We start from the raw sequence: 144,179 nt of genomic DNA on the forward strand, positions 1-144,179 counted from the left end.
GCAGATCTCTCATCCTAGCTGAGACTTTGGACGATTGTAGCCCAAGGTGAGAATTTGACTGAAACCTTGTGAAAGACCTGAGGCAGAACCACCCAGATGAGATGCTCTGAGATTTTTGGCTTTCAGAAACTGTGTGAGATAATACATGTTTATTATTTTAAGATGCTAAGCTAAATTTTAGGGTAAGTTGTTACATAGCAATAGATAACTAATATAATTGGTTTCCATGACAAGTCATAATAGGAGTACAACTTTTGCACCCTCATTTCCAGGTTGTTCTTTTATTAATCTCTTTTGAAGGCATCCCCATGCCCCGCCCCCCTTGACTTTAACATTTCTAATTTCCTAAGACTCTGTCTTTGGTCCCCTTTTCCTCTTACTCTGTAATCTTAGGTGATATTATTTGCCTGTATAGCTTCAAAAACCAATTAAACTCACACATTTATATCATCCATTTTCTTGACCAGGGTTTTTCAACCTTGACACTTTCAACATTTTGGATAGGATAATTCCTTGTTGGGAGGAACTATCCTGTGCATTGTAGGATGTTTAGCAACATCCCTCATCTCTGTACTCTAGATGCCAGGAATATCCTCCTCTCCCTCAGCATTGAACACCAAAAATGCCCCCAGGTGTTTCCAAGTATAACCACTGGGATAGCAGTCAATGTGCTTAGCTGAGGATAACTGTTCTAGACCTCTATTCAGAGATTCATATTCATATAGCCAACTACCTATCTAAGGTTTATTGCAGGTCTCCACTTATATAGTATAATCTCATAAGCACCTCAAACTTTGCATATTAAAATTTGAATTCCTAAACTCTATCTGTTCTCTCAGCTCTTGCTGGAAAACTAGTTACCTTGGGTGTTCTTGATTTCATTAGAAGTCTACCTAAAAGACAAAATCCTCACCACTGTTGACCAGATCTTATGTATTCTATCACATATCTATCTTCCTAAATTAACCCCATCCAAATCTGCCCTTTAGTCATTTCCTGCTGGTCACTTTGTTTTTGTTTTTAGACCATCTTTTGTGCTGGTCTCTTCCTTATATTATTGCCTTTGCACACACCACTCTTGCCTGGAATATAATCTGCTTTCCTTTTTATCTTGTTTATTCTAAACTAACTCTCACGTCTCAGCTAAAATATCACTTCTTCAAGGAAGCCCTCCCTGATTGCCTCAGACTACGGTTAGTCCACCAATTATGATCTTGGGCAGTGTCTGCCTCTCTTTTTTAACAACTACAATTATTTTTGGAAACTTGAGTGCTCTTCCTTTCACCAAGAGCTTTAGCTTCATTGAGGGTATCTGTCCATGTTCCTTCACCTCATTATAACTTACACCTAGGTCAGTGTCTGCCAAAAAGTCATTACTCAGAAAATATGTGTTGATTTTAAAATTGAATGGCTAAACGAATAAACCAAGAGGTAAGGGAAACTTTGCTATTCATGTTACTAAAGTCTGCAGATGACCCAACAGAACTTTATGAGTTCCTAAGTATTTTTATTATAATTCTTTTGTACAAATATCCCCCATGTTTATACTTTGGGAAGTGTATGCTATACTTTAGGTTTGAGCTTCACTGCTCCTCTAAGAGACAAAGAACATTATTGAACAATAAATTTTAAAACTGCTGCCAGAGTTAGTGAACCAGCTGGTGAAACTATATATAACATGAATAGTAATATATGAATAGGGTGAACTTTGATTCTGAAAAGTGTCAAAATACTTCAGTTTTACAAGTGTAAATAAAAATGCTTTCTTTTGTCCAGAAATTATAGTAAAAAGCAGCAGATCTATTTGAGCACATTAAAAATTTCTATGTGGCTAAAAGTAACATAATAATTAAAATTTAAGAAAACTGACATATATGACAAAATATTATTATTTTTATATTTAAAGAATTCTAAGAAATTAATAGAAAAGGCAAATTATTTATTAGAAATACCAAAGAAAGAAGAGAGTATGCAAAAAATAGAAATTAGCAATAAATACTATTTGAATGAAAAAATAGTACATTCTGGTTTATAATAACAAAACATTGGAAACCTCTATATCCAGTATAAAGGACTGTTTAAAGAACTGTATCTCCCTAAAATAAAACACTATTCAGAAAATAAAATTGAGAATATAATCTATATTTGTTAACAAGGAGGTATGTGTGTTTATGAATACACACTCCAATGCACATATTTTTTCAAATAGTTAAGTGCAAAAAAGGAAGTTTACAAAATATGGATATTATGATAACCATTTTTTTAAAAAAATGTGTGGTGTGTATATGTCTAGAGAAATGTGTTAGTGTGGGCTTATGTTTGGATGATGGAATTCTCTTGTTACTTAATCTGTGTATTGGTCTAAATCGTTTACAATGCATATCTATTTTGTTTATAGCCAGAAAAAAAGGTAGATTATTTTGGAAAAATAATCAAAAATCAACTTAAAGATCTTAAATGTTTGCCCCAGGAAATAAAATAGATCTTAAGAAATTTAGCCCCAAGGATCTTTCTCCTGGAGATATAACTTCTTTAAAAAGAAAAGTATCTTTGCTGCTATATACTAGCTAAAGCTTTCTTCCATGGCTTTTAAGAACTCCAATGCTAGCTTTTAATAATATAATCCTGCATTCTTTATGCAACTATCAAAGTTAAACTTAAAATTTTAAACCTTCCTAAAACTCATCCATCACATTAGTAAAGAAAATATATTGCCTTATGTCCCAAATGAAAATTAAAGCCAGCTGCTATTTCCATAGCATACTTCACCAAAGTGTTTTGCAAAATCATATAACTTGAGTAAAAACAAGAAAAGAAACAACCAGGGCCTCAGATCTTCTTTAATCTCTGGCTGAGCACTATGCAGTGGGGACCTGGCCTTCAACAGAGCAGAGTCTACTGCAAAGGGTTTTATTCACAAATAAACTGTCTTGTTTGTCCCTGAATTTTGTTTCAGTTTCATCATGATTAGCAAATGAACTGGGTTCCTTTGGTGGATCAGAGGGAGACCGTTAAAGCACTATTTTATCTTTCTTTTGCTACAAATTTTTTGCTGAACCCTAAGGGCCAAATTTCGAAATGGAGATATGACAGATGTGCTCATAAAATTGAATGCATACCTGTGCTGCCTACCAAAGAGTCTCCCAAAGCTTCCCCCTGCGCAATGTTCTGATTTCCTAGTGCCACCTGTAACGGTCCCAGCAGGCAAAGTTTCCTTCCCATCTTCTGAGCAGGCTGGCAGCCCCAGCTTTGAGAATGTTCATGACAAGCTCTTTGCAAATAAGCCCAAGTTGCACTATGTCAACTTCAAATGAAATCATAACACAGAAACAAAACATTCATAAATTGATGAAATTATAGAACATCAAATGAGATACAGGAATTTTATCTCCTCATTTGTATATTCCTGTCTCTCTGTCTATAAACATATGTTTGCACATGCTGTGTATTGAAAGATTAACATATAAAATTACAACATTGCATTTGTTACACTGTAGTTAAGGTTGTCTTCACATTTATATTTTCTGAGGTTTTATATCTGAACCATAAACATCCTCTCTAGACTGAAACTTTGTCACTGAGTGAAAAACTAGAAGTGCGTTCATCTTTCTCCTAAACATGGAACAAATTTCACAGAAATGCTTAGATCTTTTTAAACATTTTTTTTAAGTTGACCTAATAAAAACATCATTTAAAAAATTAACCTCTAAAAATGTGTACGTTAAAATTACTAACAATGATTCCAAACAGAAACAAAGAGAAAGTTTATTTCTTACATTAGTGAGAATTGAGTACATGCTTTTAAATCTAATAATACTTTTTAAAATTTTATGATCATTTGACTAGAAAAAAGAAAGTTAATGGCTTTTCAAGTTAAACACTTTTAAAAAACCCCAGAACAACATTAGAAAGCTACTTAACTTTTGGCGAGATAAATATTACATGTGACATAACTGACTTAATGTTGCCTTCTAAATGATGCTAGTAATTATGAAGCCTGTTAAATTATATATTCACACAACTTTTTAAGCATATTATTTTAGAGGTAAAGTGTTAATCAAGTTTATCAAGGGTGTTAACTCTATTTTGAAACTGAGTTCAATATTCTGCTTTGAAGTAAATGTTTCAAGAGGTTTATAAATTTGAAAAAAATAAAACTTCAAAAGTCAAATTTATTCACTGGTTAGATTATTTCTTAAACATTATTGAAATTCTCATTATTCTTGTGGTGGTTCTGGGCACTGATTATTTTAACCAAGCTGCTTGTTTATTTGCATAGATCTTGCTTTCATTTATTAGAAAAACGTGTTTTGAAAATTAAAGCTCTCTCTAACAATTGGTTAAATGCAAGGCAAATGTTTTTCAAATCACATAAAGTTTGTTTTATTACTTAAGATTTTGTTTAAGTCCTTTTTCAATATTTTCCAAACATTCTCAGAAAACCTTTCTCTTATATATTTTTTTAAATTTTGGAAGTGAGAAAAAACATGTATTTTGTGGAATGTCAGATGCATGTTTATTCACTATTAGCTGTGAAGAATGTGGAGTAAATCCCCCTTATGGTACACAACTTTAAAAGTTCAGATTGGGAAATATGTGACTGAAATGCTTTGGTAGTTTGCCCATTGAATTTGAACAGTCCATCATGATATTTGGTGATACTACAGTGTTCAGTTACAACTATGTAAATATACACACAGTGTATCAGAGCATGGAGGATGAAATGAATGAGCAATTTTGCAGAGATGGAAACACTAACTTTTGACTTATTACCCCAGTGTTGTTAAGTTATGCACTCATACCCAAAGGTTCTGTTTTCTTGTAGCCTAACTTCTGCTGTTGCTGTGGTCTCCTGGGAGTTGTGAAGGTACATGGGCTCCACTGCCCTGGAGCCTACAGCGTGTGTGATTTAGTTACCTCTACATCCGTCAACACTCACCGTGCTGAGCATTTGGACCTGCTTACACTTCACTGCCTAGTGGCAAATGCTTCATATCATCATTCCCTGTGGACTGGATCAGAATAAGTCACTCACCATTCAAGCTGGAAAGCTAGTGATGGGTCTGAACCAGGTAGAACCAACAGTTCTAATACAGGGCAGAGAGTTGATACTACTCAAAATTCTGGATTTATACTTTATTTCCTATTCTAGAAAATATACATTTCACACATTTTACAACCCTACTGTTTTTCTTAGGACATAAACATCTCTGTTTTATGATTTTTTTTTTTTTTTTACATCAAGATAGCACTTTACAGATACCAAAGATCCCAAACTTGGTCTATCCATACTCTGAAGTTTTTAACAGGAAAAGTAGATGGTTTCTGCAATGTATATTCCTCTTCTGGTAGTGAGTTGGTATTTTGGGGAAGGAGGGATTTCTTTAATGCATGTAATATGCCTTGAATTACAGAAATTAAAGATGATTATTCATTTTTTCTACTTGTTCTTCCATACAGGAATAATGGAAGGACAGGTAGAAAAGGTCCTGTCCATAATGCTTAACATGGTCTTTAGAATATGGACCCACTGATAGTAATTGAATAAGTGAATACAGGAGTGAGTGAATAAATGCACAAATAAGGTATTGTTTTTTAGGAGGTAGGTGGCCGCTTTACCTGCTAGTCTCCTGCGAATATTTCTAAAGTGCATGGCTTCTGGGAGATTGGAAAACTCAACAGCATGTGGATGGCATCTGTCTGCATCACTGCTGGCTTTCGTGTGCACACTGGTCACAGTGATAGCTATATTAGTCACTCTGTGGATTAACAGTACAGAGGGGACTGTACCCATACATGATGCTTTGTATTTACTAGCTTGGGACTGGATACAATTCGAACTTGAATCCACTGCACCCACTATGTTGAATATTTTATACATTTTAAAAAATAATTGAAGACCTGCTCCATGTGTGGTATGTTAAACAATCATTACCATAAAATATGTGTACTTTATCATTCTTCCTACCAAAGAGGACACTATTGGCAAACATCCCATTATTTCTGCAAAGTCTTCAGGCCTTCAGGCCAGCTTCCCCATCTTGAAGTTGGAAACACAGAGGTTATTAGATGTTGGTGACATATGACATACCTATTGGGTCACATCTTAATATGATGTCTCTTAAGCAGAAAATCTGTCACCCAGCATTAGCGTGGTTCACCTTCTATCACATCACTGTTGAATTTGAAGTGACCCCCTAACTGGCCACTGTCCTTTCCTGCTCTCTGTAACACCTGGTTACCTTACCTGTTGACAACAGACTCAGATTCTTATAGCAATGGTCATATTTAATATATTACATATTTTACATCTATTATATATTTTACATACCTGTAGTGCTTAATATATATATATTAGGTAAAGTATTATACACTTAAAGTATTATTCAAACTTAGAGCATCATGACACTGTCAGTGTTCCTTGATGTCAGCGATATGTCACGTTGTTAACTTTTATTTTCACTAAATGCAGCCACACTCTCCTGGTTAAAGTCTAATCTCCCATCCTTTTTTTGCATGTCTCCTACTGCTAGCAACTGAGTCTACTCTGCCCCTCCACCATCTTGATTTTACAGATGGCATTTGCAAAGACTAACGTCAGTGTCTATATATTTTTTAGCCCATCTGTATATAAAAGTGGCCATACATAAAAATGTCAAACACAGCGGCTACTAAGAGGAGGGTCTGCCTTTGCCCACGAAGGGGTGTTCATTTGGAATGGCATTCTCCAGAAAAAGAAAATGCCAAAGAAATTCAATATTGTTCACAACTCATTCTAATCATCACTCCTTCTTATTGAATATGGACAGAGCTCCATGGAGACGCCCGCAGAGACTCCATGTTAGATTCAGTCGCCTATCAAGTTTACAACTCACAGCAAACTGGAGAAGCGCCTACGAAAGCAAACCACTGTTTGAAACTCTCAGACTTGGTCTTTTCTGATGCTGCCTCTTTCCCTGGATGCAGAAGACAGGGGCTCTGCTGCCCAACACAGGGCTGCTCATCTGGTGAGGGTAAACTCCAGAACCGAGCAGAGTAAAGAAGAATGTGTTTTTAAAGGAATTTTAGATGCCTTCTAATAAATCTGGATGTGCTTAAAAAAATCCCCGAGGAATTTTAAAAAGTCTGGATGTGTTTTCTCAAATAACTATTTAAAGCATATTAGAGTTTTTTAATTGCACTGGGGACTTTTCAAAGCATATCAGGACAAAACAGTAGAGGATAGGCCCCAATATGCTAATTAATAGATAGCTAGACCCCTGAAATAAACCTGCAACACTCCATTAATCAGGCAGTAATTGAATTGGCACAGTGCTTTTGTGCAAACTACATGATAATTGAAAAACCAAACCTGGCAGCGGTGAGGGTAAGTTTCTCCACAATGGCGTATAACAGGGCATCCTGGGTCCTGTTGTCAGTGGGCAGCTAGACCTCCTGCCAGGAGGTTTGCATGGGGAGAAAACTGGCTACTCTCTGAGGCCAGGGTAACTTTGTCTCCTGCTGAGATAGTCTTTTAGGTGTGTGATACTCAGTGGTCATAAGCACGACCCTATGGAAACACACGTAATGCCTGATATGATTTTCTCTGTTACCTAAAGACATCTGCCAATTAATGTGATTATAAAATAATAGTGAGGAACAGATGTTTCATTTGCTAATTTTATATCTGACTGTTTGAAAGCTAGCTACCAGGGATTTAACTGGCAAATACTTCTTTGCTTACCAGAAAAGAAACAATGCATGCGTTTTTCCCACACAGCTGATGTGGTGTAATTCTGGATATTGGTCGTCTGTAGTAAGAGCTCAGTGAGGGAGCCTGATTGCTTCTAAATGAAGAGAAGAAAAATAGCATTGTAAGCCTTCTTACTGCAAACAAAACATTAAGCATATTGTTATACCAAAAAAAAATTAAATAAATAAAAGCTGTTGCAATGAAAGAGTTTTGCTTGTCATACTGTGATGACAATGGGTGGGAAAAAGATGCAGATAAAATGAAGATTGACATGAGCTTTCCACCTAGAACTTTAAAACAAATCGTATGGAAAAACTCGAAGATCTTGCACATTGTCAAACCTTTAATTGTACGGGTGAAGTGTAAAGAATGTGAAACCATGGGGAAAGAGTGAGTTTTGGGGATCTGGAGAGAGATATTTTAAGAAATTAGAAAAAAGATTTAAGCAATAATGTAATTACATAATTTTTACTCTAGTTAACTCATTTTCTTCCCCAATGAAGGTACGTACATTGTGAACTATACCTGAGATGATGTTTCTTAGTCTAGATTCTTATCTGAATCAGACCCTTCTCACTGTGGTGGGCCCTCACTGTCTGTCTACCAAGAGGTCACCGCTGGGTGGAAGTTTCTTTTTCTGTTCATGCTATTAAATATGAGTCTTTATTAAGAAAAAAAAAAAAACTTGGATTTGGGTACTGGATATACCCTTAACTATATTTATATTAGGCAAGTTACCTAACCACTCTGCTCACTTTTCTTACCTGTCCAAAGAGGAATCTGTTTAAGATTAGGGTTTCAGAACTTTTAAAAATTTATGCCCTTTTTAATGAAAGCCAAACCCATGGTTTTCCTTTAAAATTTTCAAATTTATAAAACAATATATGTAGCAGGGTTTAAAGAACTCCCAAATCAAAGTTATACAGAAAATGGCTTTATTTTCAAATCTCAACCCCTTCCAAGCTTCAGAGAAATTGCAACTTACCTAAAAGCCATCAGGTCACTGGTGTTACTCTCCGATGATCAGATGTGGTGTTAGGACCTTGATGTGAAAGGGGTTTTCACTGTACCACACTGCCTTGCAGTCCTTACAACCTCTTACTTGGAAATTGAACTTGAAACATGTTACAAACGTTTCTTAATTTGCATGTAGTGTAATTGAACATTAGCCGGTGTCTACCAATGCTCACCAGCTCAAAAGACTGTACCTGTGCTACTGACTGTGAGTCTCTCTTTTGTAAAACAAAACAAAAAACAAATATCAGAGGGTTGCTTTTCTTACTTGGGGTTCTTCATAAGCCCAGAGGTGCTTGGTTTCACTTTTCTCACTTCAAGGTGTTACACAGTGAGCTTTCATTATCTTGTCTAGTAATCTCATTTTATTTTGCTTTATTTCCCTTCTGGCCATGGGCTCTTTTTCCTTTTCCCTTAGATCCCCCCCACACACCAGTCCTCTTGGAGAAGATGCACCTTCTTCTCCAGGCTTGGTGCTTCCATGCATGGCCAGAGCTGAACTTTCCCCACTCCTGGTTTGACTTCCATCTCAATATATTGACTTGGAATGGACAGGCTTGGAATCATTTTCAAAGCATTGATTCCTTCTAACTTGACTCCTCCTTTGTTTTCTTTCAGATCTTGTGTCCAAGACTTCCACCTTCACCTCCAAATCATAACTCATGTTTTCCCACTCCTCAGCACCCCATGGTCCCAGCTCCTGTCACTTCTTGTCTATACTTCTGCAATGGCTTCCCCAGACTCTCTGCTCTCACTCGCAACCATGCAATCAATGTACAAGCACTGACAGCCCCTTTGAACGTGTAATCATACGTCACTCCTCCAAACCCATTTAAAAGGCTATCAGCTGCTTCCCACTGTGTTTAGACTAAAATAATAAAGAATAAAGACATTAAGCCAAGGTTCAGTCCCGATTTATCCCCTTATGCCCTCACCCATCTTTACCTCTTCCCACCCTTCCCCACTCACCGAATCACTTCCTCAGACACCACCAGACCCTCTTGGCCTGCAGACCCAGTGTTTTCCAACCCCTTTGCTTGGCGCCCTCTTCCCTGGACCATGTGGTGTGTGCTTGATTTCTTCTATCCTTCAGGCTTCAGCTCAAGGATCATTTCCTCAAAGAGCCCTCATTTCCTCAAAGAGCCCTCAAGTTCTTATCTTCACGAGCTCCCCCATCCCATCCCAAATCACTCTTCACTCCTGTTAATTTTATACATATAGCTTATCAGGATCTCCACTTGTCTGGTTCATCTGTGTACATTTTTATTATTTGTCTCCCACTGCAAGAAAGTACCTTCTGTGAGAATAGGGACTTCAGCTGTCCTTTTCCATGCCACACTCCCAATGCCTAGGACAATGCTCAATACATACTTGTGAAATGGATTAAAAAAAAAATGTTTCCACTGAAGGCATATGCTTACAGTCTGTGCAACTGTGGAGGAAAGACTAGCTCAGTGGTAGACAGAAACTAAGAGTCTGAGTCTTTTCCAAGTGTTTTCAGAAACAAAGAAATCAATAACCGCCCCAAAGTTCCCATATTTCTTTTTCTAAAAAAAAAAAAGAAACTCAGTTTTTAACACAAGTCTACATCAATCAAATTTGACGCCATGGAAACAGATATAAGTAAGTCAATCTATTTTAAAGCAAGAATAAAATAAAAATAAAGAATTTTGTGATTCAGGGGTTGCCAATTTTTCCATAAAGGGCCAGGAATGTAGTAAATATTTTAGGCTTTGCAGGCTCTATGGTCTCTGTTGCAACTACTCAGCTCTGCTATTAAAGTAAAAGACCAGATGAAGATAAATGGAAGGGTGTGGTTGTGTACCATTAAGACTTTATTTATTGACACTGAAAAGTGAATTTCATGTAATTTTCAAATGTCATGAAATATTATTCATGTTTTGATTTTTCCAACCATTTTAAAGTGTAAAAAGATTCTTAGCTCATGGGCCATATAAAACCCAGCAGTGGGCCAGATCTGACCTGCAGGCCATAGCTCGCAAATGTTGAACAGTCTGTAACTCCTTCTTTGACTTGCTAAGAATTGATAATTGCTTTCACTTAGTGTTTCTAGGAGATTCTCACTCTGTGCATAGAGTCAAGATCTTCTGAAGGCATGTGCATCTCTGGCTTTGTTGCTAAGAACCCTCCTTGAGTGTCAAAGTCATGAATTGCTTTAGGAGCTATACATGTCTTTATTTCTTGACACCCTTTCTGTCCTAGCTTTCCCAGTGGGTGAGTTCAGTTTCCTTAATATTATTTCCATAAATCAATATTAACCCACATATTCTACACTTTGCTACTCCACGTATTCCACTGTTTCTTCCTTCCCAGCTAGGGACTAGGGGTTGGAATGTGGAGAGAAAGAAAGAGGATATGACCCTGTGATCTCACCTCACAGAGAAGCTCTTCTCTCTTTATGACTGCTTAAAATTAATCACAGAATTTCAACTAGAAACCACTTGCAGTAGTCAGTTTCTTCTTTAAAAAACTGTCGGTTACTTATTCTCATCTCTGTCTTTCTGAGAAGAATTTTTCCCAAGTCCTTCTTTCCCTGGATAAATGTACCACCTTCCTTTCATTGGGTGAATAATAGCAACTGTCTCTTGCATACTCCCTCTTCTGGATATTCCTCTACATCCTTGCTCAAGATTCCTAAATCCTTACAAACTTTCATCTCCATCCTAATGTCCTTCAAACCGTTGCCCTATGTAACTCCTTCCCTTCATTTCTGACCTACTTAAAGAGAGGTTACGGGTCATTTTGTCACCAGCTCTTCTAGTTACTATTGCTGCATAACTAACCTCCCTAGAACCTACTGTTTTCAAACAACCATCATTTATTTTGTTCGCGGACTTGCAGCTTGGACAGGGCTCTACAGGGACATCTCATCTCTGTTCCATGACGCACCAGTAGGGTAGCTAGAGTGGTAGCCGGAGGATCTTTTTTGAGGGCTTCCACATGGTCTGGGCATTGGAGACCAGACTTGTTGTGTGACTTACAGCATGATGTCTGGGTGCCAAAAACAGGCATTCAAGAGACAGGAGGTGGAGCTACCAGTTTATTAATGACAACAGAACTTTAATACTGACGTATATTATTGGTCAACAAGTCACAGAGCATGACAGATGCAAGGGAACATAGATCCCAACCTTTGGTGGGAGGAGAGTCATGGTTTAAAACCTTTCCTCAAAATTCCTTTATCAGTAACACTATTAACCTCCAAGTTACCAGATGCCATGGCTTCCTTTCAGTATTTCTTCTATGTGACCTCTCTTTGGGCCTCCTTTCACTCTATGCTCTCATTTCCTTTAGCACATGGGACACTGTTGTCTCTTTACCTCTTTCAACCCTTGATTTGTTTCTCTATTTGTTAATTTCCCTTTCTTTTCTTGTTTATGTATCTTAAATGTTGGAAATCTCCTGGGCTCAGTCTTCCATTTTCTGCTCTTCTTTCTAGGTGTCCTTACTGAGTTATATAGCGCCAATTACTATCTGGACTCGAAAGACACCTAATTTATGGTACAAATCCCACCCATTTTGCTGTGCTCCAGAACTCCTTTTCCGGTTGTGCCATGCAGTGCAAATATTCATATAAAATATGGAAATTCCACAGAGCTGCACTTCAGCTGTGTTGAACTCTCTGCCTCTTGAACCCTCACACTCCCTCCTTGAATGACTGCCTTTCCTCACGCTGTGTTCCATACCCAGAATGCCCTTTTGCTCACTTGGGTGAACTCCTACTCATTCCCCCAAACCCAGCTGAAGTAGCGTGTACTGTGAAACCTCCCTGAATTCCAGGCAAATTGTGCTGAGTGGGTGCCCAAAACACCATGTTCTTTGAACGTGTGAGAGATGATCTCAGTTGCAATCCTATGTGATTATAACCTTCAGCTCTATTCATAGATGCTCAGCTCCTGCTCGTTTGTTGTTTGTGCAGTGTAATTGAAGGGCTAAAATATGCCTTTAACTTAAAAAAATTGTGGATTATTTGTTTTCAGAAAAATCCAGGAATGTATGAATTTAAGGGAGTCAGTTACTTTGGCATTTCCATACTTGTGTGAAACTAAAACTGGAGTTTTATTTTTGTTTCATTTGGGTAGGGAGTGGGGCTGAGTTAACCTTTAAGATGTAGGGCAAACTCTACTCTTTAGACTGGGATCCTGTGTCCTTGCATTTAGCAACCAAGGTGACCAAAACAGACTCATGGAGATAAACTTATGGTTCTCCTATCTGACTTCAGCTAATTTTTGAGAAATATGGAATATGTCAACTGGTCACTTTTCCACCTCAGACCATTTACAATTGAAAGTAATGCTGATAAACATCCAGGGTTTTTAATCCCCTCTTCAAAGGAGAACTAATTTATCAAGTTGCCCTGTGGCCAATTCCTGTGAAGTGCCTTAACCAAAAATGTTGCCCAATATTTTGAAAACTGTCAACATATGACTTAGGTTTTTAATGCCACGTTCTGAATAACATTAACGACACAAAGGATGCTAGGATAGCAAATGGCTGGTATGGTCCCATGTTGTCTCAGAAGAAGCTGCAGTCCTTTGATTCAAAAGACAAAGAAACCTACATGGTGCTTTTCAATAAACAGTTTCATCCTATTAGGCATTTTGAACCTCCAGGCTTATGCAGAGAAACTCTATACTTCGCTAGAGTTGGCCTGTTTAAAAAAATTATAGTAACACATTGGGGAATATCTTCTTGAGCTATCTTGTTTCTTCTAATCATTGTCCCCCCTTCACTGGAGAATTTCCCATTATTCAGCAACATATGGATGAAACATTTTTTCAGTAATCATGTCTGAACAAAGTAATCATTCTCTCATTAACCAATTATTCTTCAAAATCAAATGGAACAGGCATATTTGCTAAGACAATTTACTTTAATAAACCCTATGGAATTAGATCTCACATATCTCATGTTCAAATGGTTTAATTCAAAGATCACAGTGTAGATAACAGAAGTAGTTAAAACTAGATTTTTAGAAGAGGAAAAAGATAGAAGAATGAGAAGGTCTGTTTATGTGCAGAAATTCTTAATCTACCCAGCTCCAGGAGACTTCTTTCTCTTTTTTTCTCTCCTGTTTCATCAAAAGTTTGTGATTTGTTTTCAGCTCTTTTACTCTTTAGAAGATGTTGGATAAACAGCCTAACCGAAAGAATGAAGGATGGGTGCTATTTATATATAGATGAGTTTTCCAGAAGGGTCCAACACAGTGGTTGGGAAAGGTAAATTATCTTAGAATTTCAGTGACCGCTTTAGTTCTGAGTGAGAGCTAGAAGCATTGGGAAAATGAGAAAGCATTTGCAGGGTGTCATTGGTGTGGGGCAGGGAAAGAGGGAGCCCAGTACTTTTTTGTTTTGTTTACTCCATGATATTTTGCTGCTGTCTCACTCCATGGTATCTAAATAAATGTTTTATTCCATTTTGTACTCTGATGTGAATCACGCTGATACAAGAGGCTTCCCCTAACTTCTGTTTTATTTCTCTTTGTGATTGACTTTATGGGAGTCTCTTCTGGAAATTCTGCTTTGCAGTTTCTGACTGCACAAGTCAGAATCCATACCAATAGAATTCTGGGTTTCCTGCCATAATTCAAGGGATGCCAAACATTTTCAGATGAAGGCCTAACACAGTAGAAATCATTAAAGCAAAGCCTGAAAATGCAATTTTTTAAGTTCCTGTTTCTGCTCCAGTTAATCAAAATAATATTTGACTCACTACCAAACAAGACATTAAAAGCTTATAAGTTCTTGTCCTTTCTCTGCAGTTAACGGGTTATAGAAAAGTAAGCTGATATTTTAACTTTCTTTCTGTACCTCAGTTTTCTTTCCTGTAAAATGGATTCTTCTGCTTCATAATTCTATGACTCTTTGTGTTGGTATTAGTGCAATTTTGCACATTTTCTAAAACAGCAATTAAAGACGGATCTTCCAACATCAAAAGTAACAGTAATGAAGTGCACAATCCTTTCCATTTAAACGTTACCTACTCACAAGTGGGAACGACATATACAAACCTCACAATAATGTCACTGTACAATACTTTACATAATTATTTAAATGATCTCATACCCCTAGGCTGGCTTATCCATTATCAACAGGGTGATGTTTTATTTTCAATAACTCTTTAAAAAAGTTTCTTGTCCACGCTGTTAAACATCACAACCTAATCTCACATTTAAGTCATTTGTGGCTGTCACCACAGTTCTCTGCACTGGGTAGATTTGGGAAGACAGCTGTCAGTGCAGCAGGATACAGTTTTTATAATAGTTTTATGATTCACCCTTTGAGATGAAGATTTGGACACCTGATCCCAGCCTGTGATTTTCTCCCTGTAATTTTCAGAATGGGTAAAACCAAATAACAGCCTCCAGGACTTGTAGGTCTAATGCCAAGTGTTTCAGAAATGATATCGGTGGGAACTTAAAACCATCTATTTTTTTGTATATGCTGATCCCTTTCATTTGTTAGTGCTGGTGGTTGATGGGAGAGGGGTGAAGCTGGCTTTCCTTCAAAGTCATAGCAAAGGCTTCGTTTTCTTTTCATTTTACTTTCACATTACTCTGGAGGTGTATACCAATGTTGTGTCAGTTAGTGTCAACAATTTTCATGACAAATATGTGGTCCGTAACAAATTCTATTCAACAGTATACTGAGCATGCTCTCTTTAAAGTCGAGAATACCTTTAAAAATATTTTGTTTGTCCATAATGACCATTTAAATGCAAGTTACAAGGGATATAAGCAAGGTTGAATTTTTTTTAATGTGGTTTAATATTGACAACGTTCCAGCCAACTTCCTGCATTGAATACAGCAAAGAGGAAGAGTTAGTTCCTCCCTTGACCTTCAGTGTTTACCCAAGCTTTGGTTTTGATCAAACAGAATAACTTGGGGTTCTGAGAAGTTTTTCCTCAGTCCAGGTTCAAAGTAACTCTTCTCTCCACACCTGGCACCTTTATTTGACACACATTCTTCTCTAAGCTCCCTAAAAACATCATACTAGAGACTGAATCATCCTGGATGGTTGGGATTGATGTGGGAAGCTGGGATTGATGAGGGAAGCTGATGAGGGAAGCTGAAAAGGTGTCATCATTCCTCTCCTGGCAGTAGGATAAAAAAACGGAGCATTTGTTATTTTTCAGGGCCTTGAGATTATAAACCTCATACAGTCAGGGTCGTACAAAAAAACCCTGGCACCTGCTTTGTAAAACAGGAACGTTTTTTCCTGAATGATTGGAACCATAGCCAGCATGACCTGTGTCAAGGAGTCTAGGGCAACGAACGGATACAATGAAGAGCAACTACCAAAATCTCCATAGACTCACTTGCAGGGAAATGAACTTTAGCTGATGGGAGAAGTATACTAATATTCTCTGAGCAAAAGAAAAAAAAAAAGAATTAAACTATGCTCATGTGTTTCTTGGAGGCTACCCAGGCATCTCAAAGGCAAAAATCCTCCACCTTCTTCCACTCAGCAGGAGACATTCTGGGATGAGATCCTCTGGCTACGTATGCAGTGGCGTTTGAAATGGTCCTGATGAAAGAAAGATTTGTGCGGGAGACAGCAGGAACGGGGAGCGGCAGGAAGCTACTCCCTGGAGTTTGGGAAAGGAGTATTTGTAAGAAGCTTAAGAAGAAATAGAAACTTAATAATATGGTATTGAGGTAAAAGAGAGCAAAATTAGCTATTTTAGTAGTAGTGATAATAGATGGTACAATGGCCTGTGTATCAGATTATGCAAATTAAAGGAAGGGGACTTTCAATCTCAGAGCCTTACGCCCAGGACAGCACTTCTGCAGTCTGGTGCTTTTCAAAGGCAAAAGGATATAAGAACCACTGCTGGGAGCTAAAATGATCCCTGGATTGGATGGATCCTTTATTGAAAGTAATGTTAAAATAGAAGATATTGATGGACAATTGATAACCTTACTTAGGAAAATAAACTTGGAGATAGTGGAATGTGAAATTGATATCTCCTTGAAAAAAATCCTAAGGCATTTGTGAACCTTAGAAATAAAACAATTATTAATCTGTCACATGCATTTATAAAGCACAAGAGGATGTTGAATTGTAGGGCTCTATCCTCCATACAATTCATAATAAATTTCAGCTAGAGTGTTCGCAGTTTAGAAGGTTTCCATACTCTACTCACTAAGAAGGCAGTGGGATGTGGCAGAAACAATTTGGGCTTTGGAGTCGAGGTACCCAGGTTCAATTTCCCCCAGCAGTGGCTGTGGACCTTGGGTATGCTGCTTAATTAACCCGACTTCACTCATATCTTCTTCAGAAAGTAGAGGTAAGAATACGTGCGCCACAAAGTTGCCTCGAGGATTAAATTTCACAACATCATAGCTGCTTTAAGGTCCTGTCTCTGCTCCTCTGCTGGGAGCAGATGTGGAAAGAATCGACCTTTCTCCAATCGATATTTTCAGCCTTGCTCCTGGATCTCTGCTCCCAGTCTCTTCGTGAAATCTTGGGTGAATTTCTTAACTTTCAGATTACTTTGTGTATTAAAACACTGATGTATTACTTTAGTCTGAAATTTGATTTAACTCTGTTCCTCAATCCAAATGCCAAGGTCAAGGTGAGCTGAAACACTGACTGCTTAGAGCATGTATGATTTCTCTCTGGGAGGTCTCTCCTTTCCCCGATCTCTCCAAGGACTAGTCATTCCAGTGTGTTGGGAAAGGATGGGAAGAGAGGGAAAAAAAAAACAAAAAACAAAACAGTGTCTGTAGTTAGCTGACTTTTTTGGTGTTTTTCATCCTGTTAGTTAATGCTGCTTCTCCAACTGCCCCTGATAGACTCTTGATACACTCTGTACCAGGCATCTAAGAAGGGTTCATATGTGGGTTCTCCGGGGGGGAGGGGGGAGGGCTCCTGTATTGGACAGTGCCTCATGTGTGCAGCTCTGTGCAGCGTCTCCCAGCCCTCCTCTGGTCCTAAGACCTGAAGCCTCTTGGATGGAGGACTAGAAAGAGGGCTGGAACCTATCTAAGATGGGTAAACCCCTTGAACCACATGGTCCAAAAAAATGCCTGTCCTCGTCAACTTGTGGGAATGCAGCCTTCCCCAGCACCATGGCTCTCCAGTTCCCCTCTCCCCTGTCCAGATAGGCATAGGGTGATATTAACACACTCACTGAACTTCCTGCTGGACCTCCAAAAGGACAAGAACTCAGTCTTCATTTTTTGGCAAACATCTCAATTCCTAATGAGTAAATCTCTTGGAACTTTCCTTCGCTTAGTTTGGGGGAGGGAGGGGAATTTCCTTCCACCAAGAAACTATGCTCCCACAGGTCCATGACTCTATTGGGTCAGCAAAGGCTGCAGCTGGGAATCCAATGGGATGGCTGGGTGGTAGCATCCACCCAGTTCTTTCACCTCCTAGTAAGTCCCCCCAGATAATTTTGCATGTGAATAACTTGCTTTCCTAGAGTTTCCATCTCTCAGCTTATATTCCCCATCTGTTCTTTCATGTTGTCTATTTTGTCCATTAGCACCCTTATTAATAATGGTTATTTTTAATTCCTGGTTTGATAATTCCAAAATCTCTGCCATATTTAAGTCTGGTTCTTATACATGCTAGTGTCTTCAGATGGTGTATTTTTCTTTGCCTTTTATCATGTCTCATTACAGTTTTATTTTTATTTTTTAAAACTGAACAGGATGTATTGGCTATAAATAACTGGAGTCAATAGGCTTTTTGTTGAAGTGTTACATTTACTTGGCTAGGTTTTAGGCTGTGTTTACTGTTTGCTGTAGTTGTCATGTTAGAGGCTAAAATTTTCTCTGGTGTTATGATTTTTGTCTCCTCTATTGTCTTTGTGTTTCTCTAGAAATCCTTTCTTAAATAACGTCTGAGCCTTGGTTTCCCTTGGCTTTTGTTAAGAAGAAGAAAATGCTCTGGCACCCCTTTCCATGCCAGAAAAGGAACTTTTTTTGATCTTCACAGTGACAACGTGAGTGGGCTCCTACAGGTAAAACTCACAAAGTTTGGGGGCTTCCTAAGGCTAAGACCCAAGATGCTTTATCCCTCAAGCTAGTCCATGCTCAATTTCCAGCAAGTAGTCAATTACACAGTTGCTGGCTCCAGCACAGCTACTGCTCCCAGTGAGCTGTGATTCTCTGTATTTGCCTGTCTATGCAACTTTTGGGGTGGTGATTTGTTCTGTGACCTCAGTCCCCTGAGGGCTCTAAGAGAAGTTGATTTTCAGTTTGCTCAACTTTTTTCTTGTTGTTAGAATGGCAGTGATGGTTTCTAAGATCCGTAACTGTTGGGCCAAAGGGCACAAGTCAATAGCTTGCTCTTAGCTGTGTGACTTAGTGCCAATATATTTATATAAAACACCTGGTATTTGTCCTGGTACACAATAAGGAAGCTGTTTTGGAAAAAGGTAGCTTCTTTTTATAAATCATTTCATCTTGAAGTTGAAAATGTAGGCGAAATCATGGAAACATTACTCTGAATGCAAAGAATTGTAATAAATACAAAGGTACTAGGAATCAATATAGGCAGACAAAACCATGTTGTTGTTGTTTTTTTAACTGCTTCTATTACCATTCTGAAGATTTATGACTTCTGAGTTTTCCTGGATAATAACTAAATATTTATCTTCCTGGAACAAAAGTGAAAGGTTGACAGGAATGGACCAAAATACTGAGAGGTCACTGAGATAGTGAATTTAATGGTAACCCTTTTTGAATAGCAGCACATCTAAAGAGCCCTCACCTATCACTCTGCTCTGTTCCATAGTCAAGAGTATCTGTCAAAGTCAAGGTGGGGCCTTAAAGAGAAGAAGTGGAGAGGCTCAAATTCACTATTTACACTGTAAAAAAACCTCTATATCTATCTATCTGTCTATCTATCTCTATCTATCTATCTATCTATCTATCTATCTATCTATCTATCCACCTAGCTATTATCTATCCATCTAGCTATTATCACCTATCTACTTTTTGTTATGATTATTATGCATCATGTAAATTCTAACCATGATGTATCTAATTTGTGTTCTCCTGCATGAAAACTGCTGGTGTTGTGAAAGGGAAGTTTATTCAAAAATGTGATGTTGCTGGCCACCACACAGGGTGACTCATTTTTTTTTTACCTTATTTATTTATGTTTTGAATATTTGAATTTAATTTAATTTATTTTTTTATATGGCAGGTTCTTATTAGTTATCTATTTTATACATATTAGGGTATACATGTCAATCTCAATCTCCCAATTCATCCCACCACCACCTCCCCCCACCAGGTGACTCATTGTTTGACCTTCTAGAAAGTTTCATAGAATGTGCCTTGGAACTGATTTGTAGGCTTGAGGGTGATGGATAGATCCATCAGCTCTTGTTTTCTATGTGTCAGGAGATGCCATGGGAGCATCCGCCTCCCCGACTTCTGTAGTCTGCAGGCCTGAGCACCCAGGGGATTCCTGTCTGATGTCCTCTGGATGTGGGGCAAGGGCAGCACGGTTTGGGTATGATGCTTACTCAAGCTACATTTGTGTGGAGCTGGTCCTAGCAGTGTTCCAGGTGTAAGCGAGACTGAGAAATCTTGACAGTCTAATACAAGATAGTGCAAAGCTTGTGGTAAAACACAACTGTTGTTTGTAGGAATCAGTCCCATTTCCTGGTGGCCCAGCAGTGATGAAAGCAATCTTGAAGATGAAATGGAGCCAGAAGACGCTAGCTGTTTTCCTTCTATTTTTCTATAAATATTGAGATTTAAAAAGAAATAATAAGGCTACATTCATCAGTGTCTCAAACACCTGCCCGGACCGTCTTACAATCAGTTATTTTTGAGATAAAATGTGTTGCCAAAATAAGCCATCCAGAGCCTTTCAGGGAGAAAAGAAGACATTATTAAAGTTTACTCATTTAAATCACTCAAATTTCAAAGTATGTTGAGGTCAAGAGGAAGGGCTTTCTTAGTTGAATTCAGGTAAGCTTTTATTTCCAAATAGAAATTCTTTTTCTGTGTGCATGTGTGTATGTGTGTGTACATACATATGTATAGGTATACATATATGTGTATGTATTGAGCAAATATATACAGAGATACAGCAGATGTAAATGTATGCATGTATATACACACAGAATGTATATATTTACAGAGAAGTGTGTGTATATATAATAGAGAGAGGTGTGTGTGTATGTATGTGTATACACCTACAGAGAGAGATTTTTGCCTCAAAAAGGGGCCTCTAAACTCAGATATAAAAGGCATAAATGGAATATAAACTTAAGCCATACTTTAAAGGATAAGGTATAGAGATTTTAGTTTTCTTTTTAGACAAAGATCTCTCCTGTGAGGTTTTCTTTGATACCTAAGATTTAGTATTTACTGATGTCCTTTAAGTAAAAAAAAAACAAACTGAGAAATATCTTCACTTTCACATATCCCAATTCCTTGATCACTCTTTCAAACACATCTTACTTCATCAAGGACCGCCTGAATCTGCCTCATGCCCCACCTACTCCCTTATCCTTTTTGTGCGAACTAAATGGAAGAATGCCTTTAATTCTTAAGATTCCACCTTTGTGTCAATAAATTACCTGTCCATCTCTTTGATCATTCTACTGTCTCCAGTGCTGACCCCTTGTCCCTTAGTACTTTGAGAAATGTTCTGATATTTATCTAAACTTTTCTGTAATCTTCCTTTCATTTTACACCTTTGCTTTTCTGATATATTTTTTACGCTTGAATTCATTCTATAATCTTCCCAGTTGCTTCCTATTTCACATACTCTTCTCTCTTACCCTGATTACTTTCTGCACCTCCTTATTTACCCATGTTGACCTTTATCCACTCAGAGTGTATTTATTGGTAATGTGACATTCCTAACCCTTGGGTATACATTAGTTTGTCATGGAATACTTTCCACTTCCCCTTTCTGGTGTTGTAGAATTCCATCACTTTATCCCACTGGATTGCTCCCTCCTCTTATCACAATTTTGCAAAGAATGTACCCTCTTGAAATGCAGCATTTTTTTATTATTCAGGTTTGGATCCAAACCAGAATCACTGATATGGTAGGAATCACTGTAAGTGACTCGAGTTAGTGTGAAGGAAGAGTATCATGTTAGGAATACTCTAAGCCTGGTTCAAATCGGTGTTCAGTCACTCTACAGTGGACCCACAAGCAACTTATCTCACCTCTCTGAATCAACGTGCCCATATCTGGAGATAATTATCTGTACTGCAAAGTCCCTGGGAAGCTCAGAGATCGTATACGAGGCCAGCTGCCATTTGGAAGTTGGCTAATAAGTGCTAAGTATAATATTGAAAATATTTAATAACTACAACTAATTGTGATAGAAATTATTCATGATTCTTCAGGTATTTCATAGATCCTTCAAATAAATTATCTTGTATAATCTAACAAAAATCCAGTGAGATGAACAGCAAAACATTATAATTCTGATTTTTTTATTATTTAAAGGCAACTTGCATCTAGATGTGGTCTTCAGATTTAACTTTTTAGAGTTTTAAATAAATCTTGGAGTACAAAGTGAATGAACAGTATAAAATTGGAATTTTTAGGGACTACTTTTCTGAACCTTGAAATGCTCAACATCGATGTTTAATAATTTTGAGTACATACGTGTATGAAGGAATCTTTTGGGCACCATGTGTGACACAGGACATTTTCACATGACATATAGCATGAATACAAACATGCAAGCAGAATATGGCTTTCCTTAGGCTGTATTCATGATCTCGCTCTCAGGATTGGGACTCACTTGCCCCAGACACGTGGTTCTCAAACTTTAACGTTCATTAGAATTACCTGGAGGGCTTATTAAACCACAAACTACTAGGTCCCACTCTGAGGGTTTCTGATTCAGCAAATCTAAACTACAGCTGAGAATTTGTATCCTAATGAGTTCCCAGGTGATCTGATATTGCTGTACATTCAGGTAACTAGCACCACAATCAAGATACAGAACTGTTCCATCACCACCAAGATCTTTTCGGGGTCACCCCTTTATAGTTACACCCCCTTTCTACCTCCCCACCATCCCAAACCAAAGACAAACTCTAATTTGTTTTTCAGCTCTGTAGTTCTGCATTTTGAGAATGTTATAGAAATGGAGTTATATAATATGTGACATTTAGGGATTGGATTTTTTTTTTAATTAAGCATAATGCCGTAAAGTTCATCTGAGCTGTTGGGTGTATCAGTAGTTCATTCCTTTTTATTGTTGAGTGGTATACTGTAGTGTGGCTGTATCAGTTTGTTTATTTACCTATTGAGGGATATTTTTGTTTTGACCAGTTTGGGGCTATTACAAACAAAGCTGCTATAAACAATCATATATAGAATTTTGTGTAGATAAGTTTTCATTTCTCTGGAAAAAATGTCCAGAAGTGCAATGCTGGGTTGTATGGTAAGTGTATGTTTGTTGTTTTAAGCAGTTGACAAACTATTGTCCTGAGTGGTCACCTGCAATTCCCATCAGCAGTATATGAGAGATCCCGATTTTCAGCCTCCTGTTCAGCATTTGGTTGACGCTCTATTTATTTCAGCCATTTTGGTAGGTTTGTAATGATATCTCCTTGTGGTCTTAATTTGCATTTTCCTGATAGCAAGTGATTTTAATATCTTTCATGTGCTTATTTGTCATCCCTATATCTTCTTGGCAGTGTCTCTTCATGTCTTTTGCCCATTTTCTTATTGGATGATTTATTTATCATTGAGTTTTGAGAGTTATTTTTTTTTACATATTCTTGATATGAGCTCTTCATCAGATATGAGGTTTGCAAATATTATTTCACAGATTGTAGCTTTTCCTTTATTTTTCTTAACAGGGTCTTTCACAAAGCAGCAGTTATTAATTTTGATGAAGCACAGCTTATCAATAATTCTTTTTTGATTTTGCTTCTGGTATCTTGCCTAAGAATTCTTCATGGAAACAAAAGACCTAAAAATTTCTCCTGGTTTTAATAAATGTTTTATAGATTTTATTTATCTGATTTTTATATTTGACATTTAAATCTATGACCTATTGTGAGTTAGTTTTGTATGAGGTATGAGGTTCAGTCAAAAAAGATTTTTTGGCTTATGAATATACAATTGCTCTAGCACTATTTGTTGAAAGGACTATTCTTTCTCCATTAAACTACATTTGCATCTTTGTCCAAAAAGGTTGGCCATACTGTTTTGGGCTAATTTTAGATTTTCTATTGTGTCATTCATCTATGTGTAGACTGCCAATATGATACAGTCTTGATTGCTACAGCAATATAATGTCTTTATGACAAGTAGAGTGCTTTCTCCTATTTTATCTTTATTTTTCAGAATTGCTTTATTCTAATTCCTCTGCATTTCCATGAAAGTTTAGAATAATCTTTACTATATCTACAAAAAATCTTGCTAGGATTCTGATGAGAATTGCATTAAGCCTTTTTTGGGAGGTCTAGGGGAGAGGGAAATTGACAAGTTTACTATGTTGGGTCTTCCAATCCATGAACATATTATGTGTCTCCATTTATTTTCTCCTTTTTTATTTCTTTCCTCAGTGTTGTGTACTTTTCAGCACTCAACTCCTATATGTTACATTTACACCATGTATTTCTTTTTTTTTTTTTGATGGTTGTAAAAATTTTCTATGGAAATAATCATGTCATTTGCAAAAAGGAACACTTTTATTTGTTTCTTTGTGTTCTATAAGCTATTTTTCTCTTGCCTTATTGTGTTGTCTAGAACTTGCAGAACTTTGTTGAATAAAATGGTGAGAGTTCACATCCTTACCTTATTCCTGGTCTTAAGGGAAAAGCATTCACTCTTTCAGCATTAGCTATAGTATTTTGTAGATTATTTTCCCAAGTGGACAAATTTCCATCTATTCCTAGTTTTCTGAGGGTTTTTATCATAACAAGTATTGAGTGTTGTCAAATGCGCTGTCCACATTAAATGATTTTTCATCATTTGATTTTCCTTCTTTAGTCTGTTATTATGGTGAATTACATTGATTGATTTTTGAAGGTTGTACCCAGCCTCACATCCATGGGACAAATCTCGTTTGATCATGGTGTATATATTTATATGTATATATAATATATATATTGCTGAATTCTATATGCTAACATTTTAGCAATTTCTGTCTCTATATTTATGAGAAGTCTGTAGTTTTTGTTTTTGGTATTTGATTTTGATATCAGAGAAATACTAGCTTCACATAATGAGTTGGGAAGTGTTTCTGGGAAGAGATTGTGTAAAATTGATGCTGGTTCTTCTTTGTTTGATAGAATTCTCCATTGAAACCATCTGAATCTGGAGATTTTTAAAATTATGAATTACACTTCCCAAATAGTTATAGGGCTATTCAAATTATGTATTTTATATTGGGTGAGTTTGTGTCATTTATGTTTTTTGAAAGATTGATCCATTTCTCCTAAGTTGTCAAATTTATGTGTGTAGAATTTTTGGTGGTATTCCATATCATCCTTTGGATTTCTGCAGGGTCTGTAGTGATAGCCTCTGTTTCATTCCTATTATTATTGATATGTGTCTTCTTTATTTTTTTCTTTGTCAGTCTAGCTAGAGTTTTGTCAGTTTTATTGATTTGTTTTAAAACATGAGCTTTTTGTTTCAGAAGCTTTTCTGTATTTTCCTGTTTTCAATTTCATTGATTTCTGCTATTATGTTTACTATTTCCTTTCTTCTGTTAGCTTTATATTTATTTTGCTCTTATTTTTTTAGTTTCGTGAGGTAGGTAATTAGATTTTTTTTAATTAATTAATTATTTTTGGCTGTGTTGGGTCTTCGTTTCTGTGCGAGGGCTTTCTCTAGCTGCGGCGAGCAGGGGCCACTCTTCATCACGGTACATGGGCCTCTCACTGTCTCGGCCTCTCTTGTTGTGGAGCACAGGCTCCAGACGCACAAGCTCAGTAGTTGTGGCTCACGGGCCCAGTTGCTCCACGGCATGTGGGATCCTCCCAGACCAGGACTCGAACCCACATTCCCTGCATTCGCAGGCAGATTCTCAACCACTGCGCCACCAGGGAAGCCCCAGTAATTAGCTTCTGATGTAAGATTTTTCCTCTTGCCTAATGTCAGAAGTCAGTGCTATAAATTTCTTTCTTAGCACTGCTTTAATAGTATCCCACAAATTTTAATATGCTGTATTTTTATTTTCTTTCTGTTAAATGTACTTTAAATTTTTCTATAAGACTTTTTCTTTGACCCATGGATATTTGGTAGTATGTCATTTACTTTCCAAGTGTTTGGTGATTTACCTGTTATCTTTCTGTTATTGATTTCTAGTGTGACCCCATTATAGCCAAAGACCACTCTTTGTATGATTTCAATCATTTTAAGTTTGTTGAGGTACGTTGTATCAACTATATCCTGTGATGAATGGTGATTTTGTGTTCTTCTATATCTTTGCTGATTATCTGACTTGATCTAACAATTGTTGATAGAGGCTTGTTGAAATCTCCAACTATAATTGTGGGTTAGTCATTCTCCTTTCTGTTCTAACAGTTTTTGCTTCAAATATTTTGCAACTTTTTGCTTTATTTGTACACATTTAAGATTGCTATTTTCCCACTGGAATAACCTTAATAGCATTATTTATCATCATAATTATTTACTCTCTCCCATTTAACTTCAACAAGTTTAAATATGATGTGTTGGGCATGAATTTCTTTTGGTTTAACTTCTTTGGGGTTTGCTCAGCTTTTTGAATCTGTAGATTTATGTCTTTTGCCAAATTTGGGAGATTTTCAGTCATTTTTCAAAACTTATTTAGCCCTGCCTTCTCTCCTCCTCGTTTTTGTACTCCAATGATATGAATATTAGATCCTTTGTGATAATCTCACAGGTTCCTGAGTCCTCTGTCCTCTCCATTCTGCTCTTGAGTCTGTGCATTGAGGGTTTTTGTTTTGTTTTGTTTTTCTTTTGAACATCTTCATTTGGTTCTTCTTTATATCTTTTATTTATTTTCTTAGATTTTCTACTTCATCTCTGAGGTATCTATTTTTTTAATTTGTTTCAAGTATGTTTGTAATTGTTTATTTGTTTACTATATTTACTTCTTTACATCCTTGAAAGATAATTCTGTGTCATCTTGATGTTGGCATTTGCTTACTGTCTTTTCTTGCTAAAGTTGAGATCTTCCTGGTTTTTAGAATGATGACTGATATTTTATGAAAAAGTAGGCATTTTTGGTATTATGTTACAAGATTGAGAATCTTATTTAAATCTTGTGTTTCTGCAATCCTGCTATGACATGACTCCATGGGGTGGTGGAGGCTGGGGAAGTCCACCAACTTTTCACTGACAGGTGGGGTTGGAGGTCCACATTCTACAGTTAATCTTCACTGATTTGTGATGGGCAGCTTCTCATTTCTGGTGGCAGAGTGGGGAGTTCAGTCTTCTCACTTTACCTCCATGGACACCAAAGTGAGAGCTTGATGGTAACTCATTACCACTTTGCTGTTGGAAATCCCAACTCTCTACTAGGCTTTATGTACACTGCCCCAGTGAAGTGTGGATGGAATCCAGACTCCCTGCGTGGTTTCCACTGACATTTCCACTGGAAGGGCACTGTTGTGGGATTTGTTACTACCTGCCAAGAATGAAGTCTCAGCTCCCTACTCAGTCTTCTCAGACACCACCCAGGCAGTGTGGTTGGATTACTCATTACAGTCTCTCAAGGTTGAAGTTTAGATGCCCCAGTAGGCATCTAGGGTTTTTTTTTTTGGTTTGTTTGTTTGTTTTAATATATTTAGCAATGTAGAAGAGTTATTGTCTAAAAGTTATTTGTTTTGCTAGGCTTTTCTTTTCTTGGTTATTTGGTTAGAGAGAGCAGGATTTTCTTGAGGTCTTTTTTGTCTGTACTGTTTGACATTTACTAGCTAGCTAGTTTCTCCAGCATGTAATTGGGGATATAGAAGGGATAAAGATGCAGCATATATATGGGTCTTGCTTTTGTATCCATTCAGCCACTTTATGTCTTTTAATTGAAGCATCTGGTCCATTTAAATTTAAGGTAATTATTGATATATATGTTCTTATTGAGGTTTCTCAAAAAAACTAAAAATGACCCAGAAATTCCACTCCTGGGTATATATCTGAAAAAAACCAAAAACACTAATTCATAAAAATACATACATCCCAATGTTCATAGCAGCATTATTCACAATTGCCAAGATATGGAAGCAAGCTAAGTGCCCATCAACAGATGAATGGATAAAGAAAATGTGGTACACACAATGAAATACTACTCAGCCACAAGAAAGCACGAAATTTTGCCATTTGCAGCAACGTGGATGGACTTGGAAAGCATTATGCTAAGTGAAATAAGTCAGACAGAGAAAGACAAATACTGTACGATCTCACTTATATGTGGAACCTAAAAAATATATAAAACTAGTGAACATAACAAAAAAGAAACAGACTCATGATATAGAGAGCAGACTAGTGGTTACCAGTGGGCAGATGGAAGAGGGGAGGGGCAATGGGGTAGGGAATTAAGAAGTACAAACCATTATGTATAAAATAAGTTACAAGTATATATTGTACAATGCAGGGAATATAGCCAATATTTTATCATAACTATAAATGGAGTATAAACTTTAAAAATTATGAATCATTATATTGTACACCTGTAACTTATATACTATTTTACCTAACTGTACTTCAATTTTAAAAAAAGGAAAAAAATAAGAAATAAAGAAAGCCCAAGGAACTCAGCACTGTGTCATTTGCAGACACCAGAGTCCCTAGCCAGTCTTCCTTCTTCTCTCCACCTTTTGGAATCTTTTTATATTTGTTTTATATTTAATGTCCAGGGTTTATATTTGCACTTAGTGGGTGGGATACTCAATCTTTTTTATGCCAAGTAGTGCATATGTTCACATTCTTTTATGCTTCTTTTATTAGTTTATACTTCTTCATGCTTTCCTTTATAACTTCTAACCTCTGGACGTATTGTCTCTTGTCAGGTTTTATTTTTGACCTTAGTCATTTGAGTCATCTCAAAAGATGGGAAAGATATGATATCCATTTCCCTAGCTAATATTATTTCTTCCCTGTCCACCCATCTGTTTATTTAGTACAAGCTTCTGTATAGACTTGCTACATATGCCTCCTAAAGATGTTCATGAATAACAAGAACCAAATAGGAATAAACTGGGATGGAGAGGATGGTCATAGATATTCACTGCACTTCACCATCTGAGCCTCCTCTCAGCTAATGAGAGATGTCTCAAATCCTCTTTCTCTTCTCCATTTTGCCAAGATCCCTATCCAGAGTTCACACAGCTCCTGAAATTCAAGTCTGTTGCTTTAAGATAATTCATTATAAGAACACAGTGGTGGATTTTCCATCAATTGTAAACAACTCTAATGATTTTACACACATAGTTTTATATTTTAATTTTCCATTTTTAAAAGACTTTTGCCCTATCAATGCATGAGTGGTCAAAATCTTTGATCGATTTCTCTCTCTCTCTCTGCCTCTCTTTCCCTTTCTCTGTGTGTCCATTTATAGCTTGATCTTAAACTTGATTTACCATTTCTATTCTGTTTCTACAGATACATATATATATTGCCTGTTTTCACTGTAAGCCTAATCTTCACTGAAAATTTATAAATTTTGCTCTTCATGTCATAGTACATACCCTATAAAGGAGATCATTAATAAATGCTTTTTAATGATGACATTTGTGCTTGGAGAGAGCACAAAATGAAACTCTGGAAACAGTCATTTTCAGTGAGAGGCACGCAATAACTTACTTGAATCTTCTTTTGGTCATTTCACCAACATAGAAAATAACTATAGTAACAGTGATATTTAGAATTCACTGGAAGGGAGCTGTGTACATTGGCAGTACTAACAGAATGGTAAATGTACTTGATAATTTTGGTGGCTTTCCTCCTAATTTATGAATATAATTTCTACAATAACATGGTATAGCCAGCAAAAACAATCTATTCCAAGAGGAAGTAAAAATATATTAAAACAAGAGACAAAAAATAAAAGCACCTGGTATTTTAGTTTAATTTAGAAATATTTACTGTTTATTTGTCAGATAAATGTTCCCCATGTTCACTATGATTGAGAATTGAAAAAGTTACTGGTTGTAGGGCTAAAACCTAGAGGAGCAAGTCAGAAAACAGGGCTTGTCACCCCTTCTATCAAAGTGTCACCATAAGGGTTTACCAGCTGAGATCACTGAAGTATGATGTATGTCTACTTTCAGCTTTGCATCAGCTAGTGGGAGGCAATAAGAAAGACAGATCCTGGATGGTGGATTAAGATGAGAAGACAGTGGCAGAGAGACATTTATCAAGCGAGAGGAAAGGACAAGCCATGTGGTTAAAGTTGGATGGATGTTGTAGTAAACGTATGCACATTTGCTCAGAGGACTGCAAGGAAGTGGGTGGAGAATTTTGTGGGAATATCATTGTCAATAACGTTTGAGTAGATATAGAATTTATAGCAACAGATGTGTGCTTATGAAGGGTAAGTGGGGGTTAGATAACTTTTTTGTTAGGGTACTTAGTGGGTGAGGAACTGGCCACAACCCTCAACTTTCCATGAACTGAAATGAGTGGTAAGATCTTCCATCCTGTGGAATGACTCAGCCTGATCCATCTCATTCATTCAACAGTAGTTTGCTGCCCCAATTCTATACCAAGAACTCAATCAGAAGACCCCCAAAGCACATGCCCACTGGACAATGGCAATGACTCATTCTGAACTAAGAAAGATACCTTCCCTTACCCTTCTCTTTGATATGTTTTGCACCAGAATATTAGTTATATTTACAGAGAGACATATGCAAAGTATTTATTAGAAGGCATAGACTCTTAAACTTTTCCAAGGTTTTCACTCTTTGAATTATCACTGATTTTGATGACATGGCATTTTAATTTTTGGTTTTGAACAACTCTTGTGTTTCCATACTACTGCGGAAACCTTTTTTTCTTCCTCCCAGAAAAGATGGCTTTGATACTACTAAATATGTTATTTAGAAATTATTCAAAGAAAATAATTATTTAAGATCATCCAGGGCAGGGAGCACATCCCATAAACTCTTGTGCATACACACAATCAATATTAGGTCTGATTCTTAGTTTGAAATTTTAGCGAAAGAGATCTTTCTGTGTTATAAGAGCAGAAAGATATGAACTAAACAGAAGATAAAAGATAAGAAAGGAGAAGAGAATAGTATATTAATTCTCATAAGAATATAAGAAAAAAGTTGAAGAACTAAACGATAGCTGATTTGGAAATTATATTCTAGTTTTAATGAGTTGGTATCAAGAGTTATAAGGGGATAAAAACATCATGGATGAACTTCCCCAAACGAGAACACTTTTATCATATGTAGCAAGAAATATAATTACTGTCAAGAATTCATTGTGTAAGTCATCTTACTTCTATTTTATTTTTCATTAGTGATATTTGGTATTTTCAATGTATTACACTCTTCGAGGGATTTACTGTAGGAAACTAATATACAAACACCCTTTATTTTCTGAAACTAGTAAACTGTCTTAATGCATATCTTATGAACAATTTTTATCTTTGAAAAAATGAATTAATTCTTTATGACACAAATAAAAATTGGAGAGATTGTTTTTCTATTTAAGAAGATTTTTCCCTTTTCTTATAAACTGAACAGATTATTCATAATCCATTTTTTAAAATAGAAAAAAATATACAAGTCTCAATAAAGTTGGAGAAAGCATAGTATGAGAGAAAGTGCCCAGTTTACCAATATAAACAATAAAGTAAGAAGACTCTTTTAGGGTGTTCTTTGTTTATTGACATGTTTGAAAGAACATATTATCACTTAATCTTTTATAAATAACATTCTTAGAAACATTTCAAGATAGACACTAGTCTCTAAAAGTGATAAAGGATTGAACATAAACTCAGATCACCAGCTTGCCAAAGGTTTAATGGAGCTATGCCCATTAAGCCAACACATCCTTTGAAAGAATGATTTTAGACCCACATCATCCAACAACAGAACTCTCTGAGCTCATGAACACTTTCAATAATTGCTCTAATACAGTAATCATTAGCCACATGTGGCTATTGAGCACTTGAAATATGTCTTGTGTAATTGGAGGAGCTAAATTTTTTAATTTATAAGTTTAATTTTAGTTAAAATCTAAATGTAAACAACCACAAGTGACAAGTGGCAATTATATTGGATGACACAGAGTTAGATCAATGCCAAGTTGTAATCATATGGTTCAGGTTTTTTCAAACAAACTTTCTTTCACAGAACTAAAGGAAGTTCAAAAGAAGAATTAATGTTTCGTTAAAACCTCAAAACGAGTTTCTGGGGTATAGAAACCATTTAGTAAGTGTTACATTTTCCCCTTATTTTCTCTATGGTATTATATGATCACAATCCATACAGGTGATATGAAAGCAGCATTTACGTTTGGTACTGGTTTTTAGCATGTTAAGGAAGTTTGAAATAGTGAAAAAAAAGGTCTTGTGAGCCATTTAAAATAGATTTTTTAATGCTCTATCCACGACACATAAGGTATTAGAATTGTCTCTTTTTCTCCCCTAAAGTGAAGTGGGAATGTAATCACCTTGCTCCCATCTTGTACTGCAATTATACTGAATTGAACCTCGTAAAATCACGATTTTAATGGTTTAAACACAGTCACAATTTAATTTAGCTCAATAGATTAATTAGGAAAAATATATACTGGGCTGAAGGAAGGGTAAACCCCATTTCAGAGTGTAGCTACCCCCCAAATTATTACACACTGTTATTTCCAGAAAGTATATTTTGGGGAAAATAAAATCAAAATAAAAGCGTCTATATGAATATATGTATGTCATAACTTGCTTCCAGACTCCAACACAGATGCTGAATTGCTATACTCTCTAACAAGAATATGACCTAAAAGAAAAAACACAGTCTCTGTTTTTGCCAGTTAATATATGGCTTAAATTTGCACATGGTTGGTATAAATTAAAACTGAAAATCTCCTTCTTTTAGTTGGGAAGAATTTAGGGTCCCATTGTATTCCTTCCATATAGCTAACCACCTCCATAGCCCTTGGAAGAGGGATAGCAGAACATTCTGTAGGACAATCAGACTGCCTGCTTCTTACTATGGAAGGTTCTTTAGGACCCAAGCGTCTGGACTTCCAAAACGGATAATGCTTGTTTATGCCTAAAGTAATTTATAGATGGCAAAGACACGGGAGAGATAGCATGGTACCGGACTCCTGGTTTCAAGGAGGGATGGAATAATTGTGAACAAGGGGTCTTAACATCGGTACCAGCTGGTTTCAGATTCCCTTTTCCCTCTCTTGCGGGGTGGAAAACCCAGGACTTGCCACCCAGGGAGGGTCAAAGAAAGAGAAAAACAGCAACACGACAGACCGGAAGTTATTTGCCTGGGAAATGTATTTGGGGCTGCTGCTAAGGACCCGGGAGGGTATTTCAGCGGAGGAAGGAATAGTAATAAAAAAGGTGATGATGCCCCAGGGTATGAGGGGAGGTGGCAAAGGCAGGTTTGAAGCACTGTGGTACTCCTCAGGCAGGGCTGTGCCCATGAGCTGCAGCCCACTGACTGCACGTGTCTGGGGGCTAAAATCTGGGCTCAGCCTTCATGTGGCCAATGGAAACTGACATTTCCCATATCCCAAGGTTAGCTTAACAGTAATTAAAGCATCACATTGCACACGATTCTTCCCATTATAATTTAAGTGGATTTTATGCTATTTTAAAAACCATTCTAGTTCCCACTGTGAATAATGAATACAAATAAAGTTGAATGTCAGACCTGGAATACAAATCAAATAAGAAGACCTATAAGTGTCCCAAACATCTGCCCCCGCAATTCCCAAGTCTCAGGTGCTGCAGTGCCGGTCCAGCCTCCTCATAAATGGTTACCCTGGTTGGCATTTGATGTCAGGCCACCTCTAAGGGCCACTTCTGCTCCATCTGAGAGTGATAAGTTACTTTCCGTTCTGAGACATCCTTCTAGCTTCCACCGTATTTCGAGCAATTCATTCATATTCCTAAGCAGCTATATTAGACAGTACCAAGAAGATTTCTGAGGAGGTAGATAGACACACCTCCTCTGAAATCACAAGGCCTTTCAGACACGATGTTTGTTTTCTGTCACTGAAAGAATGAGGATTTTGCTTGATTCTTTTTCTACACCTGGCGTCAACGTACTTACAAGTGTCCCTGCTTCTCTGAATCCCTAGGAGGGGCTGCTTGCAGTTATGCTCTCCTCCAACTGTGGATGTGATATTGTCGTGTTCCGATTCTCGGCAACACAACAGGAGGTTTACATCAGCACCTCTTGTTCATCTCATTGTAGTTCATGAAATAGAAGGAGAAACTGGAGACAGAACTTCACACTGTCTAGCTGGAATGATAGTGCAAAAAAGGTTGTGATCTCCTAACTCCATTTATAAATGCAAGATTGGGGACAGATCTGGGTGTCTTCTGCCTTTCACCATGGATATGGAAAAACCTGTAGCCCTGCCATCACTCGCTGTAACGCAGAAAAGCCGGGTCGCCGGGAGTTGTTTTCAGGATTTTATTATTACTAGGCTGAAGAGCATTAATATTGTCATACAGATGGTCACCTATGCTGGAAGCTTATGAAAGAACTCTAAATTGTGGAAAGATTATTCTAAATGTAGGAAAGCATCAACTCCCTAATGCTAAAGGTGGAGCCGTGCTGCTAAACGTATTAGTATGTCTTAATTCAAACACCTGTTCTGTCCGTACGATACGTAGAAAAACTCTTATTTATTGCTTGCCTCTCCAGTTCAGATTTACTCTCACTATAAATTCATCTCATGTTAATTTATGTGCAAACAAAGACACACACATTTTAAATATCCGAAACGCTGGAAATAAACTTATTTTTAATTTTGTGCTTGTTTTCCATTTGTCAACCAGCAAATGAAAGGACTGAATAAATCATGCTCTAATTGCCAGCGGTGCTAAATTTAGGGTGAGAGCTGGAATCCTTTTGATCAAAACCGCTGAATATGAAATCATCCTCAGCTCTCTCGGCAACTTTATCCGCCTTTCTATTCTCCATCTGTCAGTCACCTGGGGATTTGTGAACTATTCCATATGTCAGGCTTGTCAATCACAATGGGATGTGGGAACGATCTGCCTACTGCATAGGAATTCTTGTTAAAAAATTAATCGGCATTTAACTAGTAGTTCTGTACTTTGAATACCATATTGTTTGGTGTTTTGAAAATTCTTCTCCCTCGATACGGTTAATGGAAATAAATTTTATTTAAATAATATAGCTCAAAATTCTGTTCTTTTAAATAACATTTACAAGTGTGTGACTGTTACACATATATCCCATGATATATATATATATATATATATATATATATATATATATATATAGTGTCAGTGGAATGTGCATGCACAATGTAACATTTAAAATAGAATGCCCCTTTTATGGAAACACTGACTCTGACAGCAAACCTATCTTAAGTAATGACATTCTAAAGATATCAAACTTTAAAAGTGATAAACCCATGTTTTGATCTCTCCATTTTGAGATCCACAAATTCGTAAAGATAGTTCTGAGCAAAACATGTTTTACCAAAGGTGCTTTATTTTAAACTTAAACCAATCTAAAGTATTCAGATAACTCATTTAAATAGAGATGCAAGTAACAGTGTATTCATCACAACATCAGTGCAACTCTAAAATATTAGAAAGTAGAGGAAAATACAGAAACCCTGAAAAGCATATATAGATGTTGGATGTTTAAATAGAAGCTTCATTTAATTTGAAATATTTAGGTGTTACATATTTTAACTCCATTGACTTCTGATAGAATTTGAGATGAAATAAAGCAGAACTAATGAAATTTTAGAAAAAGATCAAAACAACATCAAGGTAAAAATAATCATGATGCTAGAAATCCAAATTAATGTACAGACCTTAGGGTTGTGAGACTTTAGACAAGTTACTTAACTTTTTGGTGCTGTGGTTCCACATGTGTTACATGGATGTGAATTGATACAAACCCATAAAGCTTGGGGGAAGATGAAATAAGATATGTAGGGACTTCCCTGGTTGTCCAGTGGGTAAGACTCTGTGCTCCTAATGCAGGGGGCCCGGGTTCAATCCCTGTTCAAGGAACTAGATCCTGCACACCGCAACTAAGAGTCCACATGCCACAGCTAAGAGTCCGTATGCCACAACCAAGAGTCTGCACGCTGCAACTAAGAGTCCATGTGCCACAACTAAGAGTCTGCGCACAGCAACTAAGAGTCCACATGCCGCAACTAAGACCCTGCACAGCCAAAGTAAATAAATGGATAAATAAATATTTAAAAATTGTTATTAATATTAGGAAAATGCCAGCGAGATAGAAAGCATTGAAGAACTGTTATCCGCTGTGTCATCAGGGTCAACGTCCATTCCAGACAGTTTGCAAGAGGACTTTAACCAGGGAACTGACGTTAGAGGTGTTGGAGGGGCTGAGAACATTGAAGCCATTGGCCACAATGCCCACCTGGAAATCAGTCATTTTCTCCCACATTTACATGCCCTTCAGAGCTTTCCCATTATTCTTAAAGAGAAATCCTTAAAGTGGGCTGCAAGGCCCAGAGAGCAGAGGTCACATAATTTCTCCAGTCGTTATTGTAAACCATCCTCCCTTAAGCTTCCACCTTCTCTCAACCTCAAAAGTACCCTGCTTCCCCCCCTGGGCCTACACCCATGAGAGCTCTTTTTCATGTTCCCTTGACCTAAATATTCTTTAGATTTCTCTTCAAGTATCACTTTGTCAGCATCCTCCTTTGCCTGTGCCCCTACTGTCCCTGTGCTTGTTCCCAGTCCTATGTAATCAATCACCAAATGTTTAGGTTGCAAATGAGTCTGTCCTTCTCTCCTTTAATTGAACATTTATTTGAGAGATTTTGATTAACGTTGGTCTGTCCCACTAGAGTGTAAATTCCATGAGGTCAGGGACTCAGTCTGATTTGCTTCTGATTGAGCCCAGTAATGGCATGAAACAGGTGGCCAGTATATACTGATGGAATGAATGACCTACATTAATGGGTGAGTGATCACAATGATAAATAATAAAGAGATGATCATCTGTGTATATAAGCACCAATGTCCTAGCTGAAATAACACAGCAAATTAACAATGTTTAATAACTTACATAAAAATAAATTTGAAAATAGGTATCATTGATTTCAAATAAACCTAGCAAACATAATTATATCTGACTTAAGTGTCCAAAAAACTGTGGAAACTTTCTTAACTTCCACAGGTAGTGTCACCTTTAGTTTTCCACCAAAGTCATTTTCTACATACATCTAATACTTTCTATCCTGTAATTAATCTCTGACTACATGTACAGCCTCCCTAAAGAGTTGATAGATCTTTGAGTACCTGAATTGAGTCTTTTTTTTTAACATCTTTATTGGAGTATAATTGATTTATATTGTTGTGTTAGTTGCTGTTGTATAACAAAGTGAATCAGTTATACATATACATATGTTCCCATACCTCTTCCCTCTTGCGTCTCCCTCCCTCCCACTCTCCTTATACCACCCCTCTAGGTGGTCACAAAGCACCGAGCTGATCTCCCTGTGCTATGCGGCTGCTTCTCACTAGCTATCTATTTTACACTTGGTAGTGTATATATGTCCATGCCAACCTCACTTCAACCCAGTTTACCCTTCCCACTCCCCGCGTCCTCAAGTCCATTTTCTACATCTGCATCTTTTATCCTGTCCTGGCCCTAGGTTCTTCAGAACTATTTTTTTTAAAAAATTTAGATTCCATATATATGTGTTAGCATACAGTATTTGTTTTTCTCTTTCTCACTTACTTCACTCTGTATGACAGACTCTATGTCCATTCACCTCACTACAAATAACTCAATTTCGTTTATTTTCATGGTTGAGTAATATTTCATTGTATATATGTGCCACATCTTCTTTATCCATTCATCTGTCGATAGACACTTAGGTTGCTTCCATCTCCGGGCTATTGTAAATAGAGCTGCAATGAACATTGTGGTACATGACTCTTTTTGAATTATGTTTTTTTCAGGGTATATGCTCAGTAGTGGGATTGCTGGGTCATATGGTAGTTCTATTTTTAATTTTTTAAGGAACCACCATATTGTTCTCCATAGTGGCTGTATCAATTTACATTCCCACCAACAGTGCAAGAGGATTCCCTTTTCTCCACACCCTCTCCAGCATTTATTGTTTCTAGATTTTTTGATGATGGCCATTCTGACCAGTGTGAGGTGATACCTCACTGTAGTTTTGATTTGCATTTCTCTAATGATTAGTGATGTTGAGCATCCTTTCATGTGTTTGTTGGCAATCTGTAATCTTCTTTGGAGAAACGTCTATTTAGGTCTTCTGCCTATTTTGGATTGGGTTGTTTGTTTTTATGATATTAAGCTGCATGAGCTGCTTGAATGTTTTGGAGATTAATCCTTTGTCAGTTGCCTCATTTGCAAATATTTTCTCTCATTCTGAGGGTTGTCTTTTCGTCTTGTTTATGGTTTCCTTTGCTGTGCAAAAGCTTTTAAGTTTCATTAGGTCCCATTTGTTTATTTTTGTTTTTATTTCCATTTCTCTAGGAGGTGGGTCAAAAAGGATCTTGCTGTGATTTATCTGACTTGAGCCTTTTTCTCCTTGGTTTCCCTACTGCTTAGCATAGTGCTTAATACATACAATCTAGTATGTTACAATTTGTTTAGTAAAGTTATCGCATTCAGAACAATATTGCTTCTCTGTGGATGCTTAGCTCAGATGTTTATAAACTGCTCCTGTTCCACTGGTTCCGATGGGCCAGTTGGATGAATTCTACCCCATCATCACAGACTGCACATTCATGCCTCTTTTTCTTGGCCTTTTGTCAAGAAAATACATTCCACTAGTAACAATAAAAACTAGAGGATAGAGTGCTGTCTGTTCAAAGTAAATTCATCATTACCTTGGGAAAATAAATAATGGAGGGACAGGGACAGAGAAGGGGAAAGAAGAAAGGAGGAAGGAAGGAAGAAAGGGAGGAAAGAATGAAGTAAGGGGGAAGTAAGGGAGGGAGAAATAAGAAAAGGAGGAAACAAAAAAAGATCCTAGTAAGGATTCTTTCACTCCTAAATAGGATCAGAAACACTTTGTAACCTTACCTTTAAAGGAAAAAAATTATCTCTCTTACTGAAAATTTGCAACACTGGAGGACCCGAAATATTGTCTAATGATATCTGAATACAGCTCTTAAAAAATCTATCTTACATATCTCAGCACATTTACCTAGGTTGCTATTTATGCAAAAATAGACTGAGGCAGAAAACAAAATAACAGTGTAAATCAGAAGAAAAAGATAAATAAAAAATTAATTTTCCCTATTATTTTCTATTTATTTTCTGAGATATGGTTATTATTCTGTCTAATCAAGAGTGACAACTAATATAAGTAATGTGATAAATAGCTGCAAAAATTAAACATGATTTTATTAAGAATGTGTAACCTTTGCTAGAAACACAAAAGTAATTCAAGTTAACGATTTTTTTTACATGACGTGACAAGTTAAAAGATAAAATAATAATATTAATATATACAAAAAGGCCAATGATTTAGTTTAATTCCCCTCCAAGATGAGCACTCTTAACAGTAAAAATAGAAGGAAACATCTTTAATTTGAGTAAAATCGCCATAAAGTCATCATCAAAGTCATAGGTAAAGTTAAAATTAAAAATATTTTTAAATAAAAAAGAGAAACATAAGGATATTATTGTCACTAATACTAGTCAAAATTGAAGTGGATGCCCTAGATAAGGCAGTATGGTAAGAAAAAAGAAAAATTACAATACGAAAATTGGAATGAAAATAACACACTGTCTCTATTTTGGACCATATGGTAGGATACTCTAAAGGAATGAAAACTCTAAAAGAAACCACTGAAAATCTATTAGATTACAAGAGATCAGTGAGGAATCTCAACAGAATTCAATGTTAAAATTTCAGTTTCTCCAGAAATAAGTAGAAAATCTATGTATAGAGGATCTGATTTATCAGAGCAATACAAACTACAAAATGCCTGTAGATAAACTTGATTAAAATTGTTCAAAAAGTATCTAAAGCAACCTATACATGATTTTAAAGAATATGATAAATAAAATAATTTAGAGGCATGCTTTATTAGAAAAAATGATTTAATATTGAAAAGGCTTCAATGCTCAAGATAATCTAGAAATTGAGTCAATCTCAAATTCAAACAGAAATCTTTTTAATGCAACTGACAAGCAAATTCCAGCCTTCATCTGGAGAAAAAATTCATGGCAATTGTTTAAAAAATTGGGAAATAACAAAAATGATGGACTTGTTCCAACAGATTAAAAATATATTATAAAACCAGGGTAATTAAATTAGTAAGGCATTGGTATAGGAATAAATAGAAACTCAATGAAGCATTATAGACAGTATTAAAATGGACCCAAGTATGACAAAAGGGTATTCAAATTAATGGGAGAAATGAAGAACTATAATAAATGCTGCTGGGAAATTTGGCTATCTTTTGGACTAAAAATTTAGATCAAACCATACAAAAATTAATTTTAAAAAAGCTATGAAGAATTTGAATAAAGGGTGATCTGTGAAATGGAAATGATACTATACTTCAGGGTTTTGCTGAGGCTTAAGTTGATCAATACATGTAATGCATCTAAAATATAGTAAGATTTCACTGTTCTTCTCACTATTATTATTTATAGCATCTTGGTTTTGTGTCTTGCTTATGAATATTTACTCTCATGGCAATAGGAGCAGTTTCCTCAGATATTTTATACTAACACTTCTCCAACTTGGACAATGACACTAGAAATTGAATGCAGGTGGTCTGATCTAGAATTTTTTTCTTAGTCACTAGTCTTCACTACCTCCTTAGGTTGACTACAAAAGTAAGTAAAACAAAAACTTCCATATATAAAATGCTACAATAATCAAAGTTTAAAAGATAAATGACCATCTTGTCTTAGGAAAAGTATGTGCAATGTTTAGAACAGTAAAATAATTAAAAGTCACAATGTGTATGGGGCACTTATAAATCTAAAAGAAAAAAAATACTTGAAACATTGACAAAGAATACAAACATACAATTTAGAGGGTTAATATAAATAAAATGTCAAGCTTACTTGTAGACAGGAAATGTAAAATGAAACAGTAATGAGATCCTGTTTTTAACCCGAACCACAAAACTAAAAATTGATATTGTCAAGTGCTGCCAGGAGTATAGTCAAATGGATACTTTAATATACACTTTTTGGGAATTTAGTGTAGTGCAGCATTTTTGAAATGCAAACAGATTTTGCTAGCAAAATTTTGTGTACTTATCTTTCACCAAATCAATACTAAGTATCTGTGTGAGATCAATAGCATATAGGTACAACAATTTACAACATTTGCTTTTAATGCTTTCTTTGGAAAAGGGAAAAATTAGAAATATATTTCAACAGGGAAAAGATTATATATCACTTACAGTACTAAAATACTATTCAACACTAGCTATCATTTAAAGGAAAAGAGATGGATCTATATATACTGCAGCAAAAAGTTCCCAAGGCACATTGGCAAATTAATTTGTATTTAGCATGGTCTAACCTGTGTGTAATTGGACTCAGTTTAAGAGGACAGAGAAATTGGGGAGAAATTTTTGAAAGAAAACAAGAAGACAATACAGCCCTAAGAGTGTAAACCCCAAAACAGAGCTTCAAGATACAGAAAACAATATATGACTAATTAATTTTCTCCAAGGGAGCCAAGAATATACAATGGGGAGAGAATAGTCTCTTCACTAAATGCTGTTAGGAAAACTGGACCGCCACCTGCTGAAGAATGATACTGGAACCCTATCTTATACCATTCACAAAAATCAGTTCGAAATGTATTAAAGACTTGAATCTGAGACCTGAAACTGTAAAATTTCTAGAAGAAAACGGAGGGATAAACTCTTCAACATTAATCTTGGCAATGATTTTTAGATCTGACACCATAAGCAAATGCAACAGAAGCAAAAATAAACAAGTAGGACTACATCAAACTAATGAGCTTCTGTTCAGCAAGGGAAACCATCAACAAAATGAAAAGGCAATCTATGGAATGGGAGAAAATATTTTCAAACCACATATCTGATAAAGAGTTAATATCCAAAATGTACAAGGAATTCATATAACTCAATAACAAGAACAACAGTAAAAACTCCAAATAACCCAATTAAAAATGGGTAAAAGACTTGAATAGAAAGTTTTCCAAAGAGGACATACAGGGACTTCCCTGGTGGTGCAGTGGTTAAGAATCTGCCTGCCAATGCAGGGGACACGGGTTCGACCCCTTTTCTGGGAAGATCCCACATGCTGCAGAGCAAACTAAGTGCATGCACCACAACTACTGAGCCTGCGTGCCACAACTACTGAAGCCTGCATGCCTAGGGCCTGTGCTCCACAACAAGAGAAGCCATTGAAATGAGAAGCCCATGCACCACAAAGAAGAGTAGCCCCCACTCACCACAACTAGAGAAAGCCCATGCGCAGCAACAAAGACCCCACGCAGACATAAATAAATAAATAAATAAATAAATAATTTTATTGAAAAAAAGAAGACATACAAATGGCCAACAGAAACATGTAAAAGTGCTCAATATCACTGATCATCAGGGAAATGCAAATCAAAACTACAATGAGATATCAACTCACACCTGTTAAGATGATTTTTGTCAAAAAGAAAACAGACAAGTGTTGGCTAGGATATGCAGAGAAAGGAACTCTTGCACACTGTCACTGAAGTATAAACTGATATAGCCAGTATAGAAAACAGCATGGTGTTTCCTCTAAAAATTAAAGATAGAACTACCATATGATCCAGCAATCCCACTTCTGAGTATATATCCAAAGAGAATGAAACGATTGCTTTAAAGTAATCTCTGAACTCCCATGTTCATTGTAGCATTGTCACATTAGCCAAGGTATGGAAACAATCTATGTGTCTGTCAATGGATGAATGGATCAAGAAAAGATGATTATAAATATACAGTAATGGAATATTATTCAGCTTTAAAAAGAATAAAATCCTGCCATGTGCAACAACATGGGTGAACATGGAGGACTACTTTGCCAATAGAATTGACAACCTGGAAGAAATGAACAAATTCTTAGAAATTCACAACCTGCCAAGACTGAATCAGGAAGAAATAGAAAATATGAACAGACCAATCACAAGCACTGAAATTGAAAGTGCGATTAAAAATCTTCCAACAAACAAAAGCCCAGGACCAGTTGGCTTCACAGGCAAATTCTATCAAACATTTAGAGAAGAGCTAACACCTATCCTTCTCAAACTCTTCCAAAATATAGCAGAGGGAGGAAGACTCCCAAACTCATTCTACGAGGCCACCATCACCCTGATACCCAAACCAGACAAGGATGTCACAAAGAAAGAAAACTACAGGCCAATATCACTGACGAACATAGATGCAAAAATCCTCAACAAAATACTAGCAAACAGAATCCAACAGCACATTAAAAGGACCATACACCATGATCAAGTGGGGTTTATTCCAGGAATGCAAGGATTCTTCAGTATATGCAAATCAATCAACGTGATACACCATATTAACTAACTGAAGGAGAAAAACCATTTGATCATCTCAATAGATGCAGAGAAATCTTTCGAAAAAATTCAACACCCATTTATGATAAAAATCCGGCAGAAAGTAGGCATAGAGGGAACTTTCCTCAACATAATAAAGACCATATATAACAAACCCACAGCCAACATCATCCTCAATGGTGAAAAGCTGAAAGCATTTCCACTAAGATCAGGAACAAGACAAGGTTGCCCACTCTCACCACTCTTATTCAACATAGTTTTGGAAGTTTTAGCCACAGCAATCAGAGAAGAAAAGGACATAAAAGGAATCCAAATCGGAAAAGAAGAAGTAAAGCTGTCACTGTTTGCAAATGACATAATACTATACATAGAGAATCCTAAAGATTCTACCAGAAAACTACTAGAGCTAATCAATGAATTTGGTAAAGTAGCAGGATACAAAATTAATGAACAGAAATCTCTGGCATTCCTATACACTAATGACGAAAAATATGAACGTGAAATCAAGAAAACACTCCCATTTACCATTGCAACAAAAAGAATAAAATATCTAAGAATAAACCTACCTAAGGAGAAAAAAGACCTGTATGCAGAAAATTATAAGACACTGATGAAAGAAATTAAAGATGATACAAATAGATGGAGAGATATACCATATTCTTGGATTGGAAGAATCAACATTGTGAAAATGACTCTACTACCCAAAGCAGTCTACAGATTCAATGCAATCCCTATCAAACTACCACTGACATTTTTCACAGAACTAGAACAAAAAAATTCACAATTTGTATGGAAACACAAAAGACCCTGAATAGCCAAAGCAATCTTGAGAATGAAAAACGGAGCTGGAGAAATCAGGCTCCCTGACTTCAGACTATACTACAAAGCTACAGTAATCAAGACAGTATGGTACTGGCACAAAAACAGAAAGATAGATCAATGGAACAAGACAGAAAGCCCAGAGATAAACCCATGCATATATGGTCACCTTATCTTTGATAAAGGAGGCAGGAATGTAGAGTGGAGAAAGGACAGCCTCTTCAATAAGTGGTGCTGGGAAAACTGGACAGGTACATATAAAAGTATGAGATTAGATCACTCTGTAACACCATACACAAAACTAAGCTCAAAATGGATTAAAGACCTAAATGTAAGGCCAGAAACTATCAAACTCTTAGAGGAAAACATAGGCAGAACACTCTATGACATAAATCACAGCAAGATCCTTTTTGACCCACCTCCTAGAGAAATGGAAATAAAAACAAAAATAAACAAATGGGACCTAATGAAACTTAAAAGCTTTTGCACAGCAAAGGAAACCGTAAACAATATGAAAAGACAACCCTCAGAATGGGGGAAAATATTTGCTAATGAAGCAACTGACAAAGGATTAATCTCCAAAATTTACAAGCAGCTCATGCAGCTCAATAACAAAAAACAAACAACCCAATCCAAAAATGGGCAGAAGACCTAAATAGACATTTCTCCAAAGAAGATATACAGACTGCCAACAAACACATGAAAGAATGCTCAACATCATTAATCATTAGAGAAATGCAAATCAAAACTACAATGAGATATCATCTCACACCAGTCAGAATGGCCATCATCAAAAAATCTAGAAACAATAAATGCTGGAGAGGGTGTGGAGAAAAGGGAACACTCTTGCACTGCTGGTGGGAATGTGAATTGGTACAGCCACTATGGGAACAGTATGGAGGTTCCTTAAAAAACTACAAATAGAACTACCATATGACCCAGCAATCCCACTACTGGGCATATACCCTGAGAAAACCATAATTCAAAAAGAGTCATGTACCAAAATGTTCATTGCAGATCTATTTACAATAGCCTGGAGATGGAAACAACCTACGTGTCCATCATCAGATGAATGGATAAAGAAGATGTGGCACATATATACAATGGGATATTACTCAGCCATAAAAAGAAACGAAATTGAGCTATTTTTAAGGAGGTGGATGGACTTAGAGTCTGTCATACAGAGTGAAGTAAGTCAGAAAGAGAAAGACAAATACCATATTCTAACACATATATATGGAATTAAAAACAAAATGTCATGAAGAACTTAGGGGTAAGACAGGAATAAAGAAACAGACCTACTAGAGAATGGACTTGAGTATATGGGGAGGGGGAAGTGTAAGTTGTGACAAAGCGAGAGAGTGGCATGTACATTTATACACGACCAAACGTAAAATAGATAGCTAGTGGGAAGCAGCCGCATAGCACAGGGAGATCAGCTCGGTGCTTTGTGACCACCTAGAGGGGTGGTATAAGGAGGGTGGGAGGGAGGGAGATGTAAGAGGGAAGAGGTATGGGAACATATGTATATGTATAACTGATTCACTTTGTTATAAAGCAGAAACTAACACACCATTGTAAAGAAATTATACTCCAATAAAGATGTAAAAAAAAAAAAAGCGGTACTGGCAGAAGGATAGACATACAGACTAACGAAATAGAGTAGAGAACTCAGAAATAAATCTTAACATACATAATCAATTGTTATTTCACAAGAGTGCCAAGACCATTCAGTGGGGAAAGGACAGTCTCTTCAATGAATGGTGCTAGGAAAACCAGTTATTCAAACACAAAAGAGTGAAGTTGGAATCATACCTTAGACCATATACAAAAATTAACTAAAAATGGATCAAAGACCTAAATGTAAGATTTAAAAATATAAAACTCTCAGAAGAAAACACAGGAAAAAAACTTTACGATATTGGATGTGGCGATGATATTATGGGTATGACACAAAAGCACAGGTAACAAAAGATCAAATAGATGAATTGGACTTTATTAAAACTAAAATTGTTGTGTATCAAAGGGCACTATGAAGTGAGTGAAAAAGACAACCCACAGAATGGGAGAAAATATTTGTATGTCATCTATCGAATAAGGAATTAATGAACAGATTATATAGAGAACTCCTAAAACTCAGTAACAATGAAACAACACAATTAAAAAATGAGCAAAGGACTTGAGTAGACATTTCTTCAAAAAGGAGGTATCTAGAATAAGCAAATTCGTAGAGACAGAAAGAAGAATAGAGATTACCAGGAACTCAGAGAGGAGAGAATGGAGAGTTGTTTCATGGGTACAGTGTTTCTGTTTGGGATGATAAAAATTCTGGAAATATTGGTGCTGGTTACCAAACATTATGAATATACTTAATACCCCTAAATGGTATACCTTAAAATAGTTAAAATGGTACATTTTATGTAATATATGCTTTACCAGAATAAAAAAAGAAAAAGAAAAAAATATATTACTAGATAAACAGAATTTGTGAGAATTCATTACTAGCTGACCTGCTCTACTAAAACTACAAAGGAAGTTCTGCACGGTTAAAAAAATGATACCAGGTGGTAACTTAAATATACGAGAAAGAATGAAGATGATCAGACATGGTAGCAAGTAGGTAAATATAAAATTGTGTGTGTAGAAATGTTTTATATTTATATATGGGTATATATATCCTTTTTCATTAAATATAAGATTGTGTAAAGCAGTAATTATAATGTTATACTGTTGAGTTTACAACAAATATAGATGTAATCTATATTTATTATATAGCAATATCACAAAAGACGGAAGAGGGAAATAGGGCTACATTGCAACACCATTGCTATATTTTATCAGAATTAAGTCAATATTAATGTGAAGTAGATTTTGGGTAGCTAAGATATGAAATGTAATTCTGAGAAAAACCACTAAGAAAATAAATGAAAAAATGGTTAAAAGATCAATAAAAGAATTTAAAGTTACATTAAAAATGTCTCTAACACAAAACAAGTCAGCAAGAGTAGCAGACGAACAAAAAAGAGATGGGACAAATATAAAACTAATAGTAAAAAAGTAGAAGTAAATCCAACCATATCTAGAATTCCATTAAATGAGAGAATGAGAGTGGAGTAAACACTTTGATCAAAAGGCAGAATTTTTAGACTGGACATAAAGTAAAATACAACCAAATGCTGTATACAAGACACACTTTAGCTTCAAAGAAATGAAACATTCCCCAGAGAAACTTGCCTCATAAAATCGTGGATTCTGAGTTTATTTGCCGTTAAGTATTCCTTTAGCTAGGGACAATTTGCTAAGGTTATTCTGAATATCATATATTTTCTAGAGCAAATGTAATTATTCCAATTGGCAAATATAGACCAGTTCACTTTCTTTCCCTTTTTCCCTAGGGGAGTCCCCCAGTAAAAGGAGTAAATAGGTCTCAGCACTGCTGCTTTAACTCTTTCCTCTGCCTGTGACAAATTTTTCTTGGGTTGAGTGGAATTGCCTACAGAGAAGCTTAGCTTTGCAATAACTTTCCGTTCAATGCTAACCTTCCTGATTAATATTTTTAAACTTTGTTCTATGAGCCTCCTATTTTTCAGAGAATTATTTTTTATTCCTTGCCTTCCATTTTGGTCGTTTAATTATTGTTAAGTGTATTATTTTCATACCTACCGTCTAGTTCCTTGAGTACAAATGTGGTTTCCATAATCTGAATTTCTACTGCTTTAGTGTTATAATTTTACTATTTCTAATAATAATTCAAGTTCTGCTATTAAGAAATAATTTTTGTATTCTTGTTATAAAGGTATCTTTTCAAATGTTCCCTAAGGATTACAGTCATTTTCTTAAATCTTCAATTATGTTCTCAGAATGGGATTGACTTCTATGATACTTTGTTTTGTTCCCCCCTTATTTACTTAAAAAATTTAATAAACTTTTTATTATAGAGTACTTTTAGATTTACAGAAGAGTTTGCAAAACTAGTACAGGTTTCTCACATACCACACACAAAGTTCTCCTTACTATTTTTTTTTAATATTTATTTATTTATCTTTGGCTGTATTGGGTCTTCGTTGCTGTCCGTGGGCTTTCTCTAGTTGTGGCAAGCAGGGGCTACTCTGTTGCAGTGCCTGGGCTTCTCATTGCAGTGGCTTCTCTTGCTGTGGAGCACGGGCTCTAGGCGCGCGGGCTTCAGTAGTTGTGGCACACGCTCTCAGCAGTTGTGGCTCGCGGGCTCTAGAGTGCAGGCTCAGTAGCTGTGGCTCACGGGCTTTGTTGCTCTGCGGCATGTGGGATCTTCCCAGACCAGGGCTTGAACCCGTGTTCCTTGCATTGGCAGGTGGATTCTTAACCACTGTGCCACTAGAGAAGCCCTCCCCTTACCATTAATATCTTACATTAGCATGGCAAATTTTTCATAATGAATGAGCTTATTTTGATAGATTATCATAAACCAAAGAGCATATTTTATTCAGATTTATTTAGTTTTGATTTTTTTGTATACTTGAGGATTTCATCCAGGTTATCACACTATATTTAGGTGTCATGTCTCTTTTGTCTCCTCATCTCTATGACAGTTTCTCAGACTTTCCTTGTTTTTGCACAATGGGCATTTTTATCAATTGTGATATACTATACATAACATGCAAATTACCATTTTAAAATCATTTCAGTGCAAATTCACTGATATTAAGTACATTTGCATTGTTATGCAACCATCACCACTATCCATTGCCAGGACTCTTCCATCATCACAACCTGAAACTTTGTACCTATTAAACAATAATTCCCTGTTCTCATCTCTGTTCAGCTCCTGGCAACTACAGTTCTACTTCCCATCTTTGCAAACTTGCCTATTCTCAATACCCCATAAAAGTGGAATCATACAATATTTGACCCTTTGTGTCTGGCTTATTTCACCTAGCATAATGTTTCCAAGATTCATCTGTGCTGTAACATGTATTAGAATTTCATTACTTTGGAAGACTGAATAATATTCCCTTGTATGTATATACCACAGTGGTTATCCCATCATTTGCTGACAAACCTTTTGTTTATTGTGAATATTTCTATTATAAACATTTGTGTACAAATATCTGCTTGAATCCTTACTTTCAATTATTTTGGGTAAATACCTAGAAGTGGAATTGCTGGATTATATGGCAAGTCTATGTTTATTTTTTGAAGAACTGCTATTATGTCTTCCATTGTGCCTGTACTATTGTGTATTCCCACCAGCAATGCACAAGGGTTCCGATTTCTCCACATTCTAGCTAACGTGTTATTTTCGGCTTTTTGGATAATGGCTATTCTAATGGGTGTAAAGTAGTAACTCATTATGGTTTTGATTTGCATTTTCGTAATGATTAATAATCTTGAGTATCTTTTCATGTGCTTATTGGCCATTTGTATACCTTCTTTGTAGAAATGTCTATGCCAATCCTTTGTTCATTTTTGAATTGAGCTGTTTGTTTTCATGCCGAGTTTTAGGAATTCCTTATGTATGCAAGACGTTTATTCCTTATCAGTTGTAAGATTTACAAATAGTTTCTCTCATTATGTGGGTTGCCTTTTTATTCTCTTAAAAGTATCCTTTGATGCTGAGGTTTCAATTTTGATGAAGTCCAATTTACCTATTTTAATTTTTGTTGCTCATGCTTTTGGTATCATATCGTAAAAATCATCACCAAATCCAGTGTCATGAAGATATTCCCCTGTTTTCTTCAGAGTTTTATAATGTTAGCTCTCATGTTTAGATCTTGATACATTTTGAGTTAACTTTCACACAGTGTGAGTTATGGGTAACTCATCATTGTTTTGCAGTGGATATCCAGTTTTCTAACCATCATCTGTTGAAAAGATTGTCCTTTATCCCATTGAATGGTCTTGACACCCTTGTCAAAAATCATTTGACCATGTATATGTGTGCTTATTTTTGAAATTTCTATTCTATTGTGCTTTTTCTATATATCTTTATGGCAGCTACCACATGGCTTGATTACTGTACCTGCCATCTCCTATTTAGTTTTCAGTATGGACTTTTAAAAAGATGTTTTAGTATTTAGTATTTCTTCCATATTCTCTCTCCGTAAGTGCAGTAGTCCATCAGGAGACAGTCCACTTGAAACACAGACTTAACTAAAGCATATATTCCTTGAGTTAGGTGATACGGATTATATATTCTGCTCCTGGATAGTTCTACAGTCAAGGTAAAGTTAGGGCTGTAAGACAGCCAGGTTTGTCTCCTATTTATGACTGAGTCACTTCTCCTTGATGCTGGGTGTGATCATCCCATCCCTCGTGGTCTGCCTCAGCGTGTGGTTGGCCCTGTTAGTCCACTTCTCCAATGTCACACAGCCTGTTCGTATCCTCTTAATGTAGATGTGTAAGGGTAGAACTATGCTTCAGATGTTTTTACAACCAATGTTTGGTTTTGGAAAAGTGAAAAATTTTAGTTGTGCTCTTGGTTGTATGTTTTAACAGATCCCATAGGTGTGGAATGCCTCATGATTTCAGGAACATTCTCAATGGTTGCCATTAGTTTTGGGTTCTGTAAGGGATTTTTAACTTTCCAGAAGCTTTTTTGTGCATTTAATTAAACACTGAAGAACTGAGTCCTCACATACTTTTACTATACTATCCTCTCAGAAGTCCTCTCACGTGTTCTTGTTAAGACTGTCATTTATCACTGCTCTAGATTACATATTATAGAAAGAGTAACCGAAATACACACAAAAAGAACCATGTTCTTTTTCATTTACAGTAACTCTGGTGTTTTGTACTTTCAGTTGGCAGCAATGGGGAATTTTGGAATGAGTTATACTTTACACTTTTCTGGTTGTCCATTTGGTTACTGTTATTTGATTGGACTATTATATATTTTTGTATACATTAAAAATGAACCATTTCCTGAGGGTAGCTTACTACAATATAAAGTCAAGTTAGTCCCTCTTCTGTGCTACCATAATGCCTGGTAAAGCAATCTATGATTGCACTGACCACACTGATATATAGAACATGAGCTCCTTGACACATTTACCCTGGTCTTATTCATTTTTGTAAACCAACAGAAATTAACATGCAGCAAGTGAAAAATAAACGTACATTGAACTCATTTATTGCACAGAGAGCTATTCCATCTTTTCTGTATAACATGCATAGAGATGGGCAATGAAAATAGAACAGTAAGAAAGATACGTGATCTCTATACTCACTGAGGTTATACTTTAAATGGGGTATATTTGGTTAAATACAATCACCAAATAAACACGACATTTCAACTCATGCTATGAAGAAAAAGAGCAAGATGTTTAAGAGTAGATAATAGGGACTCATTTTGTTTGAGGGAAGAATGAATGAATACATTTACTGACCCAGTTGTAATGTGGTTATACAGATTCATATTGACAATTGGATATGACCATTTAAAAAAACAAAATAGGAATCGGCCAAGATGAGTTCAATTGCTCAGAGTGAGACAGGGAGTTTCATAAGTGCAATTAATTGGCAAAAGGTGTAAAATTAATGAAGGTCATTTAAGGGAAGCTGGATGATCTTCTTAAGAGTTCTGTACCCTAAATTGGCCACCCTTGGCATAGTGCGATTGTTCCAGTGGTTCTTTGGTTGACTGGGCACAGACCTCAGTGCAGCATGTGATGAAGCTCTCCCTCATAAGATGGTCCATGCATTTATACAGTGAGCTTTGCAGCTGCCTTGTTTTTCCTGGCAATCAGAAATGTGCTCCCTTATAGTAAGCACAAATTTTCTAGAAGCACTGTCGATGTCCCCAAAGAACTTCTCAGATTGTGATTAGCTCTAGAACCATATCTTGTTCATCTTTGCTTCTCTAATATCTATCAATTGCCCATACTAAGCTGTTATTCAACAAATGTTAGTTAAATAAATATTTATATTTCTATAATATAAATAATTTGTATTTCTATAATATACATTATAATAATAAAAATAATTAAGCTGATTACTTATTATACTACATATAGAATTTTTAGGTCAATAGTTTGCTTTAGCTTATGCTCATTTTTGATAATGTCACATATAACTACATACAAGTAATTATAGACTATAAGTCCATATGCAAAATTTATGTGTAAAAGCTTAAATATATCTATAATATGTGAAATCATTTTTACATTTTAAGCGTGTGTGTATGGATACAAACACCCACAAACATATACAGTGACATTTTAAAATAAGGAAATGCTTTGATAAGGCACATGGCATTTTAACATATATATAGAATATGTATAATCTCTTGTTGATAAACACTCAGGTCTATTTTTTCTGGAAAATCTTGTGTGAGAAATTTTGAAAACTATTGTAGTCCGCAGGATTTTTGTCAAAACATTATATTCTCAAGGTGGAAAGCTTGTGAACCAAAAGTAATTAATTATTTGAGCTTCATGTCCTCTTATGGACAACTGAATGTAAATGTCACAATTTTTTTTCAAATTATATATGGATGCTACATATGTTATTTATATCACAAAGATTCAAATATGTATTATACAACAAAGTATATAATGTAAAAATCTAAATACACACGTATATTTTCATATGAAAACACAAACACATGCAAACACAACACACTTTGTAAAAACTCAAATATCTTTTTTAAATTTTTACATCAGGCCTGTCTCCCCAAAATTCTGGGCTGATGCTATGAATGTGTGCCCCTTATTCACTGGATCTTAATGTTGCTGGCATGAAAAGGGGAGAATGAGGACACTACTTTGACTCATTATTACATTTCTTTTACCCTTTTTTCTTCATATTCTGTATGTTTTTTTCCTATTTCATAACTTCTATTTTCAAATTCCAAGACTCATTTTTATACAATAAAATTTGTAAAGTGTGAATATTATAATGAGATAATGAGATTTCATTTGGCCAAACCAAAGAAACATTGCAATATTTTTATACAAATAAATAATTATCAACATACAGGAAATAGCCTATAATTGCCTACTTTCAAAACAATACAGTTTTAAAGAATTCAAACAGACTCAGTATTTGATCATGCAATCATAGTCGAGAGGATAATTTGCAAGAGTGATCTGGTATAAGATCCTCTGGAACTTAATATTTGGAGCAAAAGCATAATTTAGGTGAAATTAATTGGGAGGTGAAATTGCATTAGAATATTTAATGCAATTGGTGCCAATTTTCATATCCCTGGGTTGATAGTTTTTTTCAATATAAAATAGACACGAAAACAAAATGCTTTAAATTAAGACAATTTATCCTCATCAAAAGATATTTACCAGTGGCTGCTAGTATTGGCAATATACATATATGATATCATGGTACATATATGTATGTATGATAGGCATCCTGTATTTCTAGTTATTATTATTTAGCCAGTATTCTACACAGAATCTGGGAAGTCATTGGAATCCTAGGCACTTCATCACTTAAGAGGAGTTGTAACGTTAATCACAAGGAAGGTCTACAGAAAGGAATAGAGCTCTTGTAGTGCATGAAAAGACTAGAAAACTGAAAACATTGATCTTTAAAGAGTCAGAATATTTGTGTATAATTTCCTTCCTATCCTCCCTTTTGTCCATTCTAAATTGTCTGGGCTTCTTTCCCTCACCATTGGACGTCTTCAAGTAGCACCCCTGCACTTCTGCCTCAGGAAACAAGAGGAAATAAAGAGAAAATGCAAAAAGATCCCACAGTAGAGAACAATAAAATTTTATTATGTTCTCACAAAGTTCACTCCTCCCTTTTCTTTCAACTTAAATCTATACAGTTAACATTCAAATAAATTTTATAGGCCCCCCAAATCTCTTTTAACCCACCTGGATTGTTCAAAGGTTAAGTACTTCCTACTTGTGCCATTTCTAAATAAGTCCTTACACATAAATACAAACGCATTTATTACAAGTATGTCAAACTGCATGTTTCGATTGGCACATTTCTGCCCACAGTTGTGTCTATGTCTTACTTGTTAAGATGTGTGTGCAAAGGAATTCAATACCCATTTTAAACTGCAGCACAAGAGCCAATTTCTGCAAAAAATTAACACTTAGTGACAATAAGAAATTTATGAATGTTGCAAAAGAAGAAAGGAAAGTACTACAAGGATAAGCTGAAACACATAAAATGTTATTTTATTCTGGAAATGAAATTTTAATTATGAAGTCTGTGAGAAGAGTGACCTGAATGAACCTGAGGATCATTTAGTGTAGTCATAAAAGGCAGAGAAATTTGGGTCTGCAAGATAGATGGCAATAGAAATAAGGTGAATCTTCTTTTATCTTTGTTTCTGTTATCTTAAACATGGTATTTCCTTCCTATATTGGCCTTTCAAAGGTACCTTATTTTAATATAAATTTATTTATGTATTTATTTTTGGCTGTGTTGGGTCTTTGTTGCTGCGTGCAGACTTTCTTTAGTTGCAGTGAGCGGGGACTACTCTTTGTTGTGGTGCACGGGCTTCACATTGCAGTGGCTTCTCTTGTTGTGGAGCATGGACTCTAGGCTCATGGGCTTCAGTAGTTGTGGCATGTGGACTCAGTACTTGTGGCTCGTGTTCTCAGTAGTTGTGGCTCACAGTCTCTAGAGTGCAGGCTCAGCAGTTGTGGAGCATGGGCTTTAGTTGCTCCACGGCATGTGGGGTCTTCCCAGACCAGGACTCGAACGCATGTCCCCTGCATTGGCAGGCGGATTCTTAACCACAGTGCCAACAGGGAAGCCCCCAAAGGTACTTTGATTTGTATTTTCTATTCAACCTTGTTTGAAGTTGAGTTTTATTAAGTTGTTAGTTACCTATCATTTACCAAGAAGTATCCGGAAACCAACTGAAGGTAAAAGGAATGCAACTTCCTGTTACTTGTAGTCCAACAAGATTGCTAAACAGAGCCCACCCTGCCTTCCTTCCATAATTAATTTTTGACGGCATACTATATGTCATCAGCACTCTAGGCTTTGGAGATATGAGTAGTGAAACAACTCATAAAGTCCCTCCCCTCACAAAATTTACATTTCTGGGATGGGAGATGGCCATTAAACAAAAGAAGAAACAAATTGACACCACATTCTGACAATTCCAAGATGTACTATCATGTTTCATGTGTTAAAACTCTTTGCATCAACATGCACCTTACATTCACTGTTGTCTAGGTGGCATTTGTGATATGTCGTTTAATTACAGGCTTTCATATTTTCAACATTTCCATAGAATTCTGCAAATTACCTCCATGTTGAGTGTATTTGCCAGGTAAAACTATTATGACATGACACTGAAATTAGAGTTATTTTTACACAGGTATAGAGCATCAGGCATACATTATATATTAAACAAATATTTTAAAAATTGCAGAACACTGATATTCTCCTGAGTTCCTTATTTTCTTACAGTGCAATAACCACGTGCTTTATATGACTGAGCAAAGGTAGACACCAACATATAAATGAAGATTGTCTTGTGATTTTGTTCCAGCTGAGATGTGAGCAACAGATGTTGGATTCATTCAGATCAGGCAATCCAATTGGAGGCATTGTCAGACTCATGATATGAGGCAAGGCCGAAGCCCAGGTTGGATTCAGCCAGTAAAGATTTGAGCCACTTTTAGGTTCAGACACTTCACTGCTTATGAAGACAGTAAAAGGAAGGGCAGGCAGAAGTGCCAGCTCCCTGAGGTCCTTGTCCTATGCAACAACAAAACTGAAGAGGCCAGAAGATAATCCCACATGATTTGTGGGACATCCTGACTCCCAGAGGACATTGTAGAATTCAGCTGAGTGGTTATAGTCTACTGCTATACTTTGAATAGGTGGATTAGAAACCAGTGAAGTAGTGATAACTGCCCATGGTGGCACCCAGAGGAATGAGGGAGGCAGTGGGAGTGACTTTGGGGCAACTCATCAGAAATCTCCCATCTCTCTCACTCCTGATATATCACAGGGACTCTGCCCACACTCAGATAAAGTGTAGTGAAAGCCTTTGCACACATGCCTATGGACACGAGCAAGATCACCATGGTACCTTGGTGAAGCGGTCTTCCCACGTGCAGAAAATATTGCCAAATTCCTTGGAGTAGATAAAAAATTATTCAGAGTAATGAGTCTATAGTGACAGATTCAGGCATTTGACTTCAGTCAAAAAAGGAAAAAAATATATCAAAACTATAATAGATATCGTTAGCTAAGAAGAAAATAAAATAAATAAACAACCAATAGTGGAGCATTATTTTGAGAAATGCTAAACGACAAAAACTCTTGAATGTGTATAAGATGATAGTGTAGAAAAACATGGATATAGACGACTCATTGTTTCTTAATATGAAGAAGTTTTAAATAACTCAGTTTCTTTTATTGTACTTTTCCTTTTTTGTTTGTAGAAGGGTGGTTAGGTGATAAATATCTATGCTTAATTAAGTCTAAAATAGTTCTTTTAGTATAGTCAAAATAAGAATTCTAAATGAAGAAAGAATTATTTCACTTTTTATTTGGCAGTGATGTGTAAAATAACCATGTATCTTACAATCATTACAACTTATATTCAGCTAAATAGTTTATGTAAGGGAATAATAATTGCTACAGAGAAAAATAAAGTGGGCTAGGATGCATAAGGAAGCAGGGGAGATGAGCCCATTTCACAAAAGTCATCAGAGGAGGCTTCTGTGGTGAGGTGCTATTTGAACAGAGACCTGTGAGAAGTAAAGCAAAGACCACGTGGATATTTGAGAGAAGAAGATTCTAGGCAAAGTTCACAATACTTGCAAAGGCCCTGAGGTAAGCGTTGGCTTCATGTGCCTGAGGGAGAGCCTGAGGCCAGAGTGGCTCCAGGAGAGGGAGAAAGAGGTCAAAGAATTAGCAAGTGGCTAGATCTGGAAGGGTCTTGTGGGTCATGGTTAACACTTCAGCTCATTAGCTGAGCGAGAGGGGAAGCCATCAGAGTGTTTTTAGGATAAGAACGACATGCTCTCACTCAGGCCCCAAAAACATCATCCTGGTTACTATTTTTAAAGCAGATGGTAATAGGGGAAGAGGAGACAGCATGGCGGCCTGTTAGTAGGTCTGAACTCAGGTAGTAGCAGTGAAGGTGAATAGAGATGGTTGGATACTGACTATATTTAGAAAGCAGAGCTGGTAGCTTTAGCTGATGGATTGGATATGGAATGCAAGAGGAATAAAGGAATAATGAATCACTCCTTATTTTATGACCAGGAATTAGGGGTTCAGTTTTAAAAGTGTTAGTTTTGAAATGTCTTTGATTAATCCTCCATTATCAAGTTGAAAAATAGATATGAGCATCTGGAGGTCAAGGAAAGGGGTCTAGGAGCAAGATGTTAATTTGGAAGTCATTGACGGCTTTAATGAAAGTTCCCTGTATCTCCATCTAGTTTGAGTGTTGACCCAGAAACCCACACTCCTCCACAAATACAGAGAGGAGAATCCATAAGCTATTCAGGTAAGTACCCATAGATTCTGATCATTGGCGATTCTGTCCTCTAAAGAGTCTGTGCTCTGAAGAGTTTTCCCTTCTTTCCCTACCACTAAGTTTACCAATTCTGTGGTTCATCCTCTTCAGAGACTAGTTCTAACCCAGCTATTTGAATTTACAAGCAGACCTACTTTGTTTCATAAAGGAGAGTCACACTGGGACTATAATTTTGAATAAGGTGAAAAAAATAAAAATGTGTTCCTTTTCCATTGGCTACTCAAAAGCCAAAGAAACCACTGAGAGAAACTCATTGCCAATGTCTGAATGGGCAGAACCAAATAACAGGCTCCAGCTCTGTCAGTAATGAGCTGTCTATAAAAAAAAAAAATGTGATACTCATCAAATCTTAGGTTTCTCATGAAGCAAAAGAATGAATATGATGACATTACAAGACTGAAATCAACATGTTATTTTCATTATTGCCAGCAATCTCCATGATGTAAAAGTGACTAGCAGAAATACTTTTTGTTAAAATGATAGAAAATTTTCTTATAGATTATGTATAAAGAGCACCATGGTGAAAACTGTAATTATGTCTTTGGTTTTCATTTGTTTGGAATGAGTGAGTACTTGTGTTTCTAGTTAAAACCATTACTTGATTCAGCAGTTCTTGAAATTCCCTGGAGAAGGGATGGAACTATAAAAAGTCATTTTCATTACACAGTGTCCTGTACAGGTAACGTTGATACAAATGTTAGTTTGGGGGATTACAGAACAAAAGCAACATATTCAAATGAATTCCTATAATATTAAAAACAGATATGGACTGATGTAGCAGGAATTTTACTCTTGTTATGCATTTGAAGTTCTGTTCTACCCTCATAAATCAAAAACTCACCCAAATGATATTTTCAGTATGTGCAAATGTGGATATAAGCACTGTTACTTTTCAATTGTGCAGACTTTCTGAAAACCCATCATCACTGTTGGTGTAATATTTTACGTTGGAAATTCATAAATGATTGGAAATATTAACTAAAATGTTTCTGGTCATCAATTGTTCCAAGTTTTAAGAAAAAATATCACTAACCACAGCTTTCTTTCCTGCTTCAGTTTATTTCTTAGAATAGGAACTAATATCTCTTAATTTCTAGAGAATTTCAGAAAAAGATTGTTGAGCTGGGGACCTGGTTTCAAAAGGATTTTTAAACCATAGAAATAAAAGGACTAGCAATATTTAACTTCTTAAGCTTGGTGATGGTATATGACCTACCATGTTGTACCCTGTATTTTGGGGGAGGCTGGAATATTTCATAATTAGAAAAATATGTGCCAGTAGTTGAGCCATTCAAACAAAAGTGAGTATATAAATGAACGTTTTATAAAAAATTTATAATAATGTCCATAAATTTGTCCACATGTGACATAGCTAGCTCTGTACTCACAATTCATTTTGTAATTCACACCATTTTAGATCATGATTGGCAAATTTGAGGATAACCAACAATTCTGACCATAGAAGAATGTTTGATTTGCCAAAATTAGTTACAACATAGAAAATAGCCTAGTTTGCTATTTTCTCCTGATTAAATTGTATTACCTTACCTAACACCAGTTTGTAATAGCAAAGTCCAATCTGGGAGAAATTCTGGAATTGGGTAATGAGGACCTCTGTAAATCCACACTGCCATAAAATACTGCAATGTTGGCAAAAAAGAGTCAAAATCAAAATTTTCCCATCTCTAGAAATTAACCGAAGGCTTGCAACATTCTGAGGAATATTAATTGAAGAAAAGGTGTTGAACCTTGTTGAGACCAGCAGGGTCAGTGGCTTGGCCCTTTCCATTCTCCTCTCACAAACACTGAGCCTTGAAGACCATCAGCTACACCACTGCAGTAGCTGTAAAAGCCAGCAGCCACTGGAGGGGGCAGACCACCACAAAAGTTCCTCAAAAGGTACCAGCTCCCAGAGCAGGGTCACTTTTGTGCTGGCTTGGGGCTTCATTCTGGAAAATCCCCATTTACAGGGAATTGCATTATCTGAACTGATTCAGAGCTTGCTCTACAGGAAAACCCCTATTTCCAAGGTGCTTCTCGAAAATCAAATAAGCAACGATTACTTAATATTGCAGCAGCCTGAACAAATCATATATAGTCCCTTATCAGTGCTTTGTATCTAGTTTTATCTTGCTACATCTTGTACCTAAATATATAAAGAACTCTTAGAACTCATTAATAAAGAAGATGAATAACCCAATCTGAAAATAGGTAAAATAATTGTATAGAAATTTCTCCAAAGAAGATACACAAAAGGCAACAAGCACATGATATGATAATTAACATCATTAGTCCTTAGGTAAATGCAAATGAAACCACAAAGAGATACCATGTCACACCTACTAGAATTGCTACAATCAAAATAGTAGACTGTAACAAGTGCTCGTAAGGAAGCAGAGAAATTAGAACCCTGAGAATGTAAATGTTCCTAAAACAATGTGGCATTTCCTCAAAATATTAAACATGGAATTACCCTATGATCCAGCAATTCCACTTTTAGAAATGAAAACATGTGTCCACATAAAGAACATACAAAGATGTTCTTTACATTATTCATTACAGTGAAAAAATGAGATTAAGCTCAAATGTTCAATGCTAATAAATATACAGATGTGCTCTATCCACACAATGGAATATTATTCAACACTAAAAAGGAATGAAATATTGATACATGTTAAAACTTGAATAAACCTTAGATAACCTATACTGAATGAGAGAAGGAAGTTAAAAAAGACGGTGTCATTTATTATTTCACTTATTTTAAAAGTCCAAAAATTGCCTAAAGCTATGACACCAGTGAAGGCAAACAAGAAACAAGACAAACATTTAAAAAGAAAATCTGAAAACAAAGTGTTTATAGGGTGCTTTATAAAGCTCTAATGTACTCCTGTGGAGGTAGAAGGCCAGAAGAGGTCATGTACACATGCACGGAGGGCTGTACGTAAGCCCAGAAAAGACCTTAGGGAGCACCATTCACTCCCCAGGCCCAACCTGTGTCCCTGCACAAGGAGGAAGTGAAGGCTAAAGCAGACTTCTAAACTGATGTAGTGGAAATGATTTCCCAAGCACACACATAGCCTCTCGGCAAAGGGTGGGAAACTTGCAGGATCGAGCTAATTAAGGAAGCTTCTCCTATTTTTTTTTTTTTAGGCTGCACGGCACAAAGGATCTTAGTTCCCTAACCAGGGATCGAACCTGGGCCCCCTGCATTGGGAACGTGGAGTCTTAACCACTGGACTGCCAGGGAAGTCCCATCACCAGTCTTTATCTGACTACTGAGCTAACCAAACCAAGACATCAGTGGCTGCATACTACAGGACCTATGGCATAATAGAATTAGTCCAGAAAATTTACTAAGCAAACTAGTCACTTCCAACAAAACTAGTAGAAAATCGAGAAAATAGGATTTCCAAAGTCCCATATCATATTACCTAAAATATTCTAGTTTAACAAAAAAATTATGAGGCAGGAAAAGAAATGGGAAAAAAACGACCCCCCCCCAAAGCAGTCAATACATATTTCTCTTGAGGAGGTCCAGATGTTTGATGTATTAGACAAAGACCTTAAGTCCCTTATTATAAATATGTAAAAGAACTAAAGGAAATCATATTTTAAAAAATTAAAGGAAAGTACAACAGTGATGACTCACCAAATTGAGAATATCAATAAAAAGATTAAAAAAATGTTTTAAAACATAACCAAATAGAGAGTTTGGAGATGAGAAGAAAAATAACTTAAATTTAAATATTCGCTAGAGGGGGTCAATATCAGATCTGAGCTGCAGAGAAAAGAATTTTCAAAGTAAGAGATCGATCTATAGTTATTCCTCTCCCAATCTGAGATACTAAAAGAGAATGTAAAGAAATAAACAGAGCTGCAGAAATATGTGGATCACCATGGAGAATAACAACATATGTATAATATCAGTCCCAGGGAGAGAGGGAAAGGGAGAGAAAAACCATTTGAAGAAATATATTTTATAACAAGTAAATAAATTGAATTAGTAAGTCAAGATCTTCTCAAAAAGAAAAGTTCATGCCCCGATGGTTTCACTGATGAATTTTAGTAAACATTTAAAGAAGAAATAATATCAATAGCCCACAAGTACTTTCAAAAAATAAAGGAAAAGAAAACTTATAATTCATTCTATGAGGTCAGTGTTATCATGGCACCAAATTAGACAAATCCATCATGAGAAAAGAAAACCAATCCCTTGTGAATACAGACGAAAGATCAGAAACAAGACAAAGATACCCTCTCTTCCTCATCTATTTAACATGTGTTTTGTGGTTGTCCCTCCGATGGCGAGATTTACCACCCTCACATGTTGAGACAGATCACACCCCACACATGTTGTATTAATTCCATATGGCTGCTGTAACAAATTACCACAAACACAGTGGCTTGAAATAAAATATATATTTTTTAGATTTCAGGAGTCTAGAAGACTGAAATCAGTCTCACTGGGAGAAAATCGAGGTGTCGGTAAGGCTGCGCTTCCTCTAGTGGCTACTAGCAGAAGGTCCCTCTCTTGCCTCTTCCAGCTTCCGGTGCCTGCTGGCATTGTTGGCTTGTGGACCTACCATTGCAATCGCTACCTCTGCCTTCACAATGCCTTCTCCTCTGTGTGGGTTTACTATGCCCTTCTGGCTATATCCAGTCTCCCTCTGCCTCTTACTAATAAGGATACTTGTGATATGATGTACAAGGACAACAGTCAGAGATGGCAAAAGTATTGGAATTATGAGACCAGGAATTTAAAACTGCTATGACTGATATAGTAAGAGCCCTAGTGGAAAAAAAAATAGACAACATACAAGAGCAGATGGACAAGGTAAGCAGAGAGAGAAAAGTTCTAAGGAATGATAAAGAAGAAATTCTACAGAAAACAAAAACAATGCAATAGAAATGAAGAATGCCTGTGATGAACTCATTAGTAGACAGATGCAGCCAAGGAAAGAATGCATAAGCTTAAAGATACGACAACAGAAACTTCCAAAACTGAAAAGTAAAAAGAAAAGACTAAAAAAAAACAGAACAGAGTATCCAAGAACTGTGGAACAACTACAAAAGGTGTAACATATCTGTAATGGGAAGACTAGAAGAAGAGAGAAAGGAACAGAAGAAATATTTGACTCAATAATAACTGACAATTTCCCCTAAATTAACGTCAGAGAGCAGGATAAATGCCAAAAACACTATCTACACACTTCATACTCAAACTTAAGAATGCGAAAGATAAAGATAAAATCTTGAAAGAAGTCAGAGGGGAAAAATCAACTTACTTATAAAGAAACAAATATTAAAATTATATCCAATTTTTCCTCAGAAACCATGAAAGCTAGAAGGGATTAGAGTGAAATATTTGGAGTGTTGAAAGAAATAATATCGCCAACCTAGAATTCTGTATCCTGATATTATCCTTCAAAAGTGAAGGAGAAATAGACTTTCTCAGACAAATAAAAATTCAGGGAATGTGTTGCCAATGGACTTGGTTTGGAAGAAATGTTAAAAGAAGTTCATTATAGAGAGGGAACATGATATCAGTCAGAAACTCAGCTTTACATAAATAAAGGAAGAGCATCAGAGAGAGAAGAAGTGAAAGTAAAATAAAAACTTTTACTTTTCTTATTCTTAATTGATCAAACAGATAAGAGTTTGTTCAAAATAATAGAAACAATGTATTTAATTATGTATGCTTATGCATAAGTGAAATGACACTAATGATACAAGTGACAGGAGGCGTGAACTAGAAATATTTTGTTATTAGAGGATATTTGCACTCTTCATGAATTAGTGTGGTGTTACTTGAAAGTGGACTTGGAATATTGCAAATATAAATTGCAAACTCTAGGGCAACCACAAGAAAAAGTAAAAAAAAAAAAAGAAAAAGAAGAAATAAGAAAAATAAATACAATTGATATGCTAAGAAAGGAGAAAAGCAAATCATAAAAAATGTTTAACTAAAGCCACAAAAGGCAGAAAAAGTGAGGAAGAAAAGAATAGAAACAAAGAATAAGGGAAACAAATAGAAAACAGTAACAAATACGGTAGATATTAACCAACAATATCAACAATCACTTTGAACATCAATGGTCTAAAAACAACAATTAAAAACACAGATTGGACTTCCCTGGTGGCACAGTGGTTGAGAGTCCGCCTGCCGATGCAGGGGACGTGGGTTCGTGCCCTGGTCTGGGAAGATCCCACATGCTGCAGAGTGACTGGGCCCGTGAGCCATGGCCGCTGAGCCTGCGTGTCCGGAGCCTCCATGTTGTGCTCCACAACGGGAGGGGCCCCAACAGTGAGAGGCTCACGTACCGCAAAAAAAACAAAAACAAAAACCAAAAAAACAGTGATTGTCAGAGTAGATCAAAAAACAAGTCCCAACTATATGTTATCTATTCAAAATGCACATTAATTATAAGTGCATATATAGATTAAAAATAAAGGGATGGAGAAAAATATACACAGTGAATAGTAATCAAGAGAGCAAAGTTAAATTGATAGAGCAACTTCAGAGCAATGAAAATGATCAGGGGTAAAGAGTGTCATTACATAATGTTGAAGTGGTCAATACTCCAAGAAGATGTAACAATCCTTAATGTGTACTTGTATAACAACAGGGCATCCAAAAAAGTGAGGAAAATGCTTATAGAATTACAAGGAGAAAGAGGTGAATCCACGATTATAGCTGGGAACTTTTTAACGCCCCTTTATTAGAAATAGACCAATCTACCAGGCAGAAAATTGATAAGGATATATTTGAACTCAATAGCAACATAGATCAACTGGATTTAATTGACATCTATAGACTACTTCATCCAAAAACAAAAGATTACACATTCTTTGCAAGCTGACCTGGTACACTGAACAAAACAGATCACATTTTGTGTCATAAAACAGACCTTAATAAATATAAAAGAATAGAAATAATACAATAGACTATAATGGAATTAAACTAGAAATCAATAACCGAAAGATACCTGGGATAGCCCCAAATACTTGAAGATTAAACAACATACATATAAATAACACACGGATCAAGAATGATACCTCAAGAGAAATTTTACAATATTATGAAGTAAATGAAGATGAAACACAAATTATCAAAATTCATGAGATGCAGCAAAAGCAGTCATTAGAGAAAAATGTATAGCATTGAATGTATATAGTGTAGAAGAAGAAAGATCTAAAATCAATAATATATGCTTCCACTTTAGGAAACTAGAAGAAACAGCAGAAGAAGGAGGGGGAAAAAAGCGAGAGGGGAACAGAAAGAAAGGGGAGGGGGAGGAGAGAGAAAAGGAGAAGGGGAAGGGGAAGTGGAAGATAGCAGGAGAAAAGAAATAATAATAACTAGAGCAGAAATTAATAAAATTGAAAACAGGAAATCAATAGAGAAAATCAACAAATCTAAAAGCTGGTTCTTTGAAAAGATCAGAAAAAATTGGTAAGCATCTACCCAGGCTAAGATAAAAAAGAGAGAGGACACCAATAACTAATATCAGAAATGAAAGGTAGGACATCTCTGCAGACCCCATGGACATGAAAAAGATAGTAAAGGGATACTATAAAGAATTCTATACCCACAAGTCTGATAACCTAGACGAAATGGAACAATTCCTTCAAAGACACAAGTTTCAGAAACTCATGCAAGAGGAAATAGACAATCTGATATGTCTATATCTATTAAACAAAGTAAATCAACTTCCCAAACAGAAAGTACCAGGCCCAGCTGGGTTCACTCGTAAATTCTAACAAACATTCAAGGAATAAATTTCACTGATTCTCTATAATCTGTTCCAAAGATTCAAGCCGAGGAATACTTTCACTTCCCATACTGTTAATTCATCCAAACATGTCCTTTCTGCTTCTATCCTGTGGTTTTATTTGAAGTTCTTATTTGTGGATGAATGTAAAAGAGAAGGTGATTATGGGAGAACAAAGTTGGAAGAGAGGCATCACACTAGCTATTTTATTATAGCTGCATAATTTTCTCATTGGTGCCTATTATGTGTTGCCATCCAGGCTGCAGGTAATAAATAAAATATCTCTGCATATTATTCAAACTATCATATTTATATTATCTTAAGCAAAATTGCATACATGATTCTCATCTCAACTCTATAGGTTCTGTATCTCTCAAATTTTGATAATAGGTTGGCCATGAAATCTTAGTTTCATTGCTGTTTTTCTTTGTGTCTATGTTAAAGTTGATATTTTATTGGGATGTTTAAAGAGGATACATCAAGACATATGACCAAAGTATGCTTTAAGTTAGAGTTCTTGGTTATCTTAGAATTTAAGATATGGCTCACTCTCTTATAAACCATACATTTCTGTCTCAAAGACCTAGTGTATAAGCTATTCTTAACAATTGTACCCTTATTTCAAGGAAAATATAGGAGCTAAATTTATTTATTTATTTATTTATTTATTTATTTATTGGCTGTATTGGGTCTTCATTGCTGCGTGTGGGCTTTCTCTAGTTGTGTAGAGCAGGGGCTACTCTTTGTTGCGGTGTGTGGGATTCTCATTGCAGTTACTTCTCTTGTTGTGGAGCACGGGCTCTAGGAGCGTGGGCTTCAGCAGCTGTGACATGCGGGCTCAGTAGTTGTGGCATGCAGGCTCTAGAGCGCAGGCTCAGTAGTTGTGGTGCACAGGCTTAGTTGCTCTGCGGCATGTGGGATCTTCCTGGACCAGGGCTTGAACCCATGTCCCCTGCATTGGCAGGCAGATTCTTAAACACTGTGTCACCAGGGAAGTCCCAGGAGCTAAATTTATAAAGAAATAATGTTATCAGAGCTTTTATAAAGTAAAGAAGTATCTATTAATTTATCTTTTGAGAAAATCCAGGTTTCCATACAGTATAGTATTAATGAAATTATTCACTGTAGTTTGTCTCTATATTCTGGAAAATATTCATTCTTTTAATTTTTGTTCTTAACTTATTGAGTCTCTACCTCCATCTTCCTTTCTGGTATAGTTCTCTATTATACTTACTCTGCTTTACGCTTGGGTTAACTTGCTCTTTCTTCATTTCTTTATTATGCTGAGACCTTCCCGCCAATTTACAAGGAAGCAATATTCTCTGTTTAATTCTCTTTGAAAGAGAAAAGCAAGCTTCCAAACTAAGAAAGATCAAGTCAGAATAAAATATTAGTATAGTATTATATTCTAAAGCAATAAACTTAACTATAATTAAGGAACACAGTCAAAAAGCACCTGGAACTATTTCATCTTCAACAGCATGCAAAGGCTATAATTAACTATAACATTACAATAATAAAGTTTGTTTTTTCCTTTTATTGTTGCTGAGATTAAAAATATTAAATAAATTGAGAGAAGACCTAAACGTCACATGTGAGAAAGGGAGTGAAGAGGAGATTTTTCCACAATTTGATCTATCAGCAAAATAAAACATATAGGTACCTGGAATATTATATATAACATCAAAAATTAATAAAAAAATGTAAAAGAACCATATAATAGGCTTTTGTTTTTATGTCCCTTTCTCTAGCTATCAGAGTGAAATCAGCTGTAAGTAATTTATGAGTTATGAGACAAAGCCCTCATTTCATATGTTCAAGGTTGATATACAATATACATTTTGAATGTTTTCAATTATAAACTTTAAAAGGAGAAATATAAATACTAATTCATTTCTTATTCCCTAATTTAAATGTGAAAAAAAATCTCTTCTTTCTTTTCACATTCCAAATTTCCAATTATTTTAAATACTTGATTATTTTTCCTTAAGGAACAAGGATAATTCTATCAGGGCACAATGATCGTTGCTTTTAATTGCTCAGTTACTCTATCCAATGACCCAACTTTGGCTTCAGGTTGCTATAGCAATTAAAGTGGGAAAACTGGGAAGAAAGCCTAATGACTCTTCATTCAATCCATTATATATGGTTACAGAAAACCAAAAAGCTTCCTATGGATTCTGAAACGGATGCATCACCTCTGTAGATAATGAAGTGTTTTGGTGGGAATTTGTGCAAAAACCCGATGTACAATTAGACAAATATGTTCACATATCATGTTTCATTGAAGTTTGTGTGAGCCTTCGTGCTTGTCAATGGGTCCTGATCCTAAATGCGTTTATGCCTGATTAATTGTCAATATCGGGCAGGAGTTTGCTCATTAGCTCATTGCAGGACCTGTTTTAGATTGCAATGAGCTTCATTTAGAAGTGATATGCTAACTGGTAATAAACTGAATTGAATTTTTATCTTGTGGGAACAGATCCTGTTGAAAAAACATATATGAAAATCTTCCAAGAGCACTGAATAAATTCATATTATTCTCTGTTATGAAATTTGTTGCTTTATTATGCATGCTTCCTTAGTTAAATAAAATCTTTGTGTTTCCTCTTTATTTTATATTTTGTTTCAATCTGTTTTAGTACCCCACCACAGATATACTGATGCATTCAACTAATATCACTTCTACATATAATAAAGCAAATTTGTTTTAACTAACTTTTTAGGTAGAATTCAATTTAAATAGACCACATGTATTGTTAAAAATGTATATTTAAACCATTAATCAGAACTCCATAAGGAAACGTGCTCAGTGTTTTTCCTTTAAATTCATTAAAATTATTAGAAGACCTAATAGTAGACCTGCTTTATCAATATATGTTGACTGTACGAATGGTATTAAGAAAAAGTCCTTTAAAGCACGGAGGAAGATCACATTAATAGGTATGGCTAAATTAGCTCAAGATAGAGAACTCAGAAATGGGTTATGTCCACAATTATTCCTAATTTTTAAATCATAATTTTTTGTCTTGTTGTGCTTTTTCCTTTTTGCATTAAGCCTGACACTGACTAAATTCTGTGATAAAAAGGATTATCCTCTCAAGAATCACAAGTTAGAAGTTTTCAAAATTATTGAAGCACCACTAAGAATACTTATTTTATTAAGCTCATACCTACATGCTAAAAATAGACTAATTTCACTAAATAATCTAGTAGTTGCTATTCTCATTATTTTATCTAAAGTGGGAGAGTTAAAATAAGAAAATGTGATAAAATACTTTTAATTTGGGGCCCCTTTAAGAGAGAAAAAATTTGTGTCAAGGCATAGAATTTTGTTTTAGAGGAGATCTGCAAATATACTAATTAAGTCAATATTAGAAATAATTATATATATTTAAGCATACATTTGAAATTATCCTCTCTAATCAATACTTATCAGTACTCATAAAAATAAAGATGATGACCATCATTAAATATAATAGCAACTTCCCTTATTTTTTGTCTTTGATACATTGGAATTTCTACTGAATTATATGATAAAAAGTTAAAGAGAATTCCAATTATTCCACATGTAGAATTAAAAAAAAAAACATCTTGAGTAGATTGTGGGAAAGTACCATCCCTACTGGCACTTAGAGGATAATTAAAGCTTTTACACACTCAACTCAGTCATGTGCTTAAAGAAAAAAACTTCTTTTTTAGTGATATTTTACAGTTCTCACAAAGACATAGTGAAGGAAATAATAGAATTTTCTTGTTTGGTTAAAATTTACAAAATAACGCAGATCCTTTCTTGGAAAGGAGAGCATACTTGTCAATGGAAGTATGCATTTGAGGATAGTTTATCCTTAAATGAACGAGAGATTATGTTATTTTTGTCTCTTTTTAAAAATCAATTTCAGGACACAGACTTTTAAATTGTCATAGAAAGATAGGAATACAGGATTCCTGAGAATCTCTTTTTCTCTAAAAATTAGCATTGTTCTCATTATTCAATAATTTAATTTAAGGAGTTCTGTGACTACATTCACCAATGACCAAGGTGCAATTAATTATATATTAATTTTTTATCACAAGTTAAGATGAATATATATGAAAATATTGCTTTGTGCCTATTTTCAAATACGGGTCACAACAAAAAACTAACAACTTCTATGAAAGTAAAATAAGAATTCGCAACAGAATCTAACATATGATTATTGGAAAATACATCATCAGGAACCTTGGAAATAATAATAGCAGTATGATGTGAATTCCCTCTTCAGAAATACATTATCTTGATTTCTAAAGTAATGAGATCCTTCCATCCTTTCAAAAATTCCCATGAAGGGTATGATGCTCTCTCACCAGTTGAAGTTCAGGTCTCAGTTTACCTGTTCAACCTTCACAACTGCTCTTTCAGAGACCCCCTCATTACAAGTAGTAATTGCTGCTTTCTGAACAGTACACTGGGGATTTTCTCTTCTGTGCCTTTCTTATGAATATCAGGAATAAGTGCTATTTATCTCAAACTTCAAGATCATGTCCACCTACTTTTCTTGGTCCCTTTCAGTTCCACTAGCTTAATGCACTACTGAGTACTCTTAAGAGACATGATCCCCGTACTGAAATCCCTATGACATTTTTATTGCGCCCATCTTATTTTACATACCTTGCAGTAAAACTATGTGCCTTGAGTACAGTCACAGAATCCTGTAATATTGGAATACATCTTCACTATTAACAGAGAGAAAGCAAACACAGTAATAGCAAACTCCATAATGAGATATGAAAACAATATTTTGTCTAGTGGGAGGAGGGATGGGGAAAACACCTAGGAGTGAAATTGGTGGGTTATTTGATAGGTTTATGTTAACTTTTAAAATTACATGCCGAATTTTTTCAAAATGGCTAAACCGTTGCACATTTTTCACCAGTAACAAATGAGGGTTCTAGTTTCTTCACATTCTTGTTTGCATTTGTTTCTTTTTTTTTAAATAAAGAAACCTTTCTTTATTGTTTCTTTAATTTGCATTTCCCTAATGTGTAATATGTGTGCACCTTTTCATGTGATTACTAGCCATCCATATATCTTCATTGGGAAAACACTTATCCAAATATTTTGCCCATTTTTAAACATTATTATTGTTATTACTATTATTATTAAGTTGTAAATGTTCTCTATATATTCTGGAAACAAGTCCTTAGAAATATGTGATTAGCAAATATTTTCTTCCAGTTGTATCTTGTCTTTTATTTATTTTTTTTGATGGCATCTTTCAAAGCTTAATTTTTTTTTTATTTTGATGAACTCCAATTTATCTCTTTGTTGTTGTTATGGATTGTACTTTTGGTGTCCAAGTGTCTTTCCCTAAGCCAAGGTCACAGAGATTGTCCCCTAAGATTTCTTCTAAAGTATTATGGGATTGGCTCTTATATTAGCTCTGATTCATTTGGGAGTTAGTTGTTGTGTATTGTATGAGGGGACATGAAAGTCTACGTTAATCTTTTGACATGTGACCATCCAACTGTACTACTTATATAAGACTATCCTTTCCTCATGAATTGTCTTGATGCATTTGTTGAAAATCAATTTGCCATAGTTGTGTTTGTTCCAGGACTCTCAGTTCTGTAGCATTGATCCATATGTCTATCCTCACACCAATAGCACTGTTTTGCTTACTGTAGCTTTACAGTAATTTTGAAATTGGGAAACATAAGTCCTCCAACTTTATTCTTCTCTTTGAGAATTATTTTAGCTTCTAGATCTTTGCAATTATATATAAATTTTAGGATCAGCTTCTCAGATTTTATAGAAAACTATCATTCTGAGATTTTGATACAGAGTGTGTATAAATCAATTTATAAAAAATTGACATCATGAAAATGTTGATTTTTTCATTCAAAAATATGGAAATTCTCTCCATTTAGGTAAATCCTCTTTAATGTCTCAGCAATGTTTTGTAGTTTTCAGTGTATATGTCTTGCTCTTCTCTTGTTAAATTTCTTCCTAAGCATTTTATTATTCTTGATGATTTTGTGAACAAATAGTATTCTTAATTTTAGTTTTGGATCATTTTTTACTAATTTGTTGCCTGTGCTTTTGTTATCATATCTAAAAAATCATTGGCAAATCCAATGTCATAAATTTTTGCCTCTAGGTTTTCTTGTCTCTAGGATTTTTTTAGGTTTTATGTTTAAGTGTTTGATCTATTTTGAGTTAATTTTTGCATATGGTGTAAGGTATAAGTCCAACTTCATTCATTTCTGTGTGGTTATCCAAGTTTGCTAAAGCCATTTATTGAAAAGAATGTCTTATCTCTATTGAATGATCTTGGCACCCTTGTCAAAATCAGTATTTCTGGACTCTTTATTTTATTCCATAGGTTTATACGTCTGTCCTTATGCCAGTACCACATTGTTAGTAACTATACCCTTGAGGTACATTTTGAAATTTGAAAGTGTGATTCCTAAAACTTTGTTCTTTTTCAAGATTGTTTTGGCTATTTGATGTCCCTTGAAATTGCATAGGAATTTTAGGATGGGTTTTTCTATTTCTGCAAAACAATGCCATTGAAATTTTGTCAGAAATTTCATTAAATCTGTAGATTGCTTTGGGTAGTGCTGTCATCTTAACAATATTAAGTCTTCTATTCCATGAACATGAGATGTCTTTTTATTTATTGGTGTCTAATCTTTTAGAATGTTTTGTAGTTTTCAGTGTACAAGTCCTTTGATTCCATGTTTAAATTTATTTCTAAGTATTTTACTCTTTTTGATGCTATTGTAAATGGAATTTTCTTAATTTCCTTTTCTGATTGTTTATTGTTAGTGTATAGAATCACCACTGATTTGTGTGTGTGTGTGTGTTGATTTTATATCCAGCAACTTTGCTGATTTCATTTTATTTATTAAGTTCCAACAGGTTTTTTGTGAAATCTTCATGGTTTTCTACATACCAGATCATGCCATCTGTGAACAGAGATAATTTTTATTTTTAATTTCCAATTTGGGTACCTTATATTTATTTCTCTTGCCTACTTTGACTAGAACTTTCAATAAAAAGTTGAATAGAAGTGACAAATTCAGGCATTCTTGTTTTATTTCTGATCTCAGAGGAAAAAGAATTGTCTTTCACCATTAAATATGATGTTAGATGTGGGGATTTTATATATAGCTTTTATTGTGTTGAGAATTTTTTTCTTCTATTCCTAGTTTAGTGAGTACTTTTATCAAGAAAGGATATTGAATTGTATCAAATTTTTTTTTGCATTAACAGAGATTATCAAGTATTTTTATTCATTCTTTAAATTATTTTTCTAGTTCCTTAAAGTGTAGTTATGTTATTGATTTGAGATATTTTTTCTTTTTTAATGCACATATTTACTGTCATGAATTTTCCTCTTAACACTGCTTTTGCTGCATTCCATACAGTTTGGTATGTTGTGTGTTTGCTTGTCTCAAAGTATTTTCTAATTTCCCTTCTTGTTTTTCTTTGACCAATTAGTTCTTTAAAGGTGCTATGTCTAATTTCCACAAATTTGTGAATTTTGCTGCTTTTTAAATTGATTTCTAGCTTCATTCCACTGTGATCAGAAGTGATACTTTGTATGGCTTCAATCTTTTAAAATTTATAAAGCCTTTTCTGTTGCCTAACTTATGTTCTATACTGGAGGGTGTCTCATATGCACTTGAGAAAAATGTGTAAACTGTTATTTTGGGGTAGAATGATTGTATGCATCTGTTAGGTCCAATTGGTTTAAGATGTTTTCCAGTCCTCTAATTTCTTATTGATCTTTTGTATCATTGTTCTATTTTTTATTAAAATTGGAAGTACTGATGCTCTACTATTATAAAATTGCCTATTTCTCTCTTCAAACCTGTCAATGTTCCAGCATATATATTTTGGCTATGCTATTTGGTGTATATATGTTTATAGTTGTCATATCTTCTTGGTGAATTGACATTCTTGTCATTATATAATGTCCTTCTTTATCTGTTGTAACACTTTTTGATTTAGACTATTTTGTCTGATATTAGTGTAGCTATTCTTGTATTAGCATTGAATTTCTTTTAACATTCTTTCAGTTTCAAATTATTTGTTTCTTAGATATCAAGTGAGTTTCTTGAATACAGCATATACTTAGATCATGTTTTCCCTCCATTCTGTTAATCTGTGATTTTTGATCAGAGAGTTCAGTCCATTTACATTTAAAGTAAGTACTTATATGGAAGGTCTTCTGCCATTTGCTATGTTTTCTGTATGTTTTAAACTTTTTGGTTCTTTGTTTCCTCCATTATTGTTTTCTTTTACATTTAGTGGATTTTTAGTGATATGTTTGCTTCTCTTTTTATTTTCTTTTGTGTATATTCTACAGATTTTTTATTTGTGGTTACCATGGGGGTTACATATAACATTCTAAAATTGTAATGATTTAATTGTAATTAATACCAACTTAACCCCAACTGCATGCGTGACTCCTATAAAGTTCCAACCTTCCCAAATATTATTGATGTCAGAGATTACATATATATAATGTATTTCATATTTGTGTCTTTTAAACCCTGTAGAAAATGAAAAGTGGGTTATAAACCAAAGTTATAATAGTAGTGGCTTTTTTATTTGCCCATGTGTTTACCTTTACCAGAGAACTTTACATCTCCATACTTTTTCAAGTGACTGGTGTCTTTTCCCTGCAACCTAAAGGATTCCATTTACAATTTCTTATAGGGCAGGTCTCGTCGTAATTAACTTTATCACCTTTTTTTTTTTAATCTGGGAATGTCTTAATTTCTCATTCAGTTTTGAAGGACAGTTTTGCCAGATACAGAATTCTCAGTTGACAGTTCTTTTTTTCTTTTAGTCATATATATATATATATATATATATATATATATATATATATATATATATATCATCCCACTGTCAGAAACTCCAGGTTTCTTATGAGAAATTGGCTAAAAATCTTATTGAGAGTCACTTATACATGTCTTATCAATTTTCTATTGCTGCATTTAAGATTCTGTATTACCTTTGGCTTTCAACAGTTTGATTATAATGTGTCTTGGTTAGGGTCTTTTTCAGTTTATTCTACTTGGAATTTGATTTGTAAATTAATGGATTTCTTCTTATTTGAGAAGACTTTGGTCAGAATTTTGGTCATTTTTTAAGAAATAATGTTTCTTTCCCTTTCTTTCTTCTTCTGGTACTCCTCTTTTGTGTATGTTAGTCAGCTGGATGGTGTTCCACAAGTCCTCTATGCTCTGTTCACTTATTTATTTCTTTTCTGCACCTCAGACTCAGTCATTTCCATTGTCCTATCTTCAAGTTCACCCGTTCATCTGCAAATCTGCTATTGATCCCCTCTAGTGAAGTTTTCATTTTAGTCATTGAAATTTTCAGCTCCAGAATTTCTGTTTGGTTCTCATTTTATAATTTTTATCTGTTTGTTGATATCCTTATTTTATTCATATATTATGTTCTGAATTCTTCTTAGTTCCCTAAGCCTATTTAAAACAGTTGTTTCAAAGTCTTTGTTTGGTAAGTCCACTATCTGGGCTACCTCAGTGATGGTTTCTGCCAATTAATTATTTTGTTCCTTTGAATAAACCAAAACCTATTTCTCTGTATGCCTTATGATTTGTTGTGTTGAAAATTGGTATTTGATTTTTATAATGTTGTAACTCAGATTCTATCCATTCCCTAGGGTTTTCTGTATTTTGCTTTTTGTTATAGCTGTTTTGATCATTGAAGGCAGTTATATTCCATTTATTTCAGGACTTTTCCAAACTACTTTTTCAAAGACTATTCCTTGGTGTATTTACTCACTGTTTTGTTGTTGTTGTTGTTGTTGTTGTTGGTTTAAGCTTGTGCTCAGCAAATGTTTTGACAAAGATTTTCTTGAAAGCCAGGAGCTGAAAGAGAAAAGCAAACAATGATCTCCAATAATAATAATAATAATAGGACAACCACCTCTCTCAGTCTTTAAAGACTAGCTCTTTGTGGACGTATTCCTTCAGCAATTAGCTAGGTTTGCTGGAGTCTAGAGATCAGCTGAGGTGAAAGCTTAAAGTCTTCTCAGAACTTCTGAGAGTGCATCTTGCCTGGGCATGAATATGACTTTCCAAATTCTCCAGTGTATGCAGTTGCTTTTGAATATCCTAATTTCCCAAAGAGTCCCACCCTAGTTTTAACTATGGGCTTTAGATGGTCTGTTGTATATCTCTGCCCAGAATCTCTTGTCATAGGTGACTGTGGATCTGTTGTCCCTTGTAGCTTTTACTGGTGACACCTCCTATCTATGTTCCAAATTATGTGAGACAGAGATGAGCAAGTCACTATTCATGTATCCCCAGTCAGTTTAGAATAAACATACACAGCAATTTGCAAATAACCTCTGCTCTGCTCCCTCCAGTTGAAGGAGGGTGATTGGTAACTAGGCTTCCCTTGCTCATGATCAATATGCTCTGTGCTGTGGAGGGGATGAGGGAATGCAGGGTAAAAACACTATGAAACTGCTTAACATTTTGAAGATGGCTTTTTCTTGATTGAGCATTTGCTTGATTGTTGTAAACCTTTGATTGTGTTCCAGAGCACCTATGAAGTTGATTCACATAATTTCTCTTTATTTATTGTTGTTGTTTCTGTTTGGAAAAGAAAGCGTGGGGCTTCCTGGTAAGCCATTTTGTAGACATCACTCTCCCAAGGATTCTCATTTAGCTATGTCTAGAAACCTTTTATTTATTCTCTCATTATCTTCTAAGACCTCTAGGAAAGGACCAAAATCTTTATAATCAAGTTCAACATTTCATGACCAACTTCTTTTTCTTTTCATTGTTCTAGATGTTTTCAGTGATTACCTAATATTGTATATAGGTTGCCATTTTTAAAATTTCAACAACTATGAATATAAAACACAAAACTTTAATAAGTTCATTAGTTTGTCTTCCTATCAACACATATATAATGGACATTTCTTGGAATTAAGGATATAAGTATTCTTTCTCTGTGCATTACTTGAGTTCAGGTACTAAAATAGTGAGATTTTTATGCGGCTCTTTCAAAATTCTGATTTTTCCCCCCATAATATGCTATTATTTCATTGTGATTTCCATACCAACTTCTGTTTCTCTAATGATTTTAAATACCAGTATTTTATTCTCACTTCTAGAGTATTAATTTTAGAATATTAACTTAGGTATTTGAGAATGGCAATTTTCCAGTTTATTGTGTCTGCTGGTTCTCTTGATGCTGGTACATTTTCTTACCTGGTTTGTATCTTTGAATCATGAGCTCACCTCACCTTCATTTTTTCCCTAAGTGAACTGGATGCCCTGTGTTGTAGAATCATCTTATAGACAGTTTTGTCTTTGTTTCTGCTGGGGTATCCAACTTGAGATATACACATACAAAGCACCCCAAGTTAAAATGAATTCCAGCCTCCCAAGCTGAGTGTGGCATAGATTTAGTGTTTCTATTTCTCATAGAAAATATTTCCACACGGAGCTTTGAAAAGTGAAAGCATATTTTCTTGTACTGTGGGATGGTGGAGCGGATATTTTATTTGCCTTTTTAATGAAGTGAGCAGAACTTCTAGATTCCTAATTTTATGCAGGAGGTCTCAGTTGCAAATCCCTACAACATTTTTCAACCTAAAAGAAGCTCTAATATTTTTTCTCGTTTTCTCTTCATTTCTCAAGTTTCAATTTCTATTCCAAACGGTTGAAGGGTATTTCCCATGGGAAGTTCTTTTCATTTCATTGATTAATTACATCTCATAAAAAGCACAAAATTTGTATATGCTCCAGACATAGTTGAATAATGTCAAAATAGAACAGTCAGTAAATACTCACTTTGTGAGATTTTAGATTTTATCCAATGCTGATGAATGAATACAATTCATTTTTTAAATGCTTCAGAAGACACATATGCATTATTCAAAGTATTGTATTTTTCTATACCTAGATACATCTTAGCTTAATACACAAATAAGGGTAATATTTAATATCACTATTTTATAATTTACTTTACTGGCCAATGCATACCTATACACCGGGATGCTCAGAAATAGTTAAGAGCATAAGCTTCTTCAATAAGATTCCTAAACTCTTTTATCCCTTATTCTCATTGAAAGTGGTAATATGGCTCCGAAAATTAGGACCTCTTTTTCATGTATTCCATTTACTGAAACAACTTGGAAATTTCACTGTAGTATTTTTCTATTTGTTGTCTTGTGGTATTATATAACATTTAATATTTATTTTAACTGTGTATGTGTGTGTCTGTCCATATCTCTCTTTCTGTATAGATGGGTACCATAGGTGATAAATATTGAACATCATATTTAGACCTAAATGTCCTACATTGAATATTTCTCCTTACATGAGAGAGTAGGGGATGAGTATTTTGGGGTCATTAGAATTGTCATAAGATGCAGATTGAAGGATGATGGAGAAGTTCAGATGCAGAAGTCCCAGATGATGTCATCTGCATAGGAAGGATTTCATCTCACGAAACTCCCAAGTCCTATCAGCCTTCTATTTTGATCCTCTACTTGATGACTAAACCTTTGGATAGCTCAGTGGTAGAAAAGGATATAATTCCATCTGTAAGATTTTCCCTCACCAAATTTAATTGAAATCTCTTTTTTGTTGATAGGTATGGTTGCTAAGCCTCTAATTGAATGTTTGGAAAACAATTCTACAATTGCCGCATTTGTTGTCGGTAAGAAGAACACAAGGTCAACTAGCTGAATGAACTAACTCCCAAAAGGTATTTAATAAACGTGTGTCTGTCTGTCTGTCTCTCTGTGTGGTTGTGTGTGTATGTGTGTAACAAGATTTTTCTTTATTATTCACTTGCCCAGTGTAAATAGCTCTAGGATAGTGGAATTGTGTATAAGTTGTATTACCAATGCCGAATGTTTTTTAGCTACAATTTGTGTAGGACTTTTACCAAGGGAGACGTTCTTTCCCTATGCTTCCAGTAAGAAGAAATGGGCCTGGGGATAAAGAAAGGACAGAAAGAATGCTTCATTTTAATTCTGGGGGACTGGGGGCAGGGGCGGGGGATTTCACACAAACTTGACTTGTCCTAATTGCATATTTTTCTAACTTAGTTTTTTGTCACACTTGTATATAACATAGTCACACTTCACTAACTTCAATCATACTCAGACACACACACATGCACACACACCCACACGCACACACACAATTAAAAGCATAGGTGGTGCCTCTTCAGTGTAAATAAGTACTGTGATGCCCCAATTGTCACAATTCTTAAAATAATAACTTGGGACCCTAACTCTGTATTCTCCACTTTTCCTTCCTCTCTTCCCTCAAGGGGTTTGACAGACTAATTTTTTTAACGTGGAAACGCAGTAATAATTTGAGTCTCCATTATTACAAACATCTTTTAAAATGTGCTAAGGTGGTGAGACTCTTGGGTGTGCTTTGTGAACATGTTTTGGTGTGACTGATTTTTGGTTTTCTCTTATAGTTTATAGCATCTCTGACTGAGTTTCAGGCAGATTTTTCCATTATGCACCAACACCCATTACTGGTTTTTACTCTACTTTTAGAAGAAATATGATTTCCCACTAAGGGGTTTTTTCTTCATAGTCTGTACTTTAGGAGATTGAGGCCAAGTATGTGCTGTCCAGTATGTGGATCTAGATGTACGGATAGCAAAACCGTTTCCCTTCCAAAGAATTCTTTCTATAAACCGTAGCTTTGTAGATTTGGCTCTAGCAGGGAACAATAGCCGAGGTAAGATAATTCGGCCTTTACAGCCAGTGTGGGAAGCTGAACCAGTCTCACTCTTCAGGTAAGCAGTACATGAAACCCACCTGGGGATCTTGGGAAAGTCTGTTCCACACTCCCTCTATGCTCCGTTTTGTTTTGCTTCTACCGCTGCCAAACCCCCGTGAACTCCAGAGGACATACAATCTTTCCAGGTTCCCCACCTGTAATGAAACAGACAAGTGTAAGAGCCCCATTAAAAGAGCTCAAGTACAATGGCTCTTCAACCATTACGTTTAAACCAGTTGAAAACCCAGTTAAACAGTCTCATCAGAGCTGGTCGCTGAACCACAAATCAGGAAGAAATTTTTTTCCCTCATAAATGCCATTCCATAGATATGCTCTTGGATGCTGTCAAATGTAAATTATCAAAGGAAAACAAGGCAATAGCATGTGCTTGGCAATGATCGTCCCTTGGGCTCATTTTATACCCACGTATCAATATGAGAGCCTTTTATAGCAATGTTTCCCTGGCTGGTCTCCATCCATCCTTTCCCCTAGCTGCCCAGGACTGGGGCACTGGTCCATGGACAATGCCACACAATTACTGGAGTATAATTCCAATCAAATCGCTTTTTATAATTTTAAGGAAAGTTAGATATCAGAAATACAACCTGTGAGGCCAGGTTTATGTTCATATAGACTTTTAAAAGTGTAAGGTTTCAAGGATGGTTTTATAGGAATCATTAACTTTTTAAAAGGCACCAGTTTCCTTCTGTCATTAATGACATGCGTAACAGTTTAATGTAATGCTACTTTTAATTATCACAGCCCTTTCTTTTAAATATCAAATTTCCCTCTCTCAACTGTCCTGCGTTCTCTTTAGATTCTCATCTGTCACTGTAAATGCCATCACTTTATTCCTCCTTTAGATGCAGTGACAGACCCACTCTTATCCCAAGCTTTATCTCTTTTTCTATCCTTTATTGTACTACAAAGATCCCTTTTTCATAGTTTACAGCTGTATCCGCTTTCCACACGTGGCAAATGATTGCCTCGGTAAAGGTATTTTCTGTTTCAATCTTACATTTTCCCAAGGGAGAACAAAAGGGACAAGCTTTCTGAAGTTGGTTTCACTGAGAAAATTGTTTAGAATTGCCTCATTCCTCAGCAGATTAACGAATGCATACAATCCCAGCTTAAGTGCTATTGTACTGCACAATTTGTCCATTATACTTTGTCCTTTCCATTTAGAAAACCCCTCACCAATTAAAGTAATACAGCCTTCCAATACCTGCTCCCAATTAAATCTGAGCTGTATTACCTGCCCCGATGCAGCTGGTCACAGATTCCTACCACTTACCCGCATTCATTAGGGCTGTTCATTATCAAGGGGATGGTGGCAGGAATTCAAGCCATGGCCTTTCTTTTAGGGCTCACCAAAATTATCAGCTTTCCACCCAAGGCCCCAATAAGGACAGGATTAAGGGGAAGGAGAGGGAATTCATACAGTAGCAAACTTGCATTGTTTCTGCTTCGCTCCTGTCCCTAACACATCAACAAGATACAGTCCAGGTACAAAAGAACACTCAATTAAAGGATCACTTTTCCCTCACTCTCCAGCCTGAAGCGCACCCCACCTCTCAGCTTTGTTCCTCTGTCTTTCCTGCCCTTCCCCTTCAAGCTCTGTCTCCAAGACCACGGTGAGAACCGTCAAGAAATGCTCTGAAAGTGAGCAAGAAGCCCACTTACTGCGAGCTCTGTCATTGAAGAGCAGGGTTTCCTAGCTTCAGGCTGGACTCCGGTTTTGAGAAGTGTCATTTTTCTATCCAAGGCTTAGAGGGAGCCTGAAAGGGAGGAAGGTATGGATGATGGGGAGGTGCTGGGAGCCGTGACTTAATTGCTTACGTGGCATGATGGTATGAGTGGGGTCTCCCAGATAAATTTAATCTGCTAATAACAATAAACAGACATATACAACGAACACTCTGTACTTTCATTTAAAGAAGGAAATATGGCTGTTAACTCCCTGGAAACTCCTGCAGTTCTCTGTCGTAATTATTAATCAGAAAAAAAAAATCAAGTTACGGGGCATGCCACAAATGGGAAAAGATCACTGATTAAAAGGGAACAGTGAATTAAAAAACACTAGGGAGAAAGCACAAGCTAGCTGCCGGGCGTAGCAAAATTCAGGTCCTGAGACTGTTGACAAAATAAATGTCATAAAGTCTCGATTAAGAAGGGCTCCGTTAGCCCTGAAGAGACCAGACCCGATGGGTGAAACAGGCACTGGTGGTCCTCTGGGGAGTGAAGGGGATCCAAAGCCAATTCCACTCGTCTCATCTGGAAGGAAGAGACTGAGGTCCTGCATTAAAATGTCCCTTTTAAAACATTTCATTAAGAGATGGAATTAATATACATCCTCTCCTGAATGCTGGAATAATCACCCATCCGTTAGTAACATTTTTAAAGGGACTTCAATGACCCCCATACCTCTAGTGAGCAGGCGTTGTGGGGAAATCCTGATCCTAGGGAAACTCTGGACATTCACAAAGGAACAGATAGATGTTGGGTGTATAATCAGTGAAAATCCATCTTAAGCCATCTTGGGATCAACTTTACTATAAGTCTCTATTATGTACATACAAATCTTATCAATGAACAGCACTGTATGCCTATCCATGGCTTTTTTTTTTTTCTTGAGGGGGGAGGTTGTATATTAGTGTTTTCCTCTCAATTAACTTCCAGGCAATTTTCCCAGCTAAACGCATAACATCTTTGGCAAGATGCCAAACAAAACCTTAAGACCCAACACTAAATTCTGCACTTATACAGGGAGCTTAGATTTTCATGCGGTGAACTGGAAGCATGCCAGCAACTCCCACTATAAACCCAGCAGTGGGAAAGCTATATATTTTTTTTATCAAGAAACTCTACTCTAGACTTCCAAGACCACTTGAAAATTGCACTATTTTAATGTGCCTTTTAGACAAAATAAAAGAAAGATTTAACCTGCTATTAAATTAACCCAATTAGCTATTTATTCCATGTAACCTTACACTCTGGAGGATGTTAAATCAAATATACTGGCAGGGAGTGAATTTTTTTAGTTAATTATGGAAATTACAAGATGCATTCTAGACAATAAGTTCTTATGCCTTTTTCCTTATCCTTTTCGCTTTCGTGATTATTAGAATGCTTTTTAATATTTTTGCTTTTTTATATATGAAATGGAGTACCCAGGACACAATGGGGCTGAGGGACCAAGGAGGAGTGGCTGGGGAAATTAACAAGAAAAGGAAAGCTAGTCAAATAGAAATGTATACAACAGTCATTCCTTGCAAGGCTTGCCATCAATCCCTCAAACTTCGCTTTTTTGGGGCGCTTTTATTTGTACGTTCCATTCAACACATGTGTTCTTCCAATAATGTAGTGCTTTTCTAAGGACTCACTGCAGCTGGGCTGCTTTGGGTCTCAGTCAGTCTTTCTTGATGTTAAATTTAGAACCAAACTCTAGGAGTTTGAGTTCATGTCCAGTGGGATCCACAAGTTGAGGTAAAAAACACTTTTGAGAACTTGTATAGTGTCTGATAAACCTCTTTTAGCACTAGAAAGCCTTTGGAAAACAACATTTTGAGGATTTAAGAGGCAATGAACCAGAAACATATGGATTAAGTTTCCCCTGAAATACTCAAGGGTTTAAAAATTAAGAGAGAAATGCTTGGCCAAACAAATCTTGCCAAACCAAAAAAATTTGCAAGACAGTCCAAGATAGTTTGCCAAACCCAAAGTGCTGATGAACTCTCTTTCCTTAATATTAACCTTTACTATTATTTAAAAAATTTTTTTGCTTGACAAATCTGGAGTTTTAAACACGTCTGGAGGGGGTTCAGAGAACAGCCGTTCACATCAAAGTGATTTTGCAATTTCAAAAACAAATCATAAATCACAACCAAACAACACTGTGAATTTGTCTACATAAATTTGAGAGCCAGGCTAGTTTGGCCATGTACAGGCACACAGTTGCACCCATGGCAGGGGGCCCAATGTCTGTTAAGCAGGTCAAGGGCTCTCAGAGGTGGGAGGACTCTGGCTGGAGAGAACTTGGAAGCACTTATGCAATGGACTATGGCACCAACTTCAACCAACTAGGCACAAGACAGATGGTTGGTACCAGTGGAGGGTTTAATATAAAAATATGCAGAAAGATGACCTCCTACGTCACCTCATTCAGTTTTGTCACTTGAGGGCTTTGAAATCTGCCTAAGAAGCTATTAGGAAACTATTGATCCCCAAAGAATTCTTAACGTTTATTTTTAGTTGTCAACAGCTTCAGGAATCGACTCAGTGGCTAGTTCTACATCTCTGACCCTCTGTAAGTTTTAGCAGCACCATGAGACTCTCAGTGCACAAAACAACTACAACAAAATAGCCTAAGGAGGAAATAAACGACCTCAACCATCTTTTCCCCTGTCTTTTCTGAGATTTATTATCTGTTCTCTCAAATCACGTTGGAAGAAGGCAGATTCAGTGCTGCTTATGGGCAGCACTGGTATTGGAAGAAGCAGAAGGAGCCTGGACTTGAAACTAAGGACAGCAGAGGCAAAGAATAAATAAAAGAAAAAGAAAGGCAGAGGGACAATGAAAGGATGAAAGACAGAACAGAAAAAAAAAGCAAAAGAAAGTAAAGAAGAAAGGAAGGAAGGAAGGAAGAGAGGCACCCAGCACACATGTAATATTAAGGAAAAGGAGACTATAGTCAATTTGATAAACACTTGCTATACATTTTGTCACATAGAATTTATTTGCCTCTGATTTAGTTTGGCATTTAACTACCATTCTTCAAGCAAGTCAATTATAGTTCCACATAATATGATGGTGATAGAGCTGGTAGTAATAGTAGTGAAAAGATATAGATCAGCATTTAGAAACTTTAAAACTGTCTCTAGGATAGAAGGGACAGTTGGATGTGGAAAAACTTCCTTTAAATATTTCGGAAGAGCCATGAGGGTCATTTGACATTTTAAGACCCATTTAAAGATATGGCAGGAGTTAACTAGTTGACTATGGAGAACTGATATTAAAGAAAAAAAATGTATTCATGCTGCTAAAACAACCCCATATCCCTGCAAAACTCTGGATTATCTATGCAATAACTGTGGTCTATACGGTTTATTCTACATGAGAGGCTTTTGTGCCCACAGAATAGAGTGACTACAACAAAAGATCTTATACTATTGATAGAAGGGTAAATTAATTTTTGTTTGAAACTCTTGGAAAAATGGAAGAGAAGTAATTTTGTTAGTGTATGAATTTCTTAAATGTGTATTAATGAGTCAACTGGCAATTGAGAAATCGCTTAACATATAATTTTTTTCTATCTCCTAACTAGAAAAAAATTTTTTTTCATCCATAAGGGCAGTCTAAGAAGATTGGGCATGATTCATACTGCATCTTATTACCCCCCTTAATTTGTATCTATTTATATAAAAATTAGCATAATTTGACTTAAAACTTCTATTACTTTGTAAAAGAGTTATTTCACATATTTCTCACCACAAGCAGCAGCAGGCTTTTAGAAAGAATTTTCTGCTGGGAAGTAGTCTAAGCTTGTGTTTATACATAACTTCACTCTAATCTGTACAATCCAAAATTGCAGGGAGACAGACTAGGAAAAAAACTATTTGCTCAAGATTCTTTGTAAGGATTTTAAGAAATATCATTGTTTTTTTTTTAAAAAAAAGGTAATCTGATTTTAAGCACACTTGCTTTGATGTAAAATGCATTTTTTAAAGGACCAGATCAAGCTTCTTTTGGACGTAGAGGAGGGCCTGCTTGCCCACTACAGATGGGGCCATCCTTAGAAGCTGAATGTGCTAATTTCCACCCAGCCCAGCAGGTACAGTGAAGTCCCGTGAGGCAGAGAGGTGTAGCATGCACGTCTTTGTCTGTGAATTGCTAGAAAGCAGGGATTACCTTTCTTAGGCATGAAAGCCGTTGTGCAACATCTAAATAAATAAATAAATACATAAAACCTGGAAGCCTTTTGCGTCTGGAATTAAAAGTCAGCATCCCAGGTGGGGAGGCAATGTCAGAAAGCCCAAATCAGAATGTTTGATAAAGGTAAATGAAGGGTGACATGTCGTTCCAAAATCCAGCCACAATCAGAAACTAGAGAGGAGGCATTACCTCAACTTGAATCAGAATCCAAAGTCAGGGTCAACAGGCACATGAAGGGGCAAGCCAAGGAGTCCACCTGGGGCAGGGCATGGGGACAGTATACCGCAAGCCATGGGCCCAGGGTTCCTCAGGCTTTTTAGAGAGAAGGAGTGAAAGAGAAGGAAAAAGCAGAGATAAAAAGGCAGCCCGGAAACCAGGGCTGGAGGTGGGGTCAGCAGGTTACGGTGCCCTCATCCGTCAAGGTCCACACCTGGCAGCCAGGCCCTGGACCCCGGCAGGCTTCCAGTGAAGCAGGGGGAAACCTCCTACAGAGAACGGAGCAGTAAATAATATAGATCAACTTAGGCTGCTGTTTGCTTATTCAGAATCTAGTCCTTAAGAAAAGGCTGCTAACTACAAGGAAAATGCTCCTCGCTCCGAGGAGGGCAGTTTATTCCTGTACAACAGTTACTTCTGAAAAGCCAAGACTTCTGTGCACTGTGGAGAAAAGCTATTGTGAAATATGCTTGATTTAAAGACCTCCTGCTCCCGTCTTTGGACCTGATCTTTCTGCTCTTTTATTGATTCAGGTCTCAGTGTCTAAACATAATCTTGTCTTTTTCAGCAGAGTTCAAAGCAGAGGAGATGTTATCTCATCAGTTTTCATAATTTCCATATGACTCACCATCTGGCTCTTAGTGTGTGCCGCGTCCCTCCCACTATAGCACTCAGCTCTGCACATCCCAGCCACACCTGTAGCTCCTTCTCGGACTCAGCCTCATGTGCCTCCTCTCAGCCTGGACAGCTCTTCTCTCTTTGGTTATGGTGTAAATATTTACAGACACCCAACCGCGTGTTTAATCTGTGCTAGGAACTGACAGAACAATAAGGTGACCTCTGGGGCCTGCCTGTTACTAATGGTACCGAACTTGACCCACCAAGACTCATTTCTGCTTTCCTCTGGGAAACCTCCTCTGCTGACAAATTCTGAATTTGTCACCTCTTTCTAAGGGCCACCACACGAAAACTTCTACCTATTTAGCACCATCTCACCAGAGTCTGTATTTTAATTTCCTGCATATCTCACCACTAGGGGGATAAGCTATACCCACCATATCTTACTGGCACCAGGGTTTTGTGCACTGTAGTTATTCATTTCCGACAGCTGTTTGTTCAATGGTTGGTTGATGGATAGATGGACAGATGGTTGGATGGATGGATGGATGGATGGATGACTATTTGGATATAAACAATTTGTATTATGCTATATTTGTTCCTTGAGTTCACTATGCACTGTCCATCACTGTTCAAGACAATAACTGCATTACTTTCCTGCTTCAATCTAGAATTAATGACTTTTAAATTTAAGCTGTACTTACCTATCAAACAACAAATAGAATAATTCCTCATGTGTTTTGTCATAGAACTACTCACTATAAACATTACTGCCTACATAGTGGTTTTCTGTTACCACACTAAACTTTTTTGTGATGTAATGGTGCATATTTGTCAAGCTAACAATACAGTATTAATTTAATAATTAGCAAAGTTATGATTGTCAAAAGAGGGTCTGAATTGTGATTTGATATATTTCTTATATGTTTAAGAAAATATTTTTGTATAAAAAGTTCAGTTAATATGTCTCCAATTTTCTTTGATTATGCAAAGTTATTGAATCTGAATTATCAATTTACATATCTTTAACTTTCTTTTAGAGATACTTCAGAACGAATACATGACTATCTTTATACACTTAAAATTCACATGTAGTTGATATTCATATTTTAGTGCATCCTATGTGGAAAATGGAAGTTTGCTCTATCATGTTTTGACAATTTAAAAAATTCGTTTCTCCATCCAAAAAATCCTTGATACAGTAGGCTGATTCTGGCACAGGTATCATAATTCAGAAATGTGTAAAAAAATGCTCAGAGAAAGCCATATCTAATATCACCGTCCTAACACATTTGATATAGATATAGTATCGCCGAGCTCATTATAGCAGACCCTATACTATAATTATATTACACACATTTTAAATTATCGTTATAATTTAAGTCTGCAATTTTGTTTGGGGCTTAGATTTTCCGTATTTGTTCACACATGTGAATCATTTAAATTGTTGAAGTAGAATCTGTTTAGCTGTTTTGAATTATATGAATGAAAGAAAAAATACTTTCTCTTCAAAGCAAATTAAGATATTTGAGGATTCAAGTGAGACTGTCTGAATTTATAAGCTTGAAAATTTTGGAGTCAATGTGAATTTTAAAATATTTCCTAATTTCCCTCAAACACAATTTAAAATTACAAATGAACTAATTCTTTGGTATAAATGAGATGAAATTATCAGTTTATGTAATCATTTTAATTTCACTATACCAACAATATTGAAGCTAAAATTGACATCATAAATTATTAAATAATTTTAGATTTTTTTTTAGTTTTCATACTATTTTGGTGTATATCAGTACATGATTTAAAAAAAAATTAACATAGGACAGGACATTCAGAGGTAAAAACTAAATAATCTCTATTATTGTTCCATAAATGGAACAATAATACTTCAATAGTAAAAAAAAATTCTTATTTCTAACAACAGGAAATGAAAATGTGAAGAATAAAATATATTACTTTACTTTTTGTATATTCGACAGACTAATGTCGTCTTTTACTACAGAGCTGTAGTAATAGTCCAATTTTAAGGTTGTTTCTGTATAAATATATAAAAATGCAAAAGCCAAAATTTACTCATCATTAATTTACCCTAAACAGATTCAGTGTCTGTTACTGGTAGGTGGAGTTTTTAATTGGAGACCTGGATACCATCAGTCCTTGAGACCATGCATTGATATATTTATACTTTATGGAGAAACTTGGCAAAAATTCCAGATAAACAGAAGAGTTTTAGGCTAAGGTTTTAAGGAATGGAGACCACTATCACCCTGTCTAAAACTGACCTGAAGTATAAGCTTTCAGATAATGTGAAAAATCACTTAGTCTGTGTCAACTCTCACCTTACTTTGTGTTTTAAATTTCATAATACAATAATTCTCGTATTGTTTTTTCTTTCCTGTAAAGAAAAGATCTTTGGAAGTTAACAGAGACAGAACGATCAGCCAGAATTTTTACTCTTGATCATGTATTTCGGGTTATAATAAAACTCAACATGTTAAAATGTGTTTTCTTGACATTTATAAAACAGCGACAACAACAAAGGGCACTCGTTTATGAAACCCCAAAGACTCACAGTAGTAGCAGCAACTTTCAGGTTCTCATTCAGCACGAGCCCTTGTCTCACCTGGACCAGGTCAAGCAGGGGTGGCTACATGAGCTCCCAGACGCTGGCCAGAGGCTTCAGGAAGAGCTAGGGCTACAGCTGCAGGTCCAGACACTTGGGAGAGGGAAGATGGGGGAAAAGTCAGACAGGACTGCAGAGACGAGATCTTCACAATTGGCATCCTGAACTTACTGCTTAACCTTTTCTTCTGTATTAGTAAAGAAACTTCATTAAATGTCTCAGAGGCGATAGGACACATTTTCCTCTCCTAAACACTCCAACTAGCCAGAGGCCCTCAGAGTTCTCATTATTGTTAACAAGACAGGAAGGAAGGAAAGCCCTGTGTGGAGAGCTCTGACATTAATACCCATTCGGAAATCCTCTGACCCAAATGTAAGCAGACCTACCAGCTATAGTGGACCAACATCGTTAGGAAAAATGTTGTACGTTGCATGTCATCATGGAGATTCAAATACAACCTGTGAAGAGGTTAATTTAGATTTAAAACTAGAATTCTGAGGGAAGATTAACCTTAGGCAACTAGCACAGATAGTAAGTTTCCCTAACGGTATAAATTACTGCGTGACATCCTCACGTAGGGATTATATCGCCATTTAAAATTTCAGCTCACTCTATTTTGAAATGTATTTTAGCACAGTTATGGGTAAATAAAATTGCCATTTTTGCCCTCAACGTTGCATTTCAACTAAACAGCCTTCTAACTCCTCTGGAGATTTTGTAATTTAAGTGAATTTCACTGTTCAATCTTTAATAAAATAAAGAATATTGAAATCATTTGAAATATTTATTGAAATATTTGAAATATTCATTGAAATAGTTGAAATATTGAAATGCTTGTTAATTCCTAATTTGCTATAAAATTTTTTATTTCTATCTCCCAAGCTTTGAAATGTATCCTCTAATTTTCAGTTTTAACTTAAATATATGTAATGTCAAGTGGGTTTTTAAAAAACTGTCATGACATTATTGTATTTATAAGCTGAAGTCCCAATGTTCCAACTGCTATTTAAGCATTAAAATGTAAGCAGAAATTTTAGTGTTTTAAAAATTTCTTCATTGTAATTTTGTAATCCCTTCACACTCTCTTACGAGCCATCTTTCCTTGGTGAGACAGGAGTTGGCAGCGCTTTTAATCTGGTTATTGTTTCGGCACATTTCCATGATACTTCAGGCATTACTTAGTGTCTGTGTGTAGAATGTGGTAGAGTCGTCACTTAGGTTTTGTCAATGAAAATATTTTGCCTGTGTAATGGTGATGTGATGAGAAATATTAATTGTTGTCAACAAGAGAGAATAATCAGCAAATTTAATAATGTGGTTACCATTTATAAAGTCGTTTGTGATTAAAATAAAACTGCAATTTAATTTTTTCTAGTGGTTGATAAAGCAGAGTAATCTAGAGCAGATTTGGCTTGTGAAACTGAGAAACCAAATTTTAAATTTTCTTTAATTTTAATTACTCTCTATTTATATTTAAATACCAACTGGTCTAGAGCCAGACCCCATGCATTTGAAACCTGATGCCATCTGTTTCTGTGTGATTGGAAGAAGTTGCATTCCCTGAGCCCCAGTCCATATATCTGTGAAATGGGATAATAATACCTACCACATAGGTTTGTTACGAGGATTAAGTAAGATGCCAGTCCTTAAAACAGGGCCCAGCGTGTGTTAGGCACTCAATAAATGTTAGCTATTAATATCATATAGGTTTGTATTTTGCATTTCACAGCAGTCAGCCCAGCTTAGCTATGATTTTCTTAGGTCGTCACCTAAGATAAATGGAATATAATTGTAGCTAAACCAACCAATGGGTTGGGATTCAGCCTTTACTTATCACATAAGTAAGTGAGGAATCCTTGAGCTTTCTCTGGTAAAGGGATATAAATGACAGACCATCAGCCTGTCAGGTGGAAATAGCAACGTATGTTTAAAAGATATGTTCAATCTGCTTCAAAAATACTATTTTGTGTGAATTTGACTATCTGGAGGTCTGTATGTGAGAACAAAACCATAAAATATTTTAAAAAATCATTTTGTATTTATTGCAGAAAATACACTGGTTTTATAGTAACTGTATACCTAGTGGTCCTCAGGATATTAAAATTAAGAAAAATATAGTGTTTAAAGTAATTTGTATCTTTATACTTTTGGACATTTAAGTACTAATATTAACAAATCTATAACTCATATGACACTTTTCTTTCCTCAAGGAATAGGGATAAACTTAACTAGCTAGCACCTCCCATAGTCAAAATTAAGATTTGCGTTTTAATGAATAAAACTCTAGACAGAGGCAACCTCTGAAACTAAGCAAGGGAGAAGGAAAGTTAATAGAACCACACAGTGATTTTCTTTATTGTCCTATTTTTGATTGTTATAATGTTCAATTATTTCAAAGTAGACTATGTGAAATACTAAATTGCATACAATAAATTCTTCATGGAAAGTTTGATCCTGAGTTGAGATAAGAAAATTTGGGGTATGAAAGCAAAAATCTGTTCATGGTGTGTTCAGAATGGAACGGGGCTCAGCCTGATAGGTGTTTCTCAGTCAGTCTGGTCTATTACAAAAAACTTTCAGAAGTATGTTGAAAGTGGGAATTTTCATCCCCTTCCAAAATGATATTTTCATGCTGAGTTTAGGTTGTTTGAAAATGACCATCAAAAGGCAATGTGAAGGAAGACAAATATCTGATATCATCATTAACAAATATTTGCTGAATACTGAACATCCATAATGTACAGTGTGGGGGGCTTTCAAAGCAGGGGGAAGATGTGGTTCTTTCCCCTTAAAGCTGGTGCGCTTAAATTTGATCCATGAAAACCTGATCATCACATCCAGAAACCCCTGAAATTATTATGCAAACTTAGGTGTGTGAGTGCATATGCACTTTTATGTGGGTGTGGAGCACGAGTAGTGTAAATTATGAGAATATCCACATTTTTTGTTAGATCCTCAAAGTATTCCGTGACTATAAAAAAGTTAGCCATTGATCTCCTTGGATCACATCTAAATGGTAGCTACGAAAAGCCCAAGTATGAATCTGAACCTGCTTTTCATTATGATGTTGCTATGCTGAATAGTCTTAGATATGGGGGTTCTTATGCAGCCCAGCATCCTTAGTGATTACTCGTATTAAGCCTGGCTTAAGCCCTGTGAAGTTACTGATAACCTGAGCTGCATCTCACTGCCTGTTCAACTTCCTTCAGACAACCAAGAGGATGTTTGTTTTGCCCTGAAGTCTAGGACAGCGAGTTAGACTGTGCTATAAATTAGTGATTTTCCTTTTTTTTTTGATATTCACATAACACCTAAAATTTTGAACTATCTGTGTACCCTCTAGCATATAACAAGTAGATATGCAGAATATTTTCTCATCAATCTAAATATTTTCAAAGCATGTAATTTCTGGTCTATTGTAAATACTGACGTTTAAAAATGAAAGTGCTGTGGCACTCTTTAAAATGTATCCAATGAAATGTAAATACCATAGGGATTTCCTTTGGACCATCATCCATTTAAAAAAATACATGCGGGGATGGTGGTGGGATGAATTGGGAGACTGGATTGACATATATACACTAATATGTACAAAATGGATAACTAATAAGAACCTGCTGTATAAAAAAATAAATGAAACAAAATTCAAAACAAAATATGCACAGGATGTTATTGAATAGTCAGGAATTTTATAATGTTTCTTTCTCTTCTTGAACTCAATTTCCATTCCATTCCCATTAAAGAAGTTTATCCTACTGTAATATACTTTGGGGCTTAGAAATCTTTTATTGATCATGGAATCTTGCAATAAAAGAATGTATGTAATTGAAATTCTAAAAGTAGAATTCTGTGACCACAACAATTTATAATTGTCTCTCTGGATGAAGTTATCATTATATATCTATTTAGTACACAGTTGATGAAAATGATATAAACATATTACAAGACTGACAGTCAAAGCATGCAGCTTTGCAATGAGTTAAAGTGGGCGGCTCACCCTGGAGTATTTCCTTCAGAGGCCTATTTGCGTAGCTCTTGTAGGACCCTCCCCTTAAAGTGATGTACTTTTTGACAGTAGCACAGGTAAAAATGCAAGAAAAATCCTTTAAAAAATTACTTTTTTTAATCCTTTAAAAAATGACTTTTTCTCCATTCTGTAATATGCCCAAATTCAAGAATACCAAGGAGTCCACTTCACTGACAACAATATTTTGTATGCTCCCTTTGTTTAGCATCTCAGAATAATGAGCTACAGTGCAATGATGGCTGGGCAAGAAGTATGCTTGATTTTGTAAAGCGAGGGAAGATTGGTTGTGGCAAAAGCATGTCATCTTAAGGAAAAGAATGGAGGAAATTAGAAAAGAAAATAATTTGAAGAAGGCCTTTAGAGTCTCTTGCAAATTCTAAGACTCCTGGTGATATATCCATAAAATAAGGTCTCCATCGAATTACCTCTCCCTGTGTACACCGCCCCCCCATGTTGCTACTTGCTTTCCCATTGAATCCTGGCTGTCCTTTTCCCTTGTTTAAATAATAGAAAGTCAGTAAACTAACATTGTGTGAGTTCTGGGGTCGAGACTTTGAGAGGCCTTGCAGATTCTCCTTGGACACTCCTGGGAACATGAGTTCAGCATGCCATACGGGGTTAGTGAGCTTATGGGTGACTGACGGGCACATGGAGAACAGAACAGCCTGGACCAGTTGTCAGGCATTGAGTGAGGCCATCCTGAACCTTTAAGCCAAGCTGACGTCCAACTGAAGGCAGGGAAACGTCACAATTGCCCACCCGCCAAATCATGAAGACTTATAATTCATTGTTGTATTAAGTCACTAAGATTTGTGATGGCTTGCAAAGCTGAAATAACTAACTGATACACTGTCAACTTGTAAGACATCCTCTAAAATTTTAGGTATATTTTTATTTAAAGTGATAGTCCCTCCCAAGGAAATAAATGAAATTGTTTTATCTTCACAAGTGAAATAAAAGCTGTTCCGGATTTTTCGTTAAAAAATATGTCTTAACAATGAAAAGCTCTGTAAAAAGATCTTATTTTTTTAAAAAAAATTCTAAAATAAATTGATATAAATGTCTAAAGCCAGGCTTTGAACACATGGAAACACATCACATACACAGGTGTGTACACACACACAGACACACACACACACACACACCCTCCCATAAAGTCAATTAGAAATCAGTCAGATTCAATTTAAAGTACTGAAGTCAGGAGGAATTCCTGCCTATAAAAGAGCAGAGTCTGGCTCATAATATGTATATAAGAACATTACCGGGAATAATCAAATGAGTTATTTTATTGTGTGAATAAGATCGACCACTTCTAACAAAAATGACATTGATTTGGGAATTTGGGACACAACCACAACATCTGTAATAAAGTATTATTTTCCATCTTTACACAGACAACATCATAAAGTATTTCTTTTAGTCTAAACCACAATTCTTGTAGAGGTCTAAAAGGTTTTATGCTGTATATTAAAAAGCCAAAATAAAAACCAAATGATTTGGGCGAACCATGAGCTAATTTGCAAATACAAAGTTAAAGTTCTTCTCTTCATTTTATGTCTAAATCAATTTTCAATCGCTTTAACATTTCAATATTTTTTCTTTGTGGACACTCTGGGATTAAGAAAATAAATCCCCTAAATAAACTCATCACACCTTATTTGACATGAAGGAAGCTGTGCGGTCCTGGGGACCTCAGGACTGTGCCTATCCCCTAGAAAACGATTTTGCTTCAAAGGACATAATATGTGGTATTAGAAGTTAGTAAATGTGGAGAATTTAGAGGATCTAATGTGAAAATTAGTAAAGTCAGAGAGCACTGGCAGAGGAAAACACCTTGGAAATCTGTGACCCCCACACACTTTTGACATTGCAAATCCAGGAGATGGAGCACAGAGAGGCAAAATTACAATTAAATAGTGGGCAGCAATCACTACACCCAGGGCTTAAACACAGACCTCTTAATTTTCACCCAAATGGGCTTTTGTCTAGAGGTATTCAATTTCTTATTGGAAACCGTTGGGGCCAAATGCTTTGGATTCTTAATGTCTCAGAGTTGAGTATAAGTTGTGCATATTCTCGACTTCATAGCATCCCTACTAGGATCTGAGCTAATATTCCATAAATAAATGTTAACATTTCTGCAATGAAACACATAGGTATTTACACTAAGTGGGATAAACTGAAATTTGAAAACCTCTTATCAGTTCAGTTTGGGTTCTGTTTCTAATGAGTTTATTGCCAAACTGACAGAAACAGAACACTTTCCCTGGGATTTTGGAACTCGAAACAGGGGATTCGGGACCCTATACATTTCTTATTCAGAAATGTCTTCTAATCCCTGACCACAGTTTTCTCTTTTTTTCACACTGTTCTGAATTCTAGTTCCATATAGAGTATCTTTAAGAAAAATCTCGTTTCGTCTTTTCTTTTCTAGTATCTCTTTTCCCCTCATACTCCATAACAATGACTACAAATGGTACTTAGTTGCTTTTTTGTTCAACTTAATGTATGCAACATGGTTCTAATGAGAAAATAGGTGAGTTGATGTTTAGAGACGCCTTAGATGCCGGACTTCACACATAAAGTGGGGACCCTATATTGAAGGATCCAAATGCACTTTTAACACTAACAAGGCTTGGTCTTCAGATGCTGGGGCAGCTTAAATGAAGATTCAGGGTAAAAAATCTGTGGAAAGCACTCAGTGATTAAATGATGCAATGATTTTACATGACTCAGGGGTCACACAAGTATAGGAAGATCAAATCTGCCATATGTAATGGAAGTTTAATTATAAAAAATAAGAACAGTGAGGACTAACCTTCACCATTGTTACACTATGGTGCACATATGGGCATTTGGGGTCCCATTACAATGGAATGGAGGGCCTATGAAGGGGAAGAGCACTCACTATGTCTCTGCTGTAGATTTTTAAAGTTCTCGGTTAATTATTCCAAGTTTTTGTGAGATATTAAAATTCTAGTTTAATATTTGATTTTTAAAAAAAGCCTGTATGCGACTTCCTTGGTGGCGCAGTGATTAAGAATGCGCCTGTCAATGCAGGGGACATGGGTTCGAGTTCTGGTCCGGAAAGATCCCACATGCTGTGGAGCAACTAAGCCTGTGTGCCACATCTACTGAATCTGTGCTCCAGAGACCATGAGCCACAACTACTGAGCCCTTGTGCCACAAGTACTGAAGCCCGCATGCCTAGAGCCCGTGCTCCGCAACAAGAGAAGCCACCGCGATGAGAAGCACCCACATCACAATGAAGAATAGCCCCCGCTCGCCATAACTAGAGAAAGCCCACGTGCAGCAACAAAGACCCAACGCAGCCAAAAATAAATAAATAAAATAAATAAACACTAAAAAAAAGAGCCTATAATTTTTTTTATATTCCTTTTCCACTTTTTGTAAAATTCCCAATACACTTAACACTCAATTAATTGGTACTGGTTTTTGTGGAAGACATTACAAATTCACCAGCCTGTCCTATACTCCTCTTTCTGCAGGTCCCTGGAAGTTGCACTTCTCCACTCCCTTGAAGTGGGGTGTGGTTATATAACCAGTTTTGGGCAATGATACATAGGAGAAAATAAGGTGTCTTTTCTGGGTAAAGCATTTCAAAGGCAAAGCATAACCCCTGTTCTCACTCACACTGTCTCAGCAGATTCCTGTATTTAGATGTCAGCAACATCAGAGGCTGGAGTCTCTCCCAGCCTGGATCCCTGAGTGACTTGGTGGAACACAGCAGTTTTCTTCTTCCCTCTCTAAGACCAATCTGGCACTGACCTTTAGCCAGACTGAAAATTAGCTTGTTGCTTTAAGCTATGTAGATTTTTCAGATTGTGGGGTTATTTCAGCATAATCCAGGACATCTGACTGGAAAAATAATTTCTCTACCAAATGACTGTTTATCCAACCATCACTCTGACTCTGGACTTTCTCAAAGTCTTTTAAATCCATATTCTAAATGCCAACACCTAACAGATGACCTTGGTCTTTGAGGTGAATATATAAAATACTGGTACAATCCCCTCAGATGCTCTGGTAAGCTACAGCCCCAAAGTAAAAATCTTTCAAGACTATTGGGATATAGCCATATTTACATAACAATGTTGTATCCACAGATCCACAAATATTGAGGGTTAATGGCATATTTTTTTCCTCCAATTTTTTAACTGGTTGTAGCAGTTAAGCACTGTAGTGACTTGTTCAAAATAGAGATTCTGGAAAAGCATGAGAAGTGAAGTATCATGTGAGAAAAGCCAACTCTTGTACATGATTTAGAAGAAAGTATATTGATATTATAGAACAAAATCAGCATATCTAAAATCCAAAAATTGGAATACTGGAAAATGCAATAAAATTGCATTAGAACTTCAGTGGTATATGTGTGCCTGTGTTTGTGTGTGTGTGTGTGTGTGTGTGTGTGTGTGTGTGTGTATGATTAGCAAAGATTTTTAAATGGTTTCAACGTGAATTCAGATTTGTTGAAATTCAGTTTTTCCCTTACATGGTGATCTGAAATGAAATTTTTGAAAAAATAACCTTGAAAGTCTCAATATTAATATGTGCAATGAGAAAACTAAAAGGTGAAACAATATATTTATATATATGACTGTTTTCAGTTATAGGAAAGGAGCTAAATCAATGGAAAAGATAAATTTTTCAGTCTTACAACATATTTTTGAAATCAGTTAATTATCATTTTAAAAAAAAATAGGAAACAAACTCCGTACAATTTGTGAAACCAAGGTTTATTTTAAAGTATCATTATAAACAGATATACTTTTCAATCTGTAAAGTGGGTATAATAAGTTCCTCTTAAAGGTGGTTGAGGTTCAGATGAAATAAAATTTGTAGATTATTTTGCAATGAGAAATCAATTTACGACTGAATATAAGATATGGTTTTAATTTTCTATTTTCCTTGCTGACAATTTTAATGTAATTCAATATGTTTTCCTCATCAATCTGCCTCTTTTATGTAAGGAATGTACTTCTTCATATTAACTACAGACACATTCAGGGTTTGGACTTGTCAAGTTGTACCAGGCAAGCTGAGTTAACCCTTATCCCGGCTAACCCGAGTTTAGCAAAGTGAGGTTTGTAGATATGAAAATCGAACTACTTTATTCCAAAACCCAAACTTGATTATCGGCTTTTTCAAGAACACACACCGCATCCAATTTATCACACATTTCACTGACCACTTGGATACAAATACGAAAATGTAATTGTAATTACAATTTTAAAAAATTAGAATTCTTCAGTTTCTCTGTGGTTATATTTTATTAATTGCTGCGTACAAGGAGTCAATTATGTGAGCAGACATGATGCTGTAAAATTTTTAAACAAAATCAACATTTTCTCCAAGCTCATGAGAATATTTAGATGAGCCTGTACTTTTGTATTTTTAAATTGACTCTGAGATCCACACACATCAATTCAGCTACAGTTTGCACACTGGAAAATAGCAAAGCGTTTTCAATAACTAGAATTCGTCTGTGTACCATATTTAAAATCTAGATCCTTAAAGTACACTGGCGGATGTTTATCAAAATTCTAATTGACAGCCAGCATTGTAACTAAGATGCTAAATCTAACCCACATGCATTAGAGACCCCTCCATTCTGCTCATTGACAAGTCTTTGTTTGTTTGTTTGTTTGTTTGCCTGCAAAGTAGTTGCTTCCATCAGCTTCATTTTGCTATTTCCTTAAATCTTACCTCCCCCTGCTGGCTGTGCATCATGGAACGTGTCTAGGTAGACTGAAAAATAGATTGCAAATGTTGGAGACCTTTCAGAAGGGCCACTAGTAAAAAATAAATACCTTCATACATGCGTATACAACTACATGCACACACGTGTACACATACACACCAGGAAACTAGACCTTTTGGTAAACTAAACCAAATCTTAGAAGTTTTTAGGCAATGAAAAATAAATTTTATTTGAAACGGTAATATCATATTTTTAACATGAAAGACACCCAAGATACATCCTTCATCCATATATACCAGAATAGTGAAGTGTACTTTAATCTAGCCATAGATTTAGTTATATTGTCACATACACGACTTGCACACGGCTTACCAGAAATACTAAGAAGACAGATACTCATAGTTCTGTATGCTGATTCATATTTTAGTAGGCCAAAACCATTGATTATGCAGCAAGATATTGAACTGTTATGTAGAACCTCTATTGTCTTATAGGCATAAGTAAGTTTATAGGAACTTTTGACCGTTCCCTGCCTTTCTGAATTATAGACTGGTCCTTCAACTAGAATATCTGGTCTGAAATGCTGAAAGTGCTTGCTAAATCCAACACATATGGAACCACAAGATGCATGATTTTCAGAGCAGTGTCTACATGGTCGGCAATTTACATTAAATTGCTATGTTTTGGTTAAATGGCACCTTAGCTTCCCAGCAACTCTTTCAATAGTTGTTTCTTTAATTATTACTTAAATTTGTGGTTATGACTGGTTTTTAGTTAAAGAGGGTACTACTGACAAATTCAATTAAATGAAAATAGAGGACTTAATGGTCCATGCTAATGCTTCATTTCATACATAATATTTTATCATTTTCTGTGCAAATTTGTAATGAGTGCTTGGTTTGTATTAATAAATGCTTACATTTAGGCCACATAAAGTACAGTAATTAAAATATTTTGCTGATAATATTTACTTATAAGTGCTTTGGAAACAATTAACCCATTGATTCCAATTACTTTTACTAAATAACTTCCAAGAATACAGTTCTTTGGCATCAAAATTATTATTTTAATGCTACTTTTAATGAAGTGCCCTGGGTGCTCTTTTATTATATTTTAATAGAGCATGTTATACATCTGCTGCTTTCTGGAACACAGATTTCATAGAATAATAGCAAACAAAAATTTAAGCAAAACTACCATTTTTTGGAATTTTGAACAAAAGAAGGCATAACACATATGTTATAGATCTCCTTTCCAAATATTTAAACCAAGAAATGTAACTGTTTATTGTATTCAAATGAGTAAAAGTTGGTCGCCTTTTGCTCTTTAAAGTAAATGTTGCTCTATGGTATTTTTGCTTATAACCTATAACAGAAATCATCTGTAGACAATTTACATTCCTTCTCAGACTAAAAGAAGATATGTTGCCTTGCCAAATGAATAAAGATCTTATTTACAAATATGTTGCAGAATATGTGTTGCTCATAATTCAAGGAGATTACAGCGTTAAAAATTAAATACACATATACAAAATGTATAAGCAAACATAAAAGCGAGATCATTTTATTTTATTTAGAAAGTTGGAATTAAATTTGTGCAGGATGATTCAGTTTCTAGCCCACATGAAAAAGGAACAGTAAAAGACTTTTAAAAATCTCACCTTTGGAAATGTGATCTGTAATTGGCTAATCAGTGTCTAAGGTTCTTTTGAAAGTGGCTATCAAAATGTAAGAATAAGGAAAAGCAAGACCCTAAAGCATTGAGATTATAAAATAAGTTAAGGAAAGTGAAAAAAATAGTTTGCTGTAGCCTCCTCCTTTAAGACCAACAATGAGAAAATTAAAACCCCAACTGAACTCTTTTTTTTTTCCAACTGAACTCTTCAGATTACTAAAGCATTAGGCATTGAGCTTTAAAGAGTTTTAAAAGGCATGAAGGTCTGGTTCATTAGGAGAAGCCCTTAGTTTTAAAAAGCAAGTTGGAAAGGATAGTCTTAGTTTTCACAACAAAATTCAACCTACATGGAAGGAGAATTTGAAAAAGAATAGATATATGTACATATTTAACTGAATCATTTTGCTATACCTCTGAAACTAACCCAACATTGTTAATCAGCTGTACTCCAATATAAAAAAAATTAAAAAAAAATTCAAGGCATCCAATGATTATGCTTCGGTCGAAGCACTACTTCAAACATTTCCTTGTAAAGAAAACAAACACAACTTCAGGTCAAACACTGAATAATCAGACGGCTAAATTTGTAACTCAGATGTACCTTGGCCCACAAGGTTACGATTTAATTGTGTCTTAGACCCTTTAGAAATATAAGTCTGTACATTTTCACTTTAGAGTGGTATTTGCAGTAATTTCAATGGGGTTGGAATATCTCTTCCTCTCCTTCTTCTTCTTATTATAAAGATCATCTAAAACAGAGTAGAAATTTAGATATTCATGCACATATATGCATGCATAGAAAAGGTGCATTTAGTCCTTGGAATTGATGATAGAGCAGTTCCTTCCACCAACAGCCAAACAGGAAGAGGCGTGGCCACTGACATGTTCTTGAATGTTCATGCACAGCTTTTGGGGGTTCATGGAAGAAGAGAACAGAAAGTAATCATGATCAGTCACCATGATCTACAATGGCTTTGTGTGTCAGGACTACTTTCTGCTGACTAAATGGCCAGACTTGATGGATTGTGGCAAAATAGTTTCCCCAAGTAAAAGAGTTAAATTAAGAATGTTCTATTGTTTACAACATCATTAAACTCCTCCTACTTTCACCCCAGAAAATTCTCCATCTGGTTAATTTTCTTTTATAATATTCAATATGGAGTAAATATTTCCGTATGCTTTTGCTTCTTCTCCATTTTGAAAATAGCTTTAATTTGTAAAATATTTTTTCCTAATGCCTAAAATAAATCATACTGTAGACAATGCTTCTGTCAAAGTTATAAATGGCTGAATCATTTCTCTTTCTGAAGCTACTGTTGGTACAAGACCTGATTCTGCCTGTAGCCTGGCAAAATATGCCAGAGGGATCAGGAAACTGGGGTTTCAGGACTCAGGCATGCCTGTTCTTCTCACTTCATGCTTGTTACAGCAGCCTTGGCAACTGTGGCTCAAAGCATGGGAGATGTGAAACTTTTCTGTCTGGTTGCCTTTGGAGAAGTGGATAAATATTCCAGCTCGAGTCCAGGACGGTATCCTTGCGATCACAGAGAAAATAAAACAGCATGCTCTCGTTGGGGTGAGGGGATTAGACAGTATCACCTTCCTGGGCAGAGGAAGACAAACCTTGTTCTTTCTTTGCTACCTTTTTAAAATCTCCAGTGTTTGGAGTTAGACAGCCCAATTATTGACAGTGTAAGCAAACTTCTTCATTGTATATATTTTTGAATGAATGGAAAAGAGTGCTAATCAACTACGTGATCATACTTAAATCCAAGATGGGTAAAGTTAAAGACCTCAACCTGACATTTGAATGCCACTTACATTAACTAAGTACAAATAGGTGTTGGCCATCTCAAAAAACCCTCTTGGGGAAACACTTGTTAGTAATGACGTTTGTCTCATGTGTTCGTTTAAGCAGTGAGTAAGGTACAGAATTCATGTGCATGAAATCCTGCTTTGCTCAGTTGTGTCTGATCCCATGGCTCTTTCAGGCTTCATCTCACTCAGTGCCATTAGGATTTTACCTGTTGGTTTCCTTGTCATCTCTTTGTGCTTCCTTTCTTCAAAGTACTCTTCCTTTACAGGATGGTGACTGTGGATTTTTGCCTTTCTGTGTTTTCCTTTTTATTGCACACTGTGACGGGAGAGTCAGCGATTATGCTAGAAGCTTTGAGTGCTAATCCTTCTTTCGCTGGTCGGTGGATGTAGGGCTTAGGCTGGTGATAAGTTCCTGCAGCCCTCATTTAAAAGTCAGTGAATCAAGATTTGCTAGGTTTCTTGCTAATTTTAATATTCCATGAAGTTTAAACTGTCGCGCTACAGATACATGACTGACAAGTTCTCATTCTTGATAAAATGCTGTGATGTGGGGAGCTTGGTCTTAGCCCTTGAAAGCGGAAACGTCAAGTCAGTGCTTCAGTTGAAACACAAATTGCTAAGGAAAACAATTTAGTTAGAAACAAAATATATCATTTAAGAAAACAGCCTTCAGAATAACTTGATCAGATATTTCACTGGCTGAGAAGTTAAACAGAAGTCAAATTAAACCCATAGCTCCTCTTCTGTTAGAGGAGTTACTTCACTGTCAACATAGTTTTGTTTTGTCTTTTTGGAGAGGTGTAAGGTGGAGAAATTAGGAAGAGGTAAAGGAAGAAGGAAGGATACCTCTCTTTCTAGGTAGTGATGGGGCAAACGGGCTGATAGGTGAAATACTTCGATTATATCGTGGTTGGTTTTTGCTACGTTAATTTGACTATGTTGACTAACGTATATAAACGTTAAATTAGGAAGCACTTGGAACAACAGATACCTGGCAGAAGAAGGAAAGCTATCAGAAATAAATCGTGGCTTTTGGGGGCAAGATTGGCTTGATCATGCTGAGTAGGGAGCGGAGGAAGAAAATGCACATGAAATGCAGGAGTGGGGGGAAAGGAGAAGGAAATAAATGTTAATATACTTAAATATATTTTAAAAATGCAATGCAGTGCAAAACTCTAAACAGAGCAGGTACACAATCAGTACTTGCGGCATGGCTGAGTGAATGAATGAATGAATGAATGAAAGACGCTAAAGCCAGGGAGTACTTAAAAAGCAGGTAGAGATATAGCCATGGTCCATGGCCTGGTTATGGACTGGACCCACGGTTTAAAAAAAAAAAAAAGATAAGAAAGTGTTTTCAGAGAATGCTCTAAACATTGACAGTTTTTGTAGCTCAACAGTCATGGTACGTTTTCATCCAAAAAGGTTGTCTATATTATTATTAGGACCTGCTCAGGCTTTACTTAATAGAGATTTTGAGTAAAATGCAATTTATAATAGATCTTTTATGGTCAATTGTTTGTATTATGCACTAGATTTTTGGTAGAATTTCCATGTTTGGAACAAATCCAGTGCATCGTACCAGGGCAGTTGGAACATGTCTGTTCAGTAATGTCCATGTGCTAAAAATCCCCCAGAGAGCTCTACTGGGAGAGGATTAAAACTTGTCATTATGCCAAATAACAAATCTTTGCTGGTTCTCTGCAGTGTGGGGCGATGTTAGAGCTCATGTTACAGGTTAATTGCTTTCAGTGGAGGACTAGGCTGCATCAGGTTTTCCTAGGCTTAGCCGAGTATGAATAAGGAAACCCAACGCAACGTGACCACCAATATCGGGAACGGCACTCTGACCAGCTAACGCAGCAAAGAGCCAGTGGGAAAGCTCCAACGCTGGGTTTCCATCTGATATGCAGAGCACAGAAGAATTTTAGCCTGACTTGGTCTACTAGCGTGGAGCAACAAAGACCTCTTCCTGAAGAGTGTGAGATTCAGACAAACGGTACACCAAAAGTTGTGCTTCAAGTGCAAAATGGAAAAGAAAACGCATGCAGCTTATCAGCCAGAAATCCAGAGAATGTAGATGTTGTCCACTCACCAGATTTCTTTAGCCTGGAAATAGCCTTGATTATTTTACTTCAAATTTTCTTATAGAAAAATAAGATTGTCCATCCCTGAAAATCGGGTAACCAGTTTTTTTTTTTCTACTGTCTTTTTCCAGCCTGATTTTAAACCCCTGAAAATCAGCATTCTTGGTATAATGGGAATACTGTGTATCTTTATCACATCCTGAACGGGACTAATTACTCATTCTGCACTTAAAAAGTAGAAGTTTGGGGGCTCTATGCATCTACAGCACCCATGTTTGCAGAGGTAGCTGGCCAGTCAGCATTTTCATTCTGCACAAAATGCCTGAGATTTTAGAAATGGCAAAGCTGCCTCTTTAGCATCAATCTACATTGCAATTTTAGCAAAACAGCATTACTCAGAACACCATACAGTATATCCCAGTGTACACAGTCAAAGTCCAATTTGAAGCTGTGGGATGAATTAAAATACCATATACTAAAGAGCCGTTCAAAAATAGTAAACTACGGTAGCTACCAGCTGCAATCGCTTCTTTTTCTTGAAAAATCTTCTCCATTTAAGTAAGATCAGCATATGGCTTCTCCAAACTATACCTTGTAATAACTCCATAAAAAAGGACTGACTTGTTGGACCCTTACACAGCACAGGTACAGAGAAGGGCTGCTAAACTGTGCTCCTGAAATTGAGGTCTCCCTACATGCTAAAAACCATGCCAGCCCAAAATCCATGACAAAAATATCTATCTAGCTGATCTTTCGCCTTTTCATTCCTCTGCATACCTCGCATCCTGCATTTCTACTGCAGCGATTCTGTAGCAAGATACACACACAATAACAATGGTCAGAATCTGTGCTCCACGGCTGACCACCTAGAAAGAAATGTTCTCTGCTGGGACCCTGGCCCCGTGCACAACCAGCGGGCTGCGGTTTCTGCATGGCTTGTGCCGGACAATGTCGTGCAATCAGTTTCAAAATGCGGTGTCAATCAGCGCTCTGGCACTTGTGCAGCCTCAAAGGGTGAAAGAAAACGAGCCCAGGCCCTGGTCAGTGGCTGGTAGCCGTTCTGGGCGGTGTGTGGATGAAGCGGGGTGGAAGGACGCAGGCTGGGGCGCTACCTTGGGTTTTCCCAGGCTCCGAGGACCAGCGGCCCGCGTCCAGCTTCTCCGGGTCCTGCGCATCCACCATCCCCTCCTGCCCTTTCGGCCCCTGCCCCTCCCCCTCTCCTTTCTCCCACCGCGCCCTGCCTTTGGTGCAAGAAAGAGACCAAAGTGCCACAAAAGGCCAAGGCCAGCTCAGTTTCAGACCCGAGGGCAACATGTGTTCAGCGAACAAGAGTGTAAGAAACACTGAATATAGCAGTTAATACTTTAGACAGACGTTTTTCCGACTCCGGTTTTCTTTTGAGCCATGCATATTTATTGCCATTCAAAGAGACGATGCTTGCATACCAGCAAACAGCTCTTGAGAACACAGCAAATCTTAAAATGATTAAGGCACTGGAGTTTGCTAAAGATGTGGCATGCAAAGAATCATGAGAAAGCCATGGAATATTAAAAAAATATTAATAATGTCAGTTCTAATAATTCAATCTCAGCTTTCTTTTGGTACAGTCCTGTTTCCAGTAGTGTACCCTGTCTTTTTTCTTAAGAATGAACAAAGATCATGGAACAGATTGTAACCTAGGTAAATTGCATGTCTGTTTACAATTGTATTTCACATATTCTATATATCATTTGCAAACTATTCCCCAAAGAAATATGTATCAAACTTTTGGAAAAAAAATGAAGATTTGATGACAAGCTGTTTTCCTTTCATTTGTTTCAGATGCTGTGTGAGATTTCATCTGATGCTTAAATTCTTTGTCTGTATTTTAAATATAGTGTCCCGTCATGTTCATCACTGTTTTCTTTTGTGCTTTCAGCTTTTACATTCATAAACTACATTTCTTGAAATGATATCACCACAATTAAGCAAAGAAGAAGGAAAAAAAGACTTTATTGAGATTGTAGTGAGGTTTACCTCTACAATGTGATCACGGACTTCTGATCAAAAGCGAATGTCAAATATGTTTTCACATCCCGCTGGAAAAAAAAAATCAAATTGCCCTCCCCACCCCCAATTATTTTATTTATAGGAATATGCAGTTTGTGAGTTTTAGGAATTGTCGTTGCAAAGATGTCTTCGGCTGTACTTTGAGGAAAACAGTGAAGAACCGTAGCATATTTATGAACATGTTTTTATCGTCTGTACTTTCGGGATGGGAAATTATTCCCTAGTAATTAATTGCTGCAACTGTTTTAACTGTCAAAACTAAAGATTAATCCTGCAATAGCAGTTCAACCAGGATAACAACCAATGGCAACTGCTCAGGCATATGACTCAGAGAAAACACTTAGGAAGAGCAGAGATCCTGAACTGTGCACTGCACGGATGTAATGGCTCGGTTCTAGCATTGCTCACAAAGTATTACTAGAATCATTTTACTCCTAAGTTAGCACTGAAATCAGACAAAAACACGCTCATTCAGAAGAGAACTTTCTATCCCACTACAAGTAAGGGCTCTGAGACCCTACCGAACACTATTGTCCACTACATAGTTAATTATTGCTTGTACTGGAATTCAAATCATTGAGAAAAAACACACTGATTTTCTAAATGTCTTCAAAGGTAATCACGAGAAGAACAACACAATATTATCATGTCAGTGTGGCGTATAGGCATGTAGTAAACATGTATGATATCAACAATCGTATGATGAATAGTAATAAAGCTTGGGTGTAAAAGTTGGCTTTGGCTTGGAAACCAAATGCACACATTTAGAAATAACTGCTAAGGATCACTGGTGAGACAGCATGTTACGGAGCTTGGGAAAAGAAGCAGTTACTCAGTGAAAATGCTTTTGGCAACTACTGACCTTTGAGTTCCTGACTTAAAGGACACACAAACAACACCATTCTCCAGCAACTTTTCCTTGATAACCTGCTGGAAAGGGGACAGAATATCCTGAAGCCATTTGACATGCACAATTTAGCAATTATGTGGTCAGAGGAGGAATGATTCTGTTAAACCATTGGGAATTCCTGGTGTTTACAGCCTTTACACATTTATGGAAAAATCTAAAACCTAGCACAACATAATCAATATCAGAATGGATTCTCCTTTCCAGCAGTGAATGATAACACACATTCTACGGGAAAAGCAAATTTGGAAGATTTCAATTGTTTGATTCAATATCAGCCAAAAAAAAAAAAAAAGGAATAAATGAGGGTGTAAGACCATGTGGTAAGGGGATATTCATTACTATATTTAAATAAGGAATAAAAATAAACACAAGTCAAAATTACTGTGATGATTTTTTAACCTTGGATTTTAAAAAAAACAACCTTTCTCCAGGTGAAAAATAATTAAGTTTATTTAACTTTCCAACTAAAAGAATTTGTTCTTTTTCTAAGTCAGCCTTGATCTCATAGCAATTTTTATTTAATTTTATTTTACTGTGCATGAAGAAGTAAGGACCAACAATGCTAATGCTTTAAGTATTTCAGTCTAATTGGGAACTCTCGATTCATTTCCCCTCTGAATAACTTAAAGCTGTTTTCCTTTTGTTTAGTTTTCTCGATATGAAAATATTGTCTTTGCATTTTTATTTTTAACAGAGAAATACATAGAAAATAGTTTTCTCCTCCTCTTAAAAAGCAGAGTGTTTCCAAGCTTTTTATTCACAGACAAGTGCTTCTCAACTCTTTCACTGTCCGAGCTCCACTACTAATGGGTCGTTTCCACAATGTGCTGCATTCATCAATCAGATGTCAATTGCACCATGGCCGACGGGGTCGTTCCCCCCACCTCCGTCATTCCCCGCTGCCCGGGCGCTGCCTGCCAAATGTTGTAGGAAGTGACTTGAATAGTGACAGCAGATGCAGCAGCACCCTCAGTGTGTGCTGGGGGGTCACTGGCATCCCCACAGAGCGCCCAGCACAGCTGCCGTTTCAACCCAGGGTCTGAAGCACAATCAGCTTGCAGAAGACCATCCCTCACTGTGCATCATAAACCCTGCTACCCGGACACAGGCAATCAAACCCTCTACCTTCATAGACATCTGACTGCAGTGTCTCCTCCAGGACACTTAATTTGCATTTGGGATGCAGACCCTAGCTTTTAGCTTGATTTTTTTGGGAAAAAAAAAAGAAAAGAAAAGAAAAGCCAAGCAATCAAACATACACGGATTAAAGAATAAATTAATGCCTTTAATGATCTAATTGAGAGGATGTACATATGAAATAATCACAGGGAGAGAGGCAAGTTTAAGTGAGGAAAGATGGTTGGTGTAGAAATTGGATGTTGCTGCTTCAAAGATCCCAAAGTGCACTATTTTCTCTGATGTAGTCTTCATGCAAGTGTGATTTTTCAGCATATGGAATGTAGAAGGATAGGGCTCCCCAAACTCAGTCACACAGAATTGATATTCACCCATCGGGACTTAAGAATTTTTTTTTTTTGAGAACTACCTGGCAAGCAATTTTATGTGAACATTCCTCACAACGCAAAAGATAGTAGAGTAGCTCTTGAACTATTTCCTCATTGTGTTCCTCTCCAGGAGATGCCTTTTTGTTCCTTGCATCCCTTGCACAGACATCCTGGCTGCTACCTTCTGTTTTAGAGGGACAAAACATGGTGATTTTCCACATGCCGAGATGCTGAACAGGAGTGTGCGTGCTCCTTGTTTGATTACTTAATGTCTCAGTGGCAAGAGACAATATCAGCCTTACCTTTGATACTATTTCTCATAGGAATCAGATAAAGCAAATTTAGCTTATTTTATTTTTCTTATTAAAATATCTTTGGATGATCGCTTATACCTTTCTTTTCTTAACATATTAGAGTGAATTTCAAATTCTACCTCAAACTCTTAGACACACACACATACACACAACATATTGTCTGGTAATAAACGATGCCTTGCTGAATATAAAATTATGATACTGTGTTAACAAGAAGGCTGCCTAGTGATCAACCTGGGTGCACATTTCTGGTGCCTCTATATTTTAGCTGTGTGACCTTGAGCAAGTCACCAAACCTCTCTGAACCTCATAGCCCCAAAATGAGGTAAAATAGAACCTACTTCCTAGGTTTGGGGAGGTATAAATGAGATAAAATATATACAGTGCTTCTTACAATGACTGGCAGTATTATCCCATTTATGTCTTTGGTGAAATTATGACATCTTCATTGCCTAAGCCCCCCCCTCACTCTTAAGACAGGTTCTCTTCCCCTTCCTTGCTTTTCTTTCTTTAGAACATTTTTCACCCTTGAATATGCTCTATAATTCCCTTTTTTTTTTTTTAAACTTATTGTCTGTCTTCACTTCACTGCAATATGAGTTCACGAGTGCAGGGATTTTTGACTGTTTTATTATTCTCTCCACATTACGAGAACTCTGTAAACATTTATTGATTGAATGGATAAATGAATAAATACATCAATAAATGAATGAAGGGCTGGATTATTTAAAATACCTCCTTGCCATCCCATGGAAGTACATGGAACATTTTGCCATGAATTTATTGAAAAGATGTCTTTCCAAACATTTTGGGACAAATAGAATTATTTTCTTCCAAATGAGCAGAGTAAAGTGCATATTTTTAAGCATGTTTCCTAAGGCACTACTGTTGTTAAACCTTGAATGGAAATTAGCCCTTTGTCCACTTGGGAAAATGCTTCCCTTGTGGAACTTGGACAGCCTGGTGTAGGAGCCTGACTGCCGTCTTCTGAGTCAGTGAAATGGACGGCCACTGTGAGACCCAGCAAAGTGGCACAGAGACCCAGGTGCTACAGACTGTGTGGCCAAGCCTAGAGCCACATTCTTGTCTCTGCCTGTTCCGAACAAGCTGTCCGACCTTTGGAGACTCAGGCGAGCCCTCAGTGCTTGGATGTCATCATCTGCAGGAATTGTGCACTGAATTGATGTCCATTCTAGCTCTACAGCTACTGTTACAAACTCTCGGTATTTCTTTAGCTCCCTGAACGAGATAGGTCAAGAACGGATCCTGGGAACCATCTTACAATATATGAGTACATCAAATCAACACGTTGTACACCTTAAACTTGCACAAAGTTATATGACAATTATATCTCCATCAAGCTAAAAAAAAAGAATGGACCTGGCCTCATGTCTAATCTCATGCTACGGTGAACAATGTCTTCTGGTGCATTAGTATCATATAAGGCTCACCTTTGGTAGCTCCCCTGTTCACTGGGAGGTCTGAGAGAAAACAAGTACTAGAAAATCAAAACAAGAGACTGTGGCAGTGCCTGGGGCCCGTAGTCCCATATTCGACTTTTTTTTAGAACTTTATCTACAGATTTATTAATTCAGGGAAAGCAAGAGGAAAAAAAAATCCCCCATTTTAAATGCATCCCTTAGCACCAACTATTCTTAATGTAGATGAAAGGTAAAGTAAGCCTGCACTGAAAGGCATATGAGTACAATAAAGAGAGGGAAGAAAATCCTTTTTCAGGAGAGAGGTTATAACTGGCACATGTTTAGAATTACCAAGAGAGCGATTTGTCCTAATGCACACGGAGGGGCGCCCATGTCATCCCTGTGCACACCACCTTGAACAAGTCCTCTGCTCTTTTGTGAAATATCTATGTCACTTACTTTAAGTGGGAGCGTTAACAACTTTGCTACTTCTCTAAAAATGGGGTTTGCTTCTTTGTGAGTTAAAAAAAAAGATTGCTATAAAAGGGAGCATTAATCAAGTTAAGAAAGTACTTTTTTAAAGGATCAAGCTCAGGAAGACAATACTTCCTTAAAAGGTTTCACTTACTCCCCACCTTCCTTAATTGTATGACAGAACACTCCATGGAAAGGCTCAAAGGAGAAACATGTTGAAACTCAATTACCTATGTTAGGGAACCACCTACCGATATTTAAAAATATTCTCTTCTCACAGGTATCCAGTATGATCCAAGTGCTTTATTTGTGTCTCCCATGCTCCATTACCATAATGAAATGCCATATGCCTTTTTCACAGTGGGAAGAAAGGTCCAAAAGGGTGATAAAGTATCCATACGAACTGTAAGCTAGTGGACAGCACCTCTAACTGCTTCCTGGTTGATCAGCACGTGTGGAATACCAAACAGGCAGGAGGACATCCCTCTCTGTGGTTCCCAGGGAAGCTGGAACTGACTTGAGTTTTGATCTGGACAGGAGCCCTTTGGTCCCATTGATTTTTTGAAACTTGTGAAATCAGCAGACTGGATTTACAAACCAGGAATTCTTTTAAAGATTCGATTCTTTGCATACTTTCATTTGAGATAGAAAGGTTAAAGGTATGAATGCAGTCTCCCTGGATAAAACATCCCGTTTATGCCTACAGATCTGGCCACCTTCAATTTGCACTCAGGGGGGAAGAAAAAATGTCCTCAAATCAGAATGAATCTGTACACTGAATATTGTCTTTGTACAAAATCATCCTTGAAGTTTCAGACACCATAGATTCCTGGAGAGCCACTCAGGCATTCTTTCATTCATTTGTTCTAAAAGCAGTTTGGGAGTTTCTGTTACACACAGAATATTGTACTTGAATATTCTTCATTCAACTGTTGATTTTTCAAAGATTTTTTACTGATTATTAATTCAATTTGTGTCTGTTCCACAAATATTGACGCAATGAATCTTGAAAGGAAGTGTGACTGAATTACTAAGTTCCCACTGTGTCCCAGATGCAATCCTGTGCTCACTGTCTACATTCCCTGTTTCTCTTGCCACACTTGATAGAACCAGCTGACCTCCAGGTCTAACAGCTTCCTACAACTCCTGCCTTGCTCCTGTCAATCCATCCTACCCATTCTCTCCTTTATATCACATTCTTGATCAACACTGTTCAGTCATTCTCCATTGCCTGCTCACAGGGTGATTCAACTCCTAAATCTTACATTCCAAGGAAGTTCATAATCTGATCCCTCCATCCCTAAGTCCTTTTGCATCTCTGTACACACATTCCATCCCAGTCATACTGTGCTCTTAATTGGACGTCTTTGGTGATCTTCCGCTTCCACACCTCTTTTACCTACCACTCCCCTCCCTAGGATGCCTTCTTCAATTGTACATTAACACCCCACTCAAATCCCAATCCTTCACCAAGCCTTTAGGAAAAATTCCAGCTGGAAGAGGCTTCCTCTTCTACCCTGTTTGTGCTCTGAGCACTTTTTTCTGGAACACCCAGTCCATTCCAGCTACTGACATTTATTGTTTTCATTTATCACTGCCCTCTCTCCCCAGTTAAATCATAATCTTTACAATTAATCTTTACCTTACAGAAAGCAAGGGCTAAGTCTCATTTTACATGTACTTGCATCCTTATTCCTTCCCTGGACCTATATAGTGAGGACATGAAATAAGCTCATTTCAAGATGAAAAACAAAGCAAACAGTTAATGTACATATAAACAACTAGTTGGAATTTTGAATGCTTTATTTACAAGTTGATTTCTCACAATACTTATTCATTTGCTTCACTAATAAAAATGCATTCTTTATTATCCCACTTAATTTTTAAAGCACGTCTATTAGACAAATGTCCAGAGTAAGAGAAAATAAATAAACAAACAACTAAATAAATAAACAAATAAATAGGTTAAATTTCCAAAGGACCAAGTTAAAATTTTCTATGAAATAATTGAAAGTTGAATGACCCTGTAATCGATCACTAATATGGCTGTGTCTCATAGATTGGAATGTAATATGTGTATGTCTGTGTGTGAGGGAGGAGGGGATAAATGTGTTGATGCAGAAGTTAGAAGCATGAAGAATGAAAGAATATGGCCCAGGAGCTGCAGCCCAGGAGATACTAATATAGAAGGGCAACAAGTGCTGTCCTTGTAATTTAGACCATCTAAGTGTTAGGAGGGGCTACATGCAATGGAGCATTTTATACTGAGGAACTTGATTGAGCAGAGGCTATGGGATGTGCCACAGGTTTTTAGGCACAGGTGCAGGAAAACACCCTTCATAGTTCAGGCTGGAAGCCAACATAAAGTGAAGAAGCTAACACTGAAAGCAAAGTACACTAATTCCAGGGAAGGGGAACACAGCAGGGAACTGTTTCAATACTATTTACAATAGCCAAGACATGGAAGCAACCTAAATACCCATCAACAGAGGAATGGATAAAGAAGATGTGATATATATATATATACACACACACACACAATGGAATATTATTACTCAGCCATATAAAAGAATGAAATAATGCTATTTGCAGCAACATGGATGGACCTAGAGATTATCATACTAAGTGAAGTAAGCCAGACAAAGACAAGTATCATATAACACTTATATGTGGAATCTAAAAGAAAAGATACAAATGAACTTATTTACAAAATAGAATTAGACTCACAGACATAGAAAACAAATGTATGGTTACCAAAGGGGAAAGGTTGGGGGGATAAATTAAGAGTTTGGGATTAACATATACACACTACTATATATATATAAATAGATAATCAAAAATGACCTACTGTATAGCACAGGGAACTCCACTCAATATTCTGTAATAACCTGTATGAGAAAAGAATCTGAAAAAAGAATAGATATACACAAACACACATATATATATATATATATATATATATATACATATACATATATATATATATATATATATAAAACTGAATCACTTTGTTGTACACCTGAAACTAACACAACATTGTGAATCAACTATACTCCAATATAAATTTTTTTTAAAAACAGTAACAAACAACTAAGTAACAATTAATTAATCAATCAGAATTATTAAACCATTTATTCATCTACTGAAAACCTCAGCCTAGCTGTGTAAGCAAATATGCACCCATGACTTCCTCACCTATAACACTGTGTTTGTTAGACTTCTTTATAACATTCTCCAGGAACACAGAGCGGGAGACAAGAATCCTCCATGGGGTTTCAGGGACTGCTTCATAGACACACCACTTTCATCTTTGTATCCATAAATGGGCAGGAGATGAGCTGGCAGTGAATTTATGCTCTCTGGCCTATGAGAAAGAGCCCAAGACCATCTCCAAAACACTGACAGAAATACAATGTAAGCCATGTGTGTAATGATGTATTTTTATGTAGTCATATAAAAAACAGAGCTGAAATTAATTTCATTATTTTGGGATGTAATCCATATAAAACAATATTAATGACCTTTTTACATCTTTTTTGGGGGAGGATGATACAAAGTCTTTGAAATCCCATGTGTATTCTACACTTACATACATCTCGGTTCAGACTAGCTGTGTCTCAAGGGCTCAATAGTCACAGGTGACCAGCGGCTACTGTATCAGACAACATATTTTTAGACAGAGGCAAGAGAGCAGGTGAGAGCGAAGCTTAATTTTGAGTCTCAGTAGGAAGTATTGATTCTGAAAGGCTACTCTTACCAAGGATTTTTAATTTCACCTTTTGGGCCACTAAGGAGCGTAGGTGTGTTTGTGTGTGTGTGTGTGTGTGTGTGTGTGTGTGTCTGTGTTTAGTAGTGGTAAAAGACTGACATGAAAAGTTTAAAAAGCTAAATTTGGCTAAAAACCAAACATAAATTAAGCATCTACACTGTCCCAGAAAGATCATGGGAAATGAAATAGAAATATGTTTTGGTGTCTATATACAAAAGTTCACAATACAGTTAGATGGGCAGTTTGGACAATAGTTAAGATCAGGGACAAAATGTTAATTAGATAGTAACAATTAATATGCCATTACATAAAATTCAGAAAGTTGGGAAAGAATCACAAGAAAAGAAAGATTTCAGTAGAAACTTGGGAAGATGGGCAGGGGTTGGGGTTAGACACAAATATGGCAATGAAAAAGTCAATTCCAGTCTAAATTAGTATAAGTTGGCCAGATAAAATATAGGATGCTCATTTAAATGATAATTTTATATAAAAATAATTTTGGTGATTATATCTCAAATATTACATGATTATTATATATTAAAATATACTGATGATATTTTATGACATTTACAACTCTATAATACCCAAACAAAATCAGAAAAGCTGAGAATAGAAGTTCATATTAGAAAGCCTATTGAGAGAATTTTTAAATCAATTCATGTACATTATCAGATTTAATTTTAAAACAGAACTATGTGGTACTCCCTTTGTATTATCATCCCTAACTTAAAGATGAGGAAACTGAATCTTAATTTAGGTAACATGTAAGAGGTCACATAGTTAGGAAATGATGAGCCAGTATTTGAAGCTAGGTATGCTTTCTATCATAAAATATTCATTCCAAGACTGATAGGTATTGAAAAGATATAGGTTAGAAGTTCATGAAGGGCACAGAAGGTGATGATATCTAAGCTCTCTTGTGACTCTAAGATTTAGAAACCACTTCTGGCAAAGATGTGCTAGATCCTGGCTAAGATCGGATTAACCCTACTGCCAAGAATAACTAGAAAATCTGGATAAAGTGTGGACTCAGAGAGCTACCAGGCAGCCAAGACTTGAGGGGCTGAAATCTTGGAAAGGGAAGTCCAGTCAAGTGAGTCAACCTTGGCTCTGCCTTTTCTCTGGAGGCATCTGCTTCATAGACAAAATGAGCTGACAGATGGAGCATTCAAGATAAAGTAGCAGCTAAGAAGTTCAGGCACTGAGCAAAGTTTCAAGTAGTCCCATGGAGCTGACAAAATAGCATATTTCAAAATGAATCATTGTGGTCAAGGTTGAGAAATCAGGATTCCAAGGAGGCATGGATGCAACATCCCATACTGCTTTTTTTTTCAAAACATTTACCTGTTTACAAGTGATGGCCGCATGACAAGAAAGTGATCACAGGTTTTGGTAGTCTCACAGTGCTGGGGAGACAAAAATTGGAGTTCAGGGGCTTCCAAGGGAAGGGTACTAAAAAGCAAACCAGACTTTTATTGGAACCATTGAAGGACTACACTTAGATGTAAGACTGGCTTGAAAATGAACCAGGACTCACAAAGACTAACTTCAGGGTCAAATTCGATCAAACCCAAACTGGACTAAAGTAAAATGTTTCTATGCTAACAGACTCCCAAAGAAAAAACAAATGTTCTCTGGGGAAAGAACATTCATTCCAAGACTATGCCATATTTAATATCAAGTTCTCCAACAAATTTCTTCAGAAATTATTGGACATACCAAGAGATGAGGCCAAAATAAAGAAAAAAATGCAATGGAAGTATATCCACAGATAATCTAGATATTGGTGTTATTAGACACAGATGATAAAATACTATACTTAATATAATAAAAATGCATGGCTAGATGGAAAATTTCAAAAGGAAAATGGGACCTTTACAAAGAATCAAAAGTAAACTCTAAAAAAGGAAGAATGAAATTAAAACTTAAGAAATGATCTTAATAACAGACAAAACACTGCTGAAATGAAGATTAATTAATTGAAATAGTTAGTAGAGAATATTGGACTATAAGACAACTGAGAAAAAAGCCTATGAAAATATTTAAATTAGGATAAGAAATTTAAGGAACATGAAAATGCTTATGTAATTGGAGTCCCAGAAAAAAGGAGAGACAAAATTTGACAGAGTAACATTTAAGGGATGATTTTGGGGAAATTTTAAAAATCAATTAAATGATTTAAGAATAGAATATAAAAGCAGTTCAAAGCCTAAACCAGATTATTAAAAAAAAATAAAAATCATAGTAAAGCTGTTGAGAGCCAAATAAACTTTAAAAGTATCCAAATGAAGGAAAAGAAAGATAACCTTCAAAAGAGAAACAATAAAACTAAAAGCTAGCTTCTCAACTTAAAGGCTAAATCTAGAAGACAATTAAATGATAATTTTCAAAAATTTTAAAAATACAATTTAATCTAAAATTCTATAACTGGACAAAATCTACTTCAAAAATAAAGGTGGGGCTTCCCTGGTGGCACAGTGGTTGAGAGTCCGCCTATCGATGCCAGGGACACGGGTTCGTGACCTGGTCCGGGAAGATCCCACATGCTGCGGAGTGGCTGGGCCCATGAGCCATGGCCACTGGGCCTGTGCATCCGGAGACTGTGCTCCGCAACAGGAGAGGCCATAACAGTGAGAGGCCCTGTACTAAAAATAATAATAATAAAATAAAGGTGAAATTAAACCATTTTCAGAAGAAGAAAAACAGATTTTTTTAAACCAGTAGATCTGAACAAAATGACAAAAAATGTTAAAAAAATCTTTATGATCTTTTATGACCCACCTCCTAGAGTAATGAAAATAAAAATAAACAAATGGGACCTAATTAAACTTAAAACTTTTGCCTAGCAAAGGAAACCATAAATAAGATGAAAAGACAACCCTCAGAATAGGAGAAAATGTTTGCAAACAAAGCAACTGACAAAGGATTAATCTCAAAAATATAAGAACAGCTCATGCAGCTCAATACCAAAAAAACAGACAACCCAATCAAAAAATGGGTGGAAGACCTAGATAGACATTTCTTCAAAGAAGACACACAGATGACCAACAAGCACATGAAAAGATGCTCAACATCACTAATTAGAGAAATGCAAATCAAAACTACGGTATCACCTCACACCAGTCAGAATGGCCATTGTCAAAAACTCTACAAACCATGAATGCTGGAGAGGGTGTGGAGAAAAGGGAACCCTCATGCACTGTTGATGGGAATGTAAATTGATGCAGCCACTATGGAAAACAGTATGGAAGTTCCTTAAAAAACTAAAAATAGAGCTACCATATGACCCAGCAATCCCATGACTGGGCATATATCCAGAGAAAACCATAATCCAAAAAGACACATGCACCCCAAAGTTCACAGCAGCACTATTTACAATAGCCAGGATATGGAAGCAACCTAAATGTCCATCAAAAGAGGAATGGATAAAGAAGATGTGGTACATATATACAATGGAATATTTCTCAGTTATAAAAAGGAATAAAACTGGGTCATTTGTAGAGATGTGGATAGCTCTAGAGACTCTCATACTGAGTGAAGTAAGTCAGAAAGAGAAAAACAAATATCACATATTAACGCATATATGTGGAAACTAGAAAAATGGTATAGATGATCTTATTGGCAAAGCACAGAGACACAGAGGTAGATAACAAATGTATGGATACCAAGGGGAAAGGATTGGGGTGGGAGGAATTGGAGATTGGGATTGACACATATACACTATTGATACTATGTATAAAATAGATAACCAATGAGAATATATTTTATAGTAGAGGGAACTCTACGTAATGCACTGTGGTGACCTAAATGGGAAGGAAATCCAAAAAAAGAGGGGATATATGTATATGTATAGCTGATTCATTTTGCTGTACAGTAGCAACTAACACAACATTGTAAAGCAACTACACTCCAAAAAAATTAATTAAAAAATGTCTTTATGCAGAGCAAAAACAATCTCAGATGGAGACATGGAAATACAAGAAGAAATTAAAGGTAAAACTTGTGGTAAGTCTAAATAAATGTTTTCTGTGAAAAATAACAATAACAGTTTCTCTGGTTTAATATACAGTTACAATTATAATAAATAATTTAAAAACACAAATGGTAGAAAGGGATAAATTGCATTAACATGTGGAAAGTCTACACTATCCTAAGTTGGAAAAACTCTAATTCAAGATAGACTGCAATATTTCAAAGACAATTTTTCATGTATTTAGAACAATAAGAAAACATGGTAAGGAGCTTATAATTAACACCTTATAGAAAGAGACAGAGGAATGCTTAAAAATAAATACATCATTAGCTGATGCAATAAGACAAGAAAAGGCAATAAAAGATATATTGATCGGATGGAGGAAATAAAACTGCCTTTTATTTTAGAAAAATTGAAATACTCAACAAAAAAATTCTGTAACTAATAAGTGATTTCAGCATGTTTGCAGGATACAAGATTAATATAGAAAAGTCAATCATTTTCCTCTATATTGGCAATGAACAAGTGGAATTTAAAGTTAAAATACATTACCATTTATATTAGCACATTACATTGAAAAAATGAAATACTTAGGTATATATCTAACAAAATATGTAAAGAACTATATGAGAAAAGCTACAAAACTCTGATGAAAGGAATCAAAGTAGAACTAAATAAATGAAGAGATAGTCCATGCTCATAGGAAGACTCAATATTGTTCAATGTTGGCTATTCCCAAATTGATTTATAGATTTAATGCAATACCAATCAAAATTCCAGCAAATGATTTTGTGGATAAGAATAAATATATTCTAACATCTACATGGGAAAGCAAAAGACCCTAAAAATCCCACTCAATATTGAAGGAAAAGACTAGACAAATAGATCAATGGAACATAATAGAGAGCCAAAAAATAGACCTACATAAATTTGGTCAACTGATCTTAAACAAAGAAGCAAAGGCAATACAGTGGAGATAAGATAGTCTTTTCAGCAAAGGGTGTGGAATAACTAAAGGTCCACATGCAAAAAAAAAGAAAAAAGAAAAGAAAAGAAAAAAAGAATCTAGACATGGACTTTACACCCTTACCAAAGTTAACTCAAAATGAATAACAGACCTAAATGTAAAATATATAACTATAAAACTTCTAGAGAATAAAACTTGGAGGACTTTGGGTATAGTGATGATTTTTTAGATACAATACAAAAGGTATAATTCATGAAAAAAATAATTTACAAGCTGGACTTCATTAAAATTAAAGACTTCAGCTCTGTGAAGGACAAAAGAAAGAAGAAAAGCAACAGACTAGGGGAAAATATTTGCAAATAACACATCTCATAAAGGATTGTTACCTAAAATATTCAAAGAATTCTTAAAATTCAAGAGTAGGAAAATGAAGAACTCAATTAAAAAAGTGGACCAAAGGCATAACAGACACCTCACTGTAGAACATATAGAGATGGCAAGTAATGTACAAAAAGACATTTAACATCATAAGTCATTAGGGAATTGCAAATTCAAACAATAATTAGATACCACCATATACCTAGTAGAATGGCCATAATCAAAAATACTGATAACACCAAAAGTTGGTGAGAATGTAGAGCAAAAGGAATTCTCATTCACTGATGGAGAGAATACAAAATGGTACACCTACTTTGGAAGATTGTTTGGCAGTTTCTAACAAAAATAACACACTCTTGCCATATGATCCAGCAGTGCTGCTCCTTGATAGTTAGCCAAATGAGTCGAAAAGCCCTGCATACTGATGTTTACAGTGGCTTTACTCATAACTGCTAAAACTTGGAAGGAACCAAGATGTTCTTCAGTAGGTGAACGAATAAGTAAACATTTGTACATCTAGACAATGAAATATTATTCAGTGCTAAAAAGAAATGAATATCAAGTCATAAGAAGGCATAAAGGAAATTTAAGGGCACTTTCACTAAGTGAAAGAAGACAATATGGAAGGGGTAAGTACTGCGATTCAACCTATATGAAATTCTGGAAGAGGTAGCTATAGAGACAATAAAAAGATCAATGGCTGCTGCGAGTTAGTGGGGAATGGGGGTTGAGTATGCAGGGAACAGAGGATTTTTAAGGCCATGAACTATTCTGCATAAAACCATAATGATGGATACGTGTCCAAACCCATAGAATGTACATCACCAAGAGCGAACCCCAATGTAAATGGTAGTCTTTGGGTGTTGATAGTTTATTAATTGTAACACATGCACCACACTGGTGGGGTGTTGATAAAGGGGGAGGTGATGCATGTGTGGGGCAGAGGGTATATGGGGGACTCTGTACATTCCTCTCAATTTTGCTGTGAACATAAAACTGTTCAAAAAAATAAAGTATATTAAAATAAATAACTAAATGCATGACTAATTTTTTTTAAAGGAGGAAATAGAGAAAACAGAACACAACAGATGGGACAAATAAAAAACTAACAGAGAATAACAGACTTACACTGGAATATGTAAATAATTAAATTAAGCATAACTAAACTAAACAATTCGAAATTAAAATTAAATATTGCCAAACTGGATTAAAAGCAACTAAATGCTGCCTGCAAGATTTACACTTTAAATGTACAAAAATATGTACTCTGAAACCGTTATCCATAAAAAGCCTGATATGAGACCAATCAGATGTACTGACATGAGATTGATTAGACGTTAGTGAAAGAAACATTATTCCTGACTCATGGTTTAATTCACCAGGAGATAGTAATTCTAACTTTGTATGCACTGATAATGAGGGTTTAAAATATATGAAAGAATAAATGAAAGAACTAAAAGGACAAATATATCATCTATAATATTGTGGAAAGTTTTTACACACTATTCTCATTAACTGGCAGAACCACTCACGCAATTTGGTAAGGAAATGGAGGACATAAATAATATGATTGATGAAATGCACCTAATCAACATACTTAGAACACTGAGAATAACAACTTCTAGAGATAGTTTGCAATTGAACATAGAATCTTTTCTATAATTGACCATAAGCAAAGACTCGATAAATACACAAGGATTAAAATTATATGGTGGTATATTCTCTGACAATAGTAGAATTAACTAGAACTCAATAAAAAAATAAAACTACGTAAAGAATTCTAAAAATATTTGTCAACTTTTAAATAGAACATAGGTCTAGGAAATAATCAAAATGAAAATTTGAAGATGCTTTTAACTGGATAATAACAACAATAAGAAGAAGAAGAAGAGGAAGAAGAAGGAGAAGAAGAAGGAGGGGAGGAGGAGTAGAAAAAGAAAAAGGAGGAGAAACATATTAAACTTGTGAGATGCAAATAAAGCCATACCTACAAGAAAAATATTTATCCTAAATACATATGCTAGAAAAGAAGAAAGGTAAAAATCAAGTATATGAATAGTCATTTAAGAAATTAGCCAAAGAATGATAAATTGAATGCAAAGAATTTAGAAGGAAAAATAAAGTAAGAGTACAAATGGAGAAATTCTAAAACAGTATTAAGGAAACTTAATAGAGCCACACTTAGATTTTTGAAAACTAATAAGTTGACAAAATCGTATTGAGATTATTAAATTTAAAAAATAGAGGGCACAAACTACCAATATCAGAATGAAAAAAAAGGCTATCACTAAAGATCTTGCAGGTATTAAAGTGATAATGTAAAATATCATTAACAACCATATGCCAGTATGTTTGATTATGCACATGAACCAGACATATTCTTAGAAAATTACAATTTAACAAAACTGACAATGTAACAAAACTGAAAGAGGGAAAACCTAATCCCATACAGGGTATGTGAAAAAACAAATATTACACTTAATGTTAGAATATTAACTGCTTTCCCCAAATTAAGTTGGGGAAGAGACAGAAATGCTCATTATCACCACCTCTATTCAACATTGTGTTGGAGGTTCTATGCAGAGCAATTGGCAAGAGAAAGGCATAGATTTGAAAAATAAAATAAAAATGAATATTTGCAGATGGCATGATCATGTTTACAGAAAATTTTAAAATCTACAACCCATATGTCTTATCATGTGCATTTGGTAAAGTCACTGGGTATATGGCCAGTGTATAAAAATCGGTTGCATTTCTCTATACCAGAAATCAGCCAGTTGAAATATTTTTTAAAATGATGTTATTTACCTTAATACTAAGAAACACCAAATGTCTAAAAATGAATCTGTCAAAATTTAAGTATGGCACAAAAATCCTATAGAATATTGAGAAAATTATTGTGCGTGGATTGAAAGAGTCAATATTATAAAAATGTTAATACTTTCCATAGTCATTTGGTTTAGTAAAATCCCAAAGGAAATCCTGGCAAGGGTTTTAGTGGGGTTTTTTTGCTAAAGATGATTTTAAAATTTATATGGACATGCACATGGCCAAGAACACCTAAGGCAGTCATGAGAAAGAACAAAGTTTAAAGATTTCACTTCCATATATAAATAAGCGATAGTTAAGACAGTATGATATTAGCTTAAATATGTATAAATAGACCAATAGAATAGAATAAAGATTCAGAAACATATCTATCAATGTATATGGACATATATTTTATGAAAATTTGACTTTCCAGAATAGTGGGTAAAGCTCTGACAGTCTTCTCAATAAATGTTAGTAAGTCCATTTGCTATTCATGTAGGAAAAATGAATACTGACCTTGTCTCACACCACATACACAAATTAACTCTAAATGGACATGGATCTAATTATGAAAGTTAAAAATTTAAAAAGCTTATAGAAAATAACATGAGAAAGTCTTGAGGATAGACAAAAATTTCCTATGCAAGATACAATTACTACTAACCATAAGGAAAAGCTGGGTAAGCCAGGCTATATTAAAAATAATAGGGCTTCCCTGGTGGGGCAGTGGTTGAGAGTCCGCCTGCCGATGCAGGGGACACGGGTTCGTGCCCCGGTCCAGGAATATCCCACATGCCGCGGAGTGGCTGGGCCCGTGAGCCATGGCCACTGAGCCTTCGTGTCCGGAGCCTGTGCTCCGCAACGGGAGAGGCCACAACAGTGAGAGGCCCGCGTACCGCAAAAAAAAAAATAATAATAAAATAATAATAATCATAATAATAAATTCAATTCTTCAAAATATACCAATAAGAGAGTGAAAAAATATGGAGTGACTGAAAACACTAACAATACATGTATCTGACAAAGGACTTGTGTTCAGAATATATGACTCCTAAAAATTGACAGGAAAAAGATATTTTTGTTAAAAGAAAAGGCTTAAGTTGGAATTTTTGAAAGATGGTATCAAAATAGCTAATAAACATTTGAAGTTGCTCTCCTTCATTCATTTTAGCAAATTACAAACTAAAAACACAATGAGATAGTATTACACTTTCATGGGAATTTCTCTATATTAATAAGACAGCAATACTAACTGTTGGGGAAGAAGAATATAAATTATTTTAAATTCTTTGGAAGAACTGTTGGCATTAACTGTTGAAGCAGAAATTATGCCCACCACTGCTAGTTATACACCGAACAGAAATGCACACACTTTGTGCAGCAGAATACATGTACAAGGATATTAACAACATCAAGATTCCTAACAGCTGTAAACTGAAAACAAGCCAGTTGTTTTATTTAATGGAATACCCTAAAACAATAAAAACGAGTGAACCACTGTAATGCATAATAGGGAGAATAAATCTCACAAACTGTTGAGAAAAAAAAAAAATCCTGCACAGTAGAGTACATACCGTATGATCCCATCTATATAAGGTCCAAAAAAGGCAAAATTCCATGATGGTGATAGGTCTCTCTCAGGTAGATGGCTGGGAGGAGGCATGAAGGAATTTCTGGATTATTGCCCATATTTTGTTTCCTTCTCTGAGTATGTTTACATGGGTATGCCAACTTTGTGAAATTTATTGAGTTGTAGATTTATACTGTGTGCATTTCTCCATGCATTGTACTACAATGAAGAGGTGTATATATATATATACCATGATTCTACTGCTGGTTGATATGTTATGCTTGAATTATAAAAGTTGTAGGCATTTTCAAAAGGGAAACTGTTGCATTAATGACTTCAAGGGAGCTTCCATTGGTCTTGGTCTCACAGCTGGCCCAGGAAAAGAAAGAGAAGGATGTGGTCCAGAGAAATGTAGAGATGCTAATATGGGAACAATGGGAGAAAGACCATGGTAAAGGTATGGATGGGGAGATACAGGCTTCCATGTATTGTATCAAGTCTCGGGATTACCACAGCATTGTCAAGTGGAGACATACACCTGACACGAAGGAAATGTTGGCACTGCCCTAAGGCGGAGAGTAGATAAAGGAGATAGTCATGGAGGAAAGATTGATAACTCAGTCTTTTCTATACTCATCCTGACTTGATGTAATTATTGTCAGTCCATAGCATTTATTATATTTGTCACTCAGTTTGACAATTGATTATGTGTATCCTGTCTTGTGTTGTCACTTAACTATTTCAAGATGTATTAGGCTGAACCATATGGAATTGTCAATATTCAACCATTTTCATACAGGTCAACTTAATAAAGTGTGTGTCTGAACAAAATTCATTTCCATTAGCATTTTTGCTATGGCTAGCATGCCTCTAAACTCTCTGATCCTCGCTTCCTTCACCCACAAAATGGGTATTCACAGAACTGCCTCAATTATGTAATGAAATTTTCAAGTGAAAGTGCTTTGTAAACTCTGATGTAAGATAAAGCTCCAGTTATTAATGCAAAGACTAATATAAGCTATTCCTACATAAATCCTGCCAAAGGAAAGCATACGTGCATGGACTGTAACTGGAATCTCTGTAACTAAAGGAATAAAAGTAAAAGGCACTTTTTAATAAGTAATCCAGCAAAAACGGCAGAAGAGAGATGAAAAAAATGGATATATGTGCTGTTTAGATCTGACATTGTGGCCATTTTGAAAATGTAAGTTCTCATTATGTTATTTTCCTTTTTAAAAGCTTCATGGACAAGCCAGTAGCCTGGCATACAGATTCCTTCACAGCTAATCCTCAACATTTATTTCCAGTCTCAAATTTCTGGCCATTCACCTCCTCATCAACCTACTATGTTGTCAAGCACCTACTAGGTGATGGAAATACAACAGTGATCAAGAGAGACAGAGGCTCTATCACCTCAAAGCATCCAATCTAGAAGACTAGACAGACAATTCAACCGTCAACTACCAGAGAGAAAATAAAGACTGACAGAATAATTTAGAGCTTTGTGAGCACATAGCTTAAACCAGTCTCAGAAAGTGGAGGCTGCTTCCAGAAGAACTGACCTCAAAGTCTAGCCCTGAAGGTTGAATGGTGATAGGCAGGCACATGGAAAGGCCTGGAGAGAGAGCATGGGCTATTCGAAGGCTGGGGAGGTGGTGGGTAAACACAGCAAGAAGCTCAAGGTGGGATGGAAGACACTGAGGAGGAACAAAGGTGTTTTAGGACACACTAAGGAGTTTGGAATTTATCCTAAAGGAAATGTCACTGAAATCATTGAAGAAATAAAGCAGCAAGACTATATAAGTAGTGGATCACTGAAGAAACCAAAGAGGAAATCAAAAAATACCTAGAGACAAATGACAATGAAAACACGACGACCCAAAACCTCTGGGATGCAGCAAAAGCAGTTCTAAGAGGGAAGTTAATAGCAATACAATCCTGCCTCAGGAAACAAGAAAAAATCTCAAGTAAACAGCTTAACCTTACAACTAAAGCAACTAGAGAAAGAAGAACAAACAAAACTCAAAGTTAGTAGAAGGAAAAAATTCATAATGATCAGAGCAGAAATAAATTAAATAGAGACGAAGAAAACAATACAAAAGATCAATGAAATTAAAAGCTGGTTCTTTGAAAAGATAAACAAAACTGATAAACCTTTAGGCAGACTCATCAAAAGAAGAAAAAGGAGAAGATTATATGAGTAGTTTTGTATTTTAGAGAAGTAACCATGGCTGATGGGAAAAAGAACTGAGAAGGTAAGATAGATGGCAGGTAGCAGGTAACTACAAGAGATTGCTGTTGTAGTACCAGATACCAAATGCAGAACTGAACTAGGATGATGGGCTTAGGGATGAAGATGAGTCTGCAACATATTTCAAAGGCTCAGATTCTCCAGGATGAGATGAAAACTTTTCTGTGTAGGGAGAGGGCATAAGCAACTAGGATTCTTATGTTTCTGCTGTGAGCAACTAAGTTCAGGAACCAATATTTAAGGGAGGTGCATTAAAAGAGCAACAGACTTGGCGTGCATGTCAGAGGAGAGAACAGGGACAGTGAGTTGAGTTTGAGGAGCTTATCTGTCCTCCAAGAAGAGAGGTTCAAGAAGAAAGTAGCTACCTGAGCTTGGGAGATTTTGAAGAGCTGGAGGTTAGAGGTGAATAGAAGCTGTCCAGACAGAGGAGAATGCCCAGGGCAGAGAGGGGCAGTGGAGTGTCCAGAGTAGTTGCTAGAGGAACTCCAGCATCTGAGGGATGCTCAGAGAGGGGAGGACCACAGATCTGAAAAGAAAGAGTCAGGGAATTAAGAGAGAGCATTTTCTAGAAAACCAGGTAAGACAGTATTTCTAGAATTTGAAAATTGTTTCAGATGTTTTTAAGAGATTGCATTGATAAAACTGGGAAGTGCCACTAGATTTAGGATAAGGAAGTCTCAGTGACTTTTGGGAAAGCAGCCTAAGTGGAAACAGTCAGCAGCTGAAGGTGCGAGATGAAGATGGGAGTGAGTATTGGAGAAATGTTTTTTTTATGTTGAAAGACTCTTGAGCATATTTACATGTCAATGAAAAGTATTTGTACAGAGAGAAAGGCTGAACTTCAAGGAAGAGAAAGCATTTCTGATAAGAGTGATGTTCCTGGAGGATTTTTGGAAGGGGGGTAAAGTTCAAAGCACAGGGACAGAGATTAATTTTCGGCAAGAGGAAAGATCCTCACCCATCGTAACAGGAGGTAACAAAAGCAGGGTGTGTGCAGATGCAGGTAATGGGGTCTATTTGGTGAGATCAAGTGTGAAAACCCTACTCTCTTATTGCTTCTGTCATCTCTGTGAAATAGAAAATGAGGACAACTGCTGAAACTAAGTTCAAAGACAACATCTGTGCAGTAAAGAATTTAGCCTTGCCCCAAAAGAGGTCTGACCTTTGCTGTTGGCTTTTGGGTGGTGATCTCTAAACCCTTGAAATGTCATGCCTGAGAGGCATGTCTTTATTTGCCTTGAGACCTTGGGTCACACTCGATAGTCTAACAATATGATTTAGGGAAGGGGCTGGCAACACCAGAAAGACCACCAATTTGATTAAGATGAGGACTGTGGGTTATCCTGGAAAGTGAGATCAACCCTATGGGCAATCAAGTGATCGATCATTCATGCCTATGTGATGGAACCCTTATAAAAGCTCTTAACATAGAGGGTCAGGTGAGTTTCCCTGGTTGGCAACACTCCATGCAAATCTCCTCACATCAGTGCTGGGGAAGTAGTGCCCTGAATCCACATGAGAGGAAAATGGAAGCTCTGCATTTGGTATTTCCCTAGACTCTGCCCTATGTGATTCTTCTGTTGGCTGAGTTTAATCTCTTTCTTTTTTCCCTGTAATAAAACATAACCATGAGTATATCTGCTTTAAGTGAGTTCCGTGAGTTCTTCTAGAGAATTATCAAAAATCAAGGTATCTTGGAAACTCCTTGAACTTGCAATTGGTGCCAGAATTGAGATTGGTTTTGTGTGGACTGTGTTCCTTCAGACTGTACAGTTGGTTAAAACTCTTGCAGCATCGTTGAGCTCAGGAGAATAGAGAAGATGTGAAGTAACTACTGTCAAGAATGTGAGCATGAGCTGAGCAGGGAAGGAGATGGGGGTTGATGGGCACTTGAGGCCCTGGGGTAAGGGGTGAGTGGGAGGGGACAGTTGGGTGGCATGGACCCTGCAGCACCAGTGCAGACCACTGCTCTTGCCACTCAACTTTTCTGGATTCACATTGCCTGTACTCCACATGTATTCTGTCTGTTACCCAAGTCTGGATCCAGTTTCCTGTGCATTATCCAAGTCCCCTGTATCCCTTCAACTGGTTTCCCATTTTGCTTAAGACAACCATGACCCAAGGTTGATTTCTGTGACCTACAAACAAGAATCCTAAAATGCTTTCTTGTTACCTCCGCGGGCATCATATTACATTTCACCAAGTTTAAATTACAACGCTCTCCCTCATTGCAGTCTATGCATGCAAGCCTTTGCCACACATTTTAACTGAAACTCTGCTTACTGAGTCTCAACAGGACAAGATATTGATATTTAGCACAGTTTGGATTTGGCTTGCTGATTTTCCTCATTCCTTGAAAGTGTGCACAGTCATGCACTTTTATTTCCCCTCACGCTTTGTTACAGAACATCTGTGCCTTGTTGCCCTCCCCCCGCCAACCCCAGTATTATTCATTTTAGAAATACTGTCCTTGCAACAACTAGTGACAGAGTATTTCAAATTTTAGAGTATTAAAATGACAATATTCCTTAGCTTTACGTTCTAATTTCCAAGCCATGTTTGGATTGCTGTTTTTCATTAGTCATAAGCAGAAGTAATAATTCCTTAAAAGTTAAGAAGACTCAGGAATTGAGTCAGGAACAAAGGAACAGACAGTACTGTTGGTTTATAAAAACATTTACTGGAACGCGTTCTTCAACATACAAGTATGCAGAACCACTGCAGATAGACAGCTGCGTGTCTCAACACTTGTGACAAACAGAACTCAGAGGGAAATGTATTTTTTAAAGGAGAAAGAGGCATCAACATACATTCATCATTGGGTATGAGGACAATGCAAGCTTACAATATAAGTCTGAGCAAAAGAGAATCAGCTTGTGAAAAATGATGAGTTTTTTTTTTCCCCCTCATGAAATACTTTCTGCAGTTGTCAGCATAGCTTCTTCGTCGCCTTGTAATTTTACAGCCAGTACATTTTAATCATGAAGAAGACTCAGAAGATTTTATAGCCAACTTAGGGTTAGTGGCCCAAGATAGTCCTTACTCTGAATTTCTCATTTTGAACCCTATATACTAAGGAAATAAGAAAGTTTTGGGGACTAAATGAAAGTCAAACTTTATAACAATGAAAGACAAATGAAAAGAAACAGCCAAATACGTTCTCAGAATTCTTGGGATAACTTTTTTTAAGGCACAATGATCTATGTTTAAAAAATATGAGACTGGACAAGTTCCCATTCCTTTAGCATTTATGTAATGAATATATATGTGAATATAAACACAGATGGAATATCTTGAGGCAGAGATAGCATATTATAGTGCCATGATTCTAAAACCAGAAAACTTCCATTCTTGATGTCAATAAATTAAATTACATTAGAAATACTGGTGTGCCTTAAAATTGAAACAGAAGGAGACTATAAAAGACAATCTCTTTCTTCTACCTGAAATGCCTACAACTTCATTTATTCCTATCAGAACATTATGTGTAATTAAGATCCTGTTCAAACGCAATTGCTGAGATAAAGCCATGTTTACAGTATAATTGTTATGACGAATCTGTGCTCCCCGCAAACTGTTCATAAATTGGTTACTTCTTAAAAGTAGGCTGTCAACTCATTATCTCTGGCCTTAGCTTTACCATAACAAAGATACTCCTAGAGATTTGGGAAATGTTAGCTATCGAATGGAAGAAGAATTACAAGCTGGTAGATGAGTCTATCATTTCAAGACTAAACAAGCAAATAAACAAATGTTGAAGCACCTATATTAAAGCAAAAAATGATAGCAAATGGAATAAGTATTTAAGTGTAAGGATAAATCATAAAAACTAAAAAAAATATGTGAATGTTAATGTAATTTAATTACATGCTTAGGCCTTCCTAAGCACACAACCAAGGTGAATCTATAAATGAAAGTATTAACTTGAGTACATAAAAATTAAAGTTTTGGGTTATTAAAGTTAAAAGGCAAAAAGTACGTGTGTGGAATATATTCTTTCTCACACACAAAAATATATTAAAAAGGTTTAATGTCCTTGAAATACAAAAACTAATTTCAAGTCCATAAGAATAACAGTAAGCATCTCTATAGAAATTGACAATATCAACATACATGAATAATTAATTTAGAAATAACGTGAAGATAATAAATAATAAAAAATTTAGCCCTAATTATATGCAAATGAAATGAAACACATATACATAACTTTTCTATCTTTCAGACGAATGAAGATTTTAAAAAATTGGTGATACTAGGAAAGAGTATGGGAAAAGTAGCATGCCAGTACCCTAATGAGGCTATTGCAGGGCAATTTGACAATGTGTATGATAAATCATTTACAGTACATACTCTGGAATTTCACTTTTACAAGAAAATGTGAGAAAGGCACAACAATGTAGGGCAAGGATATCTACACAGAATTGCTATATGTACTGGCCCACCAACACTGGACTGATTAAATTATGATGAATCCATATGATGAACTATTAAGAACAATAACATGGACACACTTATTGATATTTAAAATATGCTGTTGAATGCAAAATATGCCATGTTTGTAATAATAAAAAGAGCAATGGAGCAAAATGTGGACAATAGTTGGCATTTGTTCAATACATATTGGCATAAGTATTTGTGATTTCAAAAATGTTTACATGCTATCTAATTTTTATATAATGAAGAATGCATGGCCTTCATAATCAAAAAATAAAATTTACTAAATATCTCACAAATATCACTAGAGGCAAATGGGAAAATAAATTTATTCATAAAGATATGATTGAAGATTACAATTAGGTGTTGAATAATAGGGACATAGTTAAATAAATTATGGTACTTCCATATGGTAGAATGTGAGCTAGCTATTGCTTTAGTTATAATATGGGAAAATTTTATTTTATAATGTTAAATTAAAAGTCAGACAGGAAAATTATATATATTTTATGATAGCAAATACATACTTTTTTTAGCAAAAGACAGGAAGGACATACTATAAAATTTTCAGTGATTGTCCACGTGGTTATATTGAAAATATTTAATTTCTTCCTTCTGGTTTGTTGCAGTATTTTAAATTGTTTCACACAGAGAAATTTTCACCATTGTGATCTTTTCAAAACTTTATCAATTCCTGCTCCCCAGAGCCAACTGCTTTCAATTCTTGCAATGAGTTGACTCTTACTGGTCCTTATATTCCTTGTCTCTAAATGACGTACTTATATTTCTATGATCGATTTTTCAGTTTTAGGCCGGCTGCCTGGCTCTGAATCTCAGCTTTACCACTCACTGCCTGCGTGACCTTCAGCAAGTTACTTAACCTATCTGTGCCTCAGTTTCCTCATCTGTGGAACCAGGATAATAATAGGATTATTTTGTAAAAATTGAATTATGTAATACCTACAAAGTGCTTAAAACAGTGTTTGGCACATAGTAAATGTTCAGTAGCAGCTATTCTTAGTAAGGTATGTTTGCCCCTGTAATAAAAGCCTCCTGCCAATGTAAAAAAAAAAAGCAACAAACAACTTTATCAATAATAAAAAAGTAGACTTATCCATCAACAGCAAGGAAAATATGCTTCACACTTGCAGGAAGGGAAGGTTTTCATCCTACTTATATCATTAATCCTTCTGGTTAAAATGACTCTGATCATGACTGAATGGTGATGGTAAAGAGAAACATGCTATATACCTAATGATTGTTTGGTGTTTGGTTCAATTAAGCTTTAAAATTGATGCCTTCATATATGTGATAAATCAATTCTTGAGAAGTTTATAAAGTTTCAGTTATACAAGATGAATCAGGTCCAGATATCTGCTGTATATCATGCCTATAGTTAACAAAACTGTGTTGTACACTTAAAGTTTTGTTACAAAGGTAGATCTTCAGTGTTCTTACCACATTAAAAAAAAATAAAATACAGTATATGCAAGTCAATTGTGTGGAATAAAGAAAACAATTCTACCTTTTTAAAAAAGAAAAGTTATTATGTGTAAAAATTGTATATGGATTCCTAATTCTCCTCCAACTTTCTCTACAAAAATAGAAGTGTGTTTCTATGTAAAGAAGAACTGAAGCTCTGGCAAAATAAAATAAGCTGTGAATTATCAACTTGTTTTCTTAGGGTATCAGAGCCATGTGTCTGTTCACTTAGTAAAGGAGGCCATTTGCCTTTACACGTTGACTCTCTTTTTGAAGGATATCCCATCCACTTTTTCTTATTTGAATTCCATGATTGCTCTGTAGTCCATCACATTGTTCCCACTACCTTGAAGGCTAACCTACCTTAGACCTTCATAGATGCAGTTCTAGACATTAATGGTAAACTATAAATTTTATTTTTCTGATCATTAAAATTATGTATGTTGAAATTGTAAAAATTCCAGTGAATTCAGGTAGTAAAAGAAGATTAAAAATTTCCCAATTTATATACTAATTTATACTAATAGATAAATAATGTTAACTTTTAGCTGCATTTCCTTTGTCTCTTCATGTATTTCATACATATGTGTATAAATTATATGTATATATGGCATATATGCATACCTATTACATATATAAATTATATGTATATATAACATAGAATATGATGTTATTTTATATTGTTTCCATATAAATGTTACTCAAAAACATGCTCGATTCTCTATCACTTTCTAGATTAAGCGTCAAATCTGCAGTTTTGCTTTCAAGAATTTTCTTTCTTATGCCTCTGTTTACTTCTCTGGTTTATTTTTAAATAATGCTCTGCATTCAAACTGCATTAGTTCAAATCCCTAGTTCTACAACTTCATAATTATATGGCTTTGGGTGGGTAAATTAATCTCTGTTCTAAAGATTCCTCATCTATAAAATGGTTATAATAATAATTCTTGTTAAAGAATTGAGATTAAATTATGTAATTTGTGGTTCATGATAACCAGCCCACAAATATATTAATCTTTATTATTGTCCAGTAAAACTGTATTACTCATTCTTCCCAAATATGGACCATGACTTTTCATATTTCATCTCAGCTCACACTTGTGTTTTTATGCCTCCCGCCCTCCATTCCCACTTGTTAAAATCTTTACTATTTTCAGTGTCTACCTCAAATAAACTTCCTCCAAATTTCTATTCAAATGACATATTTGCATTTTTAAAAGCTATTTAACACTTTCTTACACAATACCTGTTATTGCACGTGTATTCGGTCTGGTGTTACATGTAAATTACTCATTCCTCTACTGAGTTTAAATATTTTAAGTACAAGAACTAAATTTACATACTTTTAATCCTCTCAAGAGTCTAGGCTTTTATTTCAAACCTAGTAAGTAAAGTGAGGTAACAATTTAAAGGTTCTATCTGATAGAATTTTTTTTAAAGCCTTGGATTTTGAGTGCTTGTAGGCATTTCTCATTAGGCAAATTAGTTAGAATATACCTTTCTTCAGTTTTATACACATGCATTCACTCAACAGATGTTTGTTGAGCCCCTATCATGTTCTAAACTCTGGAGAAATATTGGTAGACAATACAGGCAAAGTCCCTGCTCTTAGGGAGCTAATATTCTAGTGAAGACAATAAATAACAGACAAATGAGAGAATTCCAGTGCAAGAAGACACTAACTCAGCGGGAGTGGTTGGACCCAAGTAGGGCACATCCATTTAGGTTGCAGGTGGGATCTGGCTTCCCCAAGAGGATGTTTGGAAGAAAAGAAGCCAACTACACTAGATTCTGGGGGAGCTGTGCTTCAGGCACACAAAACAGCATATCCAGCCAAGACCCCCAAACAGTAGTTTGGCCTGTTCCAGAAACTTCAAGAAAGTTAAATGCAGTTACAATACAGTGAACAAGAAGGATGGGTTGTATTAAGTGAGGTTGGAAAAGTAGACACTTGTTTATGTAGAGCCTTGAAAGAGATTTGTATTTTTAGATTTTATTACAAGAATAATGAAAAAGCCCTGGGGGAGAGTGACATAATACTTTGTGTTTGACCAGTGGGAGGCAGCAGCAGGAGTATAGAGAGTGGTCTGGGGAATTATTCCTGCCCCTATCTAGCTCAGCAGGGACTGGCAGTGACTGCAGTTGAATCTCATGGCTCTTTCTTGGGTCAGTTTTCTCTGGGTTCCAAGTAAATTGCATCCTCCCCTTGAGCCTCCAGGCCCAAGCATGGTCATGTCTATTGGCTATTGTTGGTCCCAGATGCTTCACCATTCCAGTTCCCTCAGCTTTGCCCACACCTTTGCAAAATGGCTTTTGTAAGCACCCGTTGGGTTACACTCTCTAAGCCAGCTGTTTCTGCTGGGCACTGGCAGACACAGAGGTTTTGCAATTAGGCCAGGTCTGCAAGACTGGAAGGTTCCCTCTGGGGCCATGTCCATTCGAAGGCTAAATCCACAGGGACCTTTTCTCATCTGGTACAAGATGAAAATGAAGTCAGCGATGATTATCTCTACTCTTCCCACCATTTCACACTCTTTTGAGATAATTCTTTTTGGGGGTACATTAGGAAGCCTGTCTCTGTATGAAGCACTTTACTGCCTGCATCAGACTCTGGGATAGGGCTGGTTAGTCTTAGCCAGTTGAGTCCTGCTGTGAACCACACAAAGAATCTCCATCCATCAGCCCTGACCGAGCAAGGTCTAAGGGCCTAGTGACTCTGAGGCTGAATTCCTTGTTCCCTCTGTAGGTCAGCAAGGAGCTGATTCTAAGATTGAAAGGGATTTTTATTACATTTAGTTAATATTATATATCTAAAAAGAGACCGCAATTTTATGAAAGGCAAACAGATCATGTGTGTCATTCTGAATTTATGCTATCAATCTCTTGAAGAACAACAGATAACAGTTATAAATATTCATTTCTTTCAAAATCCTTATTACTTCTTATACACACATATTGTTTTCTAGGGATGCTCAAAAATTTCTTGTAATTGCTCACTAATACATATGAGTTCTTGGTGAAGAGAATTTACTCTGTTTATAAATATTTCCTAACATGAACTTGACTGCTACTTCTTGTCACACACTACTGCGATGAATAACATGCACTTTGGGCCATTCTCCATTTGTATGTTCTATGAATGATGTAGCTTCATCCTTATGAATGATGCAGCTTCACCCTGATGCATTGACTCTGCCTGGAGGTCACAAAGGTAGGCTGGAGAATGTGTATTCTAAGAAAAGCTTAGCCGATAAAGGCCACAAGCCGACCTAAGTATGACAAAAATTTCATCCTTTATTGAGAAAGAGAAAAAACTCTAAGTTCAGTATTAAGACCATTTCCCCTCTATCCAGAGGGCCAGTCTAAGCTCAAAGGTGAAAATTAGGATGTTTTCATTTTTTCAGCTTTTGCTATCAGGTTTTTAAAATTCCCTAATTTTTTTCCCTCAAATAATATGTTCCCAAACCTCTGATTTCTAACAATATCTTTTTCTCAAAAGCCTGATTCTTGAATTTTAAAAATTAATTGTAAGCTTTATGAAGCCATTTCCTTCCTTCCTTCCTTCCTTCCTTCTTTCCTTCCTTCCTTCCTTCCTTCCTTCCTTCCTTCCTTCCTTCTTTCCTTCCTTCCTTCCTTCCTTCTTTCCTTCCTTCCTTCCTTCCTCCTCCCTCCCTTCCTTCCTTCCCTCCTTCCTTCCTTCCTTCCTCCTCCCTCCCTCCTTCCTTCCTTCCTTCCTTCCCTCCTTCCTTCCTTCTTTCTTTCCTTCCTTCCTTCCCTCCTTCCTTCCTTCTTTCCTTCCTTCCTTCCTTCCCTCTCCTTCTTACCTTCCTTCCTTCCTTCCTCCTCCCTCCCTCTTTCCTTCCTTCCTTCTTTCCTTCCTTCCTTCCTTCCTCCTCCCTCCCTTCCTTCCTTCCCTCCTTCCTTCCTTCCTTCTTTCCTTCCTTCCTTCCTTCCTTCCTTCTTTCCTTCCTTCCTTCCTTCCTCCTCCCTCCCTTCCTTCCTTCCCTCCTTCCTTCCTTCCCTCCTTCCTTCCTTCTTTCCTTCCTTCCTTCCTTCCCTCCTTCCTACCTTCCTTCCTTCCTTCCTTCCTTCCTTCCTTCCTCCCTCTCTCTCTGTTCAGCTTGCTCACTCACTTTCACTCTGTCTCTGAATAATGTTAGAACCTCATTAAAATTTGAATATTCTTAAAATTTACTTACTTTATTTATTTATTTTTGCCACCCCGTGCAGGTTTTGGGATCCTAGTTCCCCAACCAGGGATCGAACCTGGGCCCTCGGCAGTAAAAGCATGGAGTTCTCACCACTGGACTGCCAGGGAAGTCCCTGAGTATTTTTTTTAATGCACTACACACCTAAGGAACTTAATTCCCTCATGGAAGATACGGATATCTTATTTAAATTAAGGACAGTTTATCCTTATCCTTTGCCAGTCTCTAGATTCACGGCAGACACACAGGGAACAGTTTTCTATTTTGGTTTTCTTTCATGGTTACATTCATCCTGGCTCTTCAATGTCAACATGTATCTTTACAACAACAGGAAACACACTTGATAGTATTTGCCTCCATTTCAACTTTACATTTTCTCCTAAATTCTTTTCTGATTTTACCTTCCAGGTAGGTTAACATTTCTGTTATGAACATGGTCCCTATAGGTTTCAAAATGCCCAAGAGAATATAACTTCATTTAAAACACTATTTTTTGTTTATATATATCTGCTCGTTTTCATATGTTGCGTATACACTTTGACATGTATTCATTGTAGTCTAGTTTGTGCTTTTTCTCCCCAGGCCTCCAAACCCAACACATTCTGCTAAAGTGTAAAACAAAATGCTTTCCTGTTTTGAAGGAGTGTTTTCACTTTCAAGTTATATAATTTACTTATTCATGTGCCCTAAGGAAAATAAATGGTATAATTTTTTTACAGAAATTCAAATCCAATGAAAAATTAGTGTATTCTCTAGATGTATATGCTTCATCAATCTTTGGCAAACATATCCTTTAATTCACTTTTTATATTTTGGAAATTTCTAATATAATTTTTATTTATTTGCTTATATATACATGCATGTGATATGCGTATATGTGTAGACAGATAGCTGTATCTTCCTCTTCACCTTGTTCAAAGTAGAATTTGAGGTCCTTATGTAAATGGTTTAACTTTGCATGCCTTTTACCATTCATAAAATATGGGTAATGCCTACTGGAAGATGGAAATATTTTAAAATAATAGTAGGTTTGTAAAGCTTATGAATTTTGTAAAAGAGTTAGGTTCTAAAAGTGCAGGGAAAATATTTTTGACTCCCTGTTTTTCAAAGTAAAATCAGTCACTGCACATTCTGCTATTTTCCATAGTTTCTGGGTTTCATATGCTAATATTTTGGTATCATAACCTTTGCACTGCATTATTAAAATCTGAAGCTATACTATTGAAATACCATCCAATCTTGCTCACTGAAACAATGAGAAATTCATTAAACTTGTTCAATAAAATTGAAAGAACTGTTAGAATTACTGTTAGCTTGGGGGACGGGTTCATTCAGTACATTGCATGGGACACTTTTTGTTGACTGCTTAGTTTTGCCAAAGAATAAAGGTAATTTACACATATTGTATCATTGCTGAATGGCATGAGGAATCATGTGTTCATGGTTCTGTCAAAATCTCATTAGTTTGATGCCAGTGACATGGAATTTGTGACAACTCTGCCTGTCTCTGGTGATGTTCACCCATCAGAGTATTTTTATAAACATGATTGTGAGGGGAATTAATGGGCATAAATGTAATTGCAAGTACTGGACTGACTTTTTGTGAGGAGATCACTTTTGAACAAAATTAAATATCTTTCTAAATATTCCTATGCTTTTCCCAAAATGAATTGAATGTGTTCTTAGTAGTTTAAATAACTCTGTACTAAAAAATGGAAATTTAGGTTCTAGCTCTAGATCTCCTGAGGTTTCTGATTTCAGTGTCCTCTTTACATTGAGATTACTTTCTATTCCAAGACCCTGTAATCCATAGTTCTCACGATTTCAAACTGATTTCCAAGATTAATGAGGCTATGTGATATCCATTATACAAAATTACCAATTTTCAATTACCTATATTTATGATCATTAATAAACCTCACATATCAAATTTCCACATTTTAAAAATGTCTGCAAGTTTTATGAAATCTCCTAATGGTGAACAAAGTTGACGTTTTAGGTTCATCCCCTTTACCTTCACTGCTGCTAAGAGCTAGTGAAAATATTCTAAAGAATGAGGAGAAAAACTGTCTAGAAAATATTCCAACTGGATATTTAGACTATGACTGTCCATTAAGAGAAAAATTTCCGTAAAAAAATTACATGTCTTCACATAGAGCTGCGTTTAAAGCACTGTGCCCAGGACTAAAGTGGGTATTCTTGGGGTCCTGTGCACCCCTGTTAGAATAGTTCTGAGAGTTGACCATTTAGAAATTGTTATTCCACAGCCAACAAGATGTACACAAGGAGCCTGACAGCTGTAGGAGAACTCAGGCTGCTGGAAACACCATTTCAAACATATACTTTCTCTGAGTCGTATGAATCCTCTCCCAGTAAAATGATGTATTCCTGAGCACTGCACAATAAAGTTTGATATTGAAAGGTCCAGGCTTTTTTAGCAATTAGTGACAATAATGCTCCTCTATCAAATGCATTTTCCAGAGGTAATTCTTCATTTGTTTGAATGAAAGTCACAAATACTAAAAATGAAGACATTCCTAAGATATTTGTCTTTTTGTTGGGTGTAACTTTTTACCTCACATTGAGCGCACATCCAGTCTTGGTCCTGTAACTGCCTGTTTTGTCATTTTTATATATTATAACCCTCCTCATAATTTTCCTAACATGCCAAGAGTTTTGTCCCTGGCTACTCTATTACATAGCAATATGTCATCCAGACAGGAAAACATTTATTTTATTGATAAGTCATATTTTCTTACTACTATTCAGGATGAGTGTCCCACATTTGCTGAATATGTAATACTATGCCAATGATTAATTAGAAAAAACCTGAGACGTATCATAATGAAAGAACAAAACAAAATATTTTTTAAAAAAATATTTAATGTCTGCTTTGACCAAGGGTAATGATTGCTTTGCTATCATTTCCTCCTAAGAAATAAACAACTGATCATTATTGTTTTTCCTTTGGATAAGACTGTTGTGCTTTTATTCACTACAGTGAACTTAAGTGCAGAATTGTTACTTAAATGAATTGAACAAATACCTCCTGAGTGGCATTTCTGTGCCAGATGCTGTGTGGGCACTGGATTCAGAGAAATGAAGGTGGTACAGTCATTGGCTTGGAGTTAAGTCTAGAGAAAGATTTGCTGGTGGACTGAAGTTTAAGATTAATCTTTAATAGAGCCAGAACTTCCCCAGGTCGTAGACATGGGGAGTGGGTGAGCCTCCCACACAGAGAGGTACAGCATGAGTGTGCCTTGTGCATATTTACATTTTCTGTGCTGATTCTCTGGACTCCCTCATTGTAGTAGGTGATTGGAACTGTATGCTGAGTACAATTAATTCGGTAAATATCTAAATAACTTACTTTGCTTGGCCCTGCGTCTGCTATGTTATGGAAGTTTCAAAGTGAGTGTAAAGTGGCTTATTTAGGGGCAGTATAGGCTAGTTGGAGGGATTGGGTATCCTTACCTACAATCCAGATTATTTTTAATTACATGCCCAAGTTAATGGCAAGTACAAGAAAAGGTGTTTCTTCGTTCAGCAAATAATTGATTGACCATTATGTGTGAAGAAGCGTCTTCTGGAGGCACAACGTAATTTCTCTCTTATATGGATGCTTGATTTTATACAGGAAAACCCATGAACGGTGGGTGGCAGTGGTTTGGCAGTGGTTTGCCTGAGAAACCTGGGCTCTGTGCAGAGAGGGCATAGGACAAGTCAATACAAAGAGACATGGGACATGCAACGCTTAATAAAGTAGAAGATGGGCATGGTTTCCAGAGGCAGCCAGGGATGGAGAGAGAGTAGGGACTCACAAAAAAGTTCAGTGAGAAGAAAAATACAAAGAGTATCAGGAGACAGAAGGGGTTGAAGAAGTTAACATGAAAAATGGGCCATAAGAAATCCTTCTGTTGGAGAGGCCAAGGATCCTTAGTGTGTTTTCACACGTGGTTCTCATTTCCCCCCTTTACTTGAAAAGTTTGGGGAGAAGTTTGACACAAGGTAACATCTTAAGGGGCAGTGCCCACACCAGGGAAACAAGAACCTGAGGCTCTTGGTTATAGGCTGCAGGAGCCACGAACTGCATTTTGGAGTTAAAGAACCCAGGAAAGCAATTTGCTGTATGGTCTAATTTAGAATTCGATGGGAAACGCATATTCTTTCTCCAAATTATACTAGATTGAAGCAGAGGGGGAGCAGAACATCACCTGACTTCTTCCATATCAGGACTCATGTAAATAAAATAGGTGACTATTAGATTAATGCAATAATTATTACCAGATTTCAGAGAGCAGGGCATTTTAAGGCTAGTGTTGTCACGTTTGACTAAAAGGAGTGGTTCCATTGGAGAATGGAATAGAGGGACATTCAGAGTAAAGTGGGAGCGATGGGGATTCATTCCAGATAGAAGTCAGCCAGCGAGGTTTGTCAGTGTTTAGACTGGATTAGAGATCACAAAGTAGAGTATACACAGGGTGTGAGCTTTGGAGTCAGACAGGCCTAAATTGGACTCTCACTCTCTTACTGCTTGGTTCAGTAATCTACAGCATGCCAGTTAACACGTTTGTGTTATGAGGGGAATTAAGTAGTAAAATGTCTGCAAACAATTTCCTCAGCGCTTGGCACATAATACACCCTCATCAAATGACAGTTACGTGGATCTGTGTTAGGCAAAGGGCAGGTTATTAAGTCTGGATACTGGTTGAAAAAAGGCAGATGAACTCTGTAGATTACGGTTTAGGTCTGTGGCAAGCTTGGGTCAAGAGCTTCCGTTTAGCGAGGATTACATGAGCCAGGGCAAGGCTGAATGTAACATGAAGTCCGGGGAGAGATGCCCCAAGTAGAGGGTTCATGTTCCTGCTTGGAAAATAGTCCCAATAAAATTTCACTATGAACTGTGGACACCACCTTGAAACTAGCCTCTGTAACTGCCTCAGCAAAAGTTAAAGGGGCTGAATTCATGACAGCGTTGACAGAGTTTGGACAGAAACTATGCAATCTCTGGTCCAGGTTGTTAAATGAAACTTGGAGCTGGGGAAGGAATGTCCTTCTCAGGCCAGAGTGAAACTTGGACTCGCAAGGACGCAGCATGGCAGAGAGGGGTCGGGCTGTGCCAGGGGGCACCTTCTCTTGGGAATACCCAGAGCTGAGGCAGGGTTGATGTGCACCGTTATGGGGGAGGGCAGAGCAGAACTTTGGGTCTTACCTTGTGCCTTCAGAGAGAAGGAGGCAGAAACTGGAAACACGGAGCAGTTAGAGACAATCAGGGTGGTACCGGCGCTGCCCATACTTTTCTTCTCTGTGTCCTAATACCCACCCCAAAGGCGGGTCTGCATAACCACACAGTAGCTTGGGTTACCAGTTACCAGTTACCCTTATGTAGAAAGTCTACAGTTTTACCAAAAGAATAGCCTCATCATTCTGTTGTACAATTTTTGAATGCATTTAAAATTAACATAAGTCATTATTTTTATAGGAAGGTGATGTACGTCCTTAGAAGGCTAATGAGACTTAGGATAGTACTAACCTTATGGTAAAAAAAAAAAAGAAAGCCCATCAATAACTTGAATTATAAACAAAATGCCCAAAGGTTATGAAAGAAACTACCACGTTGTCGTTAGAACATCTGGATGAAGAAAGGAAATGTAGCTCCTGAAAAAATATCCAGTCACGACTTCAAAACCAACTACCTAGACAAGAAGATAAAAATAAACATTCAACATTACCACACATCCTTTATTTCAAAAATCACACCTATCTTGTAAGATGTTATTCCTTCATCTATTTTCTCCACATATCTCCTTGGGTGATGTCACAGAACAGTTATAAGAAGTCAGCATCAGAAAAGCCACGACTGCAACTGCCCCCGCAACAAAGTTTGGTTCCACCTCTGAAGGTTAGAGTTCTTGGGTGCACCTCTCAATTTGAGCCCCAATTAATTCAATCCACAAGCAAAACAGGTCACATCTAAGCGGGGGTGGGGGAGTAGAGTGGCTCTGAGCACGTGGACCTCAACAGGACTCAGCGCAATGCAGACCACAGCAGCATGACACCAGTGCACATGTTCATGGGCTGATTAATGGGCTGTCGCCTTAGTGGTTGACTGGTAAATTATTTATACTTATAAACCGCTAAATAATTTAAAGCTGATATCTTAAATTACAGCTGAGAGTGACAAGGAGAAGGTGGCCTAAAACTCCAACTGGAGAGATCAATGCCCTTGTTCGCCTGGCACTTGAGAACACAATTTCTGGTGACTGTTCTCAGAAAAAAAAAAAAAAAAGGAAAACATAACGTATGTAGATTTGGTATAACATGTTATAGAGTGAATGAAATGCTTCAACAATCAAAGAGAAAGTTGCTTTAAGCAAAACAAACATGCTCCAACTCTAAAGGACACTAAAATTTCACAGGAAATAAAAATATTTGGCTTCAAAATTTAATCATGAAATCTAAACCCACTGGATGTTTTAAACTTTGCCTCTAAGAAGTTTATCATGCTTTGTGATCACAGGAGATCTGGACACATATAGTTATTTTCACCTGCAGCTATAGCATTACATTTTGTTTTCTTTTTATAGTACAGCAAAGGCAGCTTAGAAATAAAATATTAGTTAGCAAAACACAGAGTGGGATAGGGCTGAAAAGTGATCCAGTCTGCATATTTTAAGTCGAGCAGAGCAAAAAGAACGGGAGGTTGAGAAGGAGGAAAGTTAAGATTCTTAGTGTCTTATTGATGCCACAAAGAAATTTAGGAATAACCAAACAGATTGAGGAAACTTATCTTAAAAGGTTATTGTGTACAATTCAAAAAAACTAAAAAAATGGTTGTGCAAGTAAGAGGCAAGTTTTAAGATAGTCTTGCAATATCACAACCAGAGCTTTCCATTAACTTAAGTGAGATTTTCTTTTTTGACATTTTAGTAGACTAAAACAAACAAAAAAAACCAAAACAAACAAAAAACAACAACCAAAAACTCTTGTGTGTTTTAAGGCAGTATATCAAAGAAAAATGAAAATGTTATAGGCTCCCAATTCCTCTGATCACTATCTTTTTTCATATGTCTCATGAAAGTTTCCTCTCATGCTGGCTTTCATAGGTGTATCCTTTTTGAAATGCAGGGTCATTTAAAAATACCTATTTTCAATGACTATTCAGTAATTAATTTCTGCTGCTCTGTTGGCCTGCCCTGAAATTACCAGTTGTCTTTCATCATAACTTTCTTACAAAAAACCTTTAATAATATTTGCCTAAAATCGGATAGGCTCAGGTTCCCAAAGGCTAGTTCTTGCCCTAAGAAGAAAAAAGCACTTAAGTTATATTCCTGTTTTTTAACAGATGTTGTACTTCAATGGCAAATAAAAGTATGTGTGTACCTTGGGGATACACAGAGTCTGGGGGTTGTCTAGACTAGGGGCTACCCTACTCTTTTCTGACTGTATGAGATCATGGTCTGTCTCATCCTTTGCCTGAACCAACACCGCTCAATGTCACCCCTTGTTTACAGAAGGCATCTTCTATATTTTCTGTCTTCTCCAATAAAATGGTAATTTTGCAAGCCTGTTTCTGATTTCTCATTTGCTCTTCTCAGCATTTTGAATAGACACCCACTGTCACTTTGACTAAGAATAGGGGTGAAATTCTGGAGTGATAAAGTTCTAAACAAGTTAATCTCCTCTCCCTGGATTTCATAGAATTGC

Source organism: Tursiops truncatus, chromosome 14, assembly GCF_011762595.2.
Source record: "Tursiops truncatus isolate mTurTru1 chromosome 14, mTurTru1.mat.Y, whole genome shotgun sequence".
NCBI classification, from domain to species: Eukaryota; Metazoa; Chordata; class Mammalia; order Artiodactyla; family Delphinidae; genus Tursiops; species Tursiops truncatus.